At 41.7% G+C, this 122,361-nt stretch overlaps 8 protein-coding genes and 2 long non-coding RNA genes across 23 annotated transcripts; 3 read left to right on the forward strand and 7 right to left on the reverse strand.

Moving 5' to 3' along the window:
• Nucleotides 1–31,738: 31,738 nt before the first annotated feature.
• Nucleotides 31,739–52,553, reverse strand: LOC118373201 (SRSF protein kinase 1-like). 4 transcript variants are annotated; one of them, XR_008082438.1, is made up of 16 exons: nucleotides 52,060–52,191; nucleotides 51,309–51,363; nucleotides 47,817–47,953; nucleotides 47,170–47,278; nucleotides 46,874–46,961; nucleotides 46,505–46,699; nucleotides 45,630–45,795; nucleotides 45,478–45,503; nucleotides 45,097–45,331; nucleotides 44,274–44,798; nucleotides 43,905–44,005; nucleotides 43,540–43,647; nucleotides 42,885–42,954; nucleotides 34,306–34,398; nucleotides 33,104–34,010; nucleotides 31,739–32,370 (listed from the first exon to the last, which is right to left on the reverse strand). XR_008082438.1 is itself a non-coding variant. In XM_035759287.2 (16 exons), exons 2-16 carry the CDS (start codon nucleotides 52,070–52,072, stop codon nucleotides 33,823–33,825), a joined length of 2,109 nt encoding a protein of 702 aa, XP_035615180.1. In that variant the 5' UTR covers nucleotides 52,073–52,132; nucleotides 52,489–52,553; the 3' UTR covers nucleotides 31,739–33,822. The 4 variants fall into 4 exon arrangements, 3 of the variants coding, with proteins under 3 accessions (XP_035615180.1, XP_035615179.1, XP_035615181.1); XM_035759287.2 differs by adding an exon at nucleotides 52,489–52,553 and having other exon boundaries at nucleotides 31,739–34,010; nucleotides 52,060–52,132; XM_035759286.2 differs by having other exon boundaries at nucleotides 31,739–34,010.
• LOC127912423 (uncharacterized) lies at nucleotides 34,407–35,414 on the reverse strand. The gene is made up of 3 exons (XR_008082440.1): nucleotides 35,200–35,414; nucleotides 34,965–35,050; nucleotides 34,407–34,900 (listed from the first exon to the last, which is right to left on the reverse strand). It is a non-coding gene; the product is annotated as an uncharacterized LOC127912423 (long non-coding RNA).
• Nucleotides 39,694–42,876, forward strand: LOC127912422 (uncharacterized). 6 transcript variants are annotated; one of them, XM_052481587.1, is made up of 6 exons: nucleotides 39,694–40,173; nucleotides 40,600–41,211; nucleotides 41,306–41,509; nucleotides 41,647–41,748; nucleotides 42,485–42,527; nucleotides 42,674–42,876. In XM_052481587.1, the coding sequence occupies exons 1-6, from the start codon at nucleotides 40,032–40,034 to the stop codon at nucleotides 42,747–42,749; spliced, it is 1,179 nt and encodes a 392-aa protein (XP_052337547.1). In that variant the 5' UTR covers nucleotides 39,694–40,031; the 3' UTR covers nucleotides 42,750–42,876. The 6 variants fall into 6 exon arrangements, with proteins under 6 accessions (XP_052337547.1, XP_052337546.1, XP_052337551.1 ...); XM_052481586.1 differs by lacking the exon at nucleotides 42,485–42,527 and having other exon boundaries at nucleotides 42,623–42,876; XM_052481591.1 differs by lacking the exon at nucleotides 41,647–41,748 and having other exon boundaries at nucleotides 41,306–41,407.
• A 397-nt stretch (nucleotides 52,554–52,950) lies between the features above and the next one.
• si:ch211-207e14.4 (interleukin-17 receptor D) lies at nucleotides 52,951–69,455 on the reverse strand. Of its 2 annotated transcripts, none has more exons than XM_052481585.1 (17): nucleotides 69,250–69,455; nucleotides 69,083–69,136; nucleotides 68,850–68,949; nucleotides 68,452–68,542; nucleotides 68,297–68,373; nucleotides 65,388–66,201; nucleotides 64,277–64,361; nucleotides 60,620–60,778; nucleotides 59,324–59,442; nucleotides 58,922–59,045; nucleotides 58,696–58,734; nucleotides 58,414–58,574; nucleotides 58,223–58,297; nucleotides 58,025–58,091; nucleotides 55,601–55,741; nucleotides 55,299–55,468; nucleotides 52,951–54,831 (listed from the first exon to the last, which is right to left on the reverse strand). In XM_052481585.1, the coding sequence occupies exons 6-17, from the start codon at nucleotides 65,556–65,558 to the stop codon at nucleotides 54,295–54,297; spliced, it is 1,848 nt and encodes a 615-aa protein (XP_052337545.1). In that variant the 5' UTR covers nucleotides 65,559–66,201; nucleotides 68,297–68,373; nucleotides 68,452–68,542; nucleotides 68,850–68,949; nucleotides 69,083–69,136; nucleotides 69,250–69,455; the 3' UTR covers nucleotides 52,951–54,294. The 2 variants fall into 2 exon arrangements, with proteins under 2 accessions (XP_052337545.1, XP_052337544.1); XM_052481584.1 differs by having other exon boundaries at nucleotides 69,268–69,442.
• Nucleotides 69,456–69,816: 361 nt separating this feature from the next.
• LOC118373199 (transmembrane emp24 domain-containing protein 4-like) lies at nucleotides 69,817–74,327 on the forward strand. The gene is made up of 5 exons (XM_035759285.2): nucleotides 69,817–70,092; nucleotides 70,401–70,501; nucleotides 70,816–70,941; nucleotides 71,394–71,540; nucleotides 72,502–74,327. Exons 1-5 carry the CDS (start codon nucleotides 69,954–69,956, stop codon nucleotides 72,649–72,651), a joined length of 663 nt encoding a protein of 220 aa, XP_035615178.1. The 5' UTR covers nucleotides 69,817–69,953; the 3' UTR covers nucleotides 72,652–74,327.
• A 1,273-nt stretch (nucleotides 74,328–75,600) lies between these two features.
• LOC118373198 (pyridoxal phosphate homeostasis protein-like) lies at nucleotides 75,601–86,481 on the reverse strand. Its single transcript, XM_052481592.1, has 8 exons — nucleotides 86,335–86,481; nucleotides 81,735–81,842; nucleotides 79,400–79,435; nucleotides 79,229–79,304; nucleotides 78,911–79,051; nucleotides 76,838–76,980; nucleotides 76,637–76,735; nucleotides 75,601–76,470 (listed from the first exon to the last, which is right to left on the reverse strand). The coding sequence occupies exons 1-8, from the start codon at nucleotides 86,422–86,424 to the stop codon at nucleotides 76,315–76,317; spliced, it is 849 nt and encodes a 282-aa protein (XP_052337552.1). The 5' UTR covers nucleotides 86,425–86,481; the 3' UTR covers nucleotides 75,601–76,314.
• Nucleotides 86,482–87,105: 624 nt separating this feature from the next.
• snrpg (small nuclear ribonucleoprotein polypeptide G) lies at nucleotides 87,106–92,703 on the reverse strand. The gene is made up of 4 exons (XM_035766128.2): nucleotides 92,545–92,703; nucleotides 91,717–91,739; nucleotides 87,435–87,559; nucleotides 87,106–87,294 (listed from the first exon to the last, which is right to left on the reverse strand). The coding sequence occupies exons 1-4, from the start codon at nucleotides 92,574–92,576 to the stop codon at nucleotides 87,244–87,246; spliced, it is 231 nt and encodes a 76-aa protein (XP_035622021.1). The 5' UTR covers nucleotides 92,577–92,703; the 3' UTR covers nucleotides 87,106–87,243.
• A 526-nt stretch (nucleotides 92,704–93,229) lies between these two features.
• si:ch211-148l7.4 (uncharacterized protein LOC563603 homolog) lies at nucleotides 93,230–100,784 on the reverse strand. 2 transcript variants are annotated; one of them, XM_035766125.1, is made up of 2 exons: nucleotides 100,621–100,784; nucleotides 93,230–96,195 (listed from the first exon to the last, which is right to left on the reverse strand). In XM_035766125.1, the coding sequence occupies exon 2, from the start codon at nucleotides 96,178–96,180 to the stop codon at nucleotides 94,672–94,674; it is 1,509 nt and encodes a 502-aa protein (XP_035622018.1). In that variant the 5' UTR covers nucleotides 96,181–96,195; nucleotides 100,621–100,784; the 3' UTR covers nucleotides 93,230–94,671. The 2 variants fall into 2 exon arrangements, with proteins under 2 accessions (XP_035622018.1, XP_035622019.1); XM_035766126.2 differs by lacking the exon at nucleotides 100,621–100,784 and adding an exon at nucleotides 99,878–100,138.
• Nucleotides 100,785–103,741: 2,957 nt separating this feature from the next.
• Nucleotides 103,742–104,713, forward strand: LOC127912424 (uncharacterized). Of its 2 annotated transcripts, none has more exons than XR_008082442.1 (3): nucleotides 103,742–103,919; nucleotides 103,969–104,160; nucleotides 104,566–104,713. It is a non-coding gene; the product is annotated as an uncharacterized LOC127912424 (long non-coding RNA). The 2 variants fall into 2 exon arrangements; XR_008082441.1 differs by having other exon boundaries at nucleotides 104,017–104,160.
• LOC118379114 (TBC1 domain family member 22B-like) lies at nucleotides 104,476–118,224 on the reverse strand. 3 transcript variants are annotated; one of them, XM_052481593.1, is made up of 13 exons: nucleotides 117,920–118,224; nucleotides 116,116–116,172; nucleotides 115,025–115,386; nucleotides 114,665–114,832; nucleotides 114,483–114,553; nucleotides 113,484–113,612; nucleotides 108,335–108,400; nucleotides 108,052–108,166; nucleotides 106,528–106,634; nucleotides 106,288–106,363; nucleotides 105,985–106,112; nucleotides 105,619–105,714; nucleotides 104,476–105,360 (listed from the first exon to the last, which is right to left on the reverse strand). In XM_052481593.1, exons 1-13 carry the CDS (start codon nucleotides 117,973–117,975, stop codon nucleotides 105,232–105,234), a joined length of 1,560 nt encoding a protein of 519 aa, XP_052337553.1. In that variant the 5' UTR covers nucleotides 117,976–118,224; the 3' UTR covers nucleotides 104,476–105,231. The 3 variants fall into 3 exon arrangements, with proteins under 3 accessions (XP_052337553.1, XP_052337554.1, XP_052337555.1); XM_052481594.1 differs by lacking the exon at nucleotides 117,920–118,224 and adding an exon at nucleotides 117,384–117,424; XM_052481595.1 differs by lacking the exon at nucleotides 116,116–116,172 and having other exon boundaries at nucleotides 117,920–118,220.
• Between the last annotated feature and the right edge of the window lie 4,137 nt (nucleotides 118,225–122,361).

Raw genomic sequence — 122,361 nt, forward strand, 5'->3', positions numbered from 1 at the left:
ACATGCTGTTCTGTCCTCCTCACATGCTGTTCTGTTCTGTTCTCATCATATGCTGTTCTGTTCTCATCATATACTGTTCTGTTCTCCTCACATGCTGTTCTGTTCTCCTCATATGCTGTTCTGTTCTGTCCTCCTCACATGCTGTTCTGTTCTGTTCTCATCATATACTGTTCTGTTCTCCTCATATACTGTTCTGTTCTCCTCATATACTGTTCTGTTCTCATCATATGCTGTTCTGTCCTCCTCACATGCTGTTCTGTTCTTTTCTCATCATATACTGTTCTGTTATCCTCATATACTGTTCTGTTCTCCTCATATACTGTTCTGTTCTCATCATATACTGTTCTGTTCTCCTCATATGCTGTTCTGTTCTCATCACATGCTGTTCTGTTCTGTTCTCATCATATACTGTTCTGTTCTCCTCACATGCTGTTCTGTTCTGTCCTCCTCATATACTGTTCTGTTCTCCTCATGCTGTTCTGTTCTCATCATATACTGTTCTGTTCTCATCACATGCTGTTCTGTTCTCATCATATGCTGTTCTGTTCTCATCATATACTGTTCTGTTCTCATCATATACTGTTCTGTTCTCATCACATGCTGTTCTGTTCTCATCATATAGTGTTCTGTTCTCATCACCTGCTGTTCTGTTCTCATCACACGCTGTTCTGTTCTCATCATATACTGTTCTGTTCTCATCATATGCTGTTCTGTTCTCATCATATGCTGTTCTGTTCTCATCATATACTGTTCTGTTCTCATCACCTGCTGTTCTGTTCTCATCATATTCTGTTCTGTTCTCATCACATGCTGTTCTGTTCTCATCATATTCTGTTCTGTTCTCATCACATGCTGTTCTGTTCTCATCACATGCTGTTCTGTTCTCATCACATGCTGTTCTGTTCTCATCATATTCTGTTCTGTTCTCATCACCTGCTGTTCTGTTCTCATCATATTCTGTTCTGTTCTCATCACATGCTGTTCTGTTCTCATCATATTCTGTTCTCATCACATGCTGTTCTGTTCTCATCATATTCTGTTCTGTTCTCATCACCTGCTGTTCTGTTCTCATCACATGCTGTTCTGTTCTCATCATATACTGTTCTGTTCTCATCACATGCTGTTCTGTTCTCATCACATGCTGTTCTGTTCTCATCATATACTGTTCTGTTCTCATCACCTGCTGTTCTGTTCTCATCATATTCTGTTCTGTTCTCATCACATGCTGTTCTGTTCTCATCACATTCTGTTCTGTTCTCATCACATACTGTTCTGTTCTCATCACATGCTGTTCTGTTCTCATCATATACTGTTCTGTTCTCATCACATGCTGTTCTGTTCTCATCATATTCTGTTCTGTTCTCATCACATGCTGTTCTGTTCTCATCATATGCTGTTCTGTTCTCATCACATGCTGTTCTGTTCTCATCATATTCTGTTCTGTTCTCATCACATGCTGTTCTGTTCTCATCATATTCTGTTCTGTTCTCATCACATGCTGTTCTGTTCTCATCACATGCTGTTCTGTTCATCACATGCTGTTCTGTTCTCATCATATGCTGTTCTGTTCTCATCACACGCTGTTCTGTTCATCACATGCTGTTCTGTTCTCATCATATGCTGTTCTGTTCTCATCACACGCTGTTCTGTTCATCACATGCTGTTCTGTTCTCATCATATGCTGTTCTGTTCTCATCATATGCTGTTCTGTTCTCATCATATGCTGTTCTGTTCTCATCACACGCTGTTCTGTTCATCACATGCTGTTCTGTTCTCATCATATGCTGTTCTGTTCTCATCACACGCTGTTCTGTTCATCACATGCTGTTCTGTTCTCATCATATGCTGTTCTGTTCTCATCATATGCTGTTCTGTTCTCATCATATGCTGTTCTGTTCTCATCACACGCTGTTCTGTTCTCATCACATGCTGTTCTGTTCTCATCACATGCTGTTCTGTTCTCATCACATGCTGTTCTGTTCTCATCATATACTGTTCTGTTCTCATCACATGCTGTTCTGTTCTCATCACATGCTGTTCTGTTCTCATCATATTCTGTTCTGTTCTCATCATATGCTGTTCTGTTCTCATCACATGCTGTTCTGTTCTCATCATATACTGTTATGTTCTCATCACATGCTGTTCTGTTCTCATCACATGCTGTTCTGTTCTCATCATATGCTGTTCTGTTCTCATCACATGCTGTTCTGTTCTCATCATATGCTGTTCTGTTCTCATCCTATGCTGTTCTGTTCTCATCACATGCTGTTCTGTTCTCATCATATGCTGTTCTGTTCTCATCATATGCTGTTCTGTTCTCATCATATGCTGTTCTGTTCTCATCACATGCTGTTCTGTTCTCATCATATGCTGTTCTGTTCTCATCACCTGCTGTTCTGTTCTCATCACATGCTGTTCTGTTCTCATCATATGCTGTTCTGTTCTCATCACATGCTGTTCTGTTCTCATCACATGCTGTTCTGTTCTCATCATATGCTGTTCTGATCACATGCTGTTCTGTTCTCATCATATGCTGTTCTGTTCTCATCATATGCTGTTCTGTTCTCATCATATGCTGTTCTGTTCTCATCATATACTGTTCTGTCCTCCTCACATGCTGTTCTGTCCTCATCATATGCTGTTCTGTCCTCCTCACATGCTGTTCTGTTCTGTCCTCCTCATATGCTGTTCTGTCCTCCTCACATGCTGTTCTGTCCTCCTCACATGCTGTTCTGTCCTCCTCACATGCTGTTCTGTCCTCCTCACATGCTGTTCTGTTCTGTCCTCCTCATATTCTGTTCTGTTCTCATCATATACTGTTCTGTTCTGTCCTCCTCACATGCTGTTCTGTCCTCCTCACATGCTGTTCTGTCCTCCTCACATGCTGTTCTGTCCTCCTCATGCTGTTCTGTCCTCCTCATATGCTGTTCTGTCCTCCTCACATGCTGTTCTGTCCTCCTCATATGCTGTTCTGTCCTCCTCACATGCTGTTCTGTCCTCCTCACATGCTGTTCTGTCCTCCTCACATGCTGTTCTGTCCTCCTCACATGCTGTTCTGTCCTCCTCACATGCTGTTCTGTCCTCCTCATATGCTGTTCTGTTCTCCTCACATGCTGTTCTGTCCTCCTCATATGCTGTTCTGTCCTCCTCACATGCTGTTCTGTTCTGTCCTCCTCATATGCTGTTCTGTCCTCCTCACATGCTGTTCTGTCCTCCTCACATGCTGTTCTGTCCTCCTCATATGCTGTTCTGTCCTCCTCACATGCTGTTCTGTCCTCCTCACATGCTGTTCTGTCCTCCTCACATGCTGTTCTGTCCTCCTCACATGCTGTTCTGTCCTCCTCACATGCTGTTCTGTCCTCCTCATATGCTGTTCTGTCCTCCTCACATGCTGTTCTGTCCTCCTCACATGCTGTTCTGTTCTGTTCTCCTCATATGCTGTTATGTTCTGTTCTCCTCATATGCTGTTATGTTCTGTCCTCCTCACATGCTGTTCTGTCCTCCTCATATGCTGTTCTGTCCTCCTCACATGCTGTTCTGTCCTCCTCACATGCTGTTCTGTTCTGTTCTCCTCATATGCTGTTATGTTCTGTTCTCCTCATATGCTGTTATGTTCTGTCCTCCTCACATGCTGTTCTGTCCTCCTCACATGCTGTTCTGTCCTCCTCACATGCTGTTCTGTCCTCCTCACATGCTGTTCTGTTCTCATCATATGCTGTTCTGTTCTCCTCATATGCTGTTCTGTTCTGTCCTCCTCACATGCTGTTCTGTTCTCCTCATGTGCTGTTCTGTTCTCCTCATATGCTGTTCTGTTCTCCTCATATGCTGTTCTGTTCTCCTCATATTCTGTTCTGTTCTCATCACATGCTGTTCTGTTCTCCTCATATGCTGTTCTGTTCTCATCACATGCTGTTCTGTTCTCATCACATGCTGTTCTGTTCTCCTCATATACTGTTCTGTTCTCATCATATGCTGTTCTGTTCTCCTCATATGCTGTTCTGTTCTCATCACATGCTGTTCTGTTCTCCTCATATTCTGTTCTGTTCTCATCACATGCTGTTCTGTTCTCCTCATATGCTGTTCTGTTCTCATCACATGCTGTTCTGTTCTCATCACATGCTGTTCTGTTCTCCTCATATGCTGTTCTGTTCTCCTCATATTCTGTTCTGTTCTCATCACATGCTGTTCTGTTCTCCTCATATGCTGTTCTGTTCTCCTCATATGCTGTTCTGTTCTCATCATATGCTGTTCTGTTCTCATCACATGCTGTTCTGTTCTCCTCACATGCTGTTCTGTTCTCCTCATATTCTGTTCTGTTCTCATCACATGCTGTTCTGTTCTCCTCATATGCTGTTCTGTTCTCATCACATGCTGTTCTGTTCTCATCACATGCTGTTCTGTTCTCCTCATATGCTGTTCTGTTCTCCTCATATTCTGTTCTGTTCTCATCACATGCTGTTCTGTTCTCCCCATATGCTGTTCTGTTCTCCTCATATGCTGTTCTGTTCTCATCATATGCTGTTCTGTTCTCATCATATGCTGTTCTGTTCTCATCACGTGCTGTTCTGTTCTCCTCACATGCTGTTCTGTTCTCATCACATGCTGTTCTGTTCTCATCATATGCTGTTCTGTTCTCATCACATGCTGTTCTGTTCTCATCATATGCTGTTCTGTTCTCATCACATGCTGTTCTGTTCTCCTCACATGCTGTTCTGTTCTCATCATATGCTGTTCTGTTCTCATCATATGCTGTTCTGTTCTCATCACATGCTGTTCTGTTCTCCTCACATGCTGTTCTGTTCTCATCATATGCTGTTCTGTTCTCCTCATATGCTGTTCTGTTCTCATCATATGCTGTTCTGTTCTCATCACATGCTGTTCTGTTCTCCTCACATGCTGTTCTGTTCTCATCACATGCTGTTCTGTTCTCATCATATGCTGTTCTGTTCTCCTCATATGCTGTTCTGTTCTCCTCATATGCTGTTCTGTTCTCATCATATGCTGTTCTGTTCTCCTCATATGCTGTTCTGTTCTCATCATATGCTGTTCTGTTCTCCTCATATGCTGTTCTGTCCTCCTCATATTCTGTTCTGTTCTGTTCTCCTCATATTCTGTTCTGTTCTCATCATATACTGTTCTGTTCTGTCCTCCTCATATACTGTTCTGTTCTGTCCTCCTCATATTCTGTTCTGTTCTCATCATATACTGTTCTGTTCTGTTCTCCTCATATACTGTTCTGTTCTGTCCTCCTCATATACTGTTCTGTTCTGTCCTCCTCATATACTGTTCTGTTCTGTCCTCCTCATATTCTGTTCTGTTCTCATCATATACTGTTCTGTTCTGTTCTCCTCATATACTGTTCTGTTCTGTCCTCCTCATATACTGTTCTGTTCTGTTCTCCTCATATTCTGTTCTGTTCTCCTCATATACTGTTCTGTTCTGTCCTCCTCATATGCTGTTCTGTTCTGTCCTCCTCACATGCTGTTCTGTTCTGTTCTCATCATATGCTGTTCTGTTCTGTCCTCCTCATATGCTGTTCTGTTCTGTCCTCCTCACATGCTGTTCTGTTCTGTCCTCCTCATATGCTGTTCTGTCCTCCTCACATGCTGTTCTGTTCTGTTCTCATCATATACTGTTCTGTTCTGTCCTCCTCATATACTGTTCTGTTCTCCTCATATGCTGTTCTGTTCTGTTCTCCTCATATACTGTTCTGTTCTGTTCTCCTCATATACTGTTCTGTTCTGTTCTCCTCATATACTGTTCTGTTCTGTTCTCCTCATATACTGTTCTGTTCTGTTCTCCTCATATACTGTTCTGTTCTGTTCTCCTCATATACTGTTCTGTTCTGTTCTCCTCATATACTGTTCTGTTCTGTTCTCCTCATATACTGTTCTGTTCTGTTCTCCTCATATACTGTTCTGTTCTGTTCTCCTCATATACTGTTCTGTTCTGTTCTCCTCATATGCTGTTCTGTTCTGTTCTCCTCATATACTGTTCTGTTCTGTTCTCCTCATATACTGTTCTGTTCTGTTCTCCTCATATACTGTTCTGTTCTGTTCTCCTCATATACTGTTCTGTTCTGTTCTCCTCATATGCTGTTCTGTTCTGTTCTCCTCATATACTGTTCTGTTCTGTTCTCCTCATATGCTGTTCTGTTCTGTTCTCCTCATATGCTGTTCTGTTCTGTTTCTCCTCTCATATACTGTTCTGTTCTGTTCTCCTCATACTGTTCTGTTCTCCTCATATACTGTTCTGTTCTCCTCACATGCTGTTCTGTTCTGTTCTCCTCATATACTGTTCTGTTCTGTTCTCCTCATATGCTGTTCTGTTCTGTTCTCCTCATATACTGTTCTGTTCTGTTCTCCTCATATGCTGTTCTGTTCTGTTCTCCTCATATGCTGTTCTGTTCTGTTCTCCTCATATACTGTTCTGTTCTGTTCTCCTCATATACTGTTCTGTTCTCCTCATATACTGTTCTGTTCTCCTCATATACTGTTCTGTTCTGTTCTCATATACTGTTCTGTTCTGTTCTCCTCATATGCTGTTCTGTTCTGTTCTCCTCATATACTGTTCTGTTCTGTTCTCCTCATATGCTGTTCTGTTCTGTTCTCCTCATATGCTGTTCTGTTCTGTTCTCCTCATATGCTGTTCTGTTCTGTTCTCCTCATATGCTGTTCTGTTCTGTTCTCCTCATATGCTGTTCTGTTCTGTTCTCATCATATACTGTTCTGTTCTGTTCTCCTCATATGCTGTTCTGTTCTCATCACATGCTGTTCTGTTCTGTTCTCATCATATACTGTTCTGTTCTCATCATATGCTGTTATGTTCTGTTCTCATCATATGCTGTTCTGTTCTCATCACATGCTGTTCTGTTCTGTTCTCATCATATACTGTTCTGTTCTCATCATATGCTGTTCTGTTCTCATCATATGCTGTTATGTTCTGTTCTCATCATATGCTGTTCTGTTCTCATCACATGCTGTTCTGTTCTGTTCTCCTCATATACTGTTCTGTTCTCATCACATGCTGTTCTGTTCTGTTCTCCTCATATACTGTTCTGTCCTCCTCACATGCTGTTATGTTCTGTTCTCCTCACATGCTGTTCTGTTCTGTTCTCCTCATATGCTGTTATGTTCTGTTCTCATCATATGCTGTTCTGTTCTCATCACATGCTGTTCTGTTCTGTTCTCATCATATACTGTTCTGTTCTGTCCTCCTCATATGCTGTTCTGTCCTCCTCACATGCTGTTCTGTCCTCCTCACATGCTGTTCTGTTCTGTTCTCCTCATATGCTGTTCTGTTCTGTTCTCATCATATGCTGTTCTGTCCTCCTCACATGCTGTTCTGTTCTGTTCTCCTCATATGCTGTTCTGTTCTGTTCTCATCATATGCTGTTCTGTCCTCCTCACATGCTGTTCTGTTCTGTTCTCATCATATGCTGTTCTGTTCTGTCCTCCTCATATGCTGTTCTGTCCTCCTCATATGCTGTTCTGTTCTGTCCTCCTCATATGCTGTTCTGTTCTGTCCTCCTCACATGCTGTTCTGTTCTGTTCTCCTCACATGCTGTTCTGTTCTCCTCACATGCTGTTCTGTCCTCCTCACATGCTGTTCTGTTCTCATCATATGCTGTTCTGTTCTCCTCATATGCTGTTCTGTTCTGTCCTCCTCACATGCTGTTCTGTTCTCATCATATGCTGTTCTGTCCTCCTCACATGCTGTTCTGTTCTCATCATATGCTGTTCTGTTCTCCTCATATGCTGTTCTGCTCTGTCCTCCTCACATGCTGTTCTGTTCTCATCATATGCTGTTCTGTTCTCATCATATGCTGTTCTGTCCTCCTCACATGCTGTTCTGTTCTCATCATATGCTGTTCTGTTCTCCTCATATGCTGTTCTGTTCTCATCATATGCTGTTCTGTTCTCCTCATATGCTGTTCTGTCCTCCTCATATTCTGTTCTGTTCTGTTCTCCTCATATTCTGTTCTGTTCTCATCATATACTGTTCTGTTCTGTCCTCCTCATATACTGTTCTGTTCTGTCCTCCTCATATTCTGTTCTGTTCTGTTCTCCTCATATTCTGTTCTGTTCTGTTCTCCTCATATTCTGTTCTGTTCTCATCATATACTGTTCTGTTCTGTCCTCCTCATATACTGTTCTGTTCTGTCCTCCTCATATTCTGTTCTGTTCTGTTCTCCTCATATTCTGTTCTGTTCTGTTCTCCTCATATTCTGTTCTGTTCTCATCATATACTGTTCTGTTCTGTCCTCCTCATATACTGTTCTGTTCTGTCCTCCTCATATTCTGTTCTGTTCTCATCATATACTGTTCTGTTCTGTTCTCCTCATATACTGTTCTGTTCTGTCCTCCTCATATACTGTTCTGTTCTGTCCTCCTCATATACTGTTCTGTTCTGTCCTCCTCATATTCTGTTCTGTTCTCATCATATACTGTTCTGTTCTGTTCTCCTCATATACTGTTCTGTTCTGTCCTCCTCATATACTGTTCTGTTCTGTTCTCCTCATATTCTGTTCTGTTCTCCTCATATACTGTTCTGTTCTGTCCTCCTCATATGCTGTTCTGTTCTGTCCTCCTCACATGCTGTTCTGTTCTGTTCTCATCATATGCTGTTCTGTTCTGTCCTCCTCATATGCTGTTCTGTTCTGTTCTCCTCATATGCTGTTCTGTCCTCCTCACATGCTGTTCTGTTCTGTTCTCATCATATACTGTTCTGTTCTGTCCTCCTCATATACTGTTCTGTTCTCCTCATATGCTGTTCTGTTCTGTTCTCCTCATATACTGTTCTGTTCTGTTCTCCTCATATACTGTTCTGTTCTGTTCTCCTCATATACTGTTCTGTTCTGTTCTCCTCATATACTGTTCTGTTCTGTTCTCCTCATATACTGTTCTGTTCTGTTCTCCTCATATACTGTTCTGTTCTGTTCTCCTCATATACTGTTCTGTTCTGTTCTCCTCATATACTGTTCTGTTCTGTTCTCCTCATATACTGTTCTGTTCTGTTCTCCTCATATACTGTTCTGTTCTGTTCTCCTCATATACTGTTCTGTTCTGTTATCCTCATATGCTGTTCTGTTCTGTTCTCCTCATATGCTGTTCTGTTCTGTTCTCCTCATATACTGTTCTGTTCTGTTCTCCTCATATACTGTTCTGTTCTGTTCTCCTCATATACTGTTCTGTTCTGTTCTCCTCATATACTGTTCTGTTCTGTTCTCCTCATATGCTGTTCTGTTCTGTTCTCCTCATATACTGTTCTGTTCTGTTCTCCTCATATGCTGTTCTGTTCTGTTCTCCTCATATGCTGTTCTGTTCTGTTCTCCTCATATACTGTTCTGTTCTGTTCTCCTCATATACTGTTCTGTTCTCCTCATATACTGTTCTGTTCTCCTCACATGCTGTTCTGTTCTGTTCTCCTCATATACTGTTCTGTTCTGTTCTCCTCATATGCTGTTCTGTTCTGTTCTCCTCATATACTGTTCTGTTCTGTTCTCCTCATATGCTGTTCTGTTCTGTTCTCCTCATATGCTGTTCTGTTCTGTTCTCCTCATATACTGTTCTGTTCTGTTCTCCTCATATACTGTTCTGTTCTCCTCATATACTGTTCTGTTCTCCTCATATACTGTTCTGTTCTGTTCTCCTCATATACTGTTCTGTTCTGTTCTGTTCTCCTCATATGCTGTTCTGTTCTGTTCTCCTCATATACTGTTCTGTTCTGTTCTCCTCATATGCTGTTCTGTTCTGTTCTCCTCATATGCTGTTCTGTTCTGTTCTCCTCATATACTGTTCTGTTCTGTTCTCCTCATATGCTGTTCTGTTCTGTTCTCCTCATATGCTGTTCTGTTCTGTTCTCATCATATACTGTTCTGTTCTGTTCTCCTCATATGCTGTTCTGTTCTCATCACATGCTGTTCTGTTCTGTTCTCATCATATACTGTTCTGTTCTCATCATATGCTGTTATGTTCTGTTCTCATCATATGCTGTTCTGTTCTCATCACATGCTGTTCTGTTCTCATCATATACTGTTCTGTTCTCATCATATGCTGTTCTGTTCTCATCATATGCTGTTATGTTCTGTTCTCATCATATGCTGTTCTGTTCTCATCACATGCTGTTCTGTTCTGTTCTCCTCATATACTGTTCTGTTCTCATCACATGCTGTTCTGTTCTGTTCTCCTCATATACTGTTCTGTCCTCCTCACATGCTGTTATGTTCTGTTCTCCTCACATGCTGTTCTGTTCTGTTCTCCTCATATGCTGTTATGTTCTGTTCTCATCATATGCTGTTCTGTTCTCATCACATGCTGTTCTGTTCTGTTCTCATCATATGCTGTTCTGTTCTGTCCTCCTCATATGCTGTTCTGTCCTCCTCATATGCTGTTCTGTTCTGTCCTCCTCATATGCTGTTCTGTTCTGTCCTCCTCATATGCTGTTCTGTTCTGTTCTCCTCACATGCTGTTCTGTTCTCCTCACATGCTGTTCTGTCCTCCTCACATGCTGTTCTGTTCTCATCATATGCTGTTCTGTTCTCCTCATATGCTGTTCTGTTCTGTCCTCCTCACATGCTGTTCTGTTCTCATCATATGCTGTTCTGTCCTCCTCACATGCTGTTCTGTTCTCATCATATGCTGTTCTGTTCTCCTCATATGCTGTTCTGCTCTGTCCTCCTCACATGCTGTTCTGTTCTCATCATATGCTGTTCTGTTCTCATCATATGCTGTTCTGTCCTCCTCACATGCTGTTCTGTTCTCATCATATGCTGTTCTGTTCTCCTCATATGCTGTTCTGTTCTGTCCTCCTCACATGCTGTTCTGTTCTCCTCATATGCTGTTCTGTTCTGTCCTCCTCACATGCTGTTCTGTTCTGTCCTCCTCATATGCTGTTCTGTTCTGTTCTCCTCATATTCTGTTCTGTTCTGTTCTCCTCATATTCTGTTCTGTTCTGTTCTCCTCATATTCTGTTCTGTTCTCATCATATACTGTTCTGTTCTGTCCTCCTCATATACTGTTCTGTTCTGTTCTCCTCATATTCTGTTCTGTTCTCATCATATACTGTTCTGTTCTGTCCTCCCTCACATGCTGTTCTGTTCTGTCCTCCTCATATACTGTTCTGTTCTGTTCTCCTCATATTCTGTTCTGTTCTCATCATATACTGTTCTGTTCTGTCCTCCTCACATGCTGTTCTGTTCTGTCCTCCTCATATACTGTTCTGTTCTGTTCTCCTCATATTCTGTTCTGTTCTCATCATATACTGTTCTGTTCTGTCCTCCTCACATGCTGTTCTGTTCTGTCCTCCTCATATACTGTTCTGTTCTGTTCTCCTCATATTATGTTCTGTTCTCCTCATATTATGTTCTGTTCTCATCATATGCTGTTCTGTTCTCCTCATATGCTGTTCTGTTCTCCTCATATTCTGTTCTGTTCTCATCATATGCTGTTCTGTTCTCCTCATATGCTGTTCTGTTCTCCTCACATGCTGTTCTGTTCTCCTCATATGCTGTTCTGTTCTCCTCATATGCTGTTCTGTTCTCATCATATGCTTTTCTGTTCTCCTCAGATAGTGTTCTGTTCTCCTCAGATAGTGTTCTGTTCTCCTCAGATAGTGTTCTGTTCTCCTCAGATAGTGTTCTGTTCTCCTCAGATAGTGTTCTGTTCTCCTCAGATAGTGTTCTGTTCTCCTCAGATAGTGTTCTGATAGTGTTCTCTCTCAGATAGTGTTCTGTTCTCCTCAGATAGTGTTCTGTTCTCCTCAGATAGTGTTCTGTTCTCCTCAGATAGTGTTCTGTTCTCCTCAGATAGTGTTCTGTTCTCCTCAGATAGTGTTCTGTTCTCCTCAGATAGTGTTCTGTTCTCCTCAGATAGTGTTCTGTTCTCCTCAGATAGTGTTCTGTTCTCCTCAGATAGTGTTCTGTTCTCCTCAGATAGTGTTCTGTTCTCCTCAGATAGTGTTCTGTTCTCCTCAGATAGTGTTCTGTTCTCCTCAGATAGTGTTCTGTTCTCCTCAGATAGTGTTCTGTTCTCCTCAAATACTATTCTGTTCTCCTCAAATACTATTCTGTTCTCCTCAAATACTATTCTGTTCTCCTCATTTTCTGCCTTGAATAGGATTTGGGAAGACGGATGATGACGATATGTCAGTGTTTCTTAACCACATGGATAAACAAGCGTGGGATTGTTGTTTGGAAAGGAAACTGTCACTGTGAGGAGATCAACGACTGAAATCCGAAGGTGACCACACAGCAACTGATTATGCAACATTTGGAGTCTTCAATCACACAGATAAATTAGCGTAGCTCTGCCTGAGGAAAGCTAGCCTGTAAATGTAATAAAGCTGCCATGTTTATTAGAACTGCCACTGTGCCAGGTGGCATTTTCTAATGCTTCTGCCCTTCTATTGGATTACCCAGGATGCATCTTAAATGGTGCCCTATTCCCTTTATGGTGCACAACTGTTAACCCGTAGCAGTGTACTATATAGGGAATAGGGTGCCATGATCCCTGGTCAAAAGTAGTGCACTATATAGGGAATAGGGTGCCATTTCGGACATCTGCTGGTGTAAAATATGATGTAGCTATGTATTTCTCAGTCAGGGAGCCTGTCCATTTAGAAGAAATCAATGGCAGAGAGAACATTTAATGACATGATTTATTCTGTCCATAAATGTTTGATCCCTAACACTTTCATTCGGTGTTATACATCTAGATCTCAAACGTATGCTGTGACAAGATGTCTTGACAAAGCTTTAAATGCATCACTTGTGCAGTGAAGGTATGTGAAATTGGCCTTTATTCACAGATTTCAATTATCATCATCTGATATCTTATTTAATTGCTCAAGATCTACTTCATAAGCAGCCTAATTAAAATGATTAAACCACTATAAAATAAAAGACAAGGGGCTACGTTTACACAGGCAGCCCAATTCTGATATTTTTAACCACTAATTGGACTTTTGACGATCAGAATTGGGCTGCCTGTGTAAACGGAGCCAGAGTGAATCAGTTCTAATTGGTCTGTCAAAACTCAAATAGATTTGGGGATCAGATTAGAATCAAAAGAGCATCCTACCATCTAAAGAGAGACGCAATAATGAAGACTAATTCATAAAATTGCCTGAGGCACATTTTCAGGGAGGAACAAGTAAACAAATTTGTGCACAACATTTGAGAGAAATAAGCTTTTGTGCGTAAAGAACATTTCTGCAATCTTTTATTTCAGCTCATGAAACATGACCAATAGTCCCTGTTGGGGAGGGGCATTTTGTAATTTATCCAAATCCTTGAAATTCTTTCATGTTGTGTTTATATTTTTGCACAGTATAGATACATCTCTTTGAAGCCAATAGCTTCAGCTTTCAATAAACGGTTTTCAAGATATTGATTTCACACTTGCATCACCGTCCTTTGTGACATCAACTCCCAGAAATGTAATTGTACTTCATAGGGATATTACGAAATGAAATGAATGGATGGTCATGTATGGCCATAAGCTCACATTTATTCATATTTAGACTCAAACCTGATGCTTCTGAGAAGAGGTTAACTAAATGAATAGCTAGGGGGGTATCTGCCTTTCCAAAAATCTAAAAAATAAAATAAATCTATCATCCTCTATCATTTCACCATAGTCTATCAGGTCCAAAATAGGTCCACATTACGTATGGACCTATTTTACAAAAAGCCAGTTTGAGTCTCATTTACAATCTGCCTTCTTTTAGTCTGCTGGCTAACACATGTGAAAATAGATTATATCGTTATTTAGTAAATTATAGTTCTAAAGTTATCAATATATCTACGGTCTTTCCCAGGTTTGGGTAGTAATGTTTCATTACATTGTTCATACATTGTTTCAAAGTGGTCTTGAGTAGTAATAGGGTGAGTGAGTCGTATTAGGTGAGTCAGTTAGTATTAATAGGGTGAGTGAGTCATATTAGGGTGAGTCAGTGAGTCGTAGCAGGGTGAGTCAGTGAGTCGCAATAGGGTGAGTGAGTCATATTAGGGTGAGTCAGTGAGTCGCAATAGGGTGAGTGAGTCGTATTAGGGTGAGTCAGTGAGTAGTATTAGGGTGAGTGAGTCATATTAGGGTGAGTCAGTGAGTCGTAGCAGGGTGAGTGAGTCATATTAGGGTGAGTCAGTGAGTCGTAGCAGGGTGAGTCAGTGAGTCATAGCAGGGTGAGTCAGTGAGTCGTAACAGGAGAGTGAGTCATATTAGGGTGAGTCAGTGAGTCGTAGCAGGGTGAGTGAGTCATATTAGGGTGAGTCAGTGAGTCGTAGCAGGGTGAGTCAGTGAGTCGCAATAGGGTGAGTGAGTCATATTAGGGTGAGTCAGTGAGTCGTAGCAGGGTGAGTGAGTCATATTAGGGTGAGTCAGTGAGTCGTAGCAGGGTGAGTCAGTGAGTCATAACAGGGCGAGTGAGTCATATTAGGGTGAGTCAGTGAGTCGTAGAAGGGTGAGTCAGTGAATCGTAGCAGGGTGAGTGAGTCGTAGCAGAGTGAGTGAGTCGTAGCAGAGTGAGTGAGTCGTAGCAGAGTGAGTGAGTCGTAGCAGAGTGAGTGAGTCGAAGCAGAGTGAGTGAGTCGTGCAGAGTGAGTGAGTCGTAGCAGAGTGAGTGAGTCGTAGCAGAGTGAGTGAGTCGAGCAGAGTGAGTGAGTCGTAGCAGAGTGATTGAGTTGTAGCTGCTGTTGACAAGTCTGTCAGCCAGACAATGGCGAAGCTAAGTAAACCAGCAAATAGCTATAGCCTAGGCCTGACCCTCAGTAGAGGCATTTAAAGCAGCCCCGCCTGTCACACACACACACACAATCCCCGCAATCACAGGGCAGTCCAAGGCCTAACCCTCTTTACAACACCATCAAAGCCCACCTGTCACACATACTGATTTGTTTGTGGTCTGTATGCTTGTGTTTGTGTTTTGTTTTGGAGAAAATGGGGGTCATGTTAGCAGTAACTGCATAACGTTACTGTGAAACCAAGGTAAATAAAATACATTTTTCTCAGTTCCACACTATGAGCAGTTACTGCCTTCTGCTTGGTGGGGCAGAATATTTTATTTTTTATTTTTTATTTAACCTTTATTTAACTAGGCAAGTCTGATAACCTGTTTATCAAATTGTTATTATCAATGAAGGCCTACCACGGCCAAACCCGGTCGACGCTGGCTGAAATCTTATCAGCTGAAAGATAAAATAGGGAACGTGGGGGGATTTAAACGCATTAAAAGTTAGAGAGCCATGGAAAGAGTCTGTTCTAGTTCTGAGCAGCATCTTTATGCTTTATTTTACTGTATGTGAAGATTAAACACATCACATAATTTTACCTATAATATTTTACCTTTATTTAACCAGGCAAGTCAGTTAAGAACAAATTCTTATTTTCAATGACAGCCTAAGAACAGTGGGTTAACTGCCTGTTCAGGGCACAACGACAGATTTGTACCTTGTCAGCACAGGGATTTGAACTTGCAACCTTTCGGTTACTAGCCCTACGCTCTAAACACTAGGCTACCCTGCCACCCCATAATCATATCGTCATATCATCATCTTCATATCGTCATATCGTCATCGTCATTCGTCATCATCATATCATTATCATCATATCGTCATATCATTATCATCATATCGTCATATCATTATCATCATATCGTCATATCATCATCATCATATCGTCATATCATCATCATCATTTCATTATCATCATATCATATCATTATCATCATATCGTCATATCGTCATCATCATATCGTCATATCATTTCATTATCATCATATCATACCATCATCATCATATCATTATCATCATATCATTATCATCATATCGTCATATCGTCATCATCATATCATTATCGTCATATCGTCATATCGTCATCATCATTATCATCATATCATTATCATCATATCGTCATATCGTCATCATCATATCGTCATCATCATATCGTTATCATCATATCGTCATATCATTATCATCATATTGTCATATCATCATCATCATATCGTCATATCATCATCATCATCATATCGTCATATCATCATCATCATTTCATTATCATCATCATCATATCATTATCATCATATCGTCATATCGTCATATCATCATCATCATCATATCGTCATATCATCATCATCATATCGTCATATCATCATCATCGTATCGTCATATCATCATCATCATATCGTCATATCATCATCATCGTATCGTCATCATCATCATCATCATCATCATATTGTCATATCATCATCATATCGTCATATCATCATCATCGTATATCATCATCATCATCATATCATCATCATCATACCGTCATATCATCATCATCATCATCATCATCATCATCATCATATCATCATCATCATCGTATCGTCAAATCATCATCATCATATCGTCATATCATCATCATCATCGTCATATCGTCATCATCATATCGTCATCATCATATCATCATCATCATCATATCGTCATATCATCATCATCGTATCGTCATCGTCATATCATCATCATCATATCGTCATATCATCATCATCATCATCATATCATCATATCATCATCATCATCGTATCATCAAATCATCATCATCATATCGTCATATCATCATCATCATATCGTCATCATCATATCGTCATATCATCATCATCATATCGTCATATCATCATCATCATATCGTCATATCGTCATCATCATATCGTCATATCATCATCATCATTGTATCGTCAAATCATCATCATCATATCGTCATATCATCATCATCATATCGTCATCATCATATCGTCATATCATCATCATCATATCGTCATATCGTCATCATCATATCGTCATCATCATCGTATCATCATATCATCATCATCATATCGGGGATATCATCATCATATCGTCATATCGTCATCATCATATCGTCATATCATCATCATCGTATGGAAGGTCATCATCATATCATCATCATCATATCGTCCATATCATCATCATCATCATATCTTCATATCATCATCATCATCGTATCATCAAATCATCGCATCATATCGTCATATCATCATCATCATATCGTCATCATCATATCGAAAATATCATCATCATCATATCGTCATATCATCATCATCATATTGTCATATCGTCATCATCATTTATCGTCATATCATCATCATCAATTGCATCGTCATATGCATCATGTCATCATATCGTCAGCTAACATACATCATAAACTTTGACTAAATATCATCATCATCATATCGTCATATCATCATCATCGTGTTCTTCCATCCTGGAAGGAATTATACAAATCATCATCATCTGTGTCTTTCGGTTCTCATCGTCAAATCATCATCATCATATCGTCATATCATCATCATCATATCATCATATCATCATCATATCGTCATATCGTCATCATCATATCGTCATATCATCATCATCATATCGCATGATCATCATCATCATTCATAACTGTAATCATCATATCATATCGTCATATCATCATCATATCGTCATATCATCATCATCATCGGAGATATCATCATCATCATATCGCTCAAATCATCATCATCATATCGTTTTCATATCATATCGTGTTTTCATCATCATCATATTTTCATATCGTCATCATCATATCGTCATATCATCATCATCGTATCGTTATCATCATCATCGTATCGTCAAATCATCATCATCATATCATCATCATCATCATCATCATCATCATCATCATATCTGGTGTCATACGCAAAATGTATTTAGGAAGAGCAGATATTTAATCTTTCAAACGTGTTAACAAAAAAGACACTTGATTTATGAGCCAATTGAATCGCCAATCAGCCAAGCCAGGGAATTTGGTGCCCACGGTAACACCACAAGCAGACAGAACATACAGAATGGTGAATTTATATGCCACTTAGCAGCTGCTTTTATCTAAAGAAACAACATCCAACTGAGCTACACAGGTGAAAATATCAATCAGCATTTAATGGTATAATGTCCCACTGCATCCATTGATGTCCAACCACAGATAGGTTTGGATGGATGACTAGAGTTTGAATAGTCTGAGTTTATAGAATAGTTTAATATCACCACTGAAGTTGAGATCCTTCATTGTAATCATTGTAAATAATTGACTTACCTAGTTAAATACTGTTTAAATGAATGTAAATGCTGCCCTATAGAGAGCAATAGTAATGGGGTCTTTTTGTGAGCACTGACAAAGTCTAACTCCACCATTGCCCGTTGGGCAAAGCCTATGGGGATATTAAAGGTCTGTGTTAAACACAGGCTTAGCTGGTAAGCAGAACGCTAACTATCTTGTTTAGCTAATTAATGATGTGAAAATGTTGCAGCTAATGTAGCGGTTCCGTTTCTCTGACAGACAGCGACTCTTTAGGGACAGACTTATTCTGAGTACATAAAGACTTCATACTTCAAGACGTCCTAAGTCTGTGTTAACCTCAGGCCTTCTCTTCTGTTTTTATCCCAAAACCCCATTATTTTCTCCTGTCATTTCCCCCCAGGAATGCCCAACAAACCAGAGGTAGAAAATACTAACTAATTGCCGTTTTTTAGGACTAAAACCTGGAGAGCTTTATTTCTGGTGCAATGGGGATGAGAGAGAGAGAGAGAGAGAGAGAGAGAGAGAGAGAGAGAGAGAGAGAGAGAGAGTATCCTTTCTCTCTCAGTCAGAGTGGTAACTGGTCACAGTCTGACGTGTGAGCTTCAGATAATTTTATATTCATTGAGTATAGTATCCTTTCCTCTCTCAGTCAGAGTGGTAACTGGTCACAGTCTGACGTGTGACTTCAGATAATTTTAATTGAACCTTTATTAACCCGGAAGTCATCTTGATGCTGGTCTCAGTTGATGCTCATCTCAGTTGATGCTCGTCTCAGTTGATGCTCATCTCAGTTGGTGTTGGGCTTCTTGGCGTTGGAGTCTTCTCAGCTGGCAAAGTTGATGTTGGTGATGTCTCACTTACACTTCAGACCACTTGCACACTTATGGTTTTTGTCATTGAAATTCACCATAGGAGTTTTAATTGTTTTATTTAACCAGGTAGGCTAGTTGAGAACACCTTTATTTAACCAGGTAGGCCAGTTGAGAACACCTTTATTTAACCAGGTAGGCCAGTTGAGAACAAATTCTCATTTACAACTGCGACCTGGCCAAGATAAAGCAAAGCAGTGCGACAAAAACAACAACACAGAGTTACACATAAACGAACGTACAGTCAATAACACAATAGAAACATCGATGTACAGTGTGCGCAAATGTAGAAGAGTAGGGAAGTAAGGCAATAAATAGACCATAGAGGCGAAATAATTACAATTAAGCATTAACACTGGAGTGATAGATGTGCAGATGATGATGTGCAAGTAGAGATACTGGGGTGCAAAAGGGCAAGATGATAAATGACATTATGGGGATGAGGTAGTTGGGTGTGCTATTTACAGATTGGCTGTGTGCATCTCTATGACACCTTTTCATCACTGTCAACATGGTCAGTTAGGATAGCATTCAGAGCAGGTGCTTGAGAAGAGAGCAAAATCTTTCCCTCCATGTCTAGTAGTAGTAGTCGTGCTACCACATCTGTCCACTGGAAGGGGCTGTTGTCCATGTCTTTTTTCTTTACATGGTCCTCTAATTCAAGTAGGCTAGAGCAAAATCCCTTATATCTCTTGTGTGTGTGTGTGTGTGTGTGTGTGTGTGTGTGTGTGTGTGTGTGTGTGTGTGTGTGTGTGTGTGTGTGTGTGTGTGTGTGTGTGTGTGTGTGTGTGTGTGTGTGTGTGTGTGTGTGTGTGTGTGTGTGTGTGTGTGTGTGTGTGTGCGTACCAGTTTGGAGCACTGATTCTCGGCAGAGAGGGAGGACACAGCGGGGGCAGACTGGTGCCTTTGGGTCGGTGGCAGCCGACTACAATACTCTGCTGGCACATATCTCCTCCCCGTTCTTCTGTAGTGGTGGGAAAACACACAGTCAGTACAAGTACACATATTATATCAGGGAGTGAAATATAATCACATCCTCAATATAACACCCAGGGACATAAAGTACAGTACCAGCTACATGTGGCTTTAGTCAGACTATTAGGTCTTTTTTTTAGGCAACTACAGAAAAAAAAATGTTTGACATAATTCCACACAGGAAAACATTCATTACACAGATCAGATTCGTTCATTACATCTTCAAGTGTGAGATTCCTGACTGGACAACAGTAGATCTGGTCCATGTGTTGGACAAACCCAAACACATTAATGCACAAGCACAGAAGAAGGAACATTTTAATATGGTTGCAGTCATGTTTTAAAAAACAACTACTACTTGTTGCATTTGTTAACAATGTTGAGGTTATCACATCACATTGGAGAATTGAGATGTTCAATATTTAGTCAGATGTCTTATAAATCGATCAAAAGACACCTAGCTAGGTGTATCTGGTTCCACTATGCAACATGTTCTGTCACCTTACTCCTACCGCCTCTCATCTCCTTACCTTGAATAATCATTACCTCACACCTGTCCCGGCATGACGATTGTCTCCAACACAGGGGACATACCAACTCTAAACAAGTAGCACTTAGCATGACTAAACCTAGGAAACTTAAACTACCATCACTTGTTGTAAATCATGCAAATATCATCAATAACAATCATCTTCACTCTGACTGGAGACATTGTATCATCAGGGAGGGTAAAGGCCAGAGACGGCAGAGGAAACAAGACATCTCACTCACTCCTTTTTTCTTTGTTCATATACGGTCAATGAACTAAGCAGACCAGACCATAGACTTAAGACAGACATCGCATCTTTGTATCTGTTCCACACAGGGGTGGGCAATTCCAGTCCTCGGGGGACCTGATTGGTGACACCAAGTGTGACACCAACCACGCCCCTGAGGACTGTCGTTTTCCACCTCTGCATGGCATCTGTGAGAGCAGTGCCTCTAATGCCATCTCAGTTGAAAGTATTTAATTTTCTTCTACTACTACTTCTATGAGTTGGTAAACAAACTGAAAGGGTGAACACTGCCCCCTGGAGGGTGTTGTTGAAACATGTGTAAAGCCAAGGTTGCCGATTAATGCCACCTGCAGTTTCGGAATGTTTTCTTATGAGTAGAATTCATTGGCTCAGCCCCCTGGTGACCTGGAAGGAATTATGTGATATTTCCTTAACCAATAGGAAGTCCCACCCAGTTGACTGAGTTCCCAAACTTTTTTCTTCCCCCAGGGCCCCCTTTCTCACATTTGAAAAATGTCACTATATTAAATAAACCACCAGCTTGATTTTGTTTAATTTATAGGACCGATGAAATGTGAGTTTTTAAGCTAATTTCCTGCAATTCTACGTAGTTTATTTCTACTTTTGACATCTTTTAGGTAGACTATTTAACTCTAATAATAATAATGGGTTAGGAAAATAAATCATTGACCCGATTTTCCCAAATATTATTCCGTTCGCAAATATGTTTTTTTTAATGATAATGTAGATGAACTCTCAATTTAATTATTCATGGTTTGTATGTTTCGTCACAATATTGCTTTGAACGTTTGTTTTAGGACTGATGTCAATATATTAAATACATCACAAACAATGACGAGACAGCCTACAGGAAGGAGGTGAGGGCTCTGGGAATGTGGTGCCAGGAAAATAGCCCCTCACTCAACGTCAACAAAAGAAAGGAGATTATTGTGGACTTCAGGAAACAGCAGAGGGAGCACCGCCCTATCCACATTGACAGGACCGCAGTGGAGAAGGTGGAAAGCTTCAAGTTCCTAGGCTGTGTGGTGAAGAAGGAGGCGGAATTGTTTTTGTCTTGGCACCTAAAACCCTCACAAACTTTTATAGATGCACAATTGAGAGCATGGTGTCGGGCTGTATCACCGCCTGGTACGGCAATTTCACCACCCGCAACCACAGGGCTCTCCAGAGGGTGATGCGGTCTGCAATGTTGCCATGAGCTAGTAAAGTAAACTTGACAACATTGATTAAACAGTCATTAGCCCCTGTTCAGAAAGACTAAGCACTAACCCTAAGTCGGACATCAATATGCTGCGGCACCTGTAGAACATTGATAACAATGGTAACGACGTGACAGAGGTGCAACCCATGAATGCATATCCTCTTTTATGGGAAGTGAACAGATCAGTCAGACATTGTATAAGATTTCTTCCCAAGCTAAGTCAAATTTCTTGGACTCCTTTACATTTTAGCTAACCCTAACCCTTTTCCTAACCTTAACCTAATTACCCTAACCTGCTGCGTAACTTCTCCTAAACCTGCTATGAAAAGTCCATTTTGACAAAACTTAAAGAGACAGGAACGGTGTTGTTGTTTTTTTTTAATGGTAAACTGCCTGAGAAAGACATCTTCATTTATCCACCATCTTTGTGAAGGCGCGCTGTCCTTGGTTCTGAAATGTTGAGCTGCTGTCCAGATCCAGCAGAACATTTTCTCACAGACTTCAGGACAAGCCAAAGAAAAGCAGAGAGAACCCACTGGGCACAGAGGTAAATTCAACCCCCTTTTCCACCTTGGTTCAAAGTAATTTAATTGAAATGACATGGAAACAACATTGATTCAAGCAGTGTGTACCCAGTGGGAACAACCTCAGCTCTCAATAGATGGGGACTTGAATTAGGAAGGATTTGTTTTGTGGACATAAGTGTGACGTTAATTTTCATTCAGTTATAACTTCATATGACAAATTAATCTGGATGCTTGGAATTGTCTGGCAGACGACCAAACGGAGACTGAAAACGAGATGGCAGTGAAGAGAAACTCAACCAGACAGTGACTCACAGTAAGTGCTGATCATCCTCCCCCTTCTACTTCTCCTTCCCCTCATCCCCCTTTCCCTCCTTCTTCTTCATAAAGGAAGTTCTCTGAACTTTACATCCATCCCTTTAGAACAGCCCTCTTCTCCGTAGGTACCTCCATGCTGCTGTGTGCTGCGTGGTCTGTTTCACTCTGTTCTGGTTTTAACACCGGGAGTGTTAACAAGATCTGTGAGTGGATTCAGTTTGCATCAGGTGAGATTGTAAGAATCTAGCCTAACTAACCTGCACATTTTAATGTGTAGCATCCCGTGTTTGCTGAGCCAACATGTATAGCTAGGTGCTGACCTAGAGGCCGTTTCAAAATGCCCTTGCTGTCCTTCCTCTAGGCAACCTTAGCTCATGAACAGTCATACAGGCCCCTGGCTGTAACCCCCAGTGACTGAAGTTGTCATCCCTGTTGTCCAGGAGAGGTGAGATGACCAACCTACCCTGTCCAGTCTGTGACCCCCAAGTGAAATCTCTCCTGTTTCAGATGTGGCATGAGTTCAGTGCTATTGTCACTAGACGACAACAACGCTGTGGACTCCAGCCCTCACTCGATGACAACGTCACTGTGGATTCCAGCCCTCACTCGATGACAACGTCACTGTGGATTCCAGCCCTCACTCGATGACAACGTCACTGTGGATTCCAGCCCTCACTCTATGACAACATCACTGTGGATTCCAGCCCTCACTCGATGACAACGTCACTGTGGATTCCAGCCCTCACTCGATGACAACATCACTGTGGATTCCAGCCCTCACTCGATGACAACATCACTGTGGATTCCAGCCCTCACTCGATAACAACATCACTGTGGATTCCAGCCCAAACGGATTCTGTTTCAGTGCAGATTCTGACACCTACAGTGTATTCACGCCCCTTGGAATTTTTCCTATTTTGTTGCCCTACAACCTTGAATTAAAATAGATTTTTGCAGGGTTTGTATCATTTGATTTACACCACATGCCTACCACTTTGAAGATGCAAAATATTTTTTTCTTGCGAAACAAGACAAAAAAAAATGAAAACTTGAATGTGCGTAACTATTCAGCCCCCCAAAGTCAATACTTTGTAGAGCCATATTTTGCAGCAATTACAGCTGCAAGTCTCTTGGGGTATGTTTCCATACCACAGATTCACAATTGGATTGAGGTCTGGGCTTTGACTAGGCCATTCCATTATGCTAGAGGACAGTTTAATTACTCATTATGCTAGAGGACAGTTTTATTACTCATTATGCTAGAGGACAGTTGTATTAGTCATTATGCTAGAGGACAGTTGTATTACTCATTATGCTAGAGGACAGTTGTATTATTCATTATGCTAGAGGACAGTTGTATTACTCATTATGCTAGAGGACAGTTGTGTTACTCATTATGCTAGAGGACAGTTTTATTATTCATTATGCTAGAGGACAGTTGTATTACTCATTATGCTAGAGGACAGTTGTGTTACTCATTATGCTAGAGGACAGTTGTATTACTCATTATGCTAGAGGACAGTTTTATTACTCATTATGCTAGAGGACAGTTGTATTACTCATTATGCTAGAGGACAGTTGTGTTACTCATTATGCTAGAGGACAGTTGTATTACTCATTATGCTAGAGGACAGTTGTATTACTCATTATGCTAGAGGACAGTTTTATTACTCATTATGCTAGAGGACAGTTGTGTTACTCATTATGCTAGAGGACAGTTGTATTATTCATTATGTTAGAGGACAGTTGTATTATTCATTATGCTAGAGGACAGTTGTATTACTCATTATGCTAGAGGACAGTTGTATTACTCATTATGCTAGAGGACAGTTGTATTACTCATTATGCTAGAGGACAGTTGTATGACTCATTATGCTAGAGGACAGTTTTATTATTCACTATGCTATTGTATTACTCATTATGCTAGAGGACAGTTTTATTACTCATTATGCTAGAGGACAGTTGTATTACTCATTATGCTAGAGGACAGTTGTATTACTCATTATGCTAGAGGACAGTTGTATTATTCATTATGCTAGAGGACAGTTTAATTACTCATTATGCTAGAGGACAGTTGTATTACTCATTATGCTAGAGGACAGTTGTATTATTCATTATGCTAGAGGACAGTTGTATTACTCATTATGCTAGAGGACAGTTGTATTATTCATTATGCTAGAGGACAGTTGTGTTACTCATTATGCTAGAGGACAGTTGTATTACTCATTATGCTAGAGGACAGTTGTATTATTCATTATGCTAGAGGACAGTTGTATTACTCATTATGCTAGAGGACAGTTGTATTACTCATTATGCTAGAGGACAGTTGTATTACTCATTATGGAGGACAGTTTTATTACTCATTATGCTAGAGGACAGTTGTATTACTCATTATGCTAGAGGACAGTTGTATTATTCATTATGCTAGAGGACAGTTGTATTATTCATTATGCTAGAGGACAGTTGTATTACTCATTATGCTAGAGGACAGTTGTATTACTCATTATGCTAGAGGACAGTTGTATTACTCATTATGCTAGAGGACAGTTTAATTACTCATTATGCTAGAGGGCAGTTGTATTACTCATTATGCTAGAGGACAGTTGTATTACTCATTATGCTAGAGGACAGTTGTATTACTCATTATGCTAGAGGACAGTTTTATTACTCATTATGCTAGAGGACAGTTGTGTTACTCATTATGCTAGAGGACAGTTTTATTATTCATTATGCTAGAGGACAGTTGTATTACTCATTATGCTAGAGGACAGTTGTGTTACTCATTATGCTAGAGGACAGTTGTGTTACTCATTATGCTAGAGGACAGTTGTATTACTCATTATGCTAGAGGACAGTTGTGTTACTCATTATGCTAGAGGACAGTTGTATTACTCATTATGCTAGAGGACAGTTGTATTACTCATTATGCTAGAGGACAGTTTTATTACTCATTATGCTAGAGGACAGTTGTGTTACTCATTATGCTAGAGGACAGTTGTATTATTCATTATGCTAGAGGACAGTTGTATTATTCATTATGCTAGAGGACAGTTGTATTACTCATTATGCTAGAGGACAGTTGTATTACTCATTATGCTAGAGGACAGTTGTATTACTCATTATGCTAGAGGACAGTTGTATGACTCATTATGCTAGAGGACAGTTTTATTATTCATTATGCTAGAGGACAGTTGTATTATTCATTATGCTAGAGGACAGTTTTATTACTCATTATGCTAGAGGACAGTTGTATTATTCATTATGCTAGAGGACTGTTGTATTACTCATTATGCTAGAGGACAGTTGTATTATTCATTATGCTAGAGGACAGTTGTATTACTCATTATGCTAGAGGACAGTTGTGTTACTCATTATGCTAGAGGACAGTTTTATTACTCATTATGCTAGAGGACAGTTGTATTATTCATTATGCTAGAGGACAGTTGTATTACTCATTATGCTAGAGGACAGTTGTGTTACTCATTATGCTAGAGGACAGTTGAATTACTCATTATGCTAGAGGACAGTTTTATTACTCATTATGCTAGAGGACAGTTGTATTAGTCATTATGCTAGAGGACAGTTGTATTACTCATTATGCTAGAGGACAGTTGTATTATTCATTATGCTAGAGGACAGTTGTGTTACTCATTATGCTAGAGGACAGTTGTATTATTCATTATGCTAGAGGACAGTTGTATTACTCATTATGCTAGAGGACAGTTGTGTTACTCATTATGCTAGAGGACAGTTGTATTATTCATTATGCTATAGGACAGTTGTATTACTCATTATGCTAGAGGACAGTTTTATTACTCATTATGCTAGAGGACAGTTGTATTACTCATTATGCTAGAGGACAGTTGTATTACTCATTATGCTAGAGGACAGTTGTATTACTCATTATGCTAGAGGACAGTTTTATTACTCATTATGCTAGAGGACAGTTGTATTACTCATTATGCTAGAGGACAGTTGTATTACTCATTATGCTAGAGGACAGTTGTATTACTCATTATGCTAGAGGACAGTTTTATTACTCATTATGCTAGAGGACAGTTGTATTACTCATTATGCTAGAGGACAGTTGTGTTACTCATTATGCTAGAAGACAGTTGTATTACTCATTATGCTAGAGGACAGTTGTATTATTCATTATGCTAGAGGACAGTTGTATTAGTCATTATGCTAGAGGACAGTTGTATTATTCATTATGCTAGAGGACAGTTGTATTACTCATTATGCTAGAGGACAGTTTTATTACTCATTATGCTAGAGGACAGTTGTATTACTCATTATGCTAGAGGACAGTTTTATTACTCATTATGCTAGAGGACAGTTGTGTTACTCATTATGCTAGAGGACAGTTGTATTATTCATTATGCTAGAGGACAGTTGTATTATTCATTATGCTAGAGGACAGTTGTATTACTCATTATGCTAGAGGACAGTTGTATTACTCATTATGCTAGAGGACAGTTGTATTACTCATTATGCTAGAGGACAGTTGTATGACTCATTATGCTAGAGGACAGTTTTATTATTCACTATGCTAGAGGGCAGTTGTATTACTCATTATGCTAGAGGACAGTTTTATTACTCATTATGCTAGAGGACAGTTGTATTAGTCATTATGCTAGACAGTTGTATTACTCATTATGCTAGAGGACAGTTGTATTATTCATTATGCTAGAGGACAGTTGTATTAGTCATTATGCTAGAGGACAGTTGTATTACTCATTATGCTAGAGGACAGTTTTATTACTCATTATGCTAGAGGACAGTTGTATTATTCATTATGCTAGAGGACAGTTGTATTACTCATTATGCTAGAGGACAGTTGTATTACTCATTATGCTAGAGGACAGTTGTATTACTCATTATGCTAGAGGACAGTTTTATTACTCATTATGCTAGAGGACAGTTGTATTAGTCATTATGCTAGAGGACAGTTGTATTACTCATTATGCTAGAGGACAGTTGTATTATTCATTATGCTAGAGGACAGTTGTGTTACTCATTATGCTAGAGGACAGTTGTATTATTCATTATGCTAGAGGACAGTTGTATTACTCATTATGCTAGAGGACAGTTGTAACTCATTATGCTAGAGGACAGTTGTATTATTCATTATGCTAGAGGACAGTTGTATTACTCATTATGCTAGAGGACAGTTTTATTACTCATTATGCTAGAGGACAGTTGTATTACTCATTATGCTAGAGGACAGTTGTATTACTCATTATGCTAGAGGACAGTTGTATTACTCATTATGCTAGAGGACAGTTGTATTATTCATTATGCTAGAGGACAGTTTTATTACTCATTATGCTAGAGGACAGTTGTATTACTCATTATGCTAGAGGACAGTTGTATTACTCATTATGCTAGAGGACAGTTTTATTACTCATTATGCTAGAGGACAGTTGTATTACTCATTATGCTAGAGGACAGTTGTGTTACTCATTATGCTAGAAGACAGTTGTATTACTCATTATGCTAGAGGACAGTTGTATTATTCATTATGCTAGAGGACAGTTGTATTAGTCATTATGCTAGAGGACAGTTGTATTAGTCATTATGCTAGAGGACAGTTGTATTACTCATTATGCTAGAGGACAGTTTTATTACTCATTATGCTAGAGGACAGTTGTATTATTCATTATGCTAGAGGACAGTTGTATTATTCATTATGCTAGAGGACAGTTGTATTAGTCATTATGCTAGAGGACAGTTGTATTATTCATTATGCTAGAGGACAGTTGTATTACTCATTATGCTAGAGGACAGTTGTATTATTCATTATGCTAGAGGACAGTTGTATTACTCATTATGCTAGAGGACAGTTGTATTATTCATTATGCTAGAGGACAGTTGTATTACTCATTATGCTAGAGGACAGTTGTATTATTCATTATGCTAGAGGACAGTTGTGTTACTCATTATGCTAGAGGACAGTTGTATTACTCATTATGCTAGAGGACAGTTGTATTACTCATTATGCTAGAGGACAGTTGTATTACTCATTATGCTAGAGGACAGTTGTATTATTCATTATGCTAGAGGACAGTTTTATTACTCATTATGCTAGAGGACAGTTGTATTATTCATTATGCTAGAGGACTGTTGTATTACTCATTATGCTAGAGGACAGTTGTATTATTCATTATGCTAGAGGACAGTTGTATTACTCATTATGCTAGAGGACAGTTGTGTTACTCATTATGCTAGAGGACAGTTGTGTTATTCATTATGCTAGAGGACAGTTTTATTACTCATTATGCTAGAGGACAGTTGTATTATTCATTATGCTAGAGGACAGTTGTATTACTCATTATGCTAAACAGTTGTATTATTCATTATGCTAGAGGACAGTTGTGTTACTCATTATGCTAGAGGACAGTTTTATTACTCATTATGCTAGAGGACAGTTGTATTATTCATTATGCTAGAGGACAGTTGTATTACTCATTATGCTAGAGGACAGTTGTGTTACTCATTATGCTAGAGGACAGTTGATTGGACATTACTGTATCCATTGGGACCCTGTTTTCATCCAAATTGCACCCTTCTTCCCATGTAGTGCACTATACACAGTGCATTTGGAAAGCATTCTGACCCCTTGACTTTTCCCACATTTTGTTACGTTGGCACCTTATTCTAAAATGGATTCAATTGTCCCCCTCCCTCCTGGCACCTTATTCTAAAATGGATTAAATATCCCCCCTTTCTCCTGGCACCTTATTCTAAAATGGATTAAATTGTCGTCGTCCCCCCCTCCCTCCTGGCACCTTATTCTAAAATGGATTAAATATCCCCCCTCCCCTCCTGGCACCTTATTCTAAAATGGATTAAATTGTCGTCCCCCCTCCCTCCTGGCACCTTATTCTAAAATGGATTAAATTGTCCCCCCCCCCTCCCTCCTGGCACCTTATTCTAAAATGGATTAAATTGTCCCCCCTCCCTCCTGGCACCTTATTCTAAAATGGATTAAATTGTCCCGTCCCCCCTCCCTCCTGGCACCTTATTCTAAAATGGATTAAATTGTCCCCCCCTCCTGGCACCTTATTCTGAAATGGATTAAATTGTCCCCCCTGGCACCTTATTCTAAAATGGATTAAATTGTCGTCCCCCCTCCCTCCTGGCACCTTATTCTAAAATGGATTAAATTGTCCCCCCCTGGCACCTTATTCTGAAATGGATTAAATTGTCCCCCTGGCACCTTATTCTGAAATGGATTAAATTGTCCCCCCCTCCTTATTCTAAAATTGATTAAATTGTCCCCCCTCCTTATTCTAAAATTGATTAAATTGTCCTCCCCCATCTATCTAAACACAATACCCCATAATGACAATGCAAAAACAGGTTTTTAGAAATGTTTTCAAATGTCTTAAACTGATATCACATGTACATAAGTATTCTGACCCTTTACTCAGTACTTGGTTGAAGTACCTTTGGCAGAGACTACAGCCTTGAGTCTTCTTGGGTAAGATGTTACAAGCTTGGCACACCTGTATTTGGGGAGTTTCTTCCATTCTTCTCTGCAGATGGATTTTTGTTACGTTACAGCCTTATTCTAAAATATATTAAATGTTTTTCCTCATCTACACAAAATCCCCCGTAAAAATAATGAAGCTAAAACAGGTTTAGACATTTTTTGCAAATGTATTAAAAAAATCAAACTGAAATGCCTTATTTGCATAAGTATTCAGACCCTTTGCTATTAGACTCAAAATTGAGCTCAGGTGCATCCCGCTTCCATTGATCATCCTTGAGATGTTTCTACAACTTGATTGGAGTCCTCCTGTAGTAAAATCAATTGATTGGACATGATTTGGAAAGGCACACACCTGTCTATACAAGATTCCACAGTTAACAGTGGATGTCAGAGCAAAAACCAAGCCATGAGGTTGAAGGAATTGTCAGTAGAGTTCCGAGACAGGATTGTGTTGAGGCACAGATCTGGGGAAGGGTACCAAAAAAATGTTTGCAGAATTTTAGGTCCCCAAGAACACAGTGTCCTCCATCATTCTTAAAATGGAAGAAGTTTGGAACTACCAACACTTCCTAGAGCTGGCCGCCCTGGCAAACTGAGCAATCAGGGGACAAGGTCCTTGGTCATGGAGGTGACCAAGAACTCTATGGTCACTCTGACAGAGCTCCTCAGTGGAGATGGGAGAATCTTCCAGAAGGACAGCCATCTCGACAGCACCACCAATCAGGCCTTCATGGAAGTGGCCAGATGGAAGCCACTCCTCAGTAAAAGGCACATGATAGCCTGCTTGGAGTTTGCCAAAAGGCACCTAAAGGACTCTCAGACCATGAGAGACAAGATTCTCTGGTCTGATGAAACCAAGATTGAACTATTTGGCCAGAATGCAAGGACAACAACCCTAAGTACACAGCCAAGACAACGCAAGAGTAGCTTCGGGACAACTCTCTGAATGTCCTTGAGTGGCCCAGTCAGAGCCCGGACTTGAACCCTATCGAACATCTCTATCGAGACTTGAAAATAGCTGTGCAGCAACACTCCCCATCCAACCTGACAGAGCTAGAGAGGATCTGCAGGGAAGAAACTCCCCAAATACAGGTGTGCCAAGCTTGTAGCGTCATACCCAAGAGGACTCAAAGCTGTAATCACTGCCAAACGTGCTTCAACAAAGTACTGAAAAGGGTCTGAACTGTGATAGAAATGTTTTCACATTTATTTTAAATTAAACTAAAAACCTACTTTCGCTTTGTCAATATGGGGTATTGTGTGGAGATTGATGAGGGGAAAAAAATGTCAAATTGAATCCAATTTTAGAATAAGGCTGTAATATAAAATGTGGAAAAAGTGAAGGGGTCTGAGTACTTTCCGAATGCACCGTAAAGGGAAGCGGGTGCCATTTCGGACACAACCTAGGATTTGTTAACTCTACATGGCTGTAACATACAGAACAACTCTTTGGTACAGGTATATACACACAGACAATTTTATTTTTCAAAATGTCTCATTTTGGATGGGGGGCTCTTATGAACATAATATTACTTAATGAAACCCACAAAACATGAGAAAACCAGTCTCTTATCCGATGAGAATGAATCAATGACAAGGTAGAACAATAACAGATTCTGTACAAACAAGGTGGTGTGGATTTTACTGATCCGAACAGCTAGACAGCCCTCTAAATGAATTTCCTGTGGAGAAGGAGAACTAGAAATCGTTCAGTCAAAAGAGAGTGGAGTGCAACCTACACGTTTGTTCATGTTCGTTTGCCCCATGTGCAACTTCCTAATACAAAACAAAATGCCTTATGGGTGAAGATGTAACACATTAGTACTCTTAGCCTTTATCAGAGGAAAAATCAAGTGGTATCAAGTTATATGACAAAGAAAAGTGGTGGAGGGCACTAGTGACGACAGTTCCTTGATCGTGTTCTGCTCCAGGTCTTGTGCTGGGGTAGAACAAAGCAAGTAGTGGAGGGCACTAGTGACGACAGTTCCTTGATCGTGTTCTGCTCCAGGTCTTGTGCTGGGGTAGAACAAAGCAAGTGGTGGAGGGCACTAGTGACTACAGTTCCTTGATCGTGTTCTGCTCCAGGTCTTGTGCTGGGGTAGAACAAAGCAAGATGGTGGTGGGAATCACAAGTTATCTTACACTACAGCCCCAAAAGTATGTGGACACCTACTCAACAAACATCTCATTCCAAAACCATTAATATGGAGTTGACGTTGCTTCCAGAGGTAGTTTGGAACTCGGTAGTGAGTGTTGCAACCAAGGAAATGATTTTAAACGTGCTTCAGCACTCGGTGGTCCCGTTCTGTGAGTTTGTGTGGCCTACCACTTCGCGGCTGAGCCGTTGTTGCTCCAAGACGTTTCCACAACAACAGCATTTACAGCTGACCGGGGCAGTTCTAGCAGGACAGGGCAGCTCTAGCAGGGCAGAAATTTGACAAAATGACTTTTTGGAAAGATGGCATCCTATGACGGTGCCATGTTGCTCTTCAGTAAGGCCATTCAATCTACTGCCAATGTTTGTCTATGGAGATTGCATGGCTGCATGCTCGATTTTATACACCTGTCAGCATTAGGTGTGGCTGAAATAGCCAAATCCACAAATTTTGAAGGGGTGTCCACATACTTTGTATATATAGTGTACATGGGTGAGAAGTGTACAGAGCACAGACTTATGGACCATCAAAATGATTGGTTTATGGTCAGTGTGGTCTACTGGCTTCTTAAACATCAGTACAAAAGGAAAGAAAAAAGGAGAAACAAATATTTTTTTTAAAAGACAAAGAGTCCTTGATGACAATAAGAACAAAATGTAAGAATACAAACCCAAAATAAATAGCCATCTCAGATGATCCAATTGGAAAGTGATCTATTGCAACAAGTCTCTTGTAAGAGGTTTAATTTGCATCCCGGTGGCCAGATGCCTCCACTAGAGAGTATACATCTAGGGATGTAATTCAGGGATGTGAAACGCTACTTTCACATTTGGAGTCATTTCCCACAGTATTTCCTAACTCCACAACAGTACACATTCTCAGATAAGCACACCTGATTAAACTATTCATCAGGTCCTCAATGAGCTGTATCAGGTGTGTTTGTCCAGGTCTACAACAAAAGGCTGCTGTAGGGCTTACTGGAGGACCGGAGTTGGGCTTACTGGAGGACCGGAGTTGGGCTTACTGGAGGACCGGAGTTGGGCTTACTGGAGGACCGGAGTTGGGCTTACTGGAGGACCGGAGTTGGGCTTACTGGAGGACCGGAGTTGGGCTTACTGGAGGTTACATACTCCTGAACATAGCCCCAGGGTTTTACATTACAGTGGTTGGAAGGTTTCATCAGGGGCAAACCAGGCCGGGCCGCATTCAGCAGGGCAAAACGTTATGGAACGTTCGGATAGAACTCCTTAATGGAGAACAAACATGCCTCAATGACAAGTAGAAAAATTAGTTAAGTCAGCTCCAGTCATTCGAATTAGCTGCAACGTTCAAAAACGTTTGCCGACTGAACAGGCCCTAGGTGTTTTGCATTGCAGTACTGGGGGGCCGTCACTGGGGGGCGATCCAGGGGTGGCGCAGGCAGTCTGCAGCCGTGGCCCTCTTCTCTGGTACCAGCTCCAGCATGGGGAGGAGGAAGTCAGCGAAACAATCAGCCTCCTCTTTGGACCACTCGTACTTATCCTGCAGCACCTCTAGTAACCCCCACGGCTTCAGCTTGGTGATGTGCTTCAGGTCCCCTAGGAAAGAGAAGAGACAGTCAGCCTCAGAGACACATAGAAGGATCAGACAGAGAGAGAGAGACAGCAGTCAGCCAGTCACAGGGTTTCACGTCACCACAGCACACGACAAGACTCACCACCATCACACACACACACACACCACGCAAGACTGTTACTAAAAGCTTTCCTTTAAATTACAGCATACAAGAAAATCCAACCCCAAAAAACTTTGGCACTATGAAATACACGCATAGATTTACAACAAAGGAGAGAAAGGTAATTTAAAAACCTTTACATAACCACTTTTCTTTACCTTTCTTGGTGAAGAAATCCTTGGAATATCTCCCAGCTGTTACGAGTTTGTGTGGGACTTGCCCCAGCAGCTCGATGATCAATGCGATATGGTCTGCACAGACACAACGAGAGGAAAGAGACCAGGGGAAGAGGACGAGACAAACAGTCAGACTTGGTGTGCCAGTCAGTCACAAGCCCACCCTGGGTGAGGGTGAAGGGGTCAGGGGGTCAGTCTGACAGCACTGAGGAACCCGCCTTTTATTTTGGGGGTGTACAATCTCTTTAACTACCTGTCAAACAGTACAAAGACCGCTGCCTAAAACTAAGTAGAGAACACCTTCACATGACAGAGACTGGATTTAAAGTGGTTCTGAGTCTACGTAGTATACAAGTGTTGACATTTGGAATGTAGCAGTTGGGTCTCCTGGTGCTGTCAGAGGACCTTGCCTGCTCTACCTCCCCACACAGTACCGCTGTCAGAGGACCTTGCCTGCTCTACCTCCCCACACAGTACCGCTGTCAGAGGACCTTGCCTGCTCTACCTCCCCACACAGTACTGCTGTCAGAGGACCTTGCCTGCTCTACCTCCCCACACAGTACTGCTGTCAGAGGACCTTGCCTGCTCTACCTCCCCACACAAGAGGACCTTGCCTGCTCTACCTCCCCACACAAGAGGACCTTGCCTGCTCTACCTCCCCACACAGTACTGCTGTCAGAGGACCTTGCCTGCTCTACCTCCCCACACAGTACTGCTGTCAGAGGACCTTGCCTGCTCTACCTCCCCACAGTACCGTACTGCTGCTCTCAGTAGGAGGACCTTGCCTGCTCTACCTCCCCACACAAGAGGACCTTGCCTGCTCTACCTCCCCACACAAGAGGACCTTGCCTGCTCTACCTCCCCACACAAGAGGACCTTGCCTGCTCTACCTCCCCACACAGTACTGCTGTCAGAGGACCTTGCCTGCTCTACCTCCCCACACAGTACTGCTGTCAGAGGACCTTGCCTGCTCTACCTCCCCAGACCCCCCAGTGCTGGCCACAGACACACAGTACCGCTTCTGGTGAACCATTCCTGGGAGAATTTCCCACTCTGTGCATAGAGGTGGGGGAACTCCCCAACAACTTAATAAATCAGAGAGATATAGATATATATAAAAATATATATAATATATATATAATATAATATATATATATAATATAATATATAAATATATATATATATATATAATATATATAAATATATATATATATATATTATATATAATATAATATATAAATATATAATATATATATATATATATATATAATATATATAAATATATATATATATATATATTATATATAATATAATATATAAATATATAATATATATATATATATATATATAATATATATAAATATATATATATATATATATATATATAAAATAATAATATATAAAATAAATATAAATATATATACACATAAAAGAGAGATAGAGACATAAGTGGAGGAAGAGAGAAAGCCAGGAGGAAGCAGAGAGGAAGAAAGAAGCAGAACAGAGCCAAGCGGCAGCATATTTTGGGGCTCCCGAGTGGCGAGGCGGTCTAAGGCACTGCATCTCAGCGCTAGAGGCGCCCTGGTTCGATTCCAGGCTGTATCACAACTGGCCGTGGGGAGGAGGAGGAGAAGGCAGATGACTAGAGGGCGTGGGGAGGAGGAGGCAGATGAGTAGAGGGCGTGGGGAGGAGGAGGCAGATGAGTAGAGGGCGTGGGGAGGAGGAGGCAGATGAGTAGAGGGCGTGGGGAGGAGCGGCAGATGAGTAGAGGGCGTGGGGAGGAGGAGGAGGCGGCAGATGAGTAGAGGGCGTGGGGAGGAGGAGGAGGCGGCAGATGAGTAGAGGGCGTGGGGAGGAGGAGGAGGCAGATGAGTAGAGGGCGTGGGGAGGAGGAGGCAGATGAGTAGAGGGCGTGGGGAGGAGGAGGAGAAGGCAGATGAGTAGAGGGCGTGGGGAGGAGGAGAAGGCAGATGAGTAGAGGGCGTGGGGAGGAGGAGGAGGCAGATGAGTAGAGGGCGTGGGGAGGAGGAGGAGGCAGATGAGTAGAGGGCGTGGGGAGGAGAAGGCAGATGAGTAGAGGGCGTGGGGAGGAGAGGCAGATGAGTAGAGGGCGTGGGGAGGAGAAGGCAGATGAGTAGAGGGCGTGGGGAGGAGGAGGAGGCGGCAGATGAGTAGAGGGGCGTGGGGAGGAGGAGGAGGCAGATGACAGAGGGCGTGGGGAGGGAGGAGGCAGATGAGTAGAGGGCGTCAAGGAGGAGGCAGATGAGTAGAGGGCGTGGGGAGGAGGAGGCAGATGAGTAGAGGGCGTGGGGAGGAGGCGGCAGATGAGTAGAGGGCGTGGGGAGGAGGCGGCAGATGAGTAGAGGGCGTGGGGAGGAGGAGGAGGCGGCAGATGAGTAGAGGGCGTTCCAGGAGGAGGAGGGCGGCAGATGAGTAGAGGGCGTGGGGAGGAGGAGGAGGCAGATGAGTAGAGGGCGTGGGGAGGAGGAGGAGGCAGATGAGTAGAGGGCGTGGGGAGGAGGAGGAGGAGGCAGATGAGTAGAGGGCGTGGGGAGGAGGAGGAGGAGGCAGATGAGTAGAGGGCGTGGGGAGGAGGAGGAGGAGGCAGATGAGTAGAGGGGCGTGGGGAGGAGGAGGAGGATTTTAGATGAGTAGAGGGCGTGGGGAGGAGGAGGAGGAGGCAGATGAGTAGAGGGCGTGGGGAGGAGGAGGAGGCAGATGAGTAGAGGGCGTGGGGAGGAGGAGGAGAAGGCAGATGAGTAGAGGGCGTGGGGAGGAGGAGGAGAAGGCAGATGAGTAGAGGGCGTGGGGAGGAGAAGGCAGATGAGTAGAGGGCGTGGGGAGGAGGAGGCAGATGAGTAGAGGGCGTGGGGAGAGGAGGCAGATGAGTAGAGGGCGTGGGGAGGAGGAGGCAGATGAGTAGAGGGCGTGGGGAGGAGGAGGCAGATGAGTAGAGGGCGTGGGGAGGAGGCAGATGAGTAGAGGGCGTGGGGAGGAGGAGGCAGATGAGTAGAGGGCGTGGGGAGGAGGAGGCAGATGAGTAGAGGGGCGTGGGGAGGAGGAGGCAGATGAGTAGAGGGCGTGGGGAGGAGGCGGCAGATGAGTAGAGGGCGTGGGGAGGAGGAGGAGGCGGCAGATGAGTAGAGGGCGTGGGGAGGAGGAGGCAGAGGGCGTGGGGATGAGGAGGCAGAGGGCGTGGGGAGGAGGAGGCAGAGGCGTGATGAGGAGGCAGAGGGCGTGGGGAGGAGGAGGAGGCAGAGGGCGTGGGGAGGAGGAGGCAGAGGGCGTGGGGAGGAGGAGGCAGAGGGCGTGGGGAGGAGGAGGAGGCAGAGGCGTGGGGAGGAGGAGGCAGAGGGCGTGGGGAGGAGGAGGCAGAGGGCGTGGGGAGGAGGAGGCAGAGGGCGTGGGGAGAGGAGGCAGAGGGCGTGGGGAGGAGGAGGCAGAGGGCGTGGGGAGGAGGAGGAGAGAGGCGTGGGGAGGAGGAGGCAGAGGGCGTGGGGAGGAGGAGGAGGCAGATGAGTAGAGGGCGTGGGGAGGAGGAGGAGGCAGATGAGTAGAGGGCGTGGGGAGGAGGAGGCAGATGAGTAGAGGGCGTGGGGAGGAGGAGGAGGCAGATGAGTAGGGGGCGTGGGGAGGAGGAGGAGGCAGATGAGTAGAGGGCGTGGGGAGGAGGAGGAGGCAGAGGAGTAGAGGGCGTGGGGAGGAGGAGGAGGCAGATGAGTAGAGGGCGTGGGGAGGAGGAGGAGAGGCAGATGAGGAGAGGGCGTGGGGAGGAGGAGGAGGCAGATGAGTAGAGGGCGTGGGGAGGAGGAGAAGGCAGATGAGTAGAGGGCGTGGGGAGGAGGAGGCAGATGAGTAGAGGGCGTGGGGAGGAGGAGGCAGATGAGTAGAGGGCGTGGGGAGGAGGAGGCAGATGAGTAGAGGGCGTGGGGAGGAGGCAGATGAGTAGAGGGCGTGGGGAGGAGGCAGATGAGTAGAGGGCGTGGGGAGGAGGCAGATGAGTAGAGGGCGTGGGGAGGAGGCGGAGGAAGATGAGTAGAGGGCGTGGGGAGGAGGAGGAAGAAGAGTAGAGGGCGTGGGGAGGAGGAGGAGGAGGCAGATGAGTAGAGGGCGTGGGGAGGAGGAGGCAGATGAGTAGAGGGCGTGGGGAGGAGGAGGCAGAAGAGTAGAGGGCGTGGGAAACTGGAGAGGATGTGCAGTGTTGACAGAAATATAGCTCCAGTTGTCACGAGGGGGAAAATAAACACAGGATTGCAGGTAGGTACTCAACATCACATGATCATAGATTTACTCATAACAATAATGTCCAATAAACACACAGCAGGTTATTACGTAGCAGAAAAGCTGTAAAAGAGGCGTGGAAAGGTTAACATAGCAGGTTATTACATAGCAGAAAATCTGTAAAAGAGGGGTGGAAAGGTTCATAATAACAGGTAGCAGGTTTCCTTTGGACTATAAAAAACAACAACAAAATAAACACTTTCAATGTAAAATCTGAACATTACTTTCCAGTCCAAGTCAAGGCTTTAAAATAATCTGGGAAACTGTCCCTTTAGGATTTGACTATAGCTGACATACACAACGTTCTATAGTCAACAACTTCATCGCTCCTATCAAACACATGCTAAAACAATGTGACCAGCTGGCTACAGTAATGAACAGGCCCAGGCTAGCTGACACATGCTAAAACAATGTGACCAGCCGGCTACAGTAATGAACAGGCCCAGGCTAGCTGACACATGCTAAAACAATGTGACCAGCTGGCTACAGTAATGAACAGGCCCAGGCTAGCTGACACATGCTAAAACAATGTGTCCAGATGGCTACAGTAATGAACAGGCCCAGGCTAGCTGACACATGCTAAAACAATGTGACCAGCTGGCTACAGTAATGAACAGGCCCAGGCTAGCTGACACATGCTAAAACAATGTGACCAGCTGGCTACAGTAATGAACAGGCCCAGGCTAGCTGACACATGCTAAAACAATGTGTCCAGATGGCTACAGTAATGAACAGGCCCAGGCTAGCTGACACATGCTAAAACAATGTGACCAGCTGGCTACAGTAATGAACAGGCCCAGGCTAGCTGACACATGCTAAAACAATGTGTCCAGCTGGCTACAGTAATGAACAGGCCCAGGCTAGCTGACACATGCTAAAACAATGTGACCAGCTGGCTACAGTAATGAACAGGCCCAGGCTAGCTGACACATGCTAAAACAATGTGACCAGCTGGCTACAGTAATGAACAGGCCCAGGCTAGCTGACACATGCTAAAACAATGATAGACCAGATGGCTACAGTAATGAACAGGCCCAGGCTAGCTGACACATGCTAAAACAATGTGACCAGCTGGCTACAGTAATGAACAGGCCCAGGCTAGCTGACATGCTAAAACAATGTGTCCAGCTGGCTACAGTAATTAACAGGCCCAGGCTAGCTGACACATGCTAAAACAATGTGTCCAGATGGCTATTAAACCAATGACAAAAATCACTGTAGTCTTTACTGTCAACTAGACTACTAATCAATATTGTACCATGAAATGCATTGCACAGTATTGTACTCACCACCCACTGCATAATGTATAACTCTTGGTTTTTAAATCATTAATGCATTTATGAATATTTAGGACCAAGTAAAATCCCAAAGTGACAAGAAGAGATTGAATGAAAACCTATTAATATTTCGGAAGGCATTTCACAGTATGCAAACGGTTAATGCCAAGAATCCAAAAAAGCTCTTCTCTGTCGGCCAGGGCTCTTCAACCCTGTTCCTGGAGAGCTACCCTCCTGTAGGTTTACACCAGGGCTCTTCAACCCTGTACCTGGAGAGCTACCCTCCTGTAGGTTTACACCAGGGCTCTTCAACCCTGTTCCTGGAGAGCTACCCTCCTGTAGGTTTACACCAGGGCTCTTCAACCCTGTCCCTGTTCCTGAGAGCTACCCTCCTGTAGGTTTACACCAGGGCTCTTCAACCCTGTTCCTGGAGAGCTCTCCTGTAGGTTTACACCAGGGCTCTTCAACCCTGTTCCTGGAGAGCTACCCTCCTGTAGGTTTACACCAGGGCTCTTCAACCCTGTTCCTGGAGAGCTACCCTCCTGTAGGTTCACACCAGGGCTCTTCAACCCTGTTCCTGCTGGCTACCTGTTCTTCTGTTCCTGGAGAACTGTGTCCTGTAGGTTTACACTCCAACCCTGTCCCTGGAGAGCTACCCTCCTGTAGGTTCACACCAGGGCTCTTCAACCCTGTTCCTGGAGAGCTACCCTCCTGTAGGTTTACACCAGGGCTCTTCAACCCTGTCCCTGGAGAGCTACCCTCCTGTAGGTTTACACCAGGGCTCTTCAACCCTGTTCCTGGAGAGCTACCCTCCTGTAGGTTTACACCAGGGCTCTTCAACCCTGTTCCTGGAGAGCTACCCTCCTGTAGGTTCACACCAGGGCTCTTCAACCCTGTTCCTGGAGAGCTACCCTCCTGTAGGTTTACACCAGGGCTCTTCAACCCTGTTCCTGGAGAGCTACCCTCCTGTAGGTTTACACCAGGGCTCTTCAACCCTGTTCCTGGAGAGCTACCCTCCTGTAGGTTCACACCAGGGCTCTTCAACCCTGTTCCTGGAGAGCTACCCTCCTGTAGGTTCACACCAGGGCTCTTCAACCCTGTTCCTGGAGAGCTACCCTCCTGTAGGTTCACACCAGGGCTCTTCAACCCTGTCCCTGGAGAGCCACCCTCCTGTAGGTTTACACCAGGGCTCTCCAACCCTGTCCCTGGAGAGCCACCCTCCTGTAGGTTCACACCAGGGCTCTTCAACCCTGTTCCTGGAGAGCTACCCTCCTGTAGGTTTACACCAGGGCTCTTCAACCCTGTTCCTGGAGAGCTACCCTCCTGTAGGTTTACACTCCAACCCTGTCCCTGGAGAGCTACCCTCCTGTAGGTTCACACCAGGGCTCTTCAACCCTGTCCCTGGAGAGCTACCCTCCTGTAGGTTCACACCAGGGCTCTTCAACCCTGTTCCTGGAGAGCTACCCTCCTGTAGGTTTACACCAGGGCTCTTCAACCCTGTTCCTGGAGAGCTACCCTCCTGTAGGTTCACACCAGGGCTCTTCAACCCTGTTCCTGGAGAGCTACCCTCCTGTAGGTTTACACCAGGGCTCTTCAACCCTGTTCCTGGAGAGCTACCCTCCTGTAGGTTTACACTCCAACCCTGTCCCTGGAGAGCTACCCTCCTGTAGGTTTACACCAGGGCTCTTCAACCCTGTTCCTGGAGAGCTACCCTCCTGTAGGTTTACACTCCAACCCTGTCCCTGGAGAGCTACCCTCCTGTAGGTTCACACCAGGGCTCTTCAACCCTGTTCCTGGAGAGCTACCCTCCTGTAGGTTTACACCAGGGCTCTTCAACCCTGTTCCTGGAGAGCTACCCTCCTGTAGGTTCATCCAGGGTCTCAACCCTGTCCCTGGAGAGATACCCTCCTGTAGGTTCACACTCCAACCCTGTCCCTGGAGAGCTACCCTCCTGTAGGTTCACACTCCAACCCTGTCCCTGGAGAGCTACCCTCCTGTAGGTTCACACCAAGGGTCTCAACCCTGTCCCTGGAGAGCTACCCTCCTGTAGGTTCACACCAGGGCTCTTCAACCCTGTTCCTGGAGAGCTACCCTCCTATAGGTTTACACCAGTGCTCTTCAACCCTGTCCCAGGAGAGCTACCCTCCTGTAGGTTTACACCAGTGCTCTTCAACCCTGTCCCTGGAGAGCTACCCTCCTGTAGGTTTACACCAGGGCTTTTCAACCCTGTCCCTGGAGCTACCCTCCTGTTGGTTTACACCAGGGTTCTTCAACCCTGTTCCTGGAGAGCTACCCTCCTGTAGGTTTACACTCTTCAACCCTGTCCCTGGAGAGCTACCCTTCTGTAGGTTTACACCCGTGCTCTTCAACCCTGTCCCTGGAGAGCTACCCTCCTGTAGGTTTACACCAGGGCTCTTCAACCCTGTCCTGGAGAGATACCCTCCTGTAGGTTTAAACCAGGGCTCTTCAACCCTGTTCCTGGAGAGATACCCTCCTGTAGGTTTACACCAGGGCTCTTCAACCCTGTTCCTGGAGAGCTACCCTCCTGTAGGTTTACACCAGAGCTCTTCAACCCTGTCCCTGGAGAGCTACCCTCCTGTAGGTTTACACTCCAACCCTGTCCCTGGAGAGCTACCCTCCTGTAGGTTTACACCAGGGCTCTTCAACCCTGTCCCTGGAGAGCTACCCTCCTGTAGGTTTTACACTCCAACCCTGTCCCTGGAGAGCTACCCTCCTGTAGGTTTACACCAGGGCTCTTCAACCCTGTTCCTGGAGAGCTACCCTCCTGTAGGTTCACACCAGGGCTCTTCAACCCTGTTCCTGGAGAGATACCCTCCTGTAGGTTTACACTCCAACCCCAGTTGTAAATAACCAGATTCAGCTGATAAGCCAGCTAATTATTAGAATCGGGTATGTAAGATTAGCACAGAGGCAACCTTCTAAAATTAGACTACTAAACATCTATTCAAATCAAGCAGATTAATATTCGGCTGCATAACTACCTTCGTCCCTGGAGTAATCTTCCCCGGAATGAGGCTCAAACAAGTAGTCCCCAGTGGCCAGCTCAAACGCCTGCAGAGAAGGACACAATAAACAACAACAAAACACAGACAGCCTAATGGCAGGAAGCAGACAGTGTACGTGTAGGGAGGAAGATCTTGGAAAGCCATTCTAAATAGGATCTCCTTCTTGTACAGATGTCCCTCTTTCTTCCATCAGAGTCAATTATCTGACTGGCTGACAGCCGTGGTATATCAGACCGTAGAGCACAGGTATGACAAAATATGTATTTTTACTGCTCTAATTACATTGGGAACCAGTTTATAACAGCAGTAAGGCTCCTCAGCGGTTTGTGGTATATGGCCAATGTATCCAGGCACTCCGCGTTGCGTCGTACGTAAGAACAGCCATTAGCCGTGGTATATTGGCCATATACCACACCCCCTCACGGCTTATTGCTTAATTATCCCAAGTGGGGAAATTCACATGGCTAGTAAAAAGGGAATTCTAGTCCGTCGTAGCGTCGCAATCCATCCAAGACTGCATCCAATTACAGCAAGGAAATGACTAAATGAATGTCTTCTACTTTCTGTTTATTTACTGGTTTTAAAAATGTTGTTTTATTTGAATGTAAAGTGTGTTGTTGTCCAGTCTTACCATGCAGGCTGTACTCCATATGTCAGCTGGTGTGTTGTAGCCAGACCCTATGAGCACCTCTAGAGAACGGTACTGTCTCGTCTGGATGTCTTCCGTAAAGTGCTTGTGCTGCGGAGTAGAGAGAAAGGGGCAAGGGGGAGCCAGGTCAATGAGAGTGCTGTTGCAGAACTGGGCTCAAGCAGTGTTTAAAACATTTTTAAAAATTACTTCCACATTTGATTGAGCCTGTATAGAGCGGCAGCTGGGGTGGAGTTCAGATTTTTTTTTTTTTTTTGGGGGGGGTTATTCCATTGGCAAAGCAAGCAGGTAGGCGACATGAATGACGGGCAAAAGACTTAAGCAGGAAATCCCTTAGGTCATCTCACCAGCCAGCAGGCGTTGCCCAGGTCTGCTATCTTGACCTTCAGTCTGTCTGCGTTGAGTGGCTCCAGAGGGTTCACCAGGAGGTTCCCCGCTGCTAATTTGGCTGTATATAGAGATAGAGATAGAGATAGAGATAGAGAGAGAGAGAGAGAGAGAGACAGAGAGAGACAGAGACAGAGAGACAGAGAGACAGAGAGACAGAGAGAGACAGAGAAACTCAGTAACCTGCCATTACAACACTGATCTGACCGTCAAATAAAGAAGGAATAGAACAACGTACTGTACTATAGTCGACGCCCACACCAAAATCTAATTAGCATAATAATAAAAAATCTGCCCGTTTAAATATACAGATATGTGATTTTTGATACCCGTCTTCTCACCATCCTTCAGACTCTCCTGTTCTCCTCCATACTGGACGTTCTCCAGCGCCTCCTCTCCACGACTCCTGCCCTGCGCCTCCTCTGTGGCCTCCTCTCCACGACTCCTGCCCTGCGCCTCCTCTGTGACTTCCACTTGACTCCTGCCCTGATTCTTCTGCTCCTCTGACGATAGCTCCTCCAGGCCGCCAAAGCTTTTCGTCTCAGTCTCGGATGCTTTAGTCTTTATTTCAGCCTCCTTCCTGGTCAGTGCTCCACTCCCCTCCTCACTCTCTGGGGTATCCGGGGACACCAGGCCGTTATACACGGGTTGAGGTGGTGGAGACTCCTGAAGAAGAGGACAATCCCCTGTTTGGTCTACGTTACCGTTGTGTTGGTCTTGCTCTCTCCACTGTGCCTTCCTCTCCTCCGTTTCATTGTCGTCTGCCTCAGGATGAAGGCCGTTACAGTTCACTTCTGCGTCTGTTATTATCCCTTCTGGTCCTAACCACGTCACCTCCGCACCCGCAATGCATCCTGGGTAAATGAGAAAATAACACTAGATCTAGTGGAGGCTGGACTAGTAGTTCCCTTCTAATTAGTCTAATTCTGTGTTCTTAATCCTAATCTGGGAGACCCAACTGGGTGTGCAGGCTTGTGTCCCAGCTCAGCTGGTTCAACTAATCAAGGGCTTGATAATTAGTAGATTAGTTGATGCATCACTGCTGAGCAAAAGGCCTGTACAGCCCAGTGTGGATCTCCAGGCCCATGATTGAAAAATACTAACGTCCCCTTGAGTGACAAAGTAGTATTGAATTGAATTACAGAAAGTCACCTGCTGTGTCTTGGCTGGCTACTTCCTGCAAGGAGACTTGTCCGAGAGGAGCACGATATGGCCGCTGCTGCTTGGGAGACTCCGGATCCTCCTCTTCATCATCCTCCTCCTCCTCCTCCCTCTCCGGAGCCTTCTCCATCTCCTCCAGATCCAGAATGCACTTCTCCAACAGCTCCGCCTGACGCTTCTGCTTCTTCTTTAATTTCTTCTTCTTGTTCTTGGACATTTTGGTCGTCTGGAGAGGCGGAAGCAGGACAGACAGGACTGACGTCAACAGGGTTTACTGAATACAATAGCTACTGGTTTTGGTTGCAGTAGCACAGTAACACTGAATGGCTGAAATTGTAAGAAAAAGGCAATGAGTGAAAAGGGGAGACTTACTGCTTTTGGAGCTGGAGCTGTGCTGACTGAAAATAGAACAGAGTCAAATCAACATACTTCTGTACACCGAAGCACCATATTTTGGGGAACTTTTGCGCGAGTGCTGTTGTCTTTCTGTCGGCGTCTGTGCGGTGCATGGACTTAACCCTTACCTGCGGACCCTGAGGGAGGGGGAGCCCCTGCTTTCTGCCACTCTGTAGCCTCTGCTGCCAGCCTCCTCACGTATGGCTCATTCACCGTCAACAAGATGTTCTCTGGCTTGATGTCAGTGTGGATGATCTCACACTTGGTGTGAAGGTAGTCCAACCCCTGGAGAACCTGCAATATGGGCCCCAATTATTTTATTTAACTAGGCAAGTCAGTTAAGAACAAATTCTTATTTAGAATGACGTCCTAGCCCGGCCCAACCCTCCCCTAACCCAGACACCGCCACACTATGGGACTCCTGATTACGGCCGGGTTGTGATACAGCCCGGGATCGAACCAGGGCGGGCTGTATTGACGCCTCTAGAGCCTCAGACTGCTGCACCACTCAGTAATATCAAATCAAATGTATTTATAAAGCCCTTCGTACATCAGCTGATATCTCAAAGTGCTGTACAGAAACCCAGCCTAAAACCTCAAACAGCAAGCAATGCAGGTGTAGAAGCACCCTCGCCGCAGTCATCCCCTCACCCTAGTAGTCCCATATTGCCATCCCTCTTGGTCATTGGTCAAGGAAGTCTGGAAATCAATTTCCCTTCAGACAGAGGTCATGTGATAGTTTAAGTAGATAAGACATAAAAATAAAAAAAAAATAGGACTGAATCGTTTTTTAAATGAATCTTTACACGGTCAATGAGGTGAAGGATCAGTAGCGGGGTTGGTGCCAATTCAATTTCAATTCATTGCTTTTCAACGGAGGAAATAAGGAATCTTCGTTCACTTGCTGAATTGATATGGAACTGACCCCAATCCTGATCCGTAACAAGGTCTAGGATTAGGTTTGGATAGCCACGGTATGGAGGACTACGTCCTGTGGTATTACCTGTCGTATGATGGTCTTGACGCAGGGCAGAGGAAGGCCCTGGTAGTTGGACTTGATGATCCACTTCAGTAGGTGGTGCCCCAGCACCTCGAACACCATGCACACATGAGTCCCGTTGACACCGGAGATCTTGAAGTCATCCAGTAGCTGAACCACCATCTCCCTCTTGGGATCGTCAGGGTCTGTGTTTCTCACCTACGAAACACACAAAAAAACAAAACAGGAAATATATATATTTTTTTATCAGAACAAAATGTCTGAAAGGAAACGGTGAACAAAGGGACAAGGAAGAAAATGTAGCATTTTTACAGATGAAAATATCAGGCTGACGTCATGCTGGTGAGTATGATTGACCAAGTTAATACTCACAGATCTGAGCAGTTTGATCTCATCTACAGCCGTCTCTGTGTAATGCTCTGCACTCTTCACCACTTTCATAGCCACAAACCTCTTCACCCTACAAAACAAACAGTCAGTCAGTAAGTCAGGCTGACACAGAAGACAATGTATGTTTGATTCGATGCAATATAGGATTATTTCAGCAACAACAACAAAAAAGTTGATTTAACAAATACTGCTTCTGGTATTGTGAAGATGTGTTGATCAGAATCTAGTGTGATGCAGTCTCAGGCCTTCACAGACAATGATATGAGAAGTGATCTTACTGAATGTCCCAAGCCAGCCACACAGTGGAGAAGTGTCCCCAGCCCAGCTTCCTGATCACATGGTACCTCCCATTGAACAGGTCTCCTATCTTTACATGGTGGTAGCCACCTAGTCACGCAGCAGAGGGAGATACAGAACATCATTCAAACGAGTCATTGGCTCAGCCCTAAAGTCAAAAATAACCTAAATAAGCATGTAGACTATTGTTGACTCCCAAGTTAATGTATTATAACTAGAGAGGCCTAATAATGAAATAACATTATACTTTTAAAAAGTCATAAAATTAGTTGGTTGACTTTTCCAACTTTAAACTCTTGGCTCTGCTTGAAACCAGTGGCAAGTTTCACATATTAGGAAAGAACGTTCTGGTCAGTTCTATCCACACAGCCAGAACTCAGAAAGAAAGCAGACACCGCAGGAACTCCCTAAAGACTAGCTGGGGCACTTCATCATTGTCTCACCCTCGCCGCAGTCGTCCCCTCACCCTCGCCGCAGTCATCCCCTCACCCTCGCCGCAGTCATACCCTCGGCGCAGTCATCCCCTCACCAGTCATCCCCTCACCCTCGCCGCAGTCATCCCCTCACCAGTCATCCCCTCACCCTCGCAGCAGTCATCCCCTCACCCTCGCAGCAGTCATCCCCTCACCCTTGCAGTAGTCATTGGGATCCTCCTGCTCCTCATCATCAGAGCCTAAGATCTCCTCAGGCTCATCTGGTTCCTGGGGAGAGGCCTCTGGCTGGGGCTGCTGCTGGGGTGCTGCACCCCTGGGGTGGGCTGTCTGTCTGGATGGAGGACACGCATAACAATGGTTAGAGACCTTCTTCCTGAGCACTTGGCACAGCCTGTACTGTTCAGTGTTCAACTTTTCCCGCTTTCCTTAAAAATCACTAGTGGAACTCGTTTCAATAATATATTTTCAGTCACAGAAAATAGTACATGACAAAACATTCCGGTATTTCTGGAAGACCTACTAATGTATATTACTAATGGATGATATGTTGTTGTATAACAGCGCAGTATCAGATCGACATTCTATAACCATCTTTCCAGAGAAAACGTGACATTTTTACAAGAAACGAGTGATACTTGCATGGCATTTAATACAGGACTGTCACCCTTTCCATTCACGACATCTCACAGTAGAGTGACAGCCCACTAACTGTAAGGGATAATCAATGTGTGTGTGTGTAGGGGGGGGCTAGGCGTTCTATGGAAAATAATGAACAATATTCCACTGAGTTGCATTATTTTCTAGAGAACGCATAGAGCACCGAGGTGATTATGCCTTTTATACCATGGCTATAACTTTAACACATTTGCGTCTAGAAATGTGTTCAACATCCACTGAAGTAGCTAGAACGTTTAACTAGATACAGCTACCGTAGTTGCCTTGGTAACCAAACCAACATACTTGCTAGTTTAGCTAACCAAACCATCAGTCCTATAGCTTGCCATTATGAAAATGTAATTCAACAACGCCAATGATGTTTTCAATTCGGCTTTTGCTTTCAAAAGCAGACCCAAACATGTAAGAATGAACTATAGGCATTGAGTTCTACCGTGAAATATACTGTGTTATTTTAGCAATAAGGCATGAGGGGTTGTGGTATATGGTCAATATACTATGGCTAAGGGCTGTTCTTAGGCAAGACGCATCACCGAGTGCCTGGACACAGCCCTTAGCTGTGGTATATTGGCCATATACCACAAACCCATGAGTTGCCTTATTGCGATTATAAACTGATTACCAACTTAATTAGAGCAGCAAAAATAAATGTTTTGTCATACCTTTGGTATATGGTCTGATATACCACGGCTGTCAGCCAATCAGCATTCAGGGATCTAACCACCCAGTTTATAAAGGGAAATAATGCACACTCTAGAATGCCCTTCAAACCAATCAGATGTGAGGGGGATGCTGATATATCCCCCAAACACCGGCTTTGAGGGCATTATGACTTACATATGCAAATATTTAAACAAATATTTACATATTTTCATTAAAAACATTTTGATAAATATATTCATACCAATTCATCCTTCCACAATATAAAGTTCCAACACAAATCGTTACCCAAGCCGGCTGGTCGTTCGTTCTATCGGTTTGGTTGCCAGAGACGCGATGCGACCCAGTCGTTTGTTCTAAATATTCCATTGCCATACTGGCTGGCAACGACCTTATCCCTTGCATTGCTAGATAGCCAACTATGGCTAACTTAGTCACATCAAAAAGTGCAGCCAGAATAACAGCAAAGCAGTGCATTTGCATAAGCTGTTTTCTAGTGACATTTATTTTGATACATCCGTAACAATGAGCTAGCCTGGCATAGAAAACGTGCTCTCTAGTCAAGACACTGTTGTTCAGAGGAGCTAGTCAACAACACAGCTAACACAATCACTTCAAACTGAAGCGGGAAAGCAAACTAGCTACACTTGATTTAATTTGACCTGTTTTCCATTGATAGTTCTTTGAATATATCCATAAAAATGATGCCGATTGATGGCTGGCTGACAAAAGCTGCCTACCTAAATGTCTCATCCCAACAAGATTATTACTGTGGGACAACCGGCGATCGAATTTGAATATTGAAACAATGTTGCAAATGCCAGACAGACAGCAAGGTTTATACAAATCTCTGCTGTTGAAAAGTAAAATGTTAGTTTAGATGATTTTTAATCTAGAGATCAAGTTTATAAATTGCCTGGCTGGGCTGATGAGACAGTGGATTGCGCAGTCAGATCGGCTAAATTTATGGCGTTGTAATGCCTGTTGTAATTTGTGGACTAGACACCAGCTGGAATGCGGTTTTAACCAATCAGCATTCAGGATTAGACCCACCCATTGCATAATCCTCTATAAAACAACGTTCACACATATGATATGTACGAATCCATCGTTTTGAAGGACAACATTCACTGGAGTCATTTTGCTTATGTAATGTTAAAAACGTGATTTATGAATGATTTAGCATTGTTTAGGTCAGCAAAAGGAGGAACTGACAAACGAATAACAACTTCAAGGGCAGGGCGTTTTCCCTTATCCATAACGTTATGCTTCAGCTGGCCCGTGCTGAGGACTTCATCGTTCTCCTGCTGCTCTAAATAGCAGCACAACAGCTAGGCATTACATAATATCGGGCCTACAGAAAGGATGTCTGCTGGCATAGTGTGGGTTGGCTTGGCTGTTGGGTAAACCACAAAGATCTCAATCTGTTCCACAGGAACATTAACTAAAATACTCAACATCATTCAGAATATTGAAAATGGGTGTTATAGGATTTTTTTTTTTAGGTATATTTTTGTTCAGGGCAGGCCCAAGTGTCACCTACATTTGTACTAAACTTTGTGTAGGTGCTACTCAAAATCAGGCCCCCGAGGCCAGTTACACTTCTGCCAGCTTTCAATCTCGCTTCCTACTTAGGGACTGATTTAGTGTAGGCCTAGGACACCATTTAACTGTGTGCAAATTAACAATCCGATGGAAACAAAACCCAGAAGTGCTTTGTCGCCCCAGGAGTAGCCCTGCTCTATGCATTCAGATGTCCATATCTACCTTAGACGTGTCGTGGTCACACTCACACGATACCATACACTGATGTGATGGCAAGTTTGTGTCACCATGTAAATATTGACGTTATTAGCTCATTACATTCCTAGATATGCTGCATTCCTTCTGACTACAGAGAATAAAACCAGACACACTCAAAGCCAACCAATTAACTGCTGCTATGGAAACGAGGGACAGGTGCCATCTAAAGTCTTTTCACGAAACTTCACACAACAACAACAACAACAACAACAACAAAAAACATTCATTGCATTTTTCATACAACATCTCATATAGTTTCATTCCTAAATAAAGAATTAGCTGGTGTTTATGATATGTGGTAGAACACGGATGTACTTCGAGTTTGACAGGCAACTGACAATTTATTAAAAACTAAAAATACACGACATCACGACATCTGCCGCAAGTGAAGTCTGGTAGTAAATTGTGTCTCTCGTCGACATGCCGGACCACAGTCGGTCCTTTTTCAGGACCCAATGGAAACGTGATTCAATGCTTATGGGTCAAACTAAAATGTCCTGTGTCAAATGTAGCGAGACATGCTAACAGTACACTACACAATTACTCACTTCTTGCTCGACTTCTTTGCTTTCGCCCTCTTCTTCCTTGCTTGAAGTGCTAGAACTGTAAATGCAAAATTTTATTTTTTAAAAACAACACATTTATTCAATGTCTAGCTAACTTAACTATCCCATTTCTGGTGAACCCGTATTTTAGGAGCTATATGTTTCTTCATCTGGGTTGAACGTTATGTGCTAGCTAGCTAACGTTAGTTAGCCAAAGACATTTGAAAGCTGGCTGAGGTATTATCAAATAAATGATTAGCTAGCTAACGTTAGCAAACATTTGTTAGCCATTGTCGCAGAAACCAGAATGAAATTCAATTCTGGTTCGTATTTACATAAGTGAAGATAGTGATTGAAAATATTCAGCAACGTCCTCTTTTTAAAAACAGGAAGAGCCACTGAGATGTTTGGCACCAACGCTCACTGAAGATCTGTCGTATAAATATTGCATTATTCCCTCCACGTTTACTCAATTACTTTTTTTTCCATGAAAAGCACATGAAATAGAAGCAGTTAGACATGATTGTAGGGTCAGGTTGACGGTGTTAATTAGTTAGTAAAAAAAGGTAGCTAGCTGAGCCAATGCGTTCAGCTTAGCAAGAGATGCAGTTCCACAAAACACTTCGTACATAAAGATTGTCGATATAATGAACTGTCACTTTTTTTTTAAAAACGACATCCATTGACATTTGTAAATTATATGTTAACACACAACTGATTAAACGTTTGTATTTTGTGTCTTTATGAAGATTACCTTTTCTCTCCATGTTGGATCTGGTAGTTTCAGAGACGTTCGTTCTGCCAGCAGCACAAACGATGACGTCACTCTGGTATGGCAATGAGGAAACCTTCAGATTAAAAGCCCGCGTTTCAACATTGCAACGTCAATAACTGACTTTTAAAAAATTATTTTATCCAACTTTTTAATTTTTTATATTAAGGCCCAGTGCAGTCAAAATACGTTTTTCCTTGGTTTTATGTATAATTCTACAGCAGCTGATAAAACTATAATACTGTAAAAGCTTGAAAAAGTTCAGTGCTATTTGCTGATACAGCTGGTTGAAAATACAATCTACACAGGGCCTTCTAAATCAGCAGGTTTACATGGGTAGGAGTTTCAGCTTTACATGGTGACATTGGCGTGATAAATTGGTTAATAGACAAATAACAAAGAATTCCAAACCTCTCCGCCAGTAACTACTAGTTATATCTATATTTTCTCTTTATTATTTATCTTCATATGACAAGGATTAAAAAGGATTTGCTAGTAGACTTGAGTCACGATGATGACTGCTAGCTAAATGAAAGTACGATGTTGACATGATCAGTCCAATCAAAGCTACTGTACATATAACGTGATTTGACTTCATTTCTGTGGCCAATGACCATGAGCCTTCTTGGAAGGGCACTTGTAATATAACTCTATGGTAGGACCCAAAAGGCTGAAATTTTGGATTGTCTACCATTACTAAAGGACTGAAGCAAGGCGATTGCATAAGGACCCCATGAGTGACAGAATAGTGAGCGAATCACGGCGCAATGCTACTATTTTCTGCTGGCCCGACCTACCACCACATAAAGCACCGAGCTAGACTGAAACACCTGCATTTAGGATCTGCCTTACTCAAGAAAATAAACAAGAGACCACGGTTGTGTGCGGCTTTATTAACTCAATTATATATCAACAAAATGTTTTTACATTGTTTGCAAACTGATGTGACACATTAATGTCCAAATAACATGCAAGCCCCCCAAACATTTGTTTTTTTGCAAAAAATGTGGGTTTCAAAACAGGTGGGGCAGAATGACGAGTCGCCATTGAATACGGCGTATTACACATTGGACTATAGCAACAACAACAAAGCTTGATGGTAAATACTCAGTGGGGTCTCTACGAACCGAATATGTTCAGGTTTTGAGGGGGACTCTCATACACATCCAGGAGCACTTCATACCCCTCTATTTAAATAGAGTTGAATATACCAGTATTTGTGTAAACTTTCAAAATAATGCTGATATATCTATTTTTCCAAGATTGTTGCAACGCTGTGCAACACGTTTCACTGCACTAGAGTGCTTCGAAAATCGATTTTCCTAATGTTTAGTGTCTATGCAGGGGGACTCTTATTTTGAGAGGAAAAAAAAGGTCCAGCATAACTTCCTGCTGCTAGCAGAACGGAGATGAGAAAACCTATTCATCTGTCAAGGCAATCAAAATCCTGTTTCCCATTCCGCAGCATTCTTAATTTAAATAACATATGAAATAACATAAAATGTAACCTATTGAAAATAAAAACTATATTAATTTGATTCACATACTTTTTTTCTGGACAATGAAATGACTGTCAAATTAGAATATAAACTATCTCTTAGTTTATATCCTAGCCTGCAGATTGTGAGACCGTCAATAGACAGGTAAACTGCGACCACTAGCGGCTGTTCAGACTATAGCATTCTACATAAATATAATTCATGTAAATAAATATTATCAGTACCAGAAGAAAATACATCTGGATTTTATATTTAGTTAATTAAAATCGCATGGCATCAAACATGTTCACAATCAGAATTTCTTCAGCCTATATTTCCCCATTTCAAAAATAATATTCCATCTACGTCAGCGGTGTAGAGATATGGATAGCCTCAGGGGTTTGCTTGTGATATGTTAGTGTGGTAATTACCAAAACATCTAATGAAAATGTATAGATTGTGTCTGATGTTATTCCCAGATTATTTGTAGGGAATCTAAAATGATCCACCATAGCCCATGGCCAACCCTAACCACAGCACACATAACACACCAATAATATATTCCTCCTAACGTATTGTATAAGCAAGGTCATTTTTAAAAGCTTATCGCGGCTCAGTAGTCACAGAATAGTTCCCCATCGAGGATCACTTTGGAAAGAAGTGCTTTAATAATACTGGTAATACAGTCGTCATATGTCAATTGCCCCGGAGTTTGCAGTGCATGGCCCAACTGGGATGCTCACACACATTCCACATGATTGTCTTGAGATTTACCTCCCCATTCATCACATGATTCCTGATGATTAGTCAATGCCATGCCAGCTTCATATATAGACCATTGTAGAGCAGCACCGGCTGGCAGTTTGGTGTAACCCTCCTCTGTAATGTGTTCTATTCTCAGATACTTCCCGGGCTTATGTAGGGCCACACCATGGATGTGGGAGAAGAGCAGAGGCAAGTCTCTAGTTAGGGTGTAGCGTGACACAAACCCTAGCTCGGCAGGGATGTCCTTCTCCTCAGAGTACTCAAATATAGCAGCCATGTACTTGGAGATGTCTCTCCCCTTGGCTTTGGCACGGCCAAGCTCTTCTCCCACCAGGGATACTACGGCTGCAGCGGTGCTTCTGCTTTCCCCCGCATCTCTCTCCGTTGGCCGCCTCTGTAGTCCCCGGGAACAGATGACCAGAACAAAGTCACTCTCCTGGATCCTCCTGCAGTGCCATCCCATGATCCCCTCCTCTGCCAAGCTTAGAGAATCCCACAGGTCCAGAAATACCTGGCGCAACAATGCAACAACAAATAATATCATAATGATAATAATACAAATCATATAATATAAATAACATTTACATTTGTCCATTTAAAATGCAATTTCAACCAATACTTTTTTATTTTCTATTTATTTAACACAGACCGGGGCAGGGGTGCATTCCATTCGGGTTCAAAGATTGCTGTTTCATAACGGTTTGAAATAAAATAACACGTTTCCCGCCAAAACAATGTGTACCATTCTTCAACAGCCTTTGAGGAACGTTTGCTCCTGTTTGGTGGGTGTGGCAAGGGGTGGCTTGATCAATATGGATGTGACCATTTGAAATCACGTCCCAACATGGCACACACAATCACTCTCCGGGCCACTATAATCACAACATTCTTCAACTGGTCGTTCAGTACAGAACCGTTTGTGTTGAATTAAACGTTGCGCGGCGTTCTGTCGTACTGATATTTTCCTCCCAGTGTTACCTGTGTTGCCATGTGCTGCTGCAGGAAGACTGCTAGCTGCATTACAGCTCGGACATGGGCGTGGCCGTCATCGCTGCTGTAGCAAATCAGTAATCGAGGCGGAGTTAACCTGCTGGTCAGTGACACATGTTCCTCGTTCCCTTTCTTGTCATGATGTTGCTCGATTATTTCTGAAAACCACAAAAAAAATATTTAAAAAAAATAATAATTACCATGTTCTTGTTAGAGGAAAACGTTTGTATGTCTGACAAGCACATGTAAAGAAAGCATTGGTATCGTTAGTGAAATGTAAAAATGCCGACCTGGATTTATCTCCGTCTTCCTCCTAATCTGCCTGTGATTCTTCCAGACGACAGCCAGTAATAACACCACTAACATGGCTGCCAGGGCAACGCCAACAGGGAGCAGCAGGGTCAGGGATGGAGTGGCAATGGGAGGTGGGTCTGAGGGGAGCAAGGTAGACTATATACACTGAACCAAAATAAACACAACAGGCAACAATTTCAAAGATTTTACTGAGTTACAGTTCATAAGGAAATTAGTCAATGAAAATTAAATTATTAAGGCCTAATCCGTGGATTTTACATGACTGGGAATACAGATATGCATCTGTTGGTCATAGATACCTTTAAAAAAAAAAAAAAAAAGTATTGGCGTGGATCAGAAAACCAGTCAGTATCTGGTGTGACCAACATTTGCCTCATGCATCGCAACACATTTAATAATAATAATAATATTTAATAATAATAATAATAACATTTCCTTCGCATAGAGTCGATCAGGATGTTGATTGTCGCCTGTGGAATGTTGCACCACTCATTTTCAACGGCTCTGAAAAGTTGCTGGATATTGGTGGGAACTGGAACACGCTGTCGTACACATCGACCTAGAGCACCCCAAACATGCTCAAACTGTGACATGTCTGGTGAGAATGCAGGCCATGGAAGAACTTGGACATTTTCAGCTTCCAGGAATTGTGTACAGATCCTTGCGACATGGGGCTGTGCATCATCATGCTGAAACATGAGGTGAATGGCGGTGGATGAATGTCACGACAATGGGCCTCGGGATCTCGTTACGGTATCTCTGTGCATTCAAATTGCCATCGATAAAATTAAATTGTGTTAGTTGCCTGGTACAGGTGAAACCGGGATTCATTCATGAAGAGCACACTTCTCCAGCCTGCCCTGAAGAGGACGACAAGCACGCAGATGACCTTCCTGAGACGGTTTCTGAAAGTTTGTGCAGAAATATTTTGGTTGTGCAAAGCTGCAGTTTCATCAGCTGTCCAGGTAACTGGTCTCAGACAATCCCGCAGGTGAAGAAGCCAGATGTGGAGGTGCTGGGCTGGCGTGGTTACATGGGGTGTGCGGTTTTGAGGCTGGTTGGACATACCGTCAAATTCTCTAAAACAACAATGGAGGTGGCTTATGGTAGAGAAATTAACATTCAATTCTCTGGCAACAGCTCTGGTGGACATTCCTGCATTTAGCGGTCCAATTGCACGCTCCCTCAAAACCTGAGACATCTGTGGCATTATATTATGTGACAAAACAGCACATTTAGAGTGGCATTTTATTGTCCCCAGCACAAGGTGCACCTGTGTAATGATCATGCTCTTTAATCAGCTTCTTGATATGGCACACCTGTCAGGTGGATGGATTATCTTGTAAAAATGAAAAAAAATGCTCACTAACAGGGATGTAAACAAATTTTCAGCAAATAAAATTGAGAGAAATAAGCATTTTTTTCTGCATATGGAACATTTCTGGGTCATCAAACAAGGGACAAACAGTTTACATACTGTGATTATATTTTTGTTCAGTATAAATAGCTAGATATGCTCTATACTGTTATACACACTACACTGTCTCATTTTCAGAAAGGGAGTTTTTGACATTGCCCAATTTCTTTTCAAAGCCTCGGGGGAGAAGGAGAAGTGTATTGTTTGCATAATATGACAAGGTGATTTATGGCCATACTTTATGATTCATTCTGCATATCATTTAGTTTTGTGCGCAAGTACTTAAAGAAGCAATGTATTGAAGACCATAGCAATCAGTGTATGACACGGAAATAAAATAAACCAATCTGTGTATGACACGGATATAAAATAAACCAATCAGTGTATGACACGGAAATAAAATAAACCAATCAGTGAATGACACGGATATAAAATAAACCAATTGGTGTATGACACGGAAATAAAATAAACCAATCAGTGTATGACACGGAAATAAAATAAACCAATCGGTGTATGACACGGAAATAAAATAAACCAATCGGTGTATGACACAGAAATAAAATAAACCAATCAGTGTATGACACGGAAATAAAATAAACCAATCGGTGTATGACACGGAAATAAAATAAACCAATCTGTGTATGACACGGAAATAAAATAAACCAATCTGTGTATGACACGGAAATAAAATAAACCAATCGGTGTATGACACGGAAATAAAATAAACCAATCTGTGTATGACACGGAAATAAAATAAACCAATCGGTGTATGACACGGAAATAAAATAAACCAATCAGTGTATGACACGGAAATAAAATAAACCAATCGGTGTATGACACGGAAATAAAATAAACCAATCGGTGTATGACACGGAAATAAAATAAACCAATCCAAAAAAAATCTCTCATACCTACGCTTAAGTACACAGCAAAAAAACATCTACAAGAATGTGTATAAATGTTGGTATTGATTGGAACATACCTTGTTTCATCTGCATCACTTGAACATTGAATGTTTTTCTTACAGCGTCTACCTCGTCAACTGCGATCTGTGATTTAAAAAAATAATAATAATAATAATAAATCAATAAAAAAGAGGAGTGATTTATGGAAATATCGGCTGGAACTATAAGTTTTGTTTGTATAGAGTATGAGTTGTGTAACATTTTTAATGACTCACCTCACAGGTGTAGTTGCACCCTACCATCAGGCCTTGGAGATGATAACTGTGGTGAGTCCTGTTTTTTGTGGAATTCTACAGAAAGGAACAATAGAAAGGTAGACATCTTTATACACGGCAGACTAATGAATGACAGTAAATCATTCTCCACGTAGACGTGTAAAATAGTTGGATCAAAAGCTCTCACTCACAGGTTTAATAACGTATCTCTTCAGGCCACCTCCTCCGCGCCGCCCCTCTCCATAACATAATGAGAAGTAGCGGTTGATTCCAAAATGTGCGGGAGCAAGGTTGAACGTCACAATAACGTCATGCTCTTCCTGCTGAACTTCTATATGTTTTGGGTACCAATCTATAACAGAAAACAAACAACAACAACAACAACAAAACGTTTACAAACAAAATGAACCAATGCGGTACCAGAGAGCGGTTCATAAGATTGTAAACAAACGCAGCAGAGTTTTATTTCTCACCTTTCTTGCAATGTTCAAGTCCGTTTTTCTCCGGGCATGCTGCAAAACAGAATTCACACGTTTACAATACATTCACTTTAAAAATAAATTGTTGACTGGATTATGGTTGATTGTAAATTTACAAAAATAAAAAAACATTTGTCATAGATGAAGCCAACAGTGTTTAGTGAACAATGTTCTCGTGTTCCATTGGATGTGGTACTGTATATTGAGAAGGAAGATTTACTGCGTGTGGAGAACATTGTGCTGTGATAGAATTTATCCCACAACTCAGGAACTGGCAGGGCCATCACAGTGACAGCATACTGGGCCCCCAGGGTTAGACGGGCGAAGGCGTCTGACTGGTACACCTACAACACCCAATAAAGCCTATTAAACATGTTGGGAACCTTGACAAGACAAACCTTGCTTTACTGGTCCAATTACGTCTCATATTCTCACTTTAAAACAGTTTCACTTTACAGTTGCATCCCTTTCAGCGAAAAAAAAAATAGTTTAGAAAACTTCTATAAGAACTTGGTATTGAGGTTGTACTGGGTTTTATCCATCTTTTTCCATATATGTGTTTTTAAACAAAAAGATTATGACAAATTTTGAGCAATGGTGTCATGTTAGTAAAGTGTCCTACCGTTTGGGCATGTGAGGCAGAGAGAGAAATATTGATTTGAAAGAGAAAAAGCTGACAGGCCATATGAGATCCTCCCAAGGCCTGAAGGGAGACCTGGAACCCTCTGAGGAAGGAGATCCCTGGAACAAACACAGGGACAAGGCCAGTAAGGAGTGAGTCAACTAACATACACAGTAGAGAGTGAGTCAACTAACATACACAGTAGAGAGTGAGTTAACTAACATACACAGTAGAGAGTTAGTCAACTAACATACACAGTAGAGAGTGAGTCAACTAACATACACAGTAGAGAGTGAGTTAACTAACATACACAGTAGAGAGTGAGTCAACTAACATACACAGTAGAGAGTGAGTCAACTAACATACACAGTAGAGTGAGTGAACTAACATACACAGTAGAGAGTGAGTCAACTAACATACACAGTAGAGAGTGAGTCAACTAACATACACAGTAGAGAGTGAGTCAACTAACATACACAGTAGAGAGTGAGTCAACTAACATACACAGTAGAGAGTGAGTCAACTAACATACACTAGAGTGAGTGAACTAACATACACAGTAGAGAGTGAGTCAACTAACATACACAGTAGAGAGTGAGTCAACTAACATACACAGTAGAGAGTGAGTGAACTAACATACACAGTAGAGAGTGAGTCAACTAACATACACAGTAGAGAGTGAGTCAACTAACATACACAGTAGAGAGTGAGTCAACTAACATACACAGTAGAGAGTGAGTCAACTAACATACACAGTAGAGAGTGAGTCAACTAACATACACAGTAGAGAGTGAGTCAACTAACATACACAGTAGAGAGTGAGTCAACTAACATACACAGTAGAGAGTGAGTCAACTAACATACACAGTAGAGAGTGAGTCAACTAACATACACAGTAGAGAGTGAGTCAACTAACATACACAGTAGAGAGTGAGTCAACTAACATACACAGTAGAGAGTGAGTCAACTAACATACACAGTAGAGAGTGAGTCAACTAACATACACAGTAGAGAGTGAGTCAACTAACATACACAGTAAAGAGTGAGTCAACTAACATACACAGGAATGCATGGCAATACTATTCAGTAACATGAATGTAATTTTTATGGCAATACACAATGACAGTCACCATTATTACTGTATATTCAGATTGATGCCATCTAGGCCTTTACCTTTTCATTCAATGAATTCATATTCCATTTGAGTGACATCACAAACAACCACATTATAAATGCCCACTACATTGGATCTACAGTACGACGACTGATGATTACAGGAAAGGGTTTGTATCTTACCAAACTGGCTGGGATGCCAGGAGACAACGACAGTGTCATATTTAGTGTTCTCATCAGCTAGGAACTCTACAGTCACATCGTGTGGAGCATGGACATAATGCTGGCACACATCAGAGCTCTGTCCACCCAGAAAGACAAAACATGGCCACGGAACACAACCTGGGGAAATTCATGATGATAATAATAATAATAATAGCAATGATTAACATGGAACACACTGCTGTATTTTAAATCAGTGTTTATTATACAGTGAGATAGATATATATATATATATATACACACACACACACACACACACACACACACACACACACACACACACACACACACACACACACACACACACACACACACACACACACACACACACACACACACACTCAGTGCATTTGAAAAGTTCCAGACCACTTGACTAACTCTACCTACATGTACATATTACCTCAATTACCTCGACTAACCGGTGCCCCCGTATATTGACTGTACCGGTACCCCCTGTTTATAGTCTCGCTACTGTTATTTTACTGCTGCTCTTTAATTATTTGTTACTTTTATTTTTTAACTCAGTTATTTTTTACACAAGTTATTTTTCTTAAAACGGCATTGTTAGTTAAGGGCTTGTAAGTAAGCATTTCACTGTAAGGTCAATAGACATTTACAACATTAACAATGTCTACACTGTATTTCTGATCAATTTGATGTTATTTTAATGCTTTTCTTTAAAAAACAAATACATTTCTAAGTGACCCCAAACTTTTGAACGGTAGTGTAACTATTCAGATACTTTTACTCTGTACTTTGTTGAAGCACCTTTGGCAGAGATTACAGCCTTGAGTCTTTCTTGAGTATGACGCCACAAGCTTGGCACACCTGTATTTGGGGAGTTTCTCACATTCTTCTCTGCAGATCCTCTCAAGCTCTGTCAGGTTGGATGGGGAGCATCACTGCACAGCTATTTTCAGGTCTCTCCAGAGTTGTTCGATTGGACATTCAGAGACCTGTCCCGAAGCCACTCCTGCATTGGCTTGGCTGTGTGCTTAGGGTCGTTGTCCTGGCATTCAGGCCAAAGAGTTCAGTCTTGGTTTCATCAGACCAGAGAATCTTGTTTCTCATTGTCTGAGAGTCCTTCTGTGCCTTTTGGCAAACTCCAAGTGGGCTGTCATGTGCCTTTTACTGAGGAGTGGCTTCCGTCTGGCCACTATACCATAAAGGCCTGATTGGTGGTGTGCTGCAGAGATGGTTGTCCTTCTGGAAGGTTCTCCCATCTCCACAGAGGAACTCTGGAGCTCTGTCAGAGTGACCATCGAGTTCTTGGTCACCTCCCTGACCAAGGCTCTTCTCCCCCGATTGCGTGGTTCCAAACCTCTTCCATTTAAGAATGATGGAGGCCACGGTGTTCTTGGGGACCTTCAATGCTGCAGAAATGTTTTAGTACCCTTCCCCAGATCTCTGCCTCGACACAATCCTGTCTCGGAGCTCTACGAACAATTCCCGCAACCTCATTACTTGCTCTGACATGCACTGTCAACTGTGGGATCCTATACTGAGAGGTGTGCGTCTTTCCAAATCATGTCCGACCAATTGAATTTATCACAGATGGACTCCAATCAAGTTGTAGAAACATCAAGGATGATCAATGGAAACATGATCCATCTGAGCTCAATTAAATCTCATAACAAAGGGTCTGAATACTTATGTAAATAAGGTATTTCTGTTTTTAATACATTTGTAATCATTTCTAAAAACCTGTTTTCACTTTGTCATTACGAGGTATTGTGTGTAGATTAACGATGAAAAACATTTAATCCACTTTAAAATAAGACTAATGTAACAAAATGTGGAAAAAGAGAAGGGGTCTGAATACCTTCTGAATGTACTGTATACACTGAGTATACAAAACATTATGAACACCTGCACTTTCCATGACAGACTGATCAGGTGAATCCAGGTGAAAGCTATGATCTCTTATTGATGTCGCCTGTTAAGTACACTTAAAATCAGTGTAGATGAAGGGGAGACAGGCTACAATTTTTAAACCTTGAAAGAATTTAGACATGGATTTTATATGTGCCACTCAGAGGATGAATGGGAAAGACACACAAATATGAGTGCCTTTGAAAGGGGTATGGTTGTAGGTTCCAGGCACAATGGTTTGTGTCAAGAACTGTAATGCTGCTGAGTTTTTCCACACTCAACCGTTTCCTGTGTGTATCAAGAATTGTCCACCACCCAAAAGGACATCCAGCCAACTGGACACAACTGTGGGAAGCATGATGTTTATGCCTCTAACCTTCTCACTCATCATTATTATTATTCACAATTAATTCATGTTTATCTGTAATCATGCTAGCATCTACATTAATGATTCTTCAAGTCTTTTTGGGTAAGTCTCTTAAGAGCTTTGCACACCTAGATTGTACAATATTTGTCCAATCTTTTTAAAACTTATTCAAGCTCTGTCAAGTTGTTGATAATTGCTAGACAGCCATTTTCAAGTCTTTCCATAGATTTTCAAGACGACTGTAACTAGGCCACTTAGAATGTTCCTATGTCGTCTTGGAAAGCAACTCCAGTGTAGATTTGGCCTTGTGTTTTAGGTTATTGTCCTGCTGAAAGGTGAATTTGTCTCTTATTGACTGTTGGAAAGCAGACTGAATCAGGGTTTCCTCTGGGATTTTGTCTGTGCTTATAGCTGTATTCCGGTTCTTTTTATCCTCTAAAACTCCCTAGTCCTTGCCGATGACAAGTATACCCATAACATGATGCAGCCACCACCCTGCTTGAAAATATCTGGAGAGATATTCATTGATGTGTTGTGTTGTATTTGCGGCAAAAATAACACTTTGTTCATTTCTTAGCCAAATGTTTTGCATTATTACTTAAGTGCCTTGTTGCAAACAGGATGCATGTTTTGGCATATTTTTTAATCTGAACAGGCTTCCTTATTTTCACTCTGTCATTTAGGTTAGTATTGAAGAGTAACGACAATGTTGTTGATCCATCCTAAGTTCTCATATCACAAGCATTAAACTATGTAACGTGTTTAAAAGCACCATTGACTTAATGGTGAAATCCCTGAGCAGTTTCCTTCCTCTCCGGCAACTGAGTTAGGAAGGCCTCCTGTAACCTTGTCATGACTGGATGTATTGTTACACCATCCAAAGCCTAATTAATAACTCACCATGGTAAAAGAGATATTAAGCATCTGATTTTTGTACCCATCTACAAATCAGTGCCCTTCTTTGAGGCATTGGAAAACCTCCCCAGCCTTTGTGCTTGATATTCACTACTCGATTGCGGGACATTACAGATAAACGTGTGTGTGGGGGTACAAAGATGGGGTAGTTCATTCAAAATTAATGTTAACCAACTATTATTGAACACGGAATGAGTCTTTGCAACATATTTAGCTATCTTAACACATTTTTACTCTTGAACTTATTTAGGCTTACCATGACAAAAGGTTTGAATATTTGACTCAAGTTTTTATTAATTTCTCAAAAATGTTCCACTGCGACATTATGGGGTTTTGTGTATAGATCAGCGACACAACATCTCAATTTAATCCATTTTAAATTCAGGCTGTAACAACAAAATGTGGTAAAGAATAATTTCTGTAGGATGAGAACCTGTTTAGTCAGACCAGTCAAACACACTTACTTCCAAATGCCTCGACAGAGGAAACGCCTAGGGTTCTTCCAACATCTTCTCTGCTGATTCTGCAGTATACACATCCTGCACCCCCCTAAGACGGTGTGTGAGAGGACAGGGTATGCATAAAGGACTTGTACGTGACACAGTGAATAGGTAAACACAGTGGTGGAGGAGGGGAGTAGCCATCCTTTCTTTTCCTTTTGGCTGTGTCCTCAGGAGTCATTGCTAGTCTAAGAGACAACACACAGCTGGAGAACATGAGAGAGAAAACAGAAACAGCCAGAGAGCCCAGGCTCTCTCTTGTCAGGTGGGTAGTAAACTAGGTAGGTTAAAGGCCTCCATCTTGCCTACTACCTTTGCATGCATGGCTGTAAATCCCTTTGGATGAAGGGTCTGCTTGTTAATGGCATATCACTTCTTAAGTCAGATGGGAGAAATGTACATACTGTACTAGGGCAAAACTTCACACGATCAATCACTGTACTACTTTAAATCTACTCTACAGTTGACTATTTACTGTACTTACTGTAATGTTGTACTTCTGTAGTCCATTTAAAGATATTGTCCTTAATTTAGCCCTTTTTTTTATCCTGCATGTCACAGGCCTTCGCTGGTCAGTTACCTTTGTAATATTTTAGATTATAAAAAATACAAAAATGTAACCAGAAAATGCATATTATGCATGTAGTAAACAGGACATATCAGGTTTGTCAAGAACTCTTGACAACACGATTTGTAATATAAGTGTGTAGCGGCAGAAAACAAAGCATTTTACCTTTCAGTAGTCTATTGGTTAGAGCGTTGGGCCAGTAACTGAAAGGTGACAATCTGTCGTTCTGCCCCTGAGAGAAAGGCAGTTAACCCACCATTCCCCGAAAACCTGGATGTCGATTATGACAGCCCCCCCTCACCTCTCTGATTCACAGGTGCGGAAGACACATTTCAGTTGAATATTAACTTGTACAACTGACTAGGTATCCCCCTTTCTTAATAACCCAGTCTGATTCCTACCCTTCAGTATTCCAACAATAGCAGTGAAAATTTGCCAAATATTTTGTGAAAGATATAGAAAGTCAGGTAGTGGGCAGAGGCCTAATTCATGTGTGTGGAGGCTTACCTGCAGGACACATTCCAGACTGCAGTCCTGTGGCGAGATGGCTGTTAGGTCCTCCTGGGCCCAGAGGTACTGACTCAGAGTCAGGACCTGGAGCAAGATGAGCTTGGATCTCCGCATGCTGCCAAAGCACACATAGCAGTGCCCAAAAGCAAAGCACTTGGACTCAAACATCTCCCAATCGGACTGTATATCCGTTTTCTGCAAAACAATAGGTGTTGTCGGGTCCTTGTATGTACAGCATGGAGAACGCTATGAAGTTGACACATCGGGGTGAGTGCGTGAGAGAGAAGGAAACAAGGGTGTGGTATCTTGAAGCTAAAGGGCAAAGAAAAACACAGGCACCTGCACGCTTTAACTGTTTAGTCTCCAAGAGCCAACCAAACCATATTCTCATTCATGACACTTAAAAACAACAAGGACAAATTAAAATATATATTTTTTTAAATAATATAAATAAATCAAGTTGATATAATATAATTTATATCAACAAAGTGGACAGCATCCAAGTGTAGGTTTATTTGTATAAAAAAAATAGGATCACATTTTCATAGGAATTCAAATGGGAATATTTCTTCAACAGGACTGTTATGTTATTGGTGAAGAGATCACTATGGTTTCATGATTTAGGCAACAACACTTTGGGGAATTTAAATTAAAAAAGGTAGAGGAGTAACAATGAAGAGTAACCTAATGTTTTAAAGTTAATGCAATGTATTCATCTGAAAGGAGAATGCATCTGACAATACATTAATAGTTAAACATGAAAATAAAATCTGGGTCCAGAATGATCCAGAAGGCAATATTTTCACCGGATCTGAAAGACAAGAAATTATTGCACATTTTAAGATCAGCCTCCCAACTTCAGTTCAATTTTTTACCTACTAGAATTATTAAGAGGCCTATTTTGGAGTTGCCTCAGACATTTCTGACATGTTTTATGAACTAACAACTGAAAGTGAACAGGCCCATGCATGCCGCACTTTAAAGAACTGACACCCATTCGTCGTCATGTGGAGCATACCTATGAAACAATCCTGTTGTTGCGGTTTGAAAACGGCCATAAATCATGAGCCACTATGCATGATAATAATCTATCTAGCAATTGATGTAACATTCCTTTGATTATTAATTTGGGCGTGTGAGAAAATGAGAGACAAAACAGAAAACAGAAACAGCCAGAGAGCCGTAAATAAAAACCTACGATACCAATCACATACAACGCTGTGAAAAAGTATTTGCCCCCTTCCTGATTTCTATTTTTTTTTGCACATTTGTCACACTTAAGTGTTTCACATCATCAAACACATTTTAATATTACAAAAAAAATGCAGTTAAGTGATCATTTTAATTATTAAGGGGACAAAAGCTATCCGAACCTTCATGGCCCTGTGACAAAGTAATTGTTAAATCATGAATTTAATGTGGTTAATCACATTTTTTGGAATTTCACTAGCCACATCCAGGCCTGATTACTGCCAGACCTGTTAACCTGTTACTCCTACCCCCTACTTTTTCGAACATTCTGTTAAAAATCACGCAACGTTTCAGCACCCTGCTACTCATGCCAGGAATATAGTATATGCATATGATTAGTATGTGTGGATAGAAAACACTCAGACGTTTATAAAACTGGTTAAATCACGGCTGTGACTGTAACAGAACGTGCGTTTCATCGAAAAGTGCAGGAAAATCGGATCATTGAAAATGGGAAAATATATCCATGCGCCACTTCAACCAATTGTTAAACGTGAACCAAATTAAATGGGGCCGAGGTTGCAATACCTACAGCTTCCACACGATGTCAACAGTCTTGTCATTTGCCTACTATTTGTTTCTTGGTCAAACAGAAACAAGGCAGCGCAGTTCTTCCGGTCTCCGACTGGATATTTTGGATGAGATTTACCCGGACATTATTTCCAGACGTACAGCTATAGAATATACATCGCCTCGTGATCAATTTGATCACTTATTAACGTTTACTAATACCTAAAGTTATATTACAAAAGTATTTCAAAGTGTTTTGTGAAAGTTACATTATAAAACGCTATTTTTTTCATTGATCACACAGTCTTCATAGATCGATATCTAGGATATATATGGACCGGTTTAATAAAAAAAAGACCCAATAGTGTTTATGGGACATCTAGGAGTGCCAACAAAGAAGATGGTCAAAGGTAATGAATGTTTTATATTTTATTTGTGCGTTTTGTGTAGCGCCGACTATGCTAATTATTTTGTTTACGTCCCCTGCGGGTCTTTTGGGGTGTTACATGCTATCAGATAATAGCTTCTCATGCTTTCGCCGAAAAGCAATTAAAAAATCTGACTTGTTGCCTGGATTCACAACGAGTGTAGCTTTAATTCAATACCCTGCATGTGTATTTTAATGAACGTTTGAGTTTTAACGAGTGCTATTAGCATTTAGCGTAGCGCATTTGCATTTCCAGATGTCTAGATGGGGCGCCTGCGTGTCAGGTAGGAGCAAGAGGTTAAATCAAGAAATCACTTAAATAGAACCTGTCTGACAAAGTGAAGTAGGCCAAAAGACCTCAAAAAGCAAGATATGCCGCGATCCAAAGAAATTCAGGATGAGAAACAAAGTAATTGACATCTATCAGTCTGGAAAGGGTTACAAAGCCATTTCTAAAGCTTTGGGACTCCAGCCAACCACGGTGAGAGACATTATCCACAAGTGGAAAACATTTGGAACAGTGGTGAACCTTCCCAGGGGTGGCCGGGGCAACCAAAATTACCCCAAGAGCACAGCGACGACTCATCCAAGAGGTCACAAAAGAACCCACAACAACATCTAAAAGAACAGCAGGCCTCACTTGCCTCGGTTAAGGTCAGTGTTCATGACTCAACCATAAGAACGAGACGAGAGTGGCTCGTGTATGCATAAGCCTCACCTCTCTGTTCCGTTCTGGCAGGAAACTGGTGTCCACATCTGGGTTCTTCCCTAACTAGTTTTTCTTGGCAGGGAAATCTTTATAAGATAAAAGTCTGTATTAATTGATTGTTCTTAGACAATAATAATATACATAATTATTGTGGATATAAGCACCTGATTTATTATTAACACCACTCAGAGTCCTCTTCCTCCTCCTCTTCAGGATTAAAAGAAACTGGCATCCTTTCTCTTCTTCTCCAGCTTCCTGGTGGTAGACAGGAGAGCAGAGACGAGATACTGACAACAGCTTTCGACAGACTTCGTACATAATCATGAGTCACTGAGAGATCATAACAGACAAGTGGGAGTGAATAAGGTAACTCAGGGAATAGAGTAACTTGGGGAATACAGTAACTCAGGGAATACAGTAACTCAGGGAATACAGTAACTCAGGGAATAGAGTAACTTGGGGAATACAGTAACTCAGGGAATACAGTAACTCAGGGAATACAGTAACTCAGGGAATAGAGTAACTTGGGGAATACAGTAACTCAGGGAATACAGTAACTCACAGCATCAACTCCTTTGTTTGCTCTTTCTTGGCCAGTTGCTTTTCTCTTTCTTTCACAAGAGCCTCCTGCCTGGCCTTCATATCATTGAGTGTCACCAGACCTGACAAGGTAACACACGATTGCAGTAAGATTGCGCTCTTCACAATCACGTATTGAAACATTCATTCTAGTAATAAAGATGTGCCTGACATACAAGAATACCATTATTTTTTTTCTAGCTACAATTACTTTACCAACAGTGCTGGATTTCAGCTCTGCTTCCACCGCATCATAATTGAGCTGTTGTCCTGCAGGAAACATTCAGATGGTTAAGAGGGGTGTAAATAGGTCATGTTGAATGCTTTCAGTAACTGGAAAGCATTGAATATGCAAGAATAATAACGTTACTTAGCTAACTAACGTTAACAAGTTGACTGACATGAGCAAGTTTCTCCTTTAGCTGCGAAAGTTGTTCTCTTTCACGCTTTAAAAAAAAGAAATCAGCTGCAGAAAACAAGTAGCTGAATGCCACAGACAATTTGTCTGTGGCATCCAACATCCAAACATAGTTTTATAAGGTCCCACAGCAAAATGCAATTGTAGATCCCGAGATACCCCCACATCATAACGCCACCAAGATCTGTCTCGACGAAGTGCATTCTGGGTAGTGTGTGATCCTGTAAAAATAATAAAAACACTTCCGACGGGGTTTCAAAATAAAAGTACAGCAGCAGCTAATTGCGTCTACTTGTGATGGGCATTCGGACTCTTTTTAGTGATCCGGCTCAATCGGCTCCGTTCACGTAAAAGAGTCGGCTCATTTGTCTCCCAAACGGATCAGATTGACGCCCTCTCCCCACTATTTATTGTTTCTGCAGTGAGGATTCATCCTATTTTGGATCATTATTTTTTAAATTATCTACAGAAAAACGTTTGATTTGAGCTCAAAGAGCAGTAGTAGCAGTATGCAAATCAGGGAACCAAATGAACGGCTCTTTCACCGATGCGGTTCGGTTCCCAATTTCACCAAAGAGATCCGTTAAAACAAAACAAAAAAAAGAGTCGTTTGTCAACGAGCATCTACTGCGCTGACTCTGCTGATGGTGACAACAAAGCTGTTTTGACATGATGCTCACTGTACCCGGCGCCGGAATTATCATATTATTTGCTTGGCTCTCTCCATGTTACGCTCTCTATTTTCACATTGGGGAGACGGAGAAAAAATGCTTTATAGAGGAAATTCCAGATGAAACTATGGTTATTGGTAAGTTAGCTAGCTATGGTTTTAGCGTTATGTAGCTAGGTATCTAGCTGCTTCTGGCTCATAGGCTATTTTTACTCAGTCAGTTCGTGCATATGCATGTCTTTCATTTCCGGATGGAGGAAAAATATCTATCACATGGGTATTAATAAAGAGTTTTCGAGCTAGCTACAAAATATGAGAATATTTCATATGTGGTGAGACAGTGCAGTGTATTGTTATTTGAGATGGAGTAGGCCATCTATTGAGGATATGAGGAATTGCTTTCATAAGATGATTTTATTTGACACATGTCATCTCTCTAATATTAGGGAAATACAGGACCCAGCTGTGGGACAAGCAGACCGGATCGTTCCTCCCAGCCACACCTGGCCTTGGAATGCATGTGGAGATCAAGGATCCAGATACTAAGGTCAGTTGTTCATCATTGAGAAAATACATTAGACGTAATGTAACCTCAGGTTAACCCAGAACAACAATTTTGCGTAATTTACATTGTCAATTCAATGAGAGATTAGAAATAAAGTTACCACACTCTCAAATGTGTACAGTCACTAGAGTTTGTATATTCAGAGAACTTGAATGACCTCAATGAGGCAATTCATTTTGCATCACTCAATACATATACACAAGACAAATCTAAATATTACATCTACATGCACACAATGCCTCCACGTATATTTCATTGGCATGTCTCTATTTCTCTCCAAACCCTTCTTATTCTAGATCATCCTGTCTCGTCAGTATGGGTCAGATGGACGGTTCACCTTCACATCCCATACCCCAGGCGAGCATCAAATCTGCCTGCACTCCAACTCCACCAAGATGGCCCTGTTTGCTGGTGGCAAACTGGTATGAGTGGGATGTGTTACTCATACAGAATGGGTTGTTCAGAAAAATATTCTGCTCACAACAAAATAACCTGCCACAAAGCAGTAAAAACACTGAGTATACAAAATATTAAGAATACCAGCCTCAATTTGTTGGGGGCATGGACTCTACAAGGTGTTGAAAGCGTTCCACAGGGATGCTGGCCCACGTTGACTCCAATGCTTCCCATAGTTGTGTCAAGTTGGCAGGATGTCGTTTAGGTGGTGGACCATTCTTGATACACACGAGGAAACTGTTGAGCGTGAAAAACCCAGCAGCGTTGCCGTTCTTGACACGCTCAAACCGGTGCGCCTGGTACCGACTACAACACCCTGTTTCGAAGGCACTTACACCTTTTTTTTCCTTGCCCATTCACCCTCTGAACGACACACATACACAAGTCTGTCATTATAACCTTGTGTTCTGTCTTACAGAGAGTCCACCTGGATATTCAGGTTGGTGAGCATACCAACAACTACCCTGAAATCGCAGCAAAAGACAAGCTCACAGAGCTGCAATTGAGAGCTCGACAATTACTGGACCAAGTAGAACAAATCCAGAAAGAGCAAAACTATCAGCGGGTGAGTTGAAAGATAGTTATTCAACTCAAAAATGTAGACTAAGCTACAACATATGTGATAATACAAACTTGAAATGTATTTAAACATGCCATACAAATCCATGTTGTGGAATGTCTGTGTCTCTTCACAGTATCGTGAGGACTTCCCCTTGTCTTTCAATGTTCTCGTGACTGTCTGTGTATCTCTTTTAACAGTATCGTGAGGACTTCCCCTTGTCTTTCAATGTTCTCGTGACTGTCTGTGTATCTCTTTTAACAGTATCGTGAGGACTTCCCCTTGTCTTTCAATGTTCTCGTGACTGTCTGTGTATCTCTTTTAACAGTATCGTGAGGACTTCCCCTTGTCTCTCAATGTTCTTGTGACTGTCTGTGTATCTCTTTTAACAGTATCGTGAGGACTTCCCTTGTCTCTCAATGTTCTCGTGACTGTCTGTGTATCTCTTTTAACAGTATCGTGAGGACTTCCCCTTGTCTTTCAATGTTCTCGTGACTGTCTGTGTATCTCTTTTAACAGTATCGTGAGGACTTCCCCTTGTCTCTCAATGTTCTCGTGACTGTCTGTGTATCTCTTTTAACAGTATCGTGAGGACTTCCCCTTGTCTTTCAATGTTCTCGTGACTGTCTGTGTATCTCTTTTAACAGTATCGTGAGGACTTCCCCTTGTCTTTCAATGTTCTCGTGACTGTCTGTGTATCTCTTTTAACAGTATCGTGAGGACTTCCCCTTGTCTTTCAATGTTCTCGTGACTGTCTGTGTATCTCTTTTAACAGTATCGTGAGGACTTCCCCTTGTCTTTCAATGTTCTCGTGACTGTCTGTGTATCTCTTTTAACAGTATCGTGAGGACTTCCCCTTGTCTCTCAATGTTCTCGTGACTGTCTGTGTATCTCTTTTAACAGTATCGTGAGGACTTCCCCTTGTCTCTCAATGTTCTCGTGACTGTCTGTGTATCTCGTTTAACAGTATCGTGAGGAGCGGTTCCGCATGACAAGTGAGAGCACCAACCAGCGTGTGCTTTGGTGGTCGATAGCTCAGACGCTTATTCTCATCGTCACTGGCATCTGGCAGATGAAGCACCTCAAGAGCTTCTTTGAGGCCAAGAAGTTGGTGTAATGCTGTCAGGCCATCACTGATTGAGTTTAAGACAGTCATCACACCCATACAGAGCTGACTGGCAGAGAGACAAGGTGTTGATGTGATTTAGTAGATGCTTAAAAAGGGCAATTCCGCCACTTTTAACGTCAAGTGTACATATGTGAAACCAGCTCATTTGTGGTTAAATTGATAAGGTCCTAAAAAAAAAATGCTTCTCTGTGGATTAGAAGTAAAAAGGGATTTTCCAAACCTGCAATTATTTTCTTGCTCCCCATGTCACCACACATCTGCTTGAAAATCAGTTTTTAAAGTGTTAACTTTTAATGGCATCAGGTAGAACTTCACTTAATTTTTTTAATAAACCAATGTGCCATTTCACATATGTCAACAATGGTATTATGCTGGAGATAAACGAGGTTGAGAAGTGGTGGAGTTGCCCTTTAAATGGGCAATCTGCAGCTGAAGGATAGGGCTGGAGAAATTTAACCACACTAAAATTTTTAGTCAAAGCTATAAATTCAAGGACTGACCAACTTTGAGATCAAAATTGTTTACATTTACTTTGTTTATAAACAATGAAGTAAAACAAGCTTTTATTTTAGGTTCTGATGATGAGGTACAACAGTTGAACTAAGCTCATGAGGCATTTGTAAGTTATTCAAGAATCAATGGGTACATATTCATTTGTAAATCTAAAAATGTAACAACTGCAGATTGCCCCTTTTAACCCTGGGAAGCAAATTAATTGATGCCATCCAGTGCGTTTTGTATTGTCCATTATTATTCAGTGATTTTAATTATTGTGTTAAGGAGTAAGCAGCACCTGTGTCCATTTTGTTGTATTAGGTCTACTGCTGTGTAGTTGTTGTATAAAACTTTGTTATAATAATAATAATAATATGCCATTTAGCAGACGCTTTTATCCAAAGCGACTTACAGTCATGTGTGCATACATTCTATGTATGGGTGGTCCCGGTGATTGAACCCACTACCCTGGCGTTACAAGCGCCATGCTCTACCAACTGAGCATATAAGCAGTGGCAAAAGTAAACATGACATTTTTGTGTCACTTTGAACTAAGTAGTCAGATCCACATTACTAGTATTTTGTAGATCTGGGTCTTTCTGAAAACTGTATACTTTTGGTTTAAAACGCTTGTATTTATTTGGACTATATTGTGTTTTAGTCTACTAACATGATTGTAACATAGATAATAATTGGGATATCTTAATGACTAACCTGTTCATGCCCAAACACCAGTTCACAAGTAGAATAGCATCCACAACCTTACCTTCTGTTGAAGAGCAGTATCATTCCAGAAAATAGGACATCATTTATATTTCCAGAGGTCCAAACAGCCCCGTTTAAAAAAAAAATTTTTTTAAAGACCAACTAATTCAATTAGGTGCAGATTAAATTTGAATGTTGTGAAATGAATGCCCATGATAAAATACCCTTGAGTTATTCAGAACTGAACAAGGGTTTAGCTTACAATCTAGATATCAGTAAGATGTGAATACAACTACTGTAGTGTTATGACAAGGAATAAAGTCAAAGTTTTAATTTGTCATTATTAAGGTTGTTTACTTTTGGTTGGCTGTCATTTCAATGTACTCAATAAAAATGGAAATAATGTACTCAATAAAAATAACAATAATAATGTACTCAATAAAAATGGAAGTTTTTGATTCCCATCTGTGGTCTGTTTTATGTAGCATTCCCTGAACAGGATTTGATTCCCATCTGTGGTCTGTTTATGTAGCATTCCCTGAACAGGATTTGAATCCCATCTGTGGTCTGTTTATGTAGCATTCCCTGAACAGGATTTGAATCCCATCTGTGGTCTGTTTATGTAGCATTCCCTGAACAGGATTTGATTCCCATCTGTGGTCTGTTTATGTAGCATTCCCTGAACAGGATTTGATTCCCATCTGTGGTCTGTTTATGTAGCATTCCCTGAACAGGATTTGAATCCCATCTGTGGTCTGTTTATGTAGCATTCCCTGAACAGGATTTGAATCCCATCTGTGGTCTGTTTTATGTAGCATTCCCTGAACAGGATTTGAATCCCATCTGTGGTCTGTTTATGTAGCATTCCCTGAACAGGATTTGAAACCCATCTGTGGTCTGCTTATGTAGCATTCCCTGAACAGGATTTGAATCCCATCTGTGGTCTGTTTATGTAGCATTCCCTGAACAGGATTTGAATCCCATCTGTGGTCTGTTTATGTAAGCATTCCCTGAACAGGATTTGAATCCCATCTGTGGTCTGTTTATGTAGCATTCCCTGAACAGGATTTGAAACCCATCTGTGGTCTGTTTTATGTAGCATTCCCTGAACAGGATTTGAATCCCATCTGTGGTCTGTTTATGTAGCATTCCCTGAACAGGATTTGAAACCCATCTGTGGTCTGCTTATGTAGCATTCCCTGAACAGGATTTGATTCCCATCTGTGGTCTGTTTATGTAGCATTCCCTGAACAGGATTTGATTCCCATCTGTGGTCTGTTTATGTAGCATTCCCTGAACAGGATTTGAATCCCATCTGTGGTCTGTTTATGTAGCATTCCCTGAACAGGATTTGAATCCCATCTGTGGTCTGTTTATGTAGCATTCCCTGAACAGGATTTGAATCCCATCTGTGGTCTGTTTATGTAGCATTCCCTGAACAGGATTTGAATCCCATCTGTGGTCTGTTTATGTAAGCATTCCCTGAACAGGATTTGAAACCCATCTGTGGTCTGTTTATGTAAGCATTCCCTGAACAGGATTTGAAACCCATCTGTGGTCTGTTTATGTAGCATTCCCTGAACAGGATTTGAAACCCATCTGTGGTCTGTTTATGTAGCATTCCCTGAACAGGATGTTTTTCTAACAGTTATTTTCAATACATATTTCATTGCTTGCCACCTTCCTCAGTATCAATTTAACCCTGTATCTTGTTTAAGTGAATGTTTTACAATACAATTCACTGAATGTGTTTATTATCATCCTTAGTTATGAATTTAGTTTTACATTGATGGTAAATACAGCATTATTGTTCCATAATAACTATAGGATAGAACATCTCATAACAGAAACAAACTAAAACTATTTCCTCTTTGCATAGTTTCATTCTTAAATCTTTTTACTGCACCAACAAATAATTCAGACCAGAAGAATCACTGACATCACACAACATGAGATAATGTGGCAATGTAAACATATGGTATGAATCATTATTTACCTGCCGTTTCCTAATTTGGTTTATCAATTATAAAAACGTCAAATATCTGACATCATACAAAACAATTTAATTGACTCATACCATACGTCATGATAAGGGGGAGTTGAGAGAGTCGGCCTCTGCTTGACTCTCCAAATTATCTCGATTTCCGTAATGGTGTAAAACGGTATCTATTGAATCTAGGGTTGGCACAAGATCAAGATGTGAGGTAGGGAACTTCTTATATCCTATACCATCAATTGATTAATGAGAATCTATGTCTAATGTCAACTTAAAAGATCGAACGTCATCCCAAAATGCTCAAATAAATGAATGGGCTCTGTAGAAAACTACTACATCAACCAAAGACATCATAAAGACATACTGTGGAAACCTGCTGTTGTTTTTTCCCCCCAGAAAATCTCATAAAATACTAAATCCTTTTCAGCCTGTTGTGAGTGTAGGAAGGAGAAACATCACTGTTCTGTCACAGTGAGACGCTCCATCTTCTTAGCTGCCTCTTCTGTAGGAACCTTTGACTTTCTCTCTGGACTGGGAGTGGGAGTGTTGGGATAATCCCTGTTACCAAAAATAGTACTACCCACTCGCACGTTGGTTGAACCCACCTCAATCTAAAAGGAAGAAATGGAAGAGGAGATGTACCTCAGAAGTGTATAACTTATACAAACAGCATGAGCATTCGAGTTGCAAATGGGTAGCCTAATCAATATTTGATCATTCAGTATGTTAAGAACATATTGTATTAGCCATTAAGAAGGCTGGAACAGTGGAATTTACCGCGTGTTCGAAGTCAGTGGACATGCCCATACTAAGCTCCACATCTTCAAGCGGCAGCTGTAGACTGGCACACACTTCCTGTCGCCGACTCAGCAAAGCCTGGTTGGTGATGCGCAGCAGACTTAACACACACACACACCTATAGATGTTTACCAAAAAGCCTTAACATAAAACATTAGGGTAATCATAACAGTCAAATACCTGAAAATCCGGGTTAGGGCCATCAGCTAGGTCGTAACCATAGCGACCAATGGTCATGAGTCCGGAGAAGTGTAGGGCAGAGCATTTGGATAAAATGTGTTTCACTGTGGTCACGGTCTCACCAGGAGGCAGTCCATGTTTACCTAGAGGTAATGTACACAGTGTACAAAACATTAAGAACACCTGCTATTTCCATGACTTTGACTGACCAAGGCCAATCCAGGTGAATGCTATAATCCCTTATTGATGTCAATTGTTAAATCCACTTCAAATCAGTGTAGATGAAGGGGAGGAGACGGGTTAAAGAAGGATATTTAAGCCTTGAGACATGGATTGTGTCTGTGTTCCATTCAGAGGGTGAATGGGCAAGAATAAAAGTGTAACTGCCTTTGGTTATGGTAGTAGGTACAGACGCACCAGTTTGTGTCAAGAACTGCAACGCTGCTGGGTTTTTCACACTCAACAATTTCCCGTGTGTATCAAGAATGGTCCACCACCCAAAGGACATTCAGACAACTTAACAACTGTGGGAAGCATTGGAGTCAACATGGGCCAGCATCCCTGTGGAACACGTTCGACACCTTTTAGAGTCCCTGCCCCGACGGATTGAGGCTCTTCTGAGGGCATAATGGGGGCGGGGGACTCAATATTTGGATGGTGTTCTTAATGTTTTGTACACCGTGTGGAACAGTAGTTGAATCTGTCTGTGAATCAGGTTGACTTCATGATTGTTGCCCTTGAGACAGAACTGAGTGATTTATACTAGATGGGCCAGCTGCAAAGTCAAAATTGTCTAGATATATATGTTGGATAAAATATTAAAAACAAAAATGAGCTTTTTGGTCTTATTTTATGGTCAGGATTAGGATTAAATTTAAAAAGCAGATTTTATGACATTGCCGATGTGCCAGCTAGTGACCTCTGCAGTGCTTCCTCCAGTACATGAGTCACCTCAATAAATACCAACCTGCGTGTGTGTGAACCAAGGGTTGAAACCGGTTCATGAAACAGAACCAAAAACCAGAAAATAACAAAATTATTTGAGGAACAGAACCCGATCCGAAAACGAAAGTGATCTATGCTGTTCCGGAACAGAACCGTAATTGTAAAAGCATGGGAACCGATTAGTAACGTTATTTCATGTTCCGAGTATTTTATTCCAGTCCCACAAAAAAAACGCAACAAAGCGCCTATGCAAAGCCCTCACTCTGTCACACATAAACTTATTCCAGCATCTGCCTGCCAGTTGGAAATCTTTTCCAGTCGGTCGGTGTATATGCTACCTGCCCCTCCCCATGTAAGCATAGGTTACTGTAGCCTACTGACAAAGTGTAATTCAGAAATTAGGGAGAGATGTTTAATTAGAGAAGAATGAATTGACTTTTTCAATGCTATTTGATACTATAGTTACCATGTTTCACATTGGATTTATTAACTACAAAAAAAGGTAAATGTTTTATTTTAAATTCTGGTGCCGCTCTGCACACATAAGCTTGTTAGCTAGCTAGCTCTGGTCCAACGTTAAATCAACTCGGTAGTTCAAAGACATTCAAAGTTCCTTCAAAGAAGCCGCTGCTCCGTAGCTATAATTCTGCGGGCCTAATTCCAATAATGCATGTCATAACAAGATGCCCAGCACTTCAAGGCAAGCTTCCTCCATCCTCAACATTCCTGATGCATCTCGTGCCCCCCTACACGGTGACTGGCAGCACAGTGTGTGTTTGTCTTTCAATAGGATTAAACCATGATTTCACTGCAAAATGTGTTCGTAACGGATTTCCTATGCAGATTAAATCGCATATCCACTCCACAGAAAGCTGCTCTATCCGCACTGATTGGTAATTTAATAACGAGCTTAATGTAAAAATAAATGTATATTTCAGAGGTTTAAAAAGGAACAGAAAGGAAAGATATAAAGTGGTACTTTTTTAGCGGTTCGAACCGGTTCAGAACTTTATTTTTCTGGTCGGAACAGTGTAACGTAACAACAAACAAAAAAATGATGGTTCTGTTCAGAACAAAACGATTTGGGGAAAAAATGTTGGGGTTCCAACCCCTGGTGTGAACACTTACTTTCCTCCCCACTGGTGTTGATCTGAACCATGATCTTTAACGTCTGCGTACTAGCTGTTCTCAACCGCAGCCAGGAGCTGTTTACCTTGTCGGCCAACTTGACAGAGTCCACTGTCTCCACCATGAACAGGTTTGGTACACCTGTGGGCAGAGTGAAGATATGCCAGTGTTACTAAAGGCTTCTACAGAATGGTGTTCAAAAAAAGCTTTCTTTTTGACAAGGACCGCTGGGTATAGGAAGACATGCAAGTTGATGTTAAAAGCTTTAGAGATATGGAGGCATAGAGAATGTTGCACAAGATGTGACATATTACTTACCCAAAAGTTTGTTGACATTATTCTTCTGTAAATGGCCAATAAAATGCCACTCGATATCTGGGCATGATTCTAAAATCTAGGTTAGGACAGAAATATATATTTTTTTATCGGTTGCTGGATAGACACATTACATATGGTAAAGAATAATGTGACTTAAACCTTTCAACACACCTGAGGATTTGAAGCTTTATCCACAAGTTCATTCACCTAAAAGTGAGAGGTGAAAGGAACAAAAATAAAGTCAAGCCGCAAATGTCTTCACACTACTAATAAAGGTTTTATGTGGAACTGTACATCATGTTCCCATCATGCACAGCGGGGAAAACAAGTATTTGATACACTGCCTGATTTTGCAGGTTTTCCTACTTACAAAGCATGTAGAGGTCTGTAATTTTTATCATAGGCAAGCTATATTTATCACTTCAACTGTGAGAGACGGAACCTAGATTCCGTCTCTCACATTTGAAGTGTACCTACGATAAAAAATTACAGACCTCTACATGTTTTGTAAGTAGGAAAACCTGCAAAATCGGCAGTGTATCAAATGCTTGTTCTCCCCACTGTATATAACGTATGCCATTTATCCGATTTTTATTATCCAAAGCGATTCACAATCATGCGTGCATTGATTATACGTACGGGTGGTCCCGGGAATCAAAACCACCATCCTGGCATTACAAAGCAACATTCTCAACCGACTGAGCTACAGAGGACTTTGATCCCAACTCTCAAGTTCCATTACATCACACAACTCTCATTGGACAAAGAAGTCTTCTGTAGGGGGGATTTTTGTTTCGGAGCCCCCGACACTCAATCTGAAAATGAACACGGGTCGCTTGCGGTACGGTTTTGGAAGCATAAGGATTTTATCTTTCACATCAACAATAAATTATTTTCTAAAAAACAAGAAAAGGTTACATTGATACACACCTTGATAGGGTTAATGTTCCCAAACAACCATATATCCATGTGACAGTGTTTGTTTATGGAAAACGGAGGGAAGACAAGAGGCAACCACCTGTGCTGATTAGCTATGAAGCATCCACCGACCACCTGTGTGTAAGCGTGACTCTGTTGCAGAAGTGTGGTGTCGATGGATGAAAGCATCCATAGCTGTATGGATCTGTAACTGAACTACAGAGGACCATGTTCTACTAACTGAACTACAGAGGACCATGTTCTACTGACTGAACTACAGAGGACCATGTTCTACTAACTGAACTACAGAGGACCATGTTCTACTAACTGAACTACAGAGGACCATGTTCTACTAACTGAACTACAGAGGACCATGTTCTACTAACTGAACTACAGAGGACCATGTTCTACTAACTGAACTACAGAGGACCATGTTCTACTAACTGAACTACAGAGGACCATGTTCTACTAACTGAACTACAGAGGACCATGTTCTACTAACTGAACTACAGAGGACCATGTTCTACTAACTGAACTACAGAGGACAATGTTCTACTAGCTGAACTACAGAGGACCATGTTCTACTAACTGAACTACAGAGGACCATGTTCTACTAACTGAACTACAGAGGACAATGTTCTACTGACTGAACTACAGAGGACCATGTTCTACTGACTGAACTACAGAGGACCATGTTCTACTAACTGAACTACAGAGGACCATGTTCTACTAACTGAACTACAGAGGACCATGTTCTACTAACTGAACTACAGAGGACCATGTTCTACTAACTGAACTACAGAGGACCATGTTCTACTAACTGAACTACAGAGGACCATGTTCTACTAACTGAACTACAGAGGACCATGTTCTACTAACTGAACTACAGAGGACCATGTTCTACTAACTGAACTACAGAGGACCATGTTCTACTAACTGAACTACAGAGGACCATGTTCTACTAACTGAACTACAGAGGACCATGTTCTACTAACTGAACTACAGAGGACCATGTTCTACTAACTGAACTACAGAGGACCATGTTCTACTAACTGAGCTAGAGAGAACCATGTTCTACTAACTGAACTACAGAGGACCATGTTCTACTAACTGAACTACAGAGGACCATGTTCTACTAACTGAACTACAGAGGACCATGTTCTACTAACTGAGCTACAGAGGACCATGCTCTACTAACTGAGCTACAGAGGACCATGTTCTACTAACTGAACTACAGAGGACCATGTTCTACTAACTGAACTACAGAGGACCATGTTCTACTAACTGAACTACAGAGGACCATGCTCTACTAACTGAACTACAGAGGACCATGTTATACTAACTGAACTACAGAGGACCATGTTCTACTAACTGAACTACAGAGGACCATGTTCTACTAACTGAACTACAGAGGACCATGTTCTACTAACTGAACTACAGAGGACCATGTTCTACTAACTGAACTACAGAGGACCATGTTATACTAACTGAACTACAGAGGACCATGTTCTACTGACTGAACTACAGAGGACAATGTTCTACTAACTGAGCAAGAGGACCAGTGTACAATACTCAGTATAACACTCACATAGTTTTCACCAAAGTTGCGATGTCCTTTTCGGTACGCCTCGATCACCATGTCAGGTGGTTTCGTCTTACTTACAGCTACCAGGCGGGGCGGCACCGCGGGCAACGTCTTGGGTGGGAGAGCAGAGGAGAAAAAAAAAGGAAAAAATATATTGCAAATAAATGTGTTATATGAACCCAGCCGACATCTGAGGCTCATTCAGGAAGACATATTGGGGGACAATACAGAACAGGAATGCCTCGGTCATGTAGAAAACTATATTGTGTTAGCTGTACTGGTAACGTGTAAAACATTGTGCCTTCCTGAACACAACCAAGATATGCTGTCCAAATGCACTTATTTTAGCATGCTGGCATTTCCTTACAATCAAGATGACAGGAATCTGAAAGGGTCGTCTTTGTCGGTCTCCACTGTATTATGTTTCATTGTTTGTCCAAGATGGCGTAGCAGTCAGACGTCTTTTTGTCCTCGTCGTGACGTGTCCCAGGTATATATATTTTTATAAACACTTCAGCGAGCAGACCTTTCTAATCGACCTGGCCCGCGTATCCTGGAAGGACATTGACCTCATTCCGTCAGTAGAGGATACCTGGTTATTCTTTAAAAGTGCTTTCCTCACCATCTTAAACAAGCATGCCAAAATTGTTGCAACCAACATTGTTGCAACCCCTGTTACTAGCCTGTTCAACCTCTCTTTCGTATCATCTAAGATCGCCAAACATTGGAAAGCTGCCACGGTCACCCCCCTCTTCCAAAAGGGGGAGATACTCTAGACCCAAACTGCTACAGTCCTATATCTATCCTACCCTGCCTTTCTAAGGTCTTCGAAAGCCAAGTTAAACAGATCACCGACCATTTCGAATCCCACCGTACCTTCTCCGCTATGAAATCTGGTTTCTGAGCTGGTCATGGGTGCACCTCAGCCACGCCCAAGGTCCTAAACGATATCATAACCGCCATCGATAAGAGACAATACTGAGCAGCTGTAGTCATCGACCTGGCCAAGGCTTTCGACTCTGAGAATGTGGTGATTGACATCGGCAGACTCAACAGCCTTGGTTTCTCAAATGACTGCCTCACCTGGTTCACCAACTACTTCTCAGACAGAGTTCAGTGAATCGGTGGGCCTGTTGTCCGGACCTCTGGCAGTCTCTATGGGGGTGCCACAGGGTTCAATCCTCGGGCTGACTCTTTTCTCTGTATACATTAATGATATCGCTCTTGCTGCTAGTGATTCTCTGATCCACCTCTACGCAACCTTTTTATTCCACAGTCATAGTGGTGGGAGAGCACAAAATTAAGAATCAAGATTTTTATTCAGAATTTTTGCAAAGACAAAGTACGTAATAACCACACATAATTTTATAAATTGCAGAATGAACTAAAAGATCTACACATCCAAGGAAATGTAAATGGTGGTGGATTTGATAAAGACAAATTGGGCATCCTGCTGAAAAAGCAACACACATTATTTGAAAAGAAAGCTCGAGACTTCATTTTTAAAAGTCAGCAAGATAAATGGGAAAATGATGAGAAGTGCTCTGCATATTTTTTCAAGCAAATTAAATCACGGGAAAGAGGAGGACTATTTCGGCTTTATTGGATCAAGATGGGGAGATGGTTGAGGATGGAGATGGCATGCTTGGTGTCGCTACACACCACTTTTCTCAACTATTTCAAAAACAAACAATTGATTATGAGAAAGGGACTACATTTTTAAAATGCGTGGATGTGCAGATACCTTTAGATATTAGAGACCAATTAGAAGGGGAATTGAAATTAGATGAAATTCATAGGGCGCTGAAGAGCATGAAAGATAACAAAGTACCAGGAGTGGATGGGCTCTCTAAAGAGTTTTACATCGTTTTTTGGGATATAATTGGATGTCATCTGTTGGAAGTGTTTAGAGGTATATTTGGTTTAGAGCATATGGGAGTTTCGATGTGTGAGGGGGTAATATCTCTACTGTATAAAAAGGGAGACCCCAAGACATTAGCAAATTGGAGACCTTTAACAATGTTGTGTGTTGACTATAAATTATTAAGCAAAGCTCTAACTAATCGCCTATCTTCTGCCATGGCATATGTTGTTGGTTTAGACCAAACATGTGGTGTGGTGGGGAGAAGATTAACCTGGAACTTGCAATTGCACAGAGACGTTCAAGCCTATCTAGAGGAAAGGCACCTGCAGGTATTACTGTGAATTTGGACCAGGAAAAGCCTTTGACATGGTAAGCCATGAGTTTTTGTTTAGAATTATGGAAAAATTTGGGTTCCTGGTTAAATAATTTTATGAAATGGGTAAAAATTCTGTATAGTAATGTGGGTAGCAGGGTAAATATTAATGGGAATATTGGAAATGTTATCAAGCAATTACGAGGTGTCAGACAGGGTGACCCTCTATCTGCTCTATTGTATGTTTTATATATTGAACCTTTCGCATGCGCAATTAGGACAAATTACAACATCAAAGGCATCATTTTACCTGGAGGGGATATGCTAAAAATATCAGATGCCGACGACACAGTTTTATATTTACAAGACGACCTGAGCTTGAAAGAGTCTATCAAAATCATTGATGAATTCTCTGTTGCGTCAGGGTCGAAGATAAACAAGAATAAAACAGAAATAAAATATTTGGGACAGTGGAAATGGAGAACGGATCAGTTATGTGGTTTGACTGTGTGCACAGGACCAATGGAAGTGCTCGGTATATCTTTTGGAAATGAAATTAAAGATGACATGTTTAATTGGAAAGAAAAACTATTATCAATTAATAAAAGATTGGGACTGTGGAAAGTAAGGCGACTATATCGTTTAGTGGGAAGGTGTTAGTGCTGAAGGCGGACATTCTGCCTTCATTACTTCACCTTGCCTATGTGTTTCCCATGCCGGTGTCCCTAAGAAAAACTTTCATAAGGGTTCTGTTTAATTTCTTTTGGGGGAATATGAGTACATCCGTAGAGATCGGATGTACCAGCCTATAGAGGCTGGTGGAAGGGATTTCCTTCTATTCCTCTCAAGCTAGATCTTGTTCTAGTAAACATTTGTTGTCTTTAACCAATCTTCTGTACACAAATGTCACATTTTAATCAAATTCTGGCTGTCTGTACCGTTAAGATTCATATGAAGTGGGATAATAGTAAGCCAAAAGCTGAAATTATCCCGTTACATTTTAAGAAAATAGTGGAATGGGCAAGGAAAACCCCAATCTGCAAAGAAAAAGAAAATGTAATCAACCACAGATTGCTATACGCAAAATTAATAGAAAATTGTCGTCCAAGAGACAGGTTACCAATATGGCCTTCCACCTGGATACGGACACAATTAAAAGGGTTAGATAACAGACTGAAAGATTTTAATTGGCTTGTTTTACACAGCGTCTTCCGGTCCGTTCAACTTTATACGATCATAATTTGACCCTAAATAAATTTTGTCCCAGGCACAATTGTTTCAGGTCATCAATTCCACATGTTTTATGGGAATGTTCTTTTGCCCAATCAGTTTGGGGAAAAAGTCCAGCAGGTATTTTTGAGATTTTAAAAAACATTGATTATGAAGGTGTTGCCAAACTCTGAAATAAAAAATGTGGAAAGGGTGCAATTATTAGCATTAGTGACTCTGGTGTCCCTTATCAAGACCAAACTTTGGGAGGCCAGATGTGGTGCAGTTAATGACACCCTCAAGTGGTCACCGACGGGATTGGTTCAATTTATAAAACAGGAAGTTTGGAAAAGAATACAATTCCCAAATAGATAAGGGGGCATTGCATCAGTAAAACAGAGATGGAAAGGGATTTACCCGTCATTGTAAATGTGTGTATAACCGATATAAGTGTATTACATAGGTACATTTGGAATGTAAACTAAGCCTTTGTAGATAATTTATATACACTGAGGTTTATCCAGAGTGCATTTTGGCATATGTATATATTTGTATTTATAGAATTGTTTGTATTGTTTTTGGAGATTGTTAGTGGCATGTTAATCTTGAATATAGGCCAATAATACTGGTCAGGTTCTCAACAAAGCACTTTTTTAAAAGTTTTGGTATTCTGATATTGTTATGGTACTTTTTGATACTGTTTGTAAGTATCCATGTTATGTACAACGTTATGCACTAAATTTGTAATTGTATTTGAATATGAAATGAAAATAAAAATTATTTTTCAAAAAAAAAAAAAAACCTACTGTTTACGAATGGTGGTGGGATGGTCTCAACTGAACCAATCAAAACGGTCATTAATTACGATCAGGAGTGAACGGAAGTTGAATGAAGAAATGTTTTGCAACGTTTACAAAACATTGTTGACGTTTACATCAAAATTATAAAAGCAGCAGACCCTCTAGTCTAGAACCCTCCACGCGCAAACGGGTTGCATGCAGTGCGCGCCTTTAAATAGTTTGCAGTAAAATAATCAGCACGTATCAAAATGTGATGTGAATGTTATAGTGTGCTTTCTCAATTCAAAGGTTGGTGTTTTTCCTTGCATAACTGGTCCACCGACCCTCGACACTTAAATGAAAAGACCATTTCTCACGACATGACAATCTAAAGTACATACACCGGTTCTTCCCAAGATAATGTTGAACTGGATTTACCTTGGGTCGACGTGCGGCGGCTTGATTTACCCTGTCTACCACCGCTTGTAACGCTTTTCCAACCTCCTCCGACATTCCTACTTTCCACATACCCTCAATCCACCGACCGTGCAGCAACAGCAACGTTATCAACCTGTCAAAATAAAAGTCCTTTCTATATTATAGAACGCTTGTGTGGAGGTGAGTGGGCGACGCCTTGTGTTGTCTATTGATAAACCATTCCGCATCAATTCAATCTAGTGCACACTATCTAGCTGGGTGTTTGAACTATGAGACTCGCACGAAACCAGAAATAAATCGACTCCGTTAGTAAATTCATTAGCTGCACCGGTCACTGGCTCCCTGCTCATGGCAGCTGAGTATCCATATTGCAATGCTGGCTCCGCTCTGCTCAATGACGAGGCATGAGAGCATTTAGCTACTTCTCGTCACTAAACTTCGACAAAACGCAAGGAACGTTATTTTCTGTGTAATAATCTCTCGTTTTATATTTGACGAGGTTGAAGCCCTTCTGACACTTATGATCTTAGTCAGATATGACTACCCAGCCCTAAACCAATGTAGAGTGTCAGGCTCGGTTCGAGTAAATGAGCTCTTATTAGTGGGTACCATTTTTATGTCTCTGCGTGCAGTTTGAAGAAAGTTGTCAACTAGCGTTCTCGCAATGCCTTTTTAAATATAACTTCTGATAAACGCCTATGTATGCACACATTGTCAAGAATAATCAATCAAGTGCTTGAAACATGTAGGGCTAAAAACAGAATTACACAATAAAGAAAACAAATATCCAAGTTTATTCACAAGATTTCACAATTCAAAACATTTCCAAATTAAACATCTGTAAACGTATCCAGATAGAAAAGGTCCATTAATCCACTTTCTTGAAGACGATTCTGCCATCCCAACTCCTCATACTCTCTCAAGGGCCTCCAACATGATGATACTGTTTCCTCTGATTACCTACAGACCCGTGAAGAAGAAAAAATATACATATATATTTACTTGAAGAAAAAAACAAGGTATGTGATAACATTGAGAATAAAAGCACAATGTGTCTGTCCCCAGAGACAGTGTAGTTAACAACGCTTTTGGGTACTGACCACCATGCCTATGGTGTTCTGTATTCCCCCAGGGGCCATTTCCAAGCAATCATCCATCACCAAGTTCATGAAGGGGTCAAATCCTCGCAGGACTCCTTGGACCTGCCTGCCACCGTTCAGCTTCACTGGAGGGAGAAACATGTATGACTGTAAGAACAGTTGAGGCAGTACGGCAGGGTTCCCCAAACTGGCTGCCCGCGGGCGGTTTCATATACACAAGACTGTAAAAACACCAGGAAATGAGCTCGAGTGATTTTAGTAAGAAATCTGTAAAAGCATAGAGAGACACGTGATTGTATACCAATGTAAGTGTAGTGTCTTAACACTTAGTACTTATTTATGTAATAAGAAAGACTCTGAATACAAGCAATTGAACTGGAGCTTCACATTTACTCAAACAGGTTAGTACCAGAATAACATAGAACAATACTGCGCATGACCAAGGGCGCTTCATCCTTAAAGGGGACATCAGTAATAACAGAACATAACAGTAAGCAAGGTTTGAAATTATTTTTTTTTTGTCAAACATATGTGTTGGGCTTCTTGCAGTCTACAAATTATTTGTAATTATAAACTGGGGTCAATGCTGATTGGCTGACAGACTGTATACAACGGGTATGACAAAACATGTATTTTAACTGCTCTAATTATATTGTGATAGTTTTGTTTTTTGAGCTTTAATAATTATGAATCATTAGTTCTAAAGGAGACATGAGGGGTACCATAATGAAGCTTGGGAGGGGCTGAGTGCAGGGAAAACAGTCACGTAGCAGTACAGATAAGGGGAGGAACCGTTTTAAGGACCAGATCACTCAGCTCCCTGACAGGCGATACTGATGCAATGTTTAGCGATAACGAGGAGACTCCACCCAGGGTGGGGTATGTATACCACCATGGATGAAACCCTGTCTTTGTCTAATGCAGCTGTGTTGACCCCCAGGGCAGAATAAACTTGGTTTAAAGCTTGGGAGTTTGTACTCTGAAAAATAGAACCTAACAGTTGGTTACGAGTTTATAATAGCAATAAGGAATCTCAGGGGTTTGTGGTATATGGCCAATATACCACGGCTAAGGGCTGTATCCAGGCACTCCGAGTTGCATTGTGTCTTAAGAACAGCCATATACCACACCCCTCGTGCCTTATTGCATTCCAGCCCACCCCGAACATCCTCTCAAGAAAAAGAAAAAAAAGAGAAAATAAATACAACCTAATCTGAATCTAGTTGATGATCCCTGCAATAAGACAAGTTGGACCCACTTTTCATTTCAGTCCAACAAGTTATACGGCCAAGAAAATGTCAATTGGGTTTAGGGCTGGGTGATATACATTGCATTTGGAAAGTATTCAAGCCCCTTTACTTTTTTCACATTTTGTTATATGTTATAGCCGTATTCTAAAATTGATTCAATGACCCCACCCCCCACGAATCACATAATAGGCCATGATGAAAAAGCAAAAACAGGTTTTTAGAAATGTGCCAAAAACTGAAATATCACATTCACACAAGTATTCAGACACTTTACTCAATACTTTGTTGAAGCACCTTGGGCAGCAATTATAGCCTGAACAACTGTATTTGGAGAGTTTCTCCCAGTCTTCTCTACAGATCCTCTCAAGCTCAGTCAGCTATTTTCAGGTCTCTCCGGAGATGTTGGCTCGGGTTCAAGTCTGGGCTCTGGCTGGGCAATTCAAGGACATTCAGAGACTTGTCCCAAAGCCACTCTACCATGAAGACCTGATCGGTGGAATGCTGCAGAGATGGTTGTCCTTCTGAAAGTTTCTCCCATCTCCACAGAGGAACTCCATTGCTGACTAGATATTATCTATAACTGGGCTAATAACTCACCACTAGCAAAGGATATGAACAAATGTGCACACGTGGCTACATACAGCTCTCGCTTTGATCTCAAAATAAGCGCATCTACTCACAACCGCTCATGGTGTAAACACAGTCCAGTTCAAAGTGAACGACACAGATCCATATTTGGCAATGGTCTAGTTGCATACTCCAATCCATTGTGCCTACAACAAAATCTCATGCATATTTTTTTTTGTTAGGCTGCATTTAAAAGTGGCTAATATTGCACTGAATTGATCACAATAACCCACAGTAAAGGGAAACGCTGATAGTGTTAACGGAGAAAACTCTAGAAAGTTGAGGAGTTCAATCTTGTGCTTCTCTGCGCAGGATGCTATTTCTAATGCCAGGCAGCCCAGCGGAGGTTAGAGGGAAAATTGAATTGGCGGGGGAGGCGCGCAGCTTAGAGGGAACATTGAATTGGCAGGAGACATTGATTGTAAGCCCATTTCCTCCTGTATAGCTGCTAGGCAAAACAGAGATGCACTTCTGTTGTCATCTGATGAAAATAGTCTTCTCAATGTATTGCACAAGTGTTGTTTAGAAAAACTACAGTTGCTCGCCCCTTATCACTCAATTGTCGGCAACTTTTATTTTTTTAAATAACACTATTGACTTTATATAAAATTTCATTAAAATATATATTTTTAAAGGCCTGCATTTTGAAAATGCAGATTTCTGAAAGCTAATGCAACATTTTTTAAAAATATTTTTTATTATGTAGATACAATACATATACAAAACTATGTGGACACACCTTCAAAATCAGCGGATTTGGCTCTTTCAGCAAAGCCCGTTGCTGACAGGTGTATAAAAACGAGCACACAGCCATGCAATCTCTATAGACAAACATTGACAGTAGAATGGCCTTACTGAAGAGCTCAGTGACTTTCAACGTGGCACCTTCATTGGATGCCACCTTCCCAAAGAGTAAGTTAGTGAGATTTCTGCCCTGCTAGAGCTGCCCCGGTCAACTGTAAGTGCTGTTATTGTGAAGTGGAAACGTTTATTTAACAAGGCAAGTCAGTTAAGAACAAATTCTTATATACCATGACAGCCTACCTCGGCCGAACCATAACCTTGACGACGCTAGGCCTGTTGTGCGCCGCCCTATGGGCCTCCCAATCACGGCCAGTTGTGATACAGCCTGGACTTGAACCAGGGTGAGTAGTGACGCCTCTAGCACTGAGATGCAGTGCCTTAAACCGCCGTGCCACTCGGGAGCAACAACGGCTGAGCCGTGAAGCGGTAGGACACATAGAACGGACCACTGAAACGCGTAAAAATCATATGTCCACAGTTGCAACACTCACTACAAAGTTCCAAACCGCCTCTAGAGGCAAAGTCGGCACAAACTGTTGGACGGGAGCTTAATGAAATGGGTTTCCATGGCAGAGCAGCCGCACACAACCCTGAGATCACCATGCACAATGCCAAGCGTCGGCTGGAATGGTGTAAAGGTCACACCATTGGACTCTGGAGCAGTGGAAACACGTTCCCTGGAGTGATGACAGAATAAGCTGGGTTTGGCGGATGCCAGGAGAACGCTACCTGCCCCAATGCATAGTGCCAACTGTAAAGTTTGGTGGAGGCGGTATAGTGGTCTGGGATGTTTTTCATGGTTCAGGCTAGGCCCCTTAGTAGGGGGACAGGTAGCCTAGTGGTAGCCTAGAGCGTCGGGCCAGTAACCGAAAGGTTGCAAGATCGAATCCCCAAGCTGACAAGGTAAAAATCTGTCGTTCTGCCCCTGGATGAGGCAGTTAACCCACTGTTCCTAGGCCGCCATTGAAAATAAGAATTTGTTCTTAACTGACTTGCCTATTTAAATAAAGGTTAAAAAAATAAAAAATAAATTAGCTCCAAGGAAGTGAAATCGTAACGTTACAGCATACATTCTAGGCGATTCTGTGCTTCCAACTTTGTGGCCACTGTTTGGGGAAGGCCCTTTCCTGTTTCTGCATGACAATGAGAGGTCCATACAGAAATAGTTTGTCAAGATGAGTGTGGACGAACTTCACTGACCTGAACAGTGCACTGATCTCAGCCCCATCTAACAACTTTGGGATGATTTGGAACACCTATTATTGCCCAACATCAGGAACCGACTTCACTAATGCTTGTGTCTGAATGGAAGAACGTCCCTGCAGCAATGTTCCAACATTTAGTAGATGATTGGAGGCTGTTGTAGCAACAAAAGGGGGACCAAATCTTTATTAATGCCTGTGATGTTGGAATGAGATGTTCGACAAGCAGGTGTCCACAGTGTGTGTCTTGTGAGCTGCCCATAATCTAGATATGATTTTAAGGCTATTTGACCCAGCCCTAATTGGGTTTGTCAACATTAGTCTCGACTCTGCAAGCAAAGAGAGGAGGTTTGTCCGTTCAACTCAGCAGAACCATAAACACTCAGAATCGGTACTCACATGAAAGCTTCTTGTCCATGAATCTGAAATGGGGGAAAAAAATATTGTTAGTTGCTAATAAGAGATCGCAACGCCACTGATTGTATGGCTTCACCAGAGACGGTTTGGCTCTGGTCCATGGCTCTGATTTTCACTAGAAGCTGGACAATAACTCGTTTTTCGCTAAAGCATCAAACGTTTAAAAAAAAAAAAACATTTTTACACAAGAGATCCATATAGCACGTTGGGAACGATGAAAACGGAAATGCCATTAATTTTCAATAAAGAACGCGAAGTGGGCTGGGGGACCTTTGAGTAAAAAATGGAATAAACTAAACATTATTCAAATACTCCGCGACATCGGGTCGTGATTGACCAATCGAAGTTCACAATGGCTTCCAAGACCCAACTAGATTGGCTGTTGATACCGAAAGTTGGCATTCATGCTCCCACAACAGTGCAAAACTAAATGTGGCTATCAGTATAACTTAGTGGATCACACAGTTCTCCATTCTAACATTTTAATCCGACAAGAGCGCAGAGGCAACTCGTTGTCGTTTAGCCGTTCATAATACTGAAACTTAATTATATTTGTACATCAATTAAATGTCAATGAATGCATGGTTTAGTTATCTAACAGTTTCATTCAATAACTAACGTTAGCTAGCCATTTTACTAGCCACAACAGTGTTAACTAGTTGCCGACTACCGGTAGCTTTGTGCTAGCGCGTAGTTACCCATGTTAGCTTGCTAGCCACATTATCTAAAATAAACAGCGAAATATTAGAAATTACACTGGATCGAAAACCAACTATGAATATGTATTTTTTGTTTGTTTTAATAACTCACTTTTTCAACTCTGGTGGGTGTGCTTTACTCATGTTTCTTCTTTTTGTTGAGGGCCTTCAGCTCGTAAGACTTGCTTTTGTGAAAAAAAGGAGAAAGCATGCACAACGACCGGAACCGGAAATGTAATTCTTATTTTACGAAAAAATGGCGTTCCGCAAACTGACGTTTACGGTGCATGCCGTCACCTACTGTGCTGGAGTGTGTGGTCAATTGCGGTTTACATTAGTTCCACATTTCTAAATCCTCCTACCTAACTCTGTACTTCAAATAACCTCATGCAAACTTCCTCTAACATAAGCAAGCACGTCGCTGCTCTACTGTATGGGAGTAGATCATTGAGGAGTTCTCTCTTTAGATCAATTTCAGAACTACCTTGACAGAAAAGTTGTTTGAAAAGTTGTTCCTATTTACTTTGCCACGTAACATTTCTCACTCTCTATAAATCTGAATTATTTATTGATTGAGGGTAGTTTTACAATCTGCAATCAGTGTAAAAACATGCCACGTAAATCAACAAATCCCATTTTACAATGCAGGGCAGTGAGACATGTGAACAACTCTTCAAGCCCAAGATCCTTTCTTATGTTGTAATGGATATCGTGTATATAGACAGTATTGTGTCAATTTAATAATATAGCAATGTTGTTGTTTTCTGTAACAAGATTAATGGAGTCAACACAAAACATCATGGGAGAATACTTTTAATGAGGTATTTTCTAAGACAAGGTTGCTAACTCGGGACACAAAAGGCACTTTCCTGAAGTAGAAACTTAAAAACCTTTTTTCCCCTAAATAAAACATGACTTTCTTTAAAAAAGATGCAAAAATAGACGCAGAAAGTAAAACAGCATAGTGGGTCTATTTCCACAACAACTAAGAGAGTGTTGAAGCTCAAGGTCTCCCTTTAAGCCTTATTTTCTTCTGTTTTTGGTTTACTAAACTGCAGAAAATAAATGGATAACCTGGTAAACTCATTTCTAAACCAACAGTAGCAGCAAGGTTGCAATCACTGCTTGTTTTGCATAATATCCATGTTATATTACATCACATTGTCTTAACTGGCTCCATGAGTATGCATCACACACAAGACAGACGGACAGAGATAAATAATTAGTAAATTAATGCTAAATCAGTGTCACACAAGTCCAATGTCATCAAGAGTTAAAAAATAAAATGTAAAAAAAAGTTTTCCTGTACCAAATAAAAAAAATCTAAAAGTTCAATGTTTTTTTGTTTAGAGTCCATAGCCTGACGAATTGAGGCTGTTCTGAGGGCAAAAGGAGAGGGGCATCTCAATAACAGGAAGGAGTTCATAGTGTTTGTTATACTCCGTGTCTCTTTCCACACTGTGAGGTTGGAATAATACTGTGAAATTATGAAAATTATGATAATGCCCTTTTAGTGTAAGAGCTGTTTGGAAAGACGTCCTGAAATGTCAGTTTTGGTGTCATGGAGTAAATTTGTGTAGGGTAGATGAATTAATTAATTAATAGCAAATAAGAAAGAGTTCCAAACCTCAATCCCAATAACAGCGTTCAGTTTTCCCCTCCCCACTCAGACCACTTCCAGACAGTCCTAGCTAAATTCTTGCTTGAGAAATTGCTCTTTGCAAAGAAGCTACTATTTTTGTTCCATTTTGACCATTTGAATTGAAAACAAATAACACAGTAAGGTATTGTTAACCAGAAATGATTTGATATTGAGATTTTAAAAAACTGCCGCGGCAACAATACTAAATGAGTTATTGCGTATATTCATTTAATTTAAACCATAATGACAAATGGATGGTTGGATCCGATCCAACATTTGTAAAGGAATATAAAATATCTAAATGAAGAGGATTTAGGATCAAGAGGATTTAGGCCTCGTAAGACTGTTTCTGTACTGCTTTCACAGCGTACCACTGTTAGTCAGTCACACAAAATTAATGGTATCAGACATCACACACAAGAAAAAAATGTTTTGTTGCAACTTGAATCGCATGTTGATATGAATTACATTAAAACAGCTATTCTGGCGAGTGGTCTAAACATATTTTTAAATGTACACGAACACATGATATTCTCTTGGGGAACTCAGTACAGCTTGTTAAAAAAAAAAACATCATCTCACATTTTGCTGTCAGGGTCATAAATTGCTCCCTTCCTCATCGCCACTGTCAACGAGGTGATCTTGACAATGTTGTAAGAAAGTGTCCAGTGTTACAAAAGCCTTCAGGCAGGGAACACAATGGTAGGCCCTCCGAAGCTTGGCCCCAGGCTTCTTAGAGATACCCATGCCCTGACTGCACACGCTGCAGTGTCTCATACTCCCTGTAGGCTGATGCAGTTCCTCATGCTCCTTCAGAGCAGACTGAAAAGAAAACACCTCAGCACAAGACGGGCAAGGAAACTCTCCCTCTTCCTCTTTCATGGGAATTTTCTTTGGTCTCCCTCTGCTAGCCTTGACCAATGTTCCTCCCACCTTCCGTGATATGTTGCCTTTAGGCTTTTTTGGCGTCTTCTCACCTAACTTGCTCTCCTTGGCTGCTTTCCCAACCTGCTGAACATGGCTTGGTGGTTCTCGACTATGATTCTTGACGTGTGCTTTAAGTGACAAATGGTGCAAGAACACTTTACCACAAACGTCACAGGGGTAAGTCTCCCTTTTCCTCCGCTTGCTAATCAGCGGCCTTGGATCTCTTCTGATATCCTTCTCTCTGCTGTGAGACTCTTGTCTGTGCAAGTACAGCTTGGCAGTGCTTAGGAAGACCCTGTCACAGGAACGACAGGAGAGGAGCTGGCTCTTTCTGCCTCTTCTTTTTGGTTGGGGTGGCCCAGCCATCTGCTTCGATAATCTATGAACCCCATTTGTGCATCCTCCTTTTAGTAGAGGATACTTGGAGATGATCCACTCCTTCCGATGGGTGGATCGCTGATGGCATGCAAGGCCAGCCCCTGAGCGAAACCTCTTGGCGCAAAGTGAGCATTGACTTGGCCTGTCGGGATCTGGGGCACTAGTGGCATCAGTTGGGGGAGAGTCAGGGGGAGAGGAGTCCAAGATGGCAGATTCAGGCGAGGGAGAGTCCGCGGGAGGGCTGACAACTTTTGCAGTTCGCGTGGCAGATTTACTACAGCCAGCCTGCTGATGGCGAAGCAGAGATTGCTTTTGGCTAAAGCTTTTACCACACGGAGCACAGGCATATGATCTGCTATCATGATGGTGAGACTGGTGATAACGGGACTTATCCCGGACACTCTGAGAGTCTGAGGTTGAAGCCTTGCATGCACTGCATGGAGCACCTAGCTGGGTTTTACCACAACAGACCTGACAAGGAGCAGCATCATGAATGCACTTGTGCAACTGCAAAGAGGATAGGAGAGAAAACTCTTTGCCACAGGAAAGGCAGCAATGACACTTACGTAAGGCATGTTCTCCCTGCTGGTGGTGCAATAACTCAGCCATGTCAGAGAATCCCTGGCTGCACTGTGCGCACACACACGGGCACACATCAGGCAGTAGTTGGTTTTGGCTTTGACTATCTTGCTTTTGTGCAACAAGTTTTGCCAGCTTTGTTAGAGTGTCTGAGGCAGGCTTAGTCCGAGCAAACGACTCCTGAACTCTTGTTGTGTTCCAACTGCAGGGAACTGCATCCATCTTCAGCCAAGGCACCTATTTGGGAGGTACAGAGGACAGTCTATTAGACATGTTCATCATCCTGATAAGGGAAAACTTAGCTATAGCCTACAAAACATTTCCCTGGTCTCTCTTTTTATAGCACTAATGGTTGGCTGCAGAGACAGGCTGTATATCTGTCACCCTCTCTGTAGCTCAGCTGCTATTGCAACAGGATAGTTGGTTCAAATCGCGGGACCACCCATACGTAAAATCTATGCATGCGTGACTAAATGGTTCTGGATAAAAGCGTTTGGTAAATGGTATATTCCACCTTGACGCGTAGCCACCAATGATAGTCCATGAGCCAGACCCCCAAATTTGGGCCGTCAGACTCACTTGGACCGATGTCTCATAGGGATTTTTTTTCAAGGTTTTATGTCCCATAGTTGGAAAATGCGTGTGCTAGCATTCTTTCTTTCTGTCATCCCTCCATCCACTTATATTTTCCCCATATGACAAACAATGTTATTTTATGAAATATGGCTGCCAAATAACTCAATGGGGTCTTATTGGCTTTCACATGGCGATACCTGTATGAAATATAATTGTAGTTAGCACAGAAATATCTTAAAATGTCCATAGCGACCACAATACACAACCACATGAGCCAGGTGTGCCATATTTTTTTTAAAATTGAACTAGGCAAGTTAAGAACAAATTCTAATTTACAATGACGGCCTACCCCGGCCAAACCCTAACCATGCTGTGCAAATTGTGCGACGCCCTATGGGACTCCCAATCACGGCCGGTTGTGATACAGCCTGGTATCGAACCAGGGTCTGTAGTGATGCTACTGAGATGCAGTGCCTTGGACCACTGCACCACTCGGGAGCCCCACACAGTGGGGAGAACAAGTATTTGAAACCTGCAAAATCGGCAGTGTATTCCTACTTAAAATGCATGTAGAGGTCTGTAATTGTTGTATCATAGGTACACTTCAACTGTGAGAGATGGAATCTAAAACAAAAATCCAGAAAATCACATTGTATGATTTTTAAGTAATTAATTTGCATTTTATTGCATGACATAAGTATTTGATCACCTACCAAACAGTAAGGATTCTGTCTCTCACAGACCTGTTAGTTTTTCTTTAAGAAGCCTTCCTGTTCTCCACCTCTGCACCTTTTGTACCTGTATTATAATATAGCTGTGTAAGGACATCAGGGATAAAATTGTAGATCTGCACAAGGCTGGGATGGGCTACAGGACAATAGGCAAGCAGCTTGCTGAGAAGGCAACAACTGTTGGCACAATTATTAGAAAATGGAAGAAGTTCAAGATGACGGTCAATCACCCTCGGTCTGGGGCGCCATGCAAGATCTCACCTCGTGGGGCATCAATGATCATGAGGAAGGTGAGGGATCAGCCCAGAACTACATGGCAGGACCTGGTCAATGACCTGAAGAGAGCTGGGCCCACAGTCTCAAAGAAAACCATTAGTAACACACTACGCCGTCATGGATTAAAATCCTGCAGCGCACGCAAGGTCCCCCTGCTCAAGCCAGCGCATGTCCAGGCCCATCTGAAGTTTGCTAATGACCATCTGGATGATCCAGAGGAGGAATGGGAGAAGGTCATGTGGTCTGATGATACAAAAATAAGAGCTTTTTAGTCTAAACTCCACTCGCTGTGTTTGGAGGAAGAAGGATGAGTACAACCCCAAGAACACCATCCCAACCGTGAAGCATGGAGGTGGAAACATCATTCTTTGGGGATGCTTTTCTGTAAAGGGGACAGGACGACTGCACCGTATTGAGGGGAGGATGGATGGGGCCATGTATCACGAGATCTTGGCCAACGACCACCTTCTCTCAGTAAGAGCATTGAAGATGGGTCGTGGCTGGTTCTTCCAGAATGACAACGACCCGAAACACACAGCCAGGGCAACTAAGGAGTGGCTCCGTAAGAAGCATCTCAAGGTCCCGGAGTGGTCTAGCCAATCTCCAGACCTGAACCCAATAGAACATCTTTGGAGAGAGCTGAAAGTCCGTATTGCCCAGCGACAGCCCCCAAACCTGAAGGACCTGGAGAAGGTCTGTATGGAGGAGTGGGCTAAAATCCCCGCTGCAGTGTGTGCAAACCTGGTCAAGAACTACAGGAAACGTATAATCTCTGTAATTGCAAACACAGGTTTCTGTACCAAATATTAACTTCTGCTTTTCTGATGTATGAAATACTTATGCAATAAAATGCTAATTAATTACTTAAATCATACAATGTGATTTTCTGGATTTGTTTTAGATTCCGTCTCTCACAGTTGAAGTGTACCTATGATAAAAATTCCAGACCTCTACATGCTTTGTAAGTAGGAAAAACCTGCAAAATCAGCAGTGTCTCATACTTGTTCTCCCCACTGTGTGTATATATGGATGTTAAATTATTCACAGAATTCTGGTAAGAATGTGCCCAAAAAAGCAGAGGACGAGAACCTTGCTGCATACATTACAATGTTAAGATTCCACAGTAATGCCAATAGGGTCATGGGATTGTAAGAGCAGCAAACCATTACACATGGTTAGTCTAAATGACAATGTGTTCTTACTATGGGGGCATAGCAGATTGGTCTGTTACTACAATACTAAAAGTAATGTAATTGGCCTCAACAGGCCCAACATTGGATTTTACTACTGTACATTGCAATGGAATGGTTTATATTCCTCAAAGAAAAAAACAAATTCTGTGAATAATTTGACAACTTTACATAATCTGGCACACCTGGCTCATGTGGTTGTGTATTCTACATCACTATATGAACATTAAGATATTTCTGTACATACTACAATTATATTTCATACAGGTATCGCCATGTGAAATTATCCAATAAGACCCCAATTGAGTTGTTTGGCAGCCATATTGGGAAAAGGATTCTGTGGGATTAAGGGGAAGTTAATGGGTGAATTCTGTGATGGCCCGATATGTACAAATCCTTTTTAAACCCCTGTTCTAGCCGTGTGCACAATTTGGTGCCTGTCACCAAAGTTGAAATTCAAAAATATAGCTGCCCCATTTACATGGAATTCTATGGCTAAGCATCCACCATTTTAAATGTCACAATATGGGCGATTTTTAAACAATTATTTTTAGCTGATGTTTCCAAAGTTTATATCATTTCAGAAGTTAGAACCAATTGTCAAACAAAAGTTGAAAATGATTCAGGGTTTCCGTGTATAAAGCCATCCAAATACAGGTGATTGTGACATGTTCTCTAGAGATCAAACGGTTTACATTTCTGTTGACCTGAACATTCTGGAAATGTGCATCTAAGCTTTCCACTGAGATATGATTCAACGGTATAAGTGAGCAATAACTTGTTGTATAGCTACTGACAAAGGTTTTTTTTTTAAATGGAATCCCAGCAGCCACTGCAAATGTGGCTAGCTGGGTGGTAGCCCAATGATAGACTAAAGGAGCCTATAACATTCCTCCTTATAGTGGAAGACCATTCCATGTTTTGTTATAAAGGCAAATGTACTCAATGCCAAAACAGCCAAATACTTCATCTAAATGTGCATTGATTGTCAATTGCGGTACGGCTCTAGAAACATAATCCCTCTACTTTCATATCCTATCAAAATAATTTCACAAACACACACTACTTGTACAGCGTTTTAACACCGTTGCAGCCGACAGCATTTGTCAGTAACACATTTGTGAAGAACATATTCTGATAACATACAGGTGTTCGGAGACGCAGGTAGTTACAATTAGCCCAGGTAGTCCACCATCTTCAGTCCGTTTTCTGTAAACACGTGCTATATAACATGGAAATATAACCCGTGTCGGAATCCTATAAAAATGGTGTTTTATCAATTTAACCTTTAGTTAAAAAAAATAAAAAAAAGATTTCTCCCTGCCATGAAAGATAAGGGCCGTATGTTTCCAAAACCGCGATGCGTTTTAATGTTCAGACCGGGCTCTTATTAACAAAACGCCTTCGTCCAATGACTTCTGTGTAATGTAATGGTGGACTGTGTGGTAGGTGAGTGTAGGCATTTCCCCATTTCTAAACGACTGAAAAGCTTTACCGCCTGTATAGCAACAACAACAACAACAACAGGCTACGTGCAGTGATAACGTGGTAATAAAGCAAATCGAATGAAACATTATGCAGGAAATCGCTATTGCTACTAGCGTTAACTAGGCTATTAACCTCAACTCCACGATTTTACGTTTGTATACACACACATTTTTTTTAAACTACTGATTTGAGCACACAAAGAATAGCCGACAATTAAACACGATATTGTTATTCGTAATTGCGGGCTGATCTTTGGGTGCTCAAATCAGTAGTTTTTAAAAAAACATTTATTGACGTCCACACTAATGTTACTGTTAGCCATCGACATTGTGGAGTTTAGTCGGCTAACTAGCTAGCTAAAACAAGGCAGAATGTTAAAACATGCAACGCAATTAGCCTACCTTTGTTGGTCAAACAAATCTGAATATTGGCGACATATCAGTTTCCAACAAGTTTAATGGAAGTCATTTTTATTTTTTTTAAGATAAATACTTGGATACCAAAACGTTGTTTTCATTTCCGTGCAGCACCGTAGCCATGTGTTCCAAAGTGAAGCCAAGTTGTTTGTGTACTTTTGAGCTTTGGTAGGACTACAAAACTTTGCATTCTGGTACTTTCTTTTCGACCAATGAGGCATTCAAGAACACAAATGGCTTCAGGAAAGTTGGTAATAATGGTAGAGTTGAACCCCATGGTTTATGATTAGAGAATGAAGTGCACAGTAAAATATTTAAGTATTAGATTTATCCAGAGAGTATATAAAAACAGCAGATTTAGTATGTACATTCAAAGTGTTGCAAAGTGTAAATGATCAGATTTAGCATGGCAATTCAAATCAACTCTGCTCTCTATGTGGAAATCAATGTGGGCATCAATGTGCAACAACAAAAAAAGTCTGCTCACTTACCTCCATCCATCTGAGTTTATCACATGTATTTCAATGAGGTGAGGTATGCATCCTCTCCCACGACCCCTCTTATATGCACAACACCATGACTCAGTCAAAACAAAGGGTAGCAATCCTTTAATGTAAACAAAACATTTATATACAGCAGATTACTGTAATATTTCCTCCATTTAAGGCGGCTAAAACCAGTATTGACTACAGAAGCATTGAACTGAATTGAAAACATTATTGGCCAAATAGTTTGGCATTGAAGATAAGAAAATGAAAACTGAATGACTACAGATTAATTTTAGACAATGAATTCAGGTTACGTTACGGTACACCTTGTTTTTAAAACCTAAATGCAGTGAGACCTTTGAATGACTCTAAAACAACACGGGACATGGATTGAATAATACAAATGTAGAATGAATTCAATTTAAATAATAAAGTCATACATTTTTGGGAGCAAATAAACACATGAGGACAGAGCATAGTTTACTTTTAAGGCTGAAAGGTAAATATTCAAATACACAAAGTAATCATTATATATTTGAAAATGCCAACAACGAACATGAGTCTGAATTTGCTCTACAAAACCCCCTGAATTGATAAGACATGGTAAAATGTCCACTGGGAACAATGCAGAAATTAAAAGTATAATGATTTAAATTGCAGAAAAATCCTAATTGAACTACATGGTGATCTGTGAAAACCAAAATGAGAATAATACTGGTACGGAAGTTATGGCACTTCTGTTTCCTCAGTATCATGAAGTTAATTCATATCATTACAGGTCTAATACCACCAAGGTCACTGTCCTAGAACTGATGATTAAAAACCCCAACTTGAGTTAAAACATTTTTTTTTTAGGTTGTCATCGAGTCACTAAAACCTGACAAAACAAATGTACTCCATATTGTTCAATGCCATATCCACATGTCAATTTCATAAACTTGAACCTCAATGCCAATACAAGAATTATACAAATCTAAATAATGATTGTCAAACCTTTCGTACCATAGCAGAGAAATGGTTATGAAGGTTGGTAAAATAATAGCATAAATATTCACATTCCATTGTTTAAATGTAATTACTATTCCTGCTTTACGTCCCCTAAGTGAGGTCAGAGCAGGTAAGCTACTACATAACCCCAATATTTAAATTGAAACACAAATGCTGTACAAACAAAACAGGGCAAATGATAACATTTCAGTTTTCTATGCTAGTCAAAGTGCATTACAAATGCTTATAACAAAGGCATCATTACAGACTTGAAATACAGCTGTGTTGATATCACAGTTTCCAACAGATCAAGTAACTGTGTAGGGACTCGGGAGGGCTACTAAAAGGTGCCTTTGAATATCAACACCAGCATTAGCAGACAACCCTCAGAGGCAAGTCAAAACACATTCATTTACTGAAAAACAAATCTTAACATTTGAATTCTTAATATACACAATTTCCACTTCTATATTATTAAAGTTTACAGACAAGTGTTTAAGTTAAACATACTAAATAAGAGTAGATGCTGTTGCAAACCACAAACAGGGAAGTACAACATTCATTTTTCTCTCCTTTCTGAAGAGCTTCCTGGATGGTCATTACATCGTGTTGCAGATTGTTCATTTAGATTGCACTGGTTGCTTTGTATATATATTCAGAAAGAGGAAATAAACAAGGCAAAATCTTCAGCGCATGTTATGGACACCGCAAACATACAAAATATACATTTGGTAAAGTGTCAGATACTCTTAAATGTACATTACTTGAAGGTCTCATCAGTTTCAAATGACAACTTAATTTTGAAACAATTTAGCAAACTTTCATATGTGCCCCAGTTTCAAATAATCTAAAAAGAAAGTGTGACTAATCTGAATGTGAAAAATCAAGCCTGAGAATTACAAAGCGAAATAGCTAGTAATCAGTTGAAATAAACATAACCTAAGCTACAGATGATCTGAAAATGTAGCTCAAAGTGTTCAAAATAAAACACCATCTAAAAACACACGGTCCCCATTCTCACCCTATTCACATTGAGGCCTTGTGATTCAAAATGGCACCACAATAGATAAATGAAATAAAGTACCTTTTCCCTGGTCTACAGAGCGGCTATTAGTAACAGCTGTGACACCTCATTGTATCACGTTGTACTACATTGAACAATTTGTTCAGTAGATATTCAGACTGGCCTTTTACTGGACTCAATATAGCCACGAAGGGAACAAGTGGGGACAAAGTGGTCAAATATGCGGACTAGCTTCTAACCACAAAACTCTTGTTAGATAAAAATCGAAATAACTCAAAATATATTCTCTCTGAAACTTGAACGATGATCACTTAAACATTCATCATCCATTCAGAGTTCTTTCAAGTATATGTTAAAACGTCTGAGACAACCAATACTGATTAATGCCAGTATGCATTTGAATTTAAAAGACCATAAACCGATGGCCAAGTATTTATCCCCTCTGGATTAAAATATCATTAATTTATGCAGTATAGTAAAGAGCTGCAATAGTAAATACCAGAATAGCATAGCTGAAATACCAGAACAGCATAGAACAGCATCCAATACCAGAACAGTGTAGCATTACCAGAACAGTAGAGCTTCAATACCAGAACAGCATCGACCAGAACAGTATAGAGCTGCAATACCAGAACAGCATAGAGCTCCAATACCAGAATAGCATAGAGCTCCAATACCAGAACAGTATAGAGGTCAATACCAGAACAGTATAGAGTTCAATACCAGAGCAGCATAGAGCTGCAATACCAGAACAGCATTGAGCTTCAATACCAGAACAGTATAGAGTTGCAATACCAGAACAGCATAGAGCTGCAATACCAGAACAGTATAGAGCTGCAATACCAGAACAGCATAGAGCTGCAATACCAGAACAGCATAGAGCTTCAATACCAGAACAGCATAGAGTTGCAATACCAGAACAGTATAGAGCTCCAATACCAGAACAGTATAGAGCTGCAATACCAGAACAGCATAGAGCTCCAATACCAGAACAGCATAGAGCTCCAATACCAGAACAGTATAGAGGTCAATACCAGAACAGTATAGAGTTCCAATACCAGAACAGTATAGAGTTCAGAACAGTGTAGAGTTCTGCAATACCAGAACAGTATAGAGTTCATACCAGAACAGTGAGCTTCCAAACAGTACCAGAACAGTATAGAGTTCCAATACCAGAACAGTGTAGAGTTCATAGAACAGTATAGAGTTCTGAACAGTATAGAGTTTTAATACCAGAACAGTGTAGGGTTCAATAGAACAGTATAGAGTTCTTCAATACCAGAACAGCATAGAGTTCTAATACAGAACAGTATAGAGCCAGAACAGTATAGAGTTCTCCAATACCAGAACAGTATAGAGCTGCAATACCAGAACAGTATAGAGTTCCAATACCAGAACAGTATAGAGTTCCAATACCAGAACAGTATAGAGTCCCAATACCAGAACAGCATAGAGCTCCAATACCAGAACAGCATAGAGCTCCAATACCAGAACAGTATAGAGTTCCAATACCAGAACAGTATAGAGTCCCAATACCAGAACAGTGTAGAGTTCCAATACCAGAACAGTATAGAGTTCCATTACCAGAACAGTAGAGCTTCAATACCAGAACAGTGTAGAGTTCCAATACCAGAACAGTATAGAGTTCTAATACCAGAACAGTATAGAGTTCCAATACCAGAACAGTATAGAGCGTCAATACCAGAACTCACATAAGGTTATGGCTAATAGGAGTAAGGTTGAAGGGAAAGGGGGATACCTAGTCAGTTGAGGTATTAGCTGTGTTGTATATGTCCAGAACCTACTCAATGCCTACCGCATGAATTGTAACAGACTGCTATTGAGATGTCTAAGCCAGTGGCTCGGAGATAATACGCTGCAGTGTCAGTGGAATGTAACTTGCCAATAAAAGTCTTAACAGAGAGAACCCGCAAGAAAACTGTAGTAGAAATAGGGTTTGAGGGTTCCTATTTTGAGCAAATGATTCTGTACCTGTGTGCAAGCTATATGTCAGCCAGTCATATCAAAGAGAGGAAGGAAGCCTTACATTCCTCCTAACAGTATATCAGAATCTGTTTTACACCATTGCATAGAAGCCTATCTCCTGTAGTGATTGGGCGCGTCAGCGAACATGTACTTGAGTCTATACGCTTCAGCCAGGAGAAGGCCCACTTCCTCATTACCCCAGTGGATTGTGGGAAGGTTCTGGAGTAACATGAGAAGACCCTGGAAAGCCAAAGAGACATTTGATGACATTAATACCATGTTTGGAACCGGGTGGGTGGAAGTGTGTAGATAAACCCCGGTGGACCTCAAGTCACAATCTGCAGTGTCATGAACACCGAAATATGCAGATCTGTTTTTAATGAGAGCTTTTCACTGGAGGGGTCAGGTCATACAAAAAAATGTACACATTTTCAAATAGAAAGTACTCGAGTATTGTTCACTCAAACAAATCTCAAGAAAGGATAGAATTAATTGTACCTGAAAATCGACCATGGAGAGGATCTCTTTGCGCCACTCGATCAGGAAAGCAGCACAGACGTAGAGGTGAAAGTGGGAGAAGCCCTCTTGTTCAGCCTGCAGGGATACACGACAGGTCAGCATGTGTAGAACACGTACACATCATCTCTATAAATCACTCAGACATTCAAAACTAAACACAAAGTTTCAATGCAAATATCTATCTATGTGTGTGTCTGTGTGTGTGTGTTTGTGTGTGTGTGTGTGTGTGTGTGTGTGTGTGTGTGTGTGTGTGTGTGTGTGTGTGTGTGTGTGTGTGTGTGTGTGTGTGTGTGTGTGTGTGTGTGTGTGTGTGTGTGTGTGTGTGTGTGTGTGTGTGTGTGTCACCTGATAGGTGTCCCAGAGGCGTATGGTGCAGCGTAAAGGCAGCTCTCTCATCAGCAGGTTGTTCATCCAGCGAAAAGCAAACTGCAGGTACTCCACCTCATACCTCTTAAAGTAGTTGTGTATGTCCTCTGTGAGAGAAAAAGGACACAGTCACACAGCGAGTAGAGAAAACACAGAGAGGATGAAAACGGACCCTGAGGCCATCTGAAAATGATGCGAGACCGGAGATCTACTTTCATATGAATTAAAAGGTAAGATCTCACCTCAGATACACGGTAACAACATGAGGAGATCATATCTCACCATCGATTCTGCTGACCAATTCTTCCAAAGCTTTCACATTGTTCTGAATCCCTGGCTGAGCAAAAGTGTAGTTGTCCTGCACAGATTAAACAACAATATCAACAACACGTCACCAGGAGGATTTTATTTGTGATTGTAAAGGGGAGGGGGAGGGTGTGGGGTTGCTGCTGGAGACAACAGTGGGTCAGAATGAAGACCATAAGAGCAGACACAGAAATATAACTGACTAACATTACTAACCTGTATTCCGTCCAGCAGCTTGGTCATGCACCAGAAACTGTCTGCCTCAATGTTCCTCTGGGTGTTAAGAGGCAGGGAAGCTACGTCAAAATTCTCCACATCCTCCTCTGTGGATGTAAACCCAAACGATCAGTGCACGGTCAGCGAAACACAACCCTACTTCCAGTTCACTGAGGCAGGGGTGTCACTCATTTCTCTGCGGGCCGTATTCGGTCTTCACCGAGATCCTGGGGGCCGCACTTAAAGATGATAATTCTTTCTTGCCGTAAAAATGTGCAAAAAAAAGAAGAAGAGTTTTGGCATTTTCGATGCTCCCTGACTGCCTAGCTTTCGTTTCGATGACTTATCTGGACAGAGTGAAGAGAGTGTACAGTAGATGACTGTTAGGAAGCTGGACAGAGTGAAGAGACTATAGATGACTGTTAGACTATAGATGACTGTTAGATGAAGCTGGACAGAGTGAAGAGAGTGACTGTTAGAAAGCTGGAGTAGATGACTGTTAGGCTGGAAGCTGATGACTGTTAGAAGCTGAAGAGAAGAGACTATAGATGACTGTTAGGAAGCTGGACAGAGTGAAGAGACTATAGATGACTGTTAGGAAGCTGGACAGAGTGAAGAGACTATAGATGACTGTTAGGAAGCTGGACAGAGTGAAGAGACTATAGATGACTGTTAGGAAGCTGGACAGAGTGAAGAGACTATAGATGACTGTTAGGAAGCTGGACAGAGTGAAGAGACTATAGATGACTGTTAGGAAGCTGGACAGAGTGAAGAGACTATAGATGACTGTTAGGAATCTGGACAGAGTGAAGAGACTGTAAATGTAGCTCCATTATCATTTCTACAGTTTCCATTTGGTTTTAGTAATTTCAATGTCGATTGAGACCGTTTTCCCGGGAGGGATACAAAGAAAAAGTATTACTCAAACCCAATTAAATTCACCCCATGGGTGGTTTGATAAAAAAAATATATATATTTGAGTTTGGGTAAGGGATGCTGACTGGTTTGTAAATGCTGACCAATAACCAGACAGGAAAAATGTATGCTTTAATCCTTCTGTATGTAATATAAAACAAGATAATTGGACACCCTTTCAAGAGGATTCAGAGGTCATTTTCCTTTCATATGGACAAGCCTCATCTGGTTGGACAGAAATCTATGACCCCCACCAGAGGAGGCTCTTGGGAAGAGCTATAAGAGGACAGGCACATTGTAATGGCAGGAATGGAATAAATGACACATGGTTTCTATAGGTTTGATGTGTTTGATACCATTCAATTTATTCCATGCCAGCCATTACACTGAGCCCGTCCTCCTCTACAGGTATAGGATCTTAATTTGATCGCTTTTGTTGCTGAGAATTGTTTACTGCACAGGAGGAAATTGCAAACTTGTAGTGTATTCGTGGGTTAAAATAGCTTCTAAAGTTTGTAATTTCCACTTTAAAATGTCAAGACTTGATTTGCCCTTACAAAAAATGTATCAAACCATACAAAAACATCCTTATCCTCCAGCCAAACATACCAACAAATTCGGAGAGGAAGACAACAAAGAATGGAGTGACCAAGTCATTGATTCCCTGGACGTAGCCACTGGCTGGATGGCGGATAGCCCAGATGAAGAGGATCCTCTCAAACACCTAATTGAACACATGAAGGCACAGACAGGACAGGAATCAATGCAAAGTTAAATGTCATGTCTATTACGTTGTAACAAAACTTCTCTCCAGAATATCAAAAAGAGGAATTGGCAGACTGTCCATCCAAGCCAGGCAACTAGTATGAAGACCTGAGAGAGAGAAGCTCACCTCTTGCACAGTGGGCTGCTGGAAAAGTGGAATTAGTGGGTTTGTCCTCGGAATATCGATGTGGATCTGTGGAAACAAAGCACGGGCTACTTAAACACTGACTCCCGACAGTAGACAGGGATACTTAAACACTGACTCACTACAGTAGACAGGGATACTTAAACCCTGACTCACTACAGTAGACAGGGCTACTTAAACACTGACTCACTACAGTAGGCAGGGCTACTTAAACACTGACTCACTACAGTAGGCAGGGCTACTTAAACACTGAGTCACTACAGTAGGCAGGGCTACTTAAACACTGACTCACAACAGTAGACAGGGCTACTTAAACCCTGACTCACTACAGTAGACAGGGCTACTTAAACACTGACTCACTACAGTAGGCAGGGCTACTTAAACACTGACTCACAACAGTAGACAGGGCTACTTAAACACTGACTCCCGACAGTAGACAGGGATACTTAAACACTGACTCACTACAGTAGACAGGGATACTTAAACACTGACTCACTACAGTAGACAGGGATACTTAAACACTGACTCACTACAGTAGACAGGGATACTTAAACACTGACTCACTACAGTAGACAGGGATACTTAAACACTGACTCACTACAGTAGACAGGGATACTTAAACACTGACTCACTACAGTAGACAGGGATACTTAAACACTGACTCACTATAGTAGACAGGGATACTTAAACACTGACTCACTACAGTAGACAGGGCCAATTAAACACTGACTCACTACAGTAGACATATTCTACTTAAACACTGACTCACTACAGTAGACAGGGCTACTTAAACACTGACTCACTACAGTAGACATATTCTACTTAAACACTGACTCACTACAGTAGACATATTCTACTTAAAAACTGACTCACTACAGTAGACATATTCTACTTAAACACTGACTCACTACAGTAGACATATTCTACTTAAACACTTACTCACTACAGTAGACATATTCTACTTAAACCCTGACTCACTACAGTAGACAGGGCTACTTAAACACTGACTCACTACAGTAGACATATTCTACTTAAACCCTGACTCACTACAGTAGAAAGGGCTACTTAAACCCTGACTCACTACAGTAGACAGGGCTACTTAAACCCTGACTCACTACAGTAGGCAGGGCTACTTAAACACTGACTCACTACAGTAGACATATTCTACTTAAACCCTGACTCACTACAGTAGACAGGGCTACTTAAACACTGACTCACTACAGTAGGCATATTCTACTTAAACACTGACTCACTACAGTAGGCAGGGCTACTTAAACACTGACTCACTACAGTAGAAAGGGCTACTTAAACCCTGACTCACTACAGTAGACAGGGCTACTTAAACCCTGACTCACTACAGTAGGCAGGGCTACTTAAACACTGACTCACTACAGTAGACAGGGCTACTTAAACACTGACTCACTACAGTAGACATATTCTACTTAAACACTGACTCACTACAGTAGACAGGGATACTTAAACACTGACTCACTACAGTAGACATATTCTACTTAAACCCTGACTCACTACAGTAGACATATTCTACTTAAACACTGACTCACTACAGTAGACATATTCTACTTAAACACTGACTCACTACAGTAGACAGGGCTACTTAAACACTGACTCACTACAGTAGACATATTCTACTTAAACCCTGACTCACTACAGTAGACAGGGCTACTTAAACACTGACTCACTACAGTAGGCATATTCTACTTAAAAACTGACTCACTACAGTAGACAGGGCTACTTAAACACTGACTCACTACAGTAGACAGGGCTACTTAAACACTGACTCACTACAGTAGGCATATTCTACTTAAACCCTGACTCACTACAGTAGGCAGGGCTACTTAAACACTGACTCACTACAGTAGACAGGGCTACTTAAACACTGACTCACTACAGTAGACAGGGCTACTTAAACACTGACTCACTACAGTAGACATATTCTACTTAAACCCTGACTCACTACAGTAGACAGGGCTACTTAAACCCTGACTCACTACAGTAGACATATTCTACTTAAACCCTGACTCACTACAGTAGACATATTCTAGACTTAAACACTGACTCACTACAGTAGACATATTCTACTTAAACACTGACTCACTACAGTAGACAGGGCTACTTAAACACTGACTCACTACAGTAGACATATTCTACTTAAACCCTGACTCACTACAGTAGACAGGGCTACTTAAACACTGACTCACTACAGTAGGCATATTCTACTTAAACACTGACTCACTACAGTAGGCAGGGCTACTTAAACACTGACTCACTACAGTAGACAGGGCTACTTAAACACTGACTCACTACAGTAGGCATATTCTACTTAAACCCTGACTCACTACAGTAGGCAGGGCTACTTAAACACTGACTCACTACAGTAGACAGGGCTACTTAAACACTGACTCACTACAGTAGGCAGGGCTACTTAAACCCTGACTCACTACAGTAGACAGGGCTACTTAAACACTGACTCACTACAGTAGACATATTCTACTTAAACACTGACTCACTACAGTAGACATATTCTACTTAAACCCTGACTCACTACAGTAGACAGGGCTACTTAAACACTGACTCACTACAGTAGACATATTCTACTTAAACCCTGACTCACTACAGTAGAAAGGGCTACTTAAACCCTGACTCACTACAGTAGACAGGGCTACTTAAACCCTGACTCACTACAGTAGGCAGGGCTACTTAAACACTGACTCACTACAGTAGACATATTCTACTTAAACCCTGACTCACTACAGTAGACAGGGCTACTTAAACACTGACTCACTACAGTAGGCATATTCTACTTAAACACTGACTCACTACAGTAGGCAGGGCTACTTAAACACTGACTCACTACAGTAGACAGGGCTACTTAAACACTGACTCACTACAGTAGACATATTCTACTTAAACACTGACTCACTACAGTAGACAGGGATACTTAAACACTGACTCACTACAGTAGACATATTCTACTTAAACCCTGACTCACTACAGTAGACATATTCTACTTAAACACTGACTCACTACAGTAGACATATTCTACTTAAACACTGACTCACTACAGTAGACAGGGCTACTTAAACACTGACTCACTACAGTAGACATATTCTACTTAAACCCTGACTCACTACAGTAGACAGGGCTACTTAAACACTGACTCACTACAGTAGGCATATGCTACTTAAAAACTGACTCACTACAGTAGACAGGGCTACTTAAACACTGACTCACTACAGTAGACAGGGCTACTTAAACACTGACTCACTACAGTAGGCATATTCTACTTAAACCCTGACTCACTACAGTAGGCAGGGCTACTTAAACACTGACTCACTACAGTAGACAGGGCTACTTAAACACTGACTCACTACAGTAGACAGGGCTACTTAAACACTGACTCACTACAGTAGACATATTCTACTTAAACCCTGACTCACTACAGTAGACAGGGCTACTTAAACCCTGACTCACTACAGTAGACATATTCTACTTAAACCCTGACTCACTACAGTAGACATATTCTACTTAAACACTGACTCACTACAGTAGACATATTCTACTTAAACACTGACTCACTACAGTAGACAGGGCTACTTAAACACTGACTCACTACAGTAGACATATTCTACTTAAACCCTGACTCACTACAGTAGACAGGGCTACTTAAACACTGACTCACTACAGTAGGCATATTCTACTTAAAAACTGACTCACTACAGTAGACAGGGCTACTTAAACACTGACTCACTACAGTAGACAGGGCTACTTAAACACTGACTCACTACAGTAGGCATATTCTACTTAAACCCTGACTCACTACAGTAGGCAGGGCTACTTAAACACTGACTCACTACAGTAGACAGGGCTACTTAAACACTGACTCACTACAGTAGGCAGGGCTACTTAAACCCTGACTCACTACAGTAGACAGGGCTACTTAAACACTGACTCACTACAGTAGACATATTCTACTTAAACACTGACTCACTACAGTAGACATATTCTACTTAAAAACTGACTCACTACAGTAGACAGGGCTACTTAAACACTGACTCACTACAGTAGACAGGGATACTTAAACACTGACTCACTACAGTAGACATATTCTACTTAAACACTGACTCACTACAGTAGACAGGGCTACTTAAACACTGACTCACTACAGTAGACAGGGCTACTTAAACACTGACTCACTACAGTAGGCATATTCTACTTAAAAACTGACTCACAACAGTAGACAGGGCTACTTAAACACTGACTCACAACAGTAGACAGGGATACTTAAACACTGACTCACTACAGTAGACAGGGCTACTGAAACAAGGACTCACTACAGTAGACATATTCTACTTAAACACTGACTCACTACAGTCGGCATATTCTACTTCAAAATTGACTCACTACAGTAGGCATATTCTACTTAAACCCTGACTCACTACAGTAGGCAGGGCTACTTAAACACTGACTCACTACAGTAGACAGGGCTACTTAAACACTGACTCACTACAGTAGGCAGGGCTACTTAAACCCTGACTCACTACAGTAGACAGGGCTACTTAAACACTGACTCACTACAGTAGACATATTCTACTTAAACACTGACTCACTACAGTAGACATATTCTACTTAAAAACTGACTCACTACAGTAGACAGGGCTACTTAAACACTGACTCACTACAGTAGACAGGGATACTTAAACACTGACTCACTACAGTAGACATATTCTACTTAAACACTGACTCACTACAGTAGACAGGGCTACTTAAACACTGACTCACTACAGTAGACAGGGCTACTTAAACACTGACTCACTACAGTAGGCATATTCTACTTAAAAACTGACTCACAACAGTAGACAGGGCTACTTAAACACTGACTCACAACAGTAGACAGGGATACTTAAACACTGACTCACTACAGTAGACAGGGCTACTGAAACAAGGACTCACTACAGTAGACATATTCTACTTAAACACTGACTCACTACAGTCGGCATATTCTACTTCAAAATTGACTCACTACAGTAGGCATATCCTACTTAAACACTGACTCACCAGAGTGGGTAGCATTGGTTGTTAGGATTTAGTGCTTTGATGACTCATGTATTACCTGTCTATATGTGTCTTTGTAAGTTTCGTCTGTCCTGGAGTGGTAATACTGTTCAATGAAGCCAAAGTACTCGTCTCTCTTCCTCTTCAGCACCAGATCTCTGCGCTCCATGTTGGCTGGGAGGTAACCCTACCATGACAGAGAGGACGACAATGAAAGAGAAGAAAAGAGGATATTCTCTTGAAGATGTGAACAGTACCGGAACAGGGTAGAAGAGTGATACGAGTCAAGGGTCAATACTACAGTAAAGATTATGTAGATCGTATCTCAACAAATACCCAATGTGTGTGCAGTTGTCATATATAATACACTTAGTGTACAAAACATTAAGAACACCTGCTCTTTCCATGACACAGACTGACCAGGTGAATCCAGGTGAAAGCTTTGATCGTTTATTGATGTCTCTTGTTAAATCCACTTCAATCAGTGTAGATGAAGGGGAGGAGACTTGAGACATGGATTGTGTCTGTGTGCCATTCAGAGGGTGAGTGGGCAACACAAAATGTTTAACTGCCTTTGGGTATGGTAGTAGGTGGCAGGTGCACCGGTTCGTGTCAAGAACTGCAACGCTGCTGGGTTTTTCACGCTCAACAGTTTCCCGTGAGTATCAAAAATGGTCCACCACCTAAAGGACATCCAGCCAACTTGACACAACTGTGTGAAGCATTGGAGTCAACATGGGCCAGCATCTCTGTGGAACGCTTTCGACACATTGTAGAGTCCATGCACTGACAAATTGAGACTGCTCTGAGGGCAAAAGGTGTGTGGGGGGGGTCAATCGTCATACTCCTTGTGTGTGATCTTCTGCCTAGTCAAAGGTCATCATGGTACTTACAGAGAGCAAGTCAAAGGTCATCATGGTACTTACAGAGAGCAAGTCAAAGGTCATCATGGTACTTACAGAGAGGAAGTCAAAGGTCATCATGGTACATACAGAGGGAAGTCAAAGGTCATCATGGTACATACAGAGAGGAAGTCAAAGGTCATCATGGTACTTACAGAGAGGAGCCTCCATGTAATGGGCCTCACTTCTCGTGGAATACCTGACCAGCTGTGCTTCCGGAGCTCCTCTGTGGATCACAAGGACCAGGAGATAGAATGAGAATACAGTACATACATTGTAAACACAACATTGGCCTTGTATTAGTTATTTCAATCTATAAGGTGCAGTTTATTCTCACCAAGGTCGGTGTTAGGACAGGACAGAAGGTATTTGAATTTGTCCAATCGGCTCTTGTCTCGCACTGTCATGATTGGGGCCCCCGAAGAATTTTGGTCAGAGATTCTGGCGACTAACGGGATGATAGGACGAACTGGGAGAGACTGTTGCTTCTGCAGGGTGGAGCGCACTGTGGAGGAAGAGACCCAGAGTGGAGGATGATGGGACAAGTCGCAGAGAGCAGACTATCAACCATATCAGTTTTTAGTTGATAATGAGAAGTATCTTTAATACATCCACATGGGATATGATCACTAAATGCAAAGACATGTTTCCTAAAATACACCCCACCCCTGACTTTAGTGTCCAGTGTCCACATCACCTGTATTGGTGTTGAGCTGGGCCTCACTGCTGGACTTCACCACCACTCTGTCATTGATCTGTCCACAGTTTGCGTCCTCCTCCTGCTGAAGACAGCCCTCTGCTGTTGGGGGAGCCAGCCGGTCTGCAGGCCCCATGTCTGGCTCCCTGGTGGTGTCACTGGGTTGTTGTAAAGGGAGAGGAGGCACCTGGTGCACGGAGTGCAGGGTGGACGGGAGAGATGAGGGGTGAATGGGAGCTGACAAGTCCTCATCGTCCTCGTCATCAATGTCCCAGGCGTCGTTGGTGCTACGGGCAAATTCGTGGAAACTGGATGCTTTTTTAGACTTGAGATTGTTTCCCTTGGGAGTGTCTTTAGGAAACCTGCAGAGAGAAAAAGGGTGAGGAAAAAAATGTAATCCACATGTCACTGATACAATGAAGATACCATTGAGTAGCTGCAGCACTCTCATGGTAAAGACAAGACGATGCATTGACAACATACAATATAAAAAGGAACAGCTGACCAAATGGCATAAAAAAGGCCAACAACAAAACAAATAGCGTAAAAAGAAAGACCGATGTGTTACGCTTCAAAACACACCGACGGCGTCGTTACGCACAACAGCATCATCTGGATGTGTCTACAACACACGTTCCAACGTTCACCTCCTGCTCTACAGCGGACACTTTGACTGCACACAGAGTTCGATAAATCCATTGTGTGTGTGTGTGTGTGTGTGTGTGTGTGTGTGTGTGTGTGTGTGTGTGTGTGTGTGTGTGTGTGTGCACCACACCGAACGCGCACTGCAACTGCCTCTGCAACGCGCAATGCTGCAAGGCAAACGCAGCGTTTCATTGGAAATGAATGTAATTCTGGTGTACCAACAAAACAAAAAAAATGCAATGATGCTGTCGGTGTGTTTGGAATCGTTAACGTGGCACAATCAAACCAACAGTGCCATTCTCATCCACACATGTTCAAGGGCTTTTGGCAATATAGACACGAACATCCACGATCTAAAGTAAGCATACAAATAGAAATAAAACATTTTTAAAATGCTGAATGAAGGGTGAAAAAGAATCCCTGCGGGCTGCATGCAGAGCACTTACGTGCGGTGGATTCTGGGGTCAAGGGGAGGATGCTGTGCTCCATAAACTGGCTGTATACTGTAGAGGAGAAAGAGCAGTGGCCTAGCAGCACTTCACTGGGAGCACGTGGGCTCACTGAGGCCTCTTTTCATTGACAATGTTGGCCATTATAGCGGACTCATTATGAATTTGCCAGGTTCATAAAGCATAGACTCCCCAGAGCAACCACTATGGGCAGACAGAAGACTTCATTTTTTCTTATCCCCCCCCCTCAAATATGAACCTATTCTCTTCGGGTTTTGGAAAATGGTACAGTAGGAGTACAGCTGTAACACATTATGTGACGTGAGGCGAGAGCCTTAGTGATGCCCCATGGAGAGTAATCCACTCACCACCGATCTGATGATGCTACAAGACCTGAGAGCTGCAACACACGGTCCAACGGCCCCCCGTGTGTCTGTCTCCCTTTGTGTTTCTGACGTGAACCAAGCTCGATTGGAGAAGAAATAGCCCTACTGTTGTAGATGACTAAATTAGTCAAGTTACTGGATCTTTAAAACGGCAATCAGCAGTTAAAACAAGAACAATGCCTCACTGTGTCGGTAAGAAGATGAGGGATGGGGCTGGAGAAATGTACCCACTCTTAAATTCAAGGACTGACTATCGATTATATCAACATTATAGTTTTAACCATGAGGCAATACATTTTAATGCTATACAGTATAAGTAAAAACAAAAATATATATCTATATGTAGCAACTGCAGATTGCCTCTTTAACACAATAATAGCTCATGTTGTAGTAAAGTGGCTCATCAGCTGGGTCTTAGGAGGATATTGTAGGATATCGACATGATCTAGTAACCTTTTAGTAGACTATTCATTTGTACAATGGCAATAACCCTGTCTGGTTGGTATCTCATAACAGCTTATTACATAGCTTGTTCTGTCAGGGATTGGGAAAAATGTTACTTCCTGTTCTTGGCCCTAGTGTTTGCATTGTGGCTACCACCAAAGACAACACCCAATCCTTAGAGACCACTCACATTACCTTGGCACCTGCCTCCAGAGATGAGACACATTGTGTCAATTTCTGTCAATTTTCCCAGCCATAAAGAGGTTCCACAAGAAAGGCCATATGCCAATCTATTTGGTAATGCTGTATTGGGGACGTTTCTGAAGTATTTTCTCAGTCTTTCCTGCTTATCCTAGATGTCAACATTCACCCATTACAGACCACCTGACATGCTGTGTGGACATATGGTAGCCAAGACAAAGGCATGAAGATTACCTCATGAGCTCCAATGTGCAACAAAGACCACCACTTCCGTATTGCCTAAAGGGAAGGTTTATGTTTATTGTCATGAGTCTTGTCCTGGAGGCAGAACTGAGCGATTCCCCCATAGAACAGCTGCAAAGTCTAAATTGGCTATACTGTAAAAATGTATGAAAACAAGAAAAAAGCTTTTTGGACTTAATTTAAGGTTAGGGTTAGTTATTAGGTTTAGCAGTGTGGTTAGGTTTAAAATACGATTGTATGACTTTGTGGCTGTGCCAGCTAGTGACCACTCTGCAGAGCGGCCCCCAGAACAAGATTCATGGCGAAAAATGATAACCTGCGCACAACGGCTTCATAAACTAGCTATCTATCAAACAAGGTTAAGCATGTGTTTTTATTAACATTTAATGACACTGTAATTACGCAAAACCAACGCTACGATGCCCACTAAAATACAGAGTTAACTCATTATCAGAATACACATTTATAATCTTTAAAAAATCACGAAAGATTATTCATCATTACCGAGAGGGAGAACTGAAACATACCTTCCTGGAACCTTCGCGCTTTTCCTCCAGAAAGGAATTATGTTGTCGGTGGCCATGCTCGGTTAATGCAAATCCCCTCAGTCTAACACGGCGCGCAGTTCTACAAATGTACAAAGCATTGGAGAAGATTTTAGCGTTTCAGATTCGATATACTAAACCGGCTTGTCTTTGCAGCAACCAACAGTAAAAGTTTTGACGTGTGTCAATAATGTCCTTTTGTTGCAATTGCCGATACCGTATAATACAGAACGGTGGAGGTCGCCATCTTGGAGTACATTAACATGGACGTGTGATTGGCGGACGGGTCTAACAGGTGCATAGACACTTACCAATAGGAATACTATAGCGAAAGAAAGTCAACCTTCTCTGAACACGCGTCTTCCATCATGTTATAATTAAGTAATAAGGCCGGAGGAGGTGTGGTATATGGCCAATATACCACGGCTAAGGGCTGTTCTTTGTCACAATGCAACTCTGAGTGCCTGCATACAGCCCTTAGCTGTGGTACATTAGCCATATACCACAAACCCCCGAGGTACCATATTGCTATTATAAACTGGTTACCAACTTAATTAGAAAAGTAACAATAAATGTTTTGGCATACCCCTGGTATACCACAGCTTTCAGCCAATCAGCATTCAGGTCCTCGAACCACCCAGTTTTTAAATTATATTAAAAGCTGGGTGGTTTGAGCCCTGAATGCTGATTGGCTGACAGACGCAGTATATCAGACCGTATACCACGGGTATGACAAAACATGTATTTTTAGTGCTCTAATTACATTGGTAGCCAGTTTATAATAGCAATAAGGCGCCTCAGGGGTTTATAGTACATGGCCAATATACCACGGCTAAGATCCAGGCACTTATGCGTTGCGTCACGCATAAGAACATCCATTAGCCGTGGTATATTGGCCATATACCACGCCTCCTCGGGCCTTACTGCTTAAACATGCAACAGTTTAGATAAAGGGGGAAACAAACATTTGGCTTTGTTATTATTACTGTATAATAATATTAAACGAGCAAGCCTACTGAGGCCTACCCTCGGCCAGTTATCAACAATGCATTTTTTGACAACGTCATGTTTGAATCTGTCCATAGGTCTTACCATCCATTCATACTGTACACAGTTTGGGATTATAACCTGTAAAGAGTTGTTATTATAGGCTAATGACTCTATGCTCTGCTAATCTGCTAGGCCCACTGTGTAGGTGTAGATCAGATATAGCTCACACGGAAGTGATTACATCATACATTGCCACATTCTGCTGAAGTCTAAAAAGGTTTATCAGATTTGTTTATGGTCAGATTTGGTAAGTTAGATTGTGAAATTGATAGAAATACAAGGCTATTGCTTCTAGATATATCACTAATAAGATGATGCTTTATGCTAAATGGTTATTACTTTGTAAGGGACGGTGTTATTTTTCCAAACAGAAACAAAACAGCATCAGTCTCTCCCCTAGAAGTTTTTTCAGCAGTGGGGGCAAGGGTAAAAAAAACACAGATTTTATGCCTTTTTAGCTGTGCCAGCTAGGGTGGGGTAGGGGGGTACATTGTTACTAGTGATAGCGCAATGACATGCTAGCTGTCATTGAGCCAACGACTATCCATTTAAAAGTGTGTCTTGGCACAAATATATACAGTGCCAGTCAAAAGTTTGGACACACCTACTCATTCCAGGGTTTTTCTTTGTTTTTGACTTTTTTTCTACATTCTAGAATAACAGTGAAGACATCAAAAATATGACACATATGGAATCATGTAGTAAACAATATATTTTATATTTGAGATTCTTCAAAGTAGCCACCGTCTGCCTTGATGACAGCTTTGCACACTATTGGCATTCTCTCAACCAGCTTTACCTGGAATGCTTTTCCAACAGTCTTTAAGAAGTTCTCACATGTACTGAGCACTTGTTGGCAGATTTTCCTTCGACTGCAGTCCAACACATCCCACACCATCTCAATTAGGTTGAGGTTGGGTGATTGAGGATGCCACATCATCTGATGCAGCACTCCACTCTCCTTCTTGGTCATATAGCCCTTACACAGCCTGGAGGTGTGTTGGGTCATTGTCCTGTTGAAAAACAAATGATAGTCCCACTTTGTGCAAACCAGATGGAATGGTGTATCCCTGCAGAATACTGTGGAAGCCATGCTGGTTAAGTGTGCCTTGAATTCTAAATAAATCATAGACAATGTCACCAGCCAAGCAACCCCACACCAACACACCTCCTCCTCCATGCTTCACGGTGGGAACCACACATGCGGAGATCATCCATTCACCTACTCTGCGTCTCACAGCGCTTGGGACCAAAAATCTCAAATTTGGACTCATCAGACCAAAGGACAGATTTCCACCTGTCTCATGTCCATTGCTTGTGTTTCTTGGCCCAAGCAAGTCTATTCTTATTATGGTGTTGTTTAGTGATGGTTTCTTTGCAGCAATTTGACCATGAAGGCCTGATTCACGCAGTCTCCTCTGAACAGTCGATGTTGAGATGTGTCTGTTATTTGAACTCTGTGAAGAATTTATTTGGGCTGCAATTTCTGAGGCTGGGAACTCTAATGAACTTATCCTCTGCAGCAGAGGTACTTCTGGGTCTTCCTTTCCTGTGGCGGTCCTCATGAGAGCCAGTTTCATCATAGCGCTTTCAAAGTTCTTGAGATTTTCCCGATTGACTGACCTTGACGTTTTAAAGTAATGATGGACTGTCGTTTCTCTTTGCTTATTTGAGCTGTTCTTGTCATAATATAGACTTGGTCTTATACCAAATAGGACTATCTTCTGTATATCAACACTACCTTAACACAACACAACTGATTGGCTCAAACGCATTAAAAAGGAAAGAAATTCCACATAGGAACTTTTAACAAGGCACACCTGTTATTTGAAATGTCTCCCAGGTGACTACCTCATGAAGCTGGTTGAGAGAATGCCAAGAGTGTGCAAAGCCGTCATCAAGGCAAAGGGTGTCTACTCTGAAGAATATAAAATCCAAAATATATTTTGATTTGTTTAACACTTTTTTTTTAGTTAATATAGGATTCCATATGTGTTATTTCATAGTTTTGATGTCTTCACTATTATTCTACAACATAGAAAATAGTAAAATGAAAAATAAATTAAACGGTGTCCAAACTTTTGACTAGTACTGTATTATCTAAAAAAAAATGACATGATATTATTCTACAGCAGTGGGCCTCCGCTGCTAAATGAATATAGGGGAAACACTGAGCATCAGTTGCATTGACTTTGATTATTACAAAGCAAAAAAACACTCATTTGTTGACCTGGTCCCCCATTTCCAGGTTCTGCATTGTGTTCTTATTACCACAAGAGGGCAGACATTTACTGATGGTGAGTAGCTGTGAGCTTTCTAGAAACCGGATGAACCACTCTATTTACTGTAGATTGTTGATATGCCAAATCGTTTTCTAGATTTTGTTTTTGGCTTGGGTAGCTCAGTCGTCACACACTTAATTTTGTTTGCTCCGAGATCATAGCAGTGTAAGCCAGTGAAAGTAAATAGTGTGTAGATTAGTGTTACTCAGAGTTATTAGGCTATTGTTAATTCCATTTCCTTTAATACAGCATAATGTTTCTCAATGGCTTTCACAAAACATGTAAATTACAATGCTCTTTTATATTTAAATGTAGGGAAATGAGAATTGTGCATACATAAATAAGCTGGTCTTTCCACATCACCTTATATTTGAATGTCAGGTAGACTCCTCCATCTGTTTGCTTAGGGAAATGTCAGGTAGACTCCTCTGTCTGGTTGCTTAGGGAAATCACTGCAATCTTCCTCTTCTTTCCTTTCTTCTGTTGACGGGCTTCAACTGGCAAAATGCAGGTAGACTGTTTTTACTACCTACTGTATTATGTTTTCTGTAATAACTGTTTATTTATCGGACACAGTGAGAAGAGTAGCGTAATGTGTTTGTCATGTGTGTTTTAGGGTAATTTATATATCCTTCTCAGACTAACTTCGTTCTTGACTGTGCCTCTGCCTGACTCAGTAGCCTACTCTCAATGTAAATGAACAGGGTCAACTTTTTGAAAACTTTCAGAAACTTTTTTTTTTCTCTCTCTCTCAAACAGGTCTTGTGATCTCTTTCCCTCTTTTCTTTTGGCATGGGTTAACTTGATTAACAAAAACATGGTTGGGAAGAATGTCACAAGACATGACAATAAGTAACTCTGTTTTCTGAAATGAGAGACTGCCAATGATGCCTGAGGCAGAATGAGGCTCCACACGAAGTCAGTTTGAACTTCAGAGGGATACAGGAATATGTGTTATAACGGTCTTGGGAGAATATGAACTCATGCTGCTTATTTTTTAAGGTCTGTGACATTTGACCATATTATGAGAACATATTTAGGCTTACATGTATAATATAATATGAACAATCAGGCCTTTGTAAGCCTTTCAAA

Source organism: Oncorhynchus keta, chromosome 27 (assembly GCF_023373465.1).
Source record: "Oncorhynchus keta strain PuntledgeMale-10-30-2019 chromosome 27, Oket_V2, whole genome shotgun sequence".
Taxonomy (NCBI): domain Eukaryota; kingdom Metazoa; phylum Chordata; class Actinopteri; order Salmoniformes; family Salmonidae; genus Oncorhynchus; species Oncorhynchus keta.

What these genes read in the sequence shown, in the direction of transcription:
- LOC127912422 (XM_052481586.1), top strand. Translation starts at nt 40,032, where the DNA reads ATGCAAACGGTTAATGCCAAGAATCCAAAAAAGCTCTTCTCTGTCGGC. An exon ending in GGAGAGCTACCCTCCTGTAG is followed by an intron (nt 40,174 to 40,599) that starts GTTTACACCAGG and finishes ACCCTCCTGTAG; the next exon opens with GTTTACACCAGGGCTCTTCA. An exon ending in GGAGAGCTACCCTCCTGTAG is followed by an intron (nt 41,212 to 41,305) that starts GTTTACACTCCA and finishes ACCCTCCTGTAG; the next exon opens with GTTCACACCAGGGCTCTTCA.
- LOC118373201 (XM_035759287.2), bottom strand. An exon ending in GCAAAGAAGTCGAGCAAGAA is followed by an intron (nt 47,954 to 51,308) that starts GTGAGTAATTGT and finishes TCCTCCATCCAG; the next exon opens with ACAGACAGCCCACCCCAGGG. An exon ending in AGATTACTCCAGGGACGAAG is followed by an intron (nt 34,399 to 42,884) that starts GTAGTTATGCAG and finishes GTGTCTGTGCAG; the next exon opens with ACCATATCGCATTGATCATC.
- si:ch211-207e14.4 (XM_052481585.1), bottom strand. Translation starts at nt 65,558, where the DNA reads ATGTTTGAGTCCAAGTGCTTTGCTTTTGGGCACTGCTATGTGTGCTTT. An exon ending in CTGGCATCCCAGCCAGTTTG is followed by an intron (nt 59,443 to 60,619) that starts GTAAGATACAAA and finishes TGTTTGTTCCAG; the next exon opens with GGATCTCCTTCCTCAGAGGG. An exon ending in CTGCCTCACATGCCCAAACG is followed by an intron (nt 59,046 to 59,323) that starts GTAGGACACTTT and finishes TGGGTGTTGTAG; the next exon opens with GTGTACCAGTCAGACGCCTT.
- LOC118373199 (XM_035759285.2), top strand. Translation starts at nt 69,954, where the DNA reads ATGATGCTCACTGTACCCGGCGCCGGAATTATCATATTATTTGCTTGG. An exon ending in TGTTTGCTGGTGGCAAACTG is followed by an intron (nt 70,942 to 71,393) that starts GTATGAGTGGGA and finishes TCTGTCTTACAG; the next exon opens with AGAGTCCACCTGGATATTCA. An exon ending in AAGAGCAAAACTATCAGCGG is followed by an intron (nt 71,541 to 72,501) that starts GTGAGTTGAAAG and finishes CTCGTTTAACAG; the next exon opens with TATCGTGAGGAGCGGTTCCG.
- LOC118373198 (XM_052481592.1), bottom strand. Translation starts at nt 86,424, where the DNA reads ATGTGGAAAGTAGGAATGTCGGAGGAGGTTGGAAAAGCGTTACAAGCG. An exon ending in TAATGTCAACAAACTTTTGG is followed by an intron (nt 79,052 to 79,228) that starts GTAAGTAATATG and finishes CTCTGCCCACAG; the next exon opens with GTGTACCAAACCTGTTCATG. An exon ending in GCCCTAACCCGGATTTTCAG is followed by an intron (nt 76,736 to 76,837) that starts GTATTTGACTGT and finishes ATCACCAACCAG; the next exon opens with GCTTTGCTGAGTCGGCGACA.
- snrpg (XM_035766128.2), bottom strand. Translation starts at nt 92,576, where the DNA reads ATGAGTAAAGCACACCCACCAGAGTTGAAAAA. An exon ending in CACCCACCAGAGTTGAAAAA is followed by an intron (nt 91,740 to 92,544) that starts GTGAGTTATTAA and finishes CCCCCATTTCAG; the next exon opens with ATTCATGGACAAGAAGCTTT. An exon ending in CATGGACAAGAAGCTTTCAT is followed by an intron (nt 87,560 to 91,716) that starts GTGAGTACCGAT and finishes TTCTCCCTCCAG; the next exon opens with TGAAGCTGAACGGTGGCAGG.
- si:ch211-148l7.4 (XM_035766125.1), bottom strand. Translation starts at nt 96,180, where the DNA reads ATGGATGCAGTTCCCTGCAGTTGGAACACAACAAGAGTTCAGGAGTCG.
- LOC118379114 (XM_052481593.1), bottom strand. Translation starts at nt 117,975, where the DNA reads ATGGCCACCGACAACATAATTCCTTTCTGGAGGAAAAGCGCGAAGGTT. An exon ending in AGCGCGAAGGTTCCAGGAAG is followed by an intron (nt 116,173 to 117,919) that starts GTATGTTTCAGT and finishes TCTCCTCTACAG; the next exon opens with TATACAGCCAGTTTATGGAG. An exon ending in CCAGCTCAACACCAATACAG is followed by an intron (nt 114,833 to 115,024) that starts GTGATGTGGACA and finishes CTTCCTCCACAG; the next exon opens with TGCGCTCCACCCTGCAGAAG.